The sequence below is a fragment of the Alligator mississippiensis genome, chromosome 1 (genome assembly GCF_030867095.1).
Source record: "Alligator mississippiensis isolate rAllMis1 chromosome 1, rAllMis1, whole genome shotgun sequence".
Taxonomy (NCBI): Eukaryota; Metazoa; Chordata; order Crocodylia; family Alligatoridae; genus Alligator; species Alligator mississippiensis.
This window is the reverse complement of record NC_081824.1, coordinates 293119231-293241126: the sequence shown is the minus strand read 5'-3', so window position 1 is coordinate 293241126 and position 121896 is coordinate 293119231. Positions and strand designations below refer to the sequence as shown.

The 121896-nt window shown below is 42.8% G+C and overlaps 1 protein-coding gene and 1 long non-coding RNA gene across 3 annotated transcripts; one reads left to right on the top strand and one right to left on the bottom strand.

Moving 5' to 3' along the window:
- Positions 1 to 11009: 11009 nt before the first annotated feature.
- Positions 11010 to 78680, top strand: RCAN1 (regulator of calcineurin 1). 2 transcript variants are annotated; one of them, XM_019476414.2, is made up of 4 exons: positions 11010 to 11239; positions 69679 to 69852; positions 71595 to 71754; positions 75740 to 78680. In XM_019476414.2, exons 1-4 carry the CDS (start codon positions 11042 to 11044, stop codon positions 75904 to 75906), a joined length of 699 nt encoding a protein of 232 aa, XP_019331959.1. In that variant the 5' UTR covers positions 11010 to 11041; the 3' UTR covers positions 75907 to 78680. The 2 variants fall into 2 exon arrangements, with proteins under 2 accessions (XP_019331959.1, XP_006278484.1); XM_006278422.4 differs by lacking the exon at positions 11010 to 11239 and adding an exon at positions 66983 to 67371.
- LOC109280400 (uncharacterized) lies at positions 21615 to 30162 on the bottom strand. Its single transcript, XR_009459083.1, has 3 exons — positions 29974 to 30162; positions 23940 to 23997; positions 21615 to 22938 (listed from the first exon to the last, which is right to left on the bottom strand). It is a non-coding gene; the product is annotated as an uncharacterized LOC109280400 (long non-coding RNA).
- Positions 78681 to 121896: the final 43216 nt, after the last annotated feature.

Here is a 121896-nt window from a genome sequence, read left to right as displayed (position 1 = left end):
ACCCCTTGTGCTCCCTTAATATTTATTTTCCACAAAATTAGTGAATCTATACTACATGTTGTGTGGGTTTTTTCTTACATTCTGTATAAGATTCCTTCTCTCCCTAAAACTACTGGTTCTTTTGAAAAATACATGTATAAGTTCCATAGCTAGCTTGCTCAGATGATGAATTCCCTTTTAAAAAAGTAATAATAAATTAGCCACCCAGTATGTGATTGGGAGGCTGCCAATTACACCCAGGTTCTATTCTTGGTACTTCTGTTCTTCTGTAGATGGAAGATGCAAAAGGGAAGAAAGACTGTTGATTTATGGAGTGTGTGATGTATTGCCACTGCAGTTCAAAGCTAGGAAACTTGGTAGTGCCACAAACTGCTACCTGTCAGAATTTGCCACGTGGGATATGGTGAAAAAGGATTTTTAGGAGTCTTGCTTTTGGGGTGTGAGTCTGACTCTCACTTCAGACTCATGCTAAAACTGATCCCAATTGACCCAGCTGTAAATAGACATCTGGTAATTAGGATTTGAGAGTCAAAAGTGATTGGATGCTACTGGTCACAGAAACTAGTAACCCATATCCACAGTACCGTACAGGCCACCTGAGCACTACTTGGACCTGTCAGAATTTGTTACCCCCTTTCCTCTCGCCTCACTCCTGGGCTTCAGGGGAGTAAATTGTGATTCAGCCTGGTCTTCCTTTCCCTTTTGCCCAAGTTCTAGCTCAGAGGTACTAAATTCTAATAGATTTCCTAGTCAGTATTTAATACTTCTCACTTTTCCCGTCTCCTGACCCAGAATTTCTTACCGCTCACCTTTCCCTATCCTTAGCCTTTGTGATGTCCTATTATAAACAGGGGTAGGAGTAGCTACTGAAAGTGGCTCAGTAACACTGTTGTCATAATACGTAGACATGAAGCAGTACTAAGGCATAGATCCAAAATAAAGAGTTACTAGTGTGTGTTGCAGCAGCATGCTATCTAGCATGTAATGTTTAAGGTATGTCAACTGGGGTGCGCAAAGCGGGCCTTATTCGATTTGGATTTGGCCCGAACTGGGGGCAGTGATTCGATTAATTGATTCAGATCACTGTCCCTGATTCGATTCGGCTGAATCTGAATCTGAAGATTCAATACTGATTCAGAGAATCCACGATTTGGCCACAGACACAGCTTTAAATGTTTTTTCTACACACCTCAGGGTACCAGCACAGCTCGTGAACACTGTGAAGCTGGGATGAGCAGAGCAACCCACAGGAGCACGAGGGGGAGGGGTGTATTTCTGGTCCACTTCTGGCTCTGCCGGGGAGCCCACTGGGGGCCCCCCCTCATGCCTCCTGGCTCAGTGATCAGCCACAGGGTGACCACGGGTGCCCCCTCAGACCCAGGAGGCACCCATCGCTGAGCCAAGAGAGGCGCAGGGGAGGCTCCCCAGCGCACTCCCTGGCAGACCCGGAAGTGGACCAGAAGTGCTTCTGCTCCACTTCTGGGTCTGCTGCCAAGCACACTGGGGCCCCCCAAATCCTGTGGGAAGCTCCATGAGCCCCAGCATCGCAGCGTTCATGAGCCACCTGCTACCTTGAGGTATGTAGAAAAAACATTTAAAGCTGTGTCTATGGCCAAATCTTTCCAAATCTCTCCAAATTAATTCAGAGGGTTCTGATTCAATTTGGAGAGATTAAATGGTCCTCTGATTCGATTTGGATTCAGAGATTTGGCCACTGAATTGGGCCGAATCTCCACCAAATCGAATTGGGGACTGAAGTTTCTCACATCCCTAATGTCTATACTGCAAGATATATTGTTTAGTGTAGAGACAACTGAACTACCTCGGGTGCTAGAAACAGTGTTGACATGAAGCTTCATGCAGCAGTCTCACCTAACTTGAGAAAGTTGTATTTAACATTAAACAGTACAGGTTAAAATACATGGACATTACCAGGAGCAGGGTTGAAAACCCAGAGGATGATGGTCGTGTCTCCTCTTGTACTCTTTCATGGATCTTGAATTCCCTTTTTAATATTGGCAGGGAGTATCCACCCTCTCCCAGCACCTCACAGCAGCCTTTAGGCTAGTAGATAAGGCACTGTCCTGGGATTGGATGATGTGGATTTGAACAGTTCACAAGGGTCAGAAATAGACTGAAGCCTCCTGCAGCCTGTGTGAGTGGTCTAACTACTGAGCCATTGTACAAAAAAGGGGAGAATGGGGAGCCTGCTCCGATGTATTCTTGGGTGGTGCCTGCAACCAAATTTTGTGAAGTGCCTTATCCTAACAATTTGTTAGGCTTCATTGGAGATCACCTACTGAACTGAGTCTTCCAAGGGACTGAGGCAGGGGATGTCTGGTTTTCAGACTTGAGATGGGCACAGAACAGCTCAGCACCTTGGTCAAGACTGGGCCAGTTTTAGGCTGGAGTAGAAAAAACAGGTACTGACTAGAAGCAGTCCCCATAGGGTTCAGGCACCTAGAGTAAGTAACAGACAAACATGGATTTTCAGGATCACATTTTTGGCCTGGGATATCTAACTTTTACCTTAGTCCTACTTTAGTCTTCTGTGTCCCATTTGGGATTCAGCCCTAAGATGCTGTGCCTGTGTGTTGTGTTCCAGAGATACGAATTTCCATATTTTTTGTATGCCTTTCAACTGTTGTTAACTGCTTGGTTTACCATTAACGAATGGTGGTAGCAGTGGCTGGAGCAGGGTAACAGAATTGTTATTGTTAGGGTTGGGAATTTGACAAGTCAAAGTTCTGTCAATTATAGTCAAAATTGTAAAAAATTGCCAATAGGTCCAAATAATACACAGAAAAAGCACAAACTGTCCATTAATAATAGCTGTGGGGCTATTATTGTGCTGTGTGGGTTACATATGCCTTGACTTTTAATTCCTGATTTTCAAAGACTTAAATTTCTTGCTTCCACTCTGATTTGGGGAAGTTATTTATTCATTATTTACCTCTCTGTAAATTGGAAATAAGACCATTTCTGTGCCTGAAAGAGGTGTTTTAAGTATAAATACTTAAATAAATCAAACACTGAAGTGCTTAGACATTATGGTAATGGGGGTTAGAAATGCCTTATTTATGAATTTTGCAAACACATAGTAATTATTGGAACATGAGAGAGAGAATTGTTTAATCTTTTATTATAATACTGGTAGCTATGTCCCTATATTTGATTGAGAACACAGCTGTTTGTACAATTTTACTTTTCCCCTTAAGAATAAAAAAGATCAGACTTAATGTGTGCAGTGTAATATATGCAGTAGGCATCAGTTGACTTTTCCAGTCTTTTAATATGTGTGAAAATCTAGCCCAATAATTGTAGTTCAAACCTCTATAATGGAGGTTACATTGACTGCAATAGGCAAGCAATGCTGCACGAGCTCCTAGTATGATACTGTAGCAAAAAAGGCTGATGAATATGTAAAGAGGGGAGTTGTGAGCAGGCATAAGGTGGTGATGGTGAGACCAATAGTAGAACACTACATTCTATTCTGGGTCCACACTTTTTAAAGAATGTTGAAAAATGTAAAAAGGTACAGAAATGAGCCACAAAATATTCCATGGAGCTTACTCTGTTTACTTTATCAAAAAGAAGATTTGAAAAAAAAAAAATTTGTTGCAAGATAAGCACCCTCATGGGGTGGAAAAAGAATTGGTACTAAAAGTTATTAATGGTGTAGAGAGCAGTAGCATGAACTAATAACTGGATGTTAAAGTCAAACACATTCAAATTGGAAAAAACAGAAAATTAACAGTGATAGTGCCCACCCAGGGGTAACTTGCTGTCTGCCAGAGCATACGTGGCACGGGTGTTCCCAGGGAGAACTAGCAGCAGCACAAGGTGTGCGGCTACTAGTTGTCCCCGGGGAACCAAACGTCCACGTGCATCTGGATGTGGCCTATGATGCTATACCTAACCTTCTACTAAGTATTCTCTCTTTCCCCAGCTTTGTCTGCCAGTGGTTACAGCAAAAAACAGTACACAAAACCTGGAACAGTTTGAAGTACTAATTATCACCACCCTCTTATGGTTTTGGAAGAGGAGGAACAGGACCATGTATATCATAAATTCAGGCTCTTTAGGGAGCAGAGCTGTTTGCCATTGGAAGCAAGGGCCTCACGCATACGCTGGTGCCTTAATCAGGCCTTCCCTGTGGGAGTAGTTGAGTTCCACTGAGTAGGAAAGGACCCAGAGAAGCCATCTGGGGATCTGTTTCATTGTTGCTGAAAACAGTTAAAATAGAAACAAATGGCAGTATACCTTGTATCAAGGGTCTGATACCACTGGTGAATACATGTGTGTCGCAGGGCACCTCGGTACCCCGCTCCTAGAAAGGAGGAACTGCCAGGGAGCGAGTGAGCGCGCCCTGGCCTGACATAACGAGCCCAGCTGAGGCTTGCTCAGGTAATGAGCGCAGCTGCGGGTTGCCGGAGCAACTAAGCGGAGCCAGCTGCCTGTAGGGGGCAGGGCCTGGCCCTTATAAAGCCCAGGGCTGAAGTCAGGCTGGCAGTTCTCTGCCAGCAGCTGGAGAGGCAGGAGCTCTCTTAGCCGAGATATGGGAAGGAGCCTAAGTCGCAAGTACAGCTCATGATAGCCCTGGAGGCTTGAGCTATGATGAGGAGCTATGGTCAGGCGGCTTGCATTTGTGTTACAGCCTAGGGGCTTGTGGTTTTGCTTTGTGTTTGTATTATTACACCCGGAGGCTTGGGTGAGGCTGTAGGGGTTGGAGGAGGCCTCAATCACAGGGACCCCAGAGAGTGTGGGGTGCCCTAGCGCCAGGAAGGCGCATTATTGTTCATAGCGCCAGGGAAGGCGTTGCTTGCACGCCAGTGTATGAGCAGCTGGCGGCGAGGAGCGCGGCCAGTGGGTCGCGGGTGCAACCCGTAGGTTGCAGACGGGGACCAAGACCCCGGATTGCGTGTGGGGGAACATAGCCCCCCGGCCCCAGGAAAGGGGCGGTATTACTGAGGAGCCCAGTGTGGGCGCGGCGAGCCCCCAGAGAGGGGGAACGCCCTTGTACATTATTGAGTAGCCCAGTGTGGGCACGGTGAGCCCCAGAGAGGGGGAACGCCATTGTGTTTTATTGAGTAGCCCAGTGTGGGCGCACAGGCATAGCAAGCCCGGCCGCAGGCTAATGCGGCAATCCCCCTCAGACCAAGGCAGGGTGCTGCGGTTGCCCCTGAGAAGACGGGGAGTAGCAGCGCGGGGAGCCAGAGTCAGGAAGGGTATCCGTGCGGTTGGCCCATAGGACCAGAGGCCTGCTAGAGAGTCCCGAAGCGGAACCACACCGGCAGGGGAGGCCCAGAGTGGGCTAGATGAGAGTCCCAGCAAGAGGCTGGGCATGAGAGAGGAAGCCTAGGGTGGGCCACATTAGAGAGGAGGCCCGGGAAGCGGGCATATAGACCGGACAACGTCTATTACATCTGCGAGGCTTGGGGCGTGGTATTAGGGGCTGGTAGGAGCCATGCATAGCCCTTAAGGCTAGGGCGCTGGGGTAGCGCCCATTGTACGGGGAGACCCACGAGGGGTCCAGGAGCTGACAGGCCCGAGGAAACACAAGGCAGCCTCCCTATTACATATTCGATCAAGACGTGGCGGGTGAGAATGGAGGGTGCCCTCGGGCCGGAGTAGCGCGGTGAGAGGGCCTCAAGGAGATCACGGCCCTCCGCGAGGACTCCGCCTTGACAATGTGTTAAACTCCCCTCCATGCCACTCTCAAGAGGCTTTATATGTCTACCAAACAGTGGTTCTTAGGTTCTTGAGCTTCAGTAGTCCATGCTCGTAGCTCTGATCGAGTACCCAAATTTGCTGGCCCAGAGTGGCCATTATGCCTGTACTGCAAACCCTTAACTTTACTGCTTTCTCCTTGTGGTATAACTTAGTCAGAAAACAGGCTGATTTAAAATAATATGAATTTGGAGACTTGGTTGCAAGACTCCCACTGCTTCCCTGGCCCAAAGGAAGTGATCTAATAGATTGGTTTAAAAAAAAAAATGTAGTGGCTAGCTGAGCCAAAATCTTTATGATGCTAGAGAGCTGCAACCCTGTCCTGTTTATACGTGGGTGTCTTACCTGTCACCCAGTACCACTTATCTGCATACATTCACAGGGATCCCATGTCTTCACAAAAATGTATCATTTTCACATATTGTGAACAGCTTATCGAGTCCCATACACTTCAATGAAAAGTTATGGTGCAATTGTACTGTTTTCTTTCCCCTTTTGTGCATGGTGGTATATGGTAGCCTGCCTGCATTTGAAAGGCAAGAACTTTGCGGGGAGGGGAACAGGTGTAGCCACTTGGATTATAAATGATGTGTGTGTCTTCGTGTGTAATAGTAAAAAAAATCCCATTGCCTTAGTGCTTTCTCTTCCACCACTAGGTGGTGGTGTTTGTCCTGCAATCTGGGCTAGTACAGAAGACAGTTAATACTGTAGTTTACTGATGTAGAATTTGGTTATAATTTTATGCTAGAAATATGAAGTCTGTTATTATCACATTATTTTCTCTTATGTACATTTGCTTCTAAAGATGCTCCCAAACCCCTATTCTGACATTTGTGGAAGCCTGTCTTTGTTTTCTTCCTCCCCTAGATTGTACATAACCTTATTTACCCAAACTATATATTGGATTCCTCATATGTAACAATAAATAAGCAATATGAACTTGTTGTTAGAGGACAGAACTGGGACTCGGGAGATTTGGGTTCAATTTTTCAATTCTGCTGCAGCCTTTCTGTGAGATTTAAGGGCAAGTCATTAAATGTTTGTGCATCTTGCTGCTCCATGTGTAAAATGCAGATTATAGTGCATATTTATAGTGCAAACCCTGAGACACAGAGACCTTGTCTTGTACTGGTACAGTGCCTAGTACAGAAAGACCATCTCCTCTAGGGCCTCTAGGCACTGCAATAATAAAGGTAACAAAATAATACTGCTTTTGTCCACAAACCTGGAATTTTAATTAAAATTGCAAACTGAGAGGTACAGTACTTATGGTAAAAGACTCATTTTTGTACTAGAATGCAGTAATAAGCAAGATTAGCAGAGTACATGTTTTAGTAAGATAACTGCACAAAACTACATAATACTGGATTTCAATCATTTGCACTTGTGAAAGGAATAAACTTTAACTTCCTTTAATTACATAACCAAGCAGGACATTTTACTTGGAATTTAATTCACATAATTTCCTTTTAATATTTTAGTTAAAAGCCATTTTTAAAGAAGTATTTTCCAGTTTACCCTGTGCAGAAACCTAGCCATAGTTATGGGTAGACTTTATAAGGCAAGAGTTAATTTTGCTATTTATACCAACAACAGATCTGGTTTAGCAGCTAAGTAGGTTTTATAGAGAACTGCCAAGATAAAAATTGAAGAGATGGAGTTAGCTGCCTTGAGTGCAGAGTAATTTCAACATCTCAATTTATCTAATTCTCATGAATGTACACTAGCTTTTTGAAAATAATTCTGGAATCGGGGTAAAAACAGAAGAAGAGGACCACACTGAATGGAAGGATTGGATGATTCTTGTGAAAATATAATGTATCTAGGATAAGAAGTTATCATCTTGATGAAGGCTTAAATCAGTGGTTCTCAACCTTTTTAGACTTGTCACCCCTCAGGAAAAGCCATCTCTTGGCTTGCTTTTAAAAAAAAATAATTCTTCTGTTGCAGAGAACTGGGAAAGACTACTATACATACAAATGAATGTGATAATGACAAATGGAAGGGCAGGATCATTCAGGAAGGTCAAGTTTTTACTGCATCTTCTGTCTGTTGACTACCTGATTTCTCCTTATCTTGTTTGTATTTACATAAGCCCTTGTTCCATCTGCTGCTTACTTCTGCTGTGCCTGCTGCTTTTCCAGAGACCCAAGGAAGGGTACTCTGATACCCTGAAAGCTTGTATAAGTTTATCCCATCCATGCAGTTGGTCCAATAAAAGATATTTCCCACTAAAATTCTTGCACACCAAAATTCTTGTTTCTCACATTTCCTGGACCATAATGGCTGTAACATCACTTCAGTTGTCACCACAAGTCAGATACGTTTTGACACTATGAACTCCTATTTGAAATCTCTGGGTTTCTCTTGAGTCACATGTAGGTGTCTGTACACATAACAGTGCTAATGTTGCATGATACCCTTAAAGAATTTTGCTTCACCCTGGTTGAGTATCATTGGCCTCAATGATTGGAAACAGGATGTTTTTCCTGGCTGAGGCTGAATAATTGAGCCTAAATACATTTTTAAATGGTTCTGTCCTCCTTGCTGGATATATTCTAATAAAATGACATCAGAATTAATCCAGTAATTTTTAAGTTTAATACACTGCAATGTGCCACTGAAATTTTTTGACACACAGATCATTTAAAAAAAAAAGAGGCCACAAATAGTGTCAGGCTATGGTAAGTGAGGTAAGTCAAGCACTGGGGCTGTTGTCTTTGCGATAAAATTTGCAGTGCGGATCATCAATAGCATTTGAATATTGCAGTAAAGTTGTCAGAATTAGTTTTTCAGAAGTTCATTTTGTTAGTATAAATGTTTTCTCCGGGCAGTATTTTGGAAGTAAGATCTTTCTACAATCAGGTTTTTTGTTTTTTTTTTCCTTTTTCCTTTTTTAATAGTGGTTTAACTGTTTGCTATCTGTTTAGTTCACTCCTTAATGCTTTTAAATAACTGATCTATAGTAGTCTTAAGCTTTTAGCCTGGGTTATGGAATCCTGCACTATATTTTGTGTATGTGTGTTTATATTTGCATGAAAGTTTATAAGTACATTGTACATATTTACAGAAACCTACTCCTTAAAACTAATAAATGATCATAGAACTTCAAATGCTCTTATTTGAAGAAAATATTAAGCTCAGTCTGAGAACAGATAATGTATTATTTCATGGGTGTAATGGAACCATGATGCATAGGAACGGCCAAATGAGAGGCATAACAAGGCAGTGGATACAGAATCACATGGCTGCACTGGCAGCGGTTATTTTTCCATGACCCCCCTTTCCAGCTCCCCACCTCCTCCAGTTTGGTGCCCAGGACTGCTTCCCTGGTCACCCCAAGACATGCTGCTGGGCCAGATGGTCTTCTCACTCATGTCTATGGGATTTTTTTTCCCCTTTTTTTTTTGCTTAAATTTATAATGGAAGATGGATTTGTTAAAACATAGAGAGCTGCTTCCATAGATGGCTCCAGTTTGTGATAGAAGTTTAGATCCTTTTGTTAACAAGAGTCCCAAGTCATCCAGTTCATAACTGAACCTACCTAATGGGCATGTCTATACAGTCATTTATGTGCAGCAATTACTGTGCATTTAGTTTTGTATTTAATGTTACTGCTCTAAATTCTCTCCCTCTTTGTCTGAACATGTCTGTTTGCAATTCAAGTAATTTTAAAAACTAACTTAATAAGAAAACTGCTATGTTAAATATCTCATTTCAAATATGCATGCTGCTCTCAGTGTGCCCACATACAGCTGTTCATTTAAGACAGTCTTGTTGAAGAGGCATAGGCAGCTCCTTAGCACAGGTAGGAAAATTCTAGTACTATACTGCTCCTCTGACCTCCAAGAATTTACCTGTGTGATCAGCTTCTCCCCTAGATTAGCTGGACTAGGACCACTGGCTGGCTGGATTACAACCCAGCCAGTCTGTAGGGCAAAGATGTTGGGCAGCACTGGTCTAGTGCATATAAAAACACTTTGATCAGGTTGGGATCTGTCTTAGGGGAGTGATGGTTGTGCTTGGGACTCTTTGGGGATGGAGGAGAGAGGTGTAAAGACTATGTTGCAGCTTCTGATTTGTGCCCAGGTGAGGTGGGAGGAAAGAGGCATGAAAGTGGTTTGTGTGTGTGGGGTTTTTTTGGTTTTTTTTTTTGTTTTTTTTTTTTTATTCCATTCCTCTCCAGCAGATGTTTGAAACTGAAATAGCATCCAAACAGATGGTGGGACAAGGCGGTTTGCCTCCAAAATGGTGTCCTCAAGAACACATGAAACACAGGGGTAAAATTAGCCACGGAAACTCCTCCAGCTCCAGGAATGCAGCTGCCCACACCATGCATGCCTTGAGCTTTTCTCCCCAGGCTTATTTTTATGTCATGTTCTAACAGCATACTGGGCTGCAGTGGTAGGAGCATTGCCTGCTGATCAAGGGAAGTGATTCTTCCTCTCTTCTGCACTGGGGAGGCACCATCTGGAGTACTGTGTTCAGTTTTGCACCCCTCCCCCCCTCTACAGAAAAGATATGAGCAAATTGGAGGGAGTCTAACAGAGGGCAATTAAAATGGTTTGGGGGCTACGGGACACGACTTCTGAGGAGAGGCTGAGGGAACTGGGCTTATTTAGTCTGGAGAAGAGAAGACTGAGGGGGGATTTGATAGCAGCCTTCAACTACCTGCAGGGTGGTTCAAGAGAGGATGGAGCTGGACTGTTTTCAGTGGTAGCAAATGACAGGACAAGGAGTAACTGTCTCAAGTTGCAACAAGAGAGGTTTAGGTTAGATATTAGGAACAACTCTTACAAAGAGGGTAGTAAGGCACTGGAACAGGCTGCCCAGGGAGGTTGTGAAATCTCCATCCTTAGAGGTGTTTAAGACCCAGGTAGACAACGCCCTGGCTGGGATATAGCTGGAGGGACAGTCCTGTTTGGAGCAGGGGGTTGCACTAAATGATCTCCTCAGCTCCTTTCCAACCCTCGCTTTCTGTGTTTCTGCAAATTAAACATGCGTCTATGTCTGGACTGTGTCCGTGCTGACTGGCAGCAACATCCGTGGAGGGTGGGGGCACGTGGCATCTGCCCGCGCGGTGGGGGGCGGCGCCCGACGAGCAGAACGGAGGGGAGTGGGCAGTGCCCTCACTCAAGATGGCGTCGGCGGTGCCAGCCGGGTCATGCATTGCGCGAGAGAGGTCGCGGCTTCTCATTGGCTGAACCGAGCCGGTACGAGGAGGCGCATAGGGAACAATTCAACGGTACTCCTCGGCGGTCCGACTGCGCGCGCAGCGGGGGCGGCTCAGCCCCTCCCCCGGCCGCCCGCCATGGAGACCCGGGGGGCCGGCGGCTGCGGCTGCGGCTGCTTCAGCGGCGCAGCGCGGAGTGGCAGGTGGCCGGGGCCGGACGAGCCCCAGTGGAGCTTCATTGACGACCAGATGGAGGCGGTAGCGCTGCGGGACCTGCCCTCGGCCGCCATCGCCTGCCGCCTCGACCCGCGCGTCTTCCACGACGGGCTCTGCCGGGTGAGGCCCGGACCCCCGCACCTCCCCTCCTCCTCCCCCTCACCACCTCCGACAGTCTCCCCCCTTCTTGTGATATCCTGTCAGGCTCGTGGGTTGGAGTGTCCGCCTCCTCCCCCCCCCGTCGATCATCCAGCTTTTTTGGGGTCATCTGATCCCAGCAGTCTGATCCAAGATGAGAGGGGCTGGACCCAATGATTTGTAAGGTCCCTTCCAGCCCCTAAGGTCTATGAAACTATGTGAAAAAATTAGTCGTAGACAATGAGGGTTGGCAGAGACCACACCGTGGCTAGCGGTTCTCAAGTTTTTTTTGTACCAGGGCCAGTTTGTAAGCATCTGTGGCCAGTCCTGACCCAGGGCCCCCTGCCCCCAGGCCCTGACTGCCTTGTGTGGCACAGGGGGCCCTAGCAGTCCCATGCAAGCTGGAGCTCTGCTATCCTGCAAGGGAAAAGCCGCTGTTTCCCACGTTTTTCTCCTTTAAAGTAGAACCCATTTTTAAAGTTTGTTCCCGATCTTTTTATACATTCTTGCTACCCACTTTTAGGTCATAACCCACAGGTTGAAAGAGGCTGGTATATGGGATGGTTTGGACAGGGCTGATCCTGCCTCAGGCAGGGGGTGGGCTAGGTGCCCTCCCTTCCAGCCTCGCTTCTCCATGTCTTGGTGCCAGGCTTGTGGCAGGTCCCGTTGGTGCTTGCAGGTGCTGTGAGAGGTCATCGGGCTTCCAGGGGTGCCACCTCGGTGGACTGGAGCTGAATGCGTGCCATGACTGAGCTGTCGTTGATGCTGCCGTATTTGTAAAACCTATCCATGCATGCGTGTTTTAAGGGTGAGGGCAGGAGTCCTGACATGAAGACTGTTGCTGTAGAAACCCTCAGATAATTATTATGATTTTAAACTTTCCTCTAAGAAATTGGAACTGGCAGTGTTTAGTCCTCAAATCACCCAGCCTGAACCTGCAGTCCCTTCAGGTGTCGAATTGGACGTTGAAGTGCCTGTTTGTGCGAGTGGGAGAAAATGAGAAGCTGTTTGTAAGGTTGGGTGCATCTGTTGTCAAGGGTTTACTTGTGGTGTTTGTAATGATTTAAATTGCAAGTTGGGGGACTGGTAGACTCCTGAAGGAGTCGGGCTAGAGGGGATCTCCTGAGGTTGTCCAGCAAGTCGAACCCCCGGCCTGAAGCAAGATCATCCCTCTCTGACATCAGATTTACTATTTGGTATGTATAGCTACTTACAGACATTTAAAAACAAACAAACAAAACAAACCTGCTTTACCAGAAACAGCAGTGGATTAGTTTGACCTGGCTCCACAGCATCTGTATAGATTGGGTGCTTTAGTGGGGCTTTTTGGCCTTTTTGGCTAAAGATAATCCTATCAGGTATTAGATAAAAGCACCCCAAAAAAGCCCTAAAAAGCACCTGATCTATACAGACATTGGGTGAGATGGGTCCAGCTAATGCACTGTCTCTTTAGTGCATGCGCTGGGTTTGAAGTAAAGTGGCTTTTTTGTTCGTCTTTTTAAAACAGCCTTTGTGTGTGTCTGGGTGGGCCCTGCTACACCTTCAAATTAAAGCTGGATAGAAACCAGCTACTGAGATGTTACACGTTTCCAAGCCATAACTTTATAGCTGGTTGAGTCTTTTATTTTAAAGCTGCATAGTCATTTTTATCATGTGATAATTCCTCTGCAGGTGTGGCTAGTCTAAATTTATTGTGCGATTAACTCTGCTTCATCGCTGCTGGAGTTTAAAGAAATGCCAGCAAAGTCAATGTCCCTTTTCTTCAGAACTTTTTGTAGTTTTTTTTCCCAATATGTTTGGACATGATACAGCAGGGGACTTTTCCACGTCTAAATAAACGGTCTTTGTTGGGTTTAAAACTGAAAATCTCTGTTCATCTCATTAAAGCTTATTTTTGCAAGATTTGGATGTTTGGGACAAATCTGACAGTGTCCCTTTCAAAAGACAGCTGCTGGTTGTCATGACAATAGGTCATTTAATGCTTCTCCATTCAGCCCATTGTAACACATTAAAAAGATGACTGACATTTAAAAAAAATGGCTAAAGTAGTATGTCTGACTTTAAACATCTTGCATTTATGGTTATTATATATATATGGTTTGGACAGGGCTGATCCTGCCTCAGGCAGGGGTTGGGCTAGGTGTACTCCCTTCCAGCGTCGCTTCTGTAGGATCAGACCTGTCCAAACCATTATATAATATATGGTTATTATTTAAAGATGATTAGGTAAAGTTTTAACTACTTCTGTATTACCAGATGTCTTGTCAGTATGTGTTCATCACTGCCATTGGCACTGCCAGTAACTGTCCATTTTTCTCCAACATTGAGAAAAATGTTAAGTCATCACAGGCATACCAGCCTGTCTCTAAATGTTTATGATCATAAGAATGAAGAATAGATTTCAGTTTTGGCCATTCAGGGGCTGTTGAATATATACCAGATGTATATCTGTGCTACAGTAGTAAAAAAGAGATAATGGACTATATGGTACCTTTCAAAGGGGTGAGGGGAGGGTTTGAGCAAAATGACAGATTTGAAGGGAGAGAATTTAAATTAAGAAACATGCTTCAATGTAGTGTGTTAATTCAACCGTGCATCATAAGACAGTAAAAATGTTATACCATGCACCCAAAGACAGATACTAAGAATTTCTTCTTTTTAGCTAGAGCTCTTTGGAAAAAATCAAGGAAGGGGGACTGTGTTTTGTGTATCTTGTTTGAAAAATAACAAACATTGATATAATCATTTAAATATTCTAGTTTCCACCGTAGGCAAGTAGATTTTAGCTTACTTTAGTGTAGGAATGTGATGTGGGGTATGGAGCATAGAGTGGAACAAAGATAGTTGTTTCAACAGAATTACTTGCTGCTTGCAGTGTGTGTGTTGTTTTTTTTTTATAAGGCATTCTTTCTTATTTACCTATTTCCTTCAAAACGACTGAGAGCTTGATTTTTATTTTATTTTTTTTAAATTCATGTGAATGGCAAAGCTGCTACTGTAGGTGACAACCACTTGAAACTTTCTGTGATGAACAGAAATATTAAGGGAGGATGCAAACAAAATATCACTGGGTCCAAGATCTTATATACTAAAGAAATTAGAAATGTGATGCTCATTGGCTATTATATTTATTTGTTAGATTTCTGTGCTGCCCTCCCCAGAAAGGCTGCTTTTTTTCCCAGTGGGCAAGTATCTTTCCCTGAAGTGCTTTGCAGTGTGTTCAGGTTAGCATGCCTGAGCTATCCCAAACTGTTTTCTTTTTACTCAGTTTGTGGGGGTAGAGAGGGGAACCAGTTATCTGTAGAATTCCCTTGTACAGGAAGGGACTCGCACAGAGAAACATCTGGTTTTTTTTATGCCTAGGAGAGTTGTTTGGCTCAAGTACCTTCTCAGTTCTGTTATGGCAGCATTGCATGGAGAGAGAGGTGGTCTTGAAACCAGTAAGCAGTGGAGATTGAGCATGCAGCTGTTATACTCATGAGCTGCTGCATTCTTTTAGTAGCTCCAGTTTCTCAGCCTACTTAAGTTCTGGTATCATGTGAACACATTAGTCTAATCTAGAAGTGACAGCCATGAATCACAGTGACATGGCCCGTATTTGAAAGGAGTCATCTGTCTTTTGACCAGATGAATCTGCAAGTATTACCTTCTACTTGAAACTACTTTCAGTATTTTTTTTTTTTTAATCCTTAGACTTAATATTGGCCACTGAAACTCATTTTCCAAGCAATACTGCAAAATAATTCTAGATGCACTGTAAAAATTGCTGAAGCAGCTGGTGAAAACTCTTGAAGTTTTTTCATTCAAAATGTTGAATGCTTCTGACTAGTGTACTCTGAGACCAGGAAATGCAAAACTCTAGAACTCTTGGTTCAAAGATTATACCTTTTATTAGAACAACTAAGAAACCGCACAGAAATTATCTTTCTTTGTAAGCATTTAGGTGCACGTGCGCTTCTTCAGACTGAGGGAAAATTAAAGGTGGTAAAAGTCCCCATAAGTAGAACATAAATGTCATTGTGTACAGAGGTGTAGGTTGTAGCTGTGTTGATCTAAGGACATAGGCAGATAAGGTTCCTTGGGTGAATCTGATATCTTTTATTAGACCAACCCAAATATTGGAAAATAATTATTAAACAAGCTTTTGGGTTCAAAAACCCTTCATCGGGCTAAGGAAGTTTCAGCAGTTGGTGTGTGCTCTTCCTGGATTGTGTACAGAGGAATCTGAAGATGGATGTCTGTTCCTCTGGGTCCATGAGAGTTTCTTTGTGTGAGTTGCTCTTCGATGTGCAGATGAGACAGGATCCTAGATATTTTGGACTCCCAGGCTGAGGTACAGTGCTGAGCCCCAGTGTAGTTGTTCTGTAGACGAAGAGGGCAAGTGCGCATCAACTCTTTTCTCAAGTAGCTCCAAATGATAGTTGCTACATGATTTAGTCACAGCATATAAAAAGGGTCCTTTTTACTTGCTGTTTGGTTCAGTACTTCTCAGAATAGAAGAACTCGGGTGGTAAGGGTGGAATAATTTAGGATCCTGCCTCATCTCCGCATCAAAAGTAATTCGCACACAGACTCTCATGGACCCAGAGGAACAGACATCCACCTTCAGCTTCCTCTGTGCAAAATGAAGTTCATTTTCTACCTATTGGGTACAATGACAGGCTGAATGACACAACTTTGTGGGCTGGATCTGACCCATGGGTTGAACACCTCTAGTCTAAAGGGTGCCCACTTAGTCATCCGCTGTTCTTCGTATTTCTCATAAGCTAGTAGTAAATTGCTGTATTGTTCCCTTTTTCTTTGAGACAGTGTCGTCTAAGACATGTTGTCTTTGACAGCTGCAGGTATGTGCATGTCATCCTTGACAACTTTCTGATTCTAGTGAAGTCAGACAAAGTTGGCAATCTCTAACCACCGCCCTAACCATGTTCTACTTCGTGGGAATGCCTTTGGGGAGTAAAGTAACTCCTATCCCGATTAACATCAATCAGAATACACTAAGGACACTTCTGTGTTGGAATAATTTTCCTTCCAGAATTTTGTTGGCTTTTGCTGGTTCCTTTACTGGGCTCCTGGAGCAGGTGCATATGGTGCTTTTTTTGCTAGTGCTATGTTTATTCTCTGTGAAAGGCCATATTTGTAGAAAATGTGGTGTACTGTGAGTAGTAGCCCTGGGCTTACAATTGCCAATATTGCTGTGTCACTTGAGCATGTTTGCAGTGACATTTTCTTGGCTGGCAGCTTGCTTGGAGAGGTGGTTTTATTCCAGCAACAAGTCGAATTTTGGTGACCTACCAAATGTGAGCATGTGAACTTGTACAAGTTTTTGTCAACAAAAATTGGGATGGACTTTGGGGTTTTCATCACCTCGTGTGAGTTGGAAAACAAATCTTCTCTTGCATCAAAATCTTGAGGCACCAAGGAAGTGAAAATTTTCTTCCCAGAGGAAAGCTACCCAGTTGCTACAGTAGTTAATCTAACTGACCTATGCTAACTATCCTGGAGGTAAGATGTTCAACTTTTCCTCATTGGACTTCCACACTTGAAAGCTCAGGCAGAATGTGTTTGTCACTGAAGACAAGTAGAAAGAAAATTGTTTTTACAGCTTGTGCTCTGAAATTAGGATTCTGTCTTCAAAACATCTTGTTCATAAAGCAAAATGTTTAGTTTAAATTATGCCCTCCTTACCACCCCAGTTCTCCTATTCTGAGAAGTATTGAAATAAACAGCAAGCAAAACAGACCCTTTTTATACACTGTGACTAAATCCATGTATCGACTATCGTCTGGAGCTACTTGAGACAGGAGTTGGTGCATGCATGCCCTCTCTGTCTACAGAACGGCAGCGTTGGGGCTCAGCACTGTACCTCAGCCTGGGAGTCCAAAATATCCTGGTCTGTTTTGTGATGCAACTCTTAACAACAAAACAGCCTCATTTCAAGGAGAGAGAGTCCTTCTCTAACAGTTCTACTTTCTCGCCATTCTCTGCTAAGATGTAAGGATCTCTTATCAAGGAGAAAAAATGTGACCTAACCACCCTAAATACATTCATGCTTACTTCCAGTATGGTCTGCTGCTAGGTGTCTCTGAGACTGCATAAAGATTTATTCATCCCTGAGGGTTTTTCAGAAGACTTAACCAAAGTAGATTCTGCCTTGGTTACTTAAGAGAAAGTTTCTTTCTGCATCTCTGGTCCCCGCTTTCCTCCCATAAGCCTTTACTTGAATTTTTATAGGTTGTTAGTGTTCCCTGGAATACTTCAGTTAGAAGCTATTTTGGGAGACCAGTAGGTCTCCCCACTCCTCTCAGCTATAATGTAAGCTAATATGGGTGGGTGAGTTTTCAAGAGTGTAGAGAGAAATAAAATGTTGTAGTAAAAAAATCACAAATTAGCAGAGAAGGCTTTTAATAATAATCCTGTGAAATAATTCAACAAATGTAGCAGTACAAAATTAAAAATGGTAAATATGATTCCTTTACATGACTACCCTTCTCTCCCCTCTCCAGTTTGTACTTTATATTGAATTTTGAACAGCATTTTTAGGGGGAGAGAGATCTTCAAGCTTATAACATTCTTACTGTCATAAGGACACCAGTATAGATTACATGGTGTTTTATATGTGCTTTTATTTTCCTTTAGCACTGCATCAGACTCAGTAACTTAAAAATAATTCTGAGTACAGCCACAAGGGGGCTCTGGAACTCCATTTATGTTTTCTTAAGCTCTTGCTAAGTAGGTAACCTTGGCCTCATTTAAGATTTCTGAAGAGAAGTTTTAGATACAGATTAATTATGGATGGGTCTGCCTTTCTTATTTATAAATATCTTCCTACTGTTAAGACTGTAAATAAGTAGAGGAGAGTATAAGTGTGACCATAACTGTAAAAATATATTTATTTCAGAACAGCTAATTTATTTCGGATAACAGACTCTGATATGCTGTGAAGGATGTGTATGATCCAATTAGTTTCCATGAGAAAATGATTTGCGTTCCTTAAACGAGCTTAGACCATTAAGGTCTCTGTGTACTTCCAGGTTTTGCCATGTACCAAAACAATATTATTACCTGTAGTAGTGCTAGTTTTGTTGCAACTGTAAGTCTTGATGGAGACGGGATGTTATAGAAAAGATAAAAAAGTTTTTCCTATAGGCTTTAAGTGAAAATTTGTTTCCCTGTAAAACTAAAAAAACTAAAGATCTTTTAAGGTGCATAAAACATGGTAAAGATTGCCTTTCAATAAGTGGGACTGAAACCAGGGTGGATAAAAATCAACCATTTAAAAAAAAATTAACTGATTTTTTTTTTTTTAATTTAAATCATATTTTTTAAATGTAATTATATTTTTAATTTTTTTTTGTTAAGATGATATTAAAAAAAACCCCCTGTATAAAGATGGTTTCAATTGGAATAGTAGAGGTGCACAGATACATTGGTCTGATATTAGATCAGCACCAATATGAAGAAAATTGACTGTATCGGAAATTGGCCTCATATGGACAATAATTTGGCTGATAAATATCCATGCAGGCGCAGCACAGCATTGTAGTCAGCGAGGAGCACAGCCCAGCACCTTGGAGAGCTGCATGCAGCTGTTAAGTGTGTTGTGGTGGAAGGAGAGGGGGGAGGGAAGGGGCGTGGGGGGGCAGATCGAAGTCCCCATGCTGAGTGAGAGAGTGGGGCAGGGGCTGGGGCGCAGCACGGAGCTGCAACTTGTCTGTGGGGGTGTGTGGGGGGGTGGCTTCTGCCACTGCGCGCACCCCTGGAGGGCATGGCCTCTTGATCTGGGTGGGGTCGGCTGCAGCTCTTGACTGGGGCTGTGCCAGGCTCTTCCTGGCATGTGGGGGGAAGGTTGGGCGGGGGCTGTGCTGGGGTGGGGGGGCATGGGAACAGTGCTGGGAGGGGGGCGCCGCCACCACCTCCCACTCCGAGCACAGCTGGGCCCAGCCCCCACTGGGAAGAGTCCTGCAAAGCCCCGCCCCACACAGATGCAGGGGCACATGCCCACCCTGTGCCCTCCCGGGGTGTATGCAGTAGCTGGAGCCATGCCTCCGCCCGTACCCCCTGGACGAGCCACAGTTCCATCCTGCACTCTGCCCCAGCTGTGCAGTGCCTGCCCAGCCCCAGCACCACTCCTTCCTCACTGCATGGGCCTTGATCTGCTCCCACCCCGCTTTCAGCCACTCTCCTCTTCCACCACAGCAGACTTACCAGTTGGATGCAGCTCTTTAAGCTGCAGGGCTGCATATCAGAAATCGGATTGGTATCAGCCGATATGCCTGCTTAAAAATTGGCTATTGATATCGGCACTCAAGATCTCTATCAGCGCACCCCTATGGAATAGGGATTATAACTTCTAACTATATGCTATTTGAGACAATGTATTTATGTAAGTTTTTTAGAAAAGTTTTTAAATGGGTTACAAATGGCCCTGGACTATATTAGGGGCCCAATCTTAAGGGGTTCCCAGAGGCTCCTCTACAGATTAGTAAAGATTAACGAAAACCACTCTACCCCATGGGACTCAGTGCTCAGTCTAATCTAGAAGATCCCATTACGCACCTCTGTGATGCTTAGTTTCAGTTCTCAGACTGTGGATTTGTGTCTCCAGAGAACATCCTTGTTAACAGCAGTATGCAGAGATGAGAGAGAACAGACCTGATCACCTACCATCAGCCCTCTTGTCTCTCTGCAAGTTTGTGTACACAGAGTCAAGCCCTCACCTCTCTATAAAAATACAAAGTTTCAAGTAGTGAAATGAATAAAGGGTATCAAACAAGAATGCACTTTTCATAGAAAACTATGATTAAATCAAGGCTTTCGGACCAGTGATTTTTAAATCAACTTCACTGACATGCTCTTATGAAATCTCTGTCCTCAAATAGCCTTACAAACTGACAGTTGACCTTCAAAATAGTGTCCTTCACCTTCAAAATAGTGTCCTTGATAAAGTCATGAAAGATCATAATTGTGTGTCAAAGTTGGGTTTTTGACCTTTTGTAAACATACACAGTAATATAAAAATATTTTTAATAGTTAGTATACTGTGACTTATTAATGATTGGCTTAGTTCTAAAATTGTTTGCTGTGAGAAGGAAAGTTAATATGGAAAGAACTAGATGTTTATAAATTGATCTTCAAAAACTATTCAAGTCATTTAAGTGATTCAGGCTTTTGGAATTTTTTGGGAAGTACAGGTTTACTAAAATGTCGTGGTGCTACATGGAATAAATAGTGACTTCTGTCAAAAATACAAAAATAATTACAAACTTACATTTTACAGGGAATCTTCATTTTACCTACTTAAAACTTTGAAAAATTAGTTGAGCTTTTCTGTAATCTTTCTGTCACTCGCATGTTTGATTAATCCTTCTAATATTTACAATAATCCTCTTTTTTCCCCCTACTATTTGCAGTTTTACTATTTTATTATAAATACTTTTTTTACTATTTATATCTTTTTTTACTCTTACTATTTGTAATAACATTCGCAGGAAAAAAAAGTTGCTATGAATTTTTTCCAACTATTTGAGTTGGTCTAATAAAAGATATCAGAATTACCCAAAGAACCTTGTCTGCCTATGTATGTCCTTAGACCAACATGGCTACAACCTATACCCTGATAATCCTCTTGCATCACAGGTTACATTTAAGAGCTTAAACAGTATTTTTCTATTTTTTAAATATGGAAGTGGTAGAGCCGTACAGATATTACAATAATTGTGCTTGAATTTGATCGCAATACTCATTTCAGTTTGCTGTTTGAATTTAAGAATCTATATTTATTCAACAAAGTACATGTCTGTGTGTGTTTTCTGGCTAAATATATTTTAACATTTTTTTTTTTCATTATTTCCATATTTTTCACTCCCAGTTTATATAATTTTCCTATGCCATTCATTGTGACAGGGCATGGAGATCTTATGTTAATAAACCAGAACTCCAACACTATCCTGTTTAGACTGTTTCAAACAGTATGATTACTGCAAGTGTTATGCTGTAGTCTTCAAATTAGATAAAAACTTTCAAACACAGTCAACCACAACTTTTTTCAAAACTGGGGGTTTCTTAAGGTCCGACATCTTATTGAATATTGTTGGGACTTGTACCTAAGCCACTAGGTGCTTTGGAAAATGTTATTTCTAAAACAAACAAACAAAAATTGTATTTTTTTTTAAGCCAAGTGTATTATGATCCTAATATAATGTGAAGCCTCTGTCATATGTATACATGCTTGCTGAAAACCTTCATCAGGCAAAGAATGGCACAGATGAAACAATGGCTTTCAAAACCTGAAGGCGAGACCTGCACCCTATATAAATAAAACGGGGGCAGTGCTCTTCTGTTTCTCAATCAAAGTAATTCCTTTCCCTCCTCTCTGTTAATTAGGAAATTGAGTTTAGAACTAAAAATACCAGATTCATTACCATTTAAGTTTATTTTGTAAAAATTAGAGTTTGGTGCCCTAATTAGTTAAGGGTGGCTTTTCTAACATATGGGAATATTTGCCCTTTTAAGTGTTATTTGTTCAGTACCTTTTCTAACGTACCAATTTAGATGCGACTTACAATAACATTTAATAGCATCTTTACTGGACATTTGACTCCCATAATAAAAGGTGATGGAATAACCAGTTTTGTGAGGTATAAGCTATTTTTGGCTGAAATGGAAGACAGTACAAAATAAAACTTTAATGAGGGAACACTTGATAACTTTCTTCATGCACCATTGCATTCCTGAGTTTGAATGACTATTTTGCCCTTGTCTGTGATTTTCCTTCCTTTTATTATCTTGCTACACTAGTTTGGAAGTACATGGCTGTTAGGTAAAACTGTAGTAAAACTTTCCTATTCTATTACGAGAGCGTAAGCAGAAACTAGTTTGCCTGCATATAATGCTTTTTCAGACTTGAGGTATTTCACTGCAGTTCAGTAGTTGAGTGACTGCTCATTGAAGAATAGACAAACAAGTAAGCTGTTCAGGACTTCCTCGCATTGGAAGCCTTGGATGTTAAAAGCATTCTGTTTTTGCTCGGAGGAAACATTTGTTAGGATCAATGTTAGGTACCACAGTTAAGACATTATTGTTCTCATGATAGCAGATTGCACTTCCTTTAATCTGAACCTTTTTCTGTGAACCCATTTCCAACATGGGTGAGTATCCTTGGGCCATTATATTCATTTCAGAAATACCAAGTTCATTGTCTTTATCTGGACAGCCAAGAAACCATAGGAAATGCCTTATGTGATATTTTAGTATGCAAGTATAATATACTGTATAAAGAAGTAAGTATATATTTGAAGGAGAACCAGCTTCATAAAAGTGTGGGGGGAGGATAACAGGGGGTGTTTGTCACACACAAGCATATATATGCACCTGTCTTTTTAATGGACATATGTCTTGGAAGGTAATGAGCGCGTACTGGTGTAACAAGTTCATAGTAATAAGGGGAAATGCTTAATTGTGCTAATCAATAGTGCTGAAAAGAGGTTTCTCTTTTGTAGAGAAAAAGAGCAGAGGGTTGATGCCACTAGGTTTTAAAGACTGAGAATACAAATTCTTATTTGTCTTATTTTGTCCTGTAATGGTCTAGTTCTTGTGCATGTTCAGCCATGATGCATGTTGTAGTTAGTAAGCTTCTCATACTCCTGATGTGGCATTGGAGCAATGGTAGATTTAAATATCTGGTAAGAGAGAAGAAAAAAAAAGCGATGAAATGAGTATGTGCTCGCTGCTTAATTTAGCTAATCATTAAGAGTGTCTCCTGGGGTGGGGAAGTGACTTTATCCAATATATTCATCCTCCTCTGCCCTCTCAAATGGTTTTTTGGCAGTTTGTGCTACATTCATGTATCTCTGACATCTGACTCATGCTTCTAATGAAAGGGAGGGGAATCTTTGTAGATAATAGCTTCTTATGTAGTATAAAATGTGATTGCTATTAAAAAAAAAAAAAAAGTATCTTTGAGACTTGGAAAAATGTAACTATACACAGTCAACAAGATTATCAGCTAGAATTGAAGCATTGCATTTAAACACGTCTTGCCAATCTGTTCCAGCACAGGGTCTGATCCTCCATGTCCACATCTACCTTTGGATTTAGATCCCAAAAGTGCAGGCTAGGTGAGGAGTTCAGTGGGGAGGTTCCATGCAGGAACTCAGAAGATTACAGTCATCGCCTTTGTGCAAATGATTGGCCATTTCAGTAGTTGTTTGAGGCCCACATTCCAGCACAGACCACCATTAAGACCAAACAAAATAACGTAAAAGAAGACCTTCTTGGGGATTAAACCTTGGCATATCCTGGGGCAGCAAATTTTACCTCTTTTCCAAAGTATGGCTTTTTTGCATTATTTCAGTTTATGCCTGGTGACTGGTATAGATTTCAATACCATGCTTAAATGAATAACCATTTTGGTATATGTAAAGGAGGTCACTAATCTCTGAATGTAAATACAGAGGAATGATAAACTGAAGATGTTAGATGTTAGGCCATTGGACGTTATAGAATTTGAAGACATCAAATACTTTTTTTTTTTTTTTTAATAGTAATGGAATCAAATGTGCCCCTTTCTGTGTGCGAGGTGGTACCTTGTCCAGAATTCTTAAGTGTATAAGCTATTCATTTTGAAGTGGGAAACCAGTCATCATCAAACATACCTTTTTTAAGAAATATGTGCACTAACCTGAATATGTAACATGCAGTTTAATGATCCTTTGCCAGTATGTGTTTTTTGCATGCTCCTGGAAAGAAAAGCTGTGAATTATTATGGTATTGTACTTAGGCATTTTCACAAGTTTTAAGGTAAAGTTGTGGTGGGAGGGTGGGGAGGAACAAAACCAAGTTTATTTTAGCACAAGTGCAAGGTGTAGCAATGATGTAACCATGTTTATGCACAAAAACATAGCAAAAAGTACTGCAGTTGCTGGAAAATAAGTGGGTGCATTACAATTGTAAGTTGATCTCCCTTTCATACTGCATAGAGACAAACTTCAACATACCATAACCTATTGAAGATTAGAGAATCCTTTAAGATAAATTTAGTAATTCCTCTGATTTTAGCCGTATGAAAGAATTGCAAAGATAAAGCATCTTGTATATTGAAGTGATTTATAAAGTACCTGTCCTAAATCACAAAGGCATTAATGCAAAAGATACGTTTGAAAAATTACAAGTAATCAGTCAGTAGGTAGCCTTCTCTGTATTTGAGCTAAATGTGGCATTTACATTTCTGGAAGTGTCTAAACCTCTTCTGTTTCTGATCCATTCTAGGAGATCCTCATCCCAAGGTATATAGATTATATATCTATGAACGTTGTCTTCGCTGGCCTGCCATTTTATATGTAGGGCTTGGAAATATTGGATACTTAATTAGCTGAAGTTTGACATCCATCAAGGGACAGCAGTAAAATGAGAAGTGAACATTCTCTTCTCTTGCGTTGTACCCTTTCCAGTTGCTGTGAAGTGAGAGAGAATTCTGGGAATCAGATGAGGGGTCTGTCCCTGTACCCTGCTTGGGTGTTGTTTCTGTCTGCCACCCCCCCTCCCCCCCACTTTATTCCAGTAGCGTTTGAGACTGAGCAAGCTTTCAAGTTTCCATTAGCTGTTGGAAAGGAGAAGGTATGTTATCTTTTATATGAAAGCGTAAGGGAATATTAACTGCTTTTTGCAAGTTTCTCTAAAAACTAGCAGAGTGGGTTAGATTTTAATCTGAAACTTCAGAAAGCTGTGGGGAGCAGCCACAGAGGAAGGCACTGAAGTTTTTTAGCTAAAAACAGGCCTATGCATAAATCAGTGGATAGATACCCTCCAAACCACTTGAAACAACGGAAATTCTTTCTGTCTCAGCTGTAAGATCTCACCACATCAATCAACTGCTGGGTAATATTCAGAATATCGGCACTGCTAACTTCAAAATGGAATATTGAATTTCAGGAGCTGATATTCGGGATAGCTTCTTGTTTTTCATAAATGAGCCAACTTTATAAACGTTGTACCTCTTTTTTTTAATCACTAGTGTCTGGGAACCTCAGATAGTGACCAGAATCTTGTAGTGCTAGGTTCTGTAAATACACAGAAGAAAGCCCTGTTTCTTTCTTGGAGTTTGCAGTCTAAAACTGTAAGGCATTGGATAGCTACAGTTAGGAGCAGAGTTGAACTGTATTGATCAGAATGTGTGCTCAGCAAATCGTTGATTAACTTCCTTGTAGTTGTTTTGTAGGAAAATGTTGTGGTGACTTTGAAAATGCTCTGGGGGAGTTTCTCAAATGCGAAGAGCAGCATGGGAAAAATGAAGGTGCTTTTTTGAAAACTTACGAGGTGGGCAATGGAGGCTTTCAAAGTATGTAAAACAGTGATGTGATCTGAGAGCAAGTTTTAGCTCTGTGGGTGAACAGTCTATAAGACAAAGAAAGCAGTGTTTCAGATAGGTTGCAGCTTGGCAAAATATCCTAGACTTTGTCCAGGATTCTTTGTTGTAACCCTGAGTGTTAAGATTCATGGCAGTGGATCAGCTATCAGTAAAGCATTGTTGGAGTTCATCAGAATCTTACTAGGCAATTTATAGTAATTCAGATTGCCTTGTTATGAATATTTCCCATATTGTGACATTGCAGAGGGAGGGCAGTGATAAACAGTGTTGTTCTGAAGTGGGAGATATTATCTGTGTTGCAGGGATTGGTGCCAGCTCTAGTTTTCTTTAACATCTTTTAAAAATCTGGAAATAGGCATAAGGATTACACTTGCAAATAGTATTCTTGCTTTCCAACTTGAGTTGAACTTTAAGTTGGGTGAATTGTGGAAGAGGCAAGGATTGTTGTGGGTGATGCCTTTTATTGAACCAACAAGTGCATGGTTGGGATAGAACATCATGCTCTGTGAGCCCAGTTCCTTTGATCTGTCATACCCTCATACCAGATTGCTGCTTTGGCACTTCAGCTCCTAAGGATCCTAACACTGCCCAGGAAGAAGGGATCATGTACTGCTGTAGCCACTAGCTGCCCCTGGTCTTCCCCCAAATGTTCCCTTTCTGTCTCTCAAAAGATTGGCCTCGGTTAGCTGTTTAGGTGGTATGTTTTTTCTTCAGTCCAAAGAAAGTCCAGTGCAAAGCATCAGTCATGGCAATAAGAGGATAAGCAGGTTCTCCAAGAATAATTGGAGGGATGCTGTTTACTGCCTGACAGACTTCCTTTTATTTAATAGAGAGACCAGCTGAGCAATGTTCCCACTAAGGAGTAGCGGTCCATGAGCGTGCCAGTTTGGTCCCACCTCCCCCTTTCGGCGCAGCCCGCCTGTAAGTGTCCAGGTGGGAGTGGGCAGGGTTCAGCTACCACCCTTCTCCATGCTAACTGCTGCTCAGAGTAGCGCAGTGGAGTGCTGTGGCCCAGCCATGGGCCGGACACAATCAGTCGATAGAACTGAAAGGGAGGCACTGAGGCTGGCGTGGGACAGTTACTGAAGGTAAGCTCCTCACTTCTATCCAGGGCAGGCAGCAGCTCCTCCCCGAGGTGAGGCGGGGGCTGGCGTGGGCTCCGCCAGCTCCAGGAAACTGTTCTGCTTCCCCACATCGCCTTGGGGAGCGAGGAGGCACATAACATCAGAGCTGGGGAGTGGAGCAGTTCCCCAGAGCCGGTGCAGCCCGCACCAGCCCCAGCTCCCATCCCTGCCTTGTCTCACCTTGGGAAGGAGCTGCTTTCTGCCCCGTGTGAGGCTCTGCCAACTCTGGGGAACTGCTCCACTCCCCAGCCGTGACACCATGTGCCTCTTTGCTCCCTGAGGCAATGCAGGGGAACGGAGCAGTTTCCCAGAGCCAGTGGAGCCCACGGAGCAGTTCCCCAGAGCCGGTGGAGCCTGTGCCAGCCCCTGTCCCCATCTCTGTCCTCACCCCTGCCTCGCCTCAGGGAGGAGCCGCTGCCTGCCCTGCGTGAGAAGTTAGGAGCTTACCTTTTGGTAAGTGTTCCATGCCAGTTCCAGTGCCTCTGCCGCACTCTGCGCCCAGCTCCTCTCCAGGTGGGTGCACGGCCTTAAAAATTTGTACACGGCAAGATTTTTACTTGTGTGCAGCCACGCACATGCGCAGCTTAGGGTGTACACTACAGCTGAGTCCTGAAAAACTTTAGCACTACTAACTTTTCTAGATCAGCCCACAATGATGTTGATTAATCTGCTGTCATAGTCTAGCAAGCCTTAGCAGACTGAAGAAATAATCTAATACCTGTTGACACAGAAGCAAAACATATCAGTAGTGCTAATGCAATTGCAAATCCCCATTAATGCAAAATCCTAGGTAAGACATGTCAATCCTCACAAGTTTATGTGTGGCTAGCATATCTTTTTAATGGTAGCAAACCTCGGTGAATTTCCAGGTAGTGGTGATTATATACTTCTCCACAGCTAAAGGGTCTTTTGGTGGTGTGCTGCTTCTATAGTTTGTGGTATGAATTTGGAAGCAGCAAAAGCAGCTGTTGCTGGTACCAAAAACAGGTCCTGCCATTTCTTGTAAGTATAATGGTGAGCTTTGAGGACGCTTTTAAGCTTGCCCTCTTAACTGAAGTGAATCTCACTCAATAGCTTTAAACAAAATTGAAATAAAATTTGAAACTGAATTATTTTCATGCTGCTCTCTGTTCAGAGGCACACATGTTACTGTATCCTGTGGGAACTCTGAGATAGATTTAGTCACTCAGGAAAAATGCAGTAGATAAAGGAAATTGACCCTGGATTGTATTAACATCTTGGATTTCTTTTTGTGTATGACTAAGAAAAGCAATGACTTGTATTTTTTGCATTGGACACAGTTGTTTCAAGTTTCCAGTGGATTTTTTTCCCCTTTTCCTGGGTAGTTTTATTCATCTTAATACTTGTTACTGCAGACCTTGATTTGAACAACTATGATGCATTGTGCTAAAGGTTAATGCACTGTCTGACTGACTGGAGTAGTGGCTTAGTTGTCAAATGGGCATTATAATAGATATTATCAATCTCTGTTTATTACGTACAGCAGGTATGTCAAACAAACGGGTCTGCAGAGGTGGGTTATCTGATCCACAGGGCTTCTTGCAGTCAGAAAGATCCACCTCCAGATCTGGGATAAAATTCACCAGTGAGGCCAGCATGTAGGGGTTTAACAAAGCCCTATTGCCAAATGTTCTGATTGAGATTCCCCACTGGGGACACAGTTATGCAGCCGTGAAGTGAGCAGTGGTGATGTTAATCCCTCTTGGGTGCTGGCCCTATCAATACAGCAGTTCTGGCAATTGTGGGAGTTATTGTTGCCACTGTTTACCTAACTGCTAACTTTTTGGGCTGAGATTCCCCACTACCATTAACCCCTGCAGCTTCCAGGTCCACTTAGTTGTTGGTGCTAGAACCCAGGGGCTTAATGCCACTGCCACTTGCCCCACCACCAGCGGTGGGTCATCTGTTCCATGGCCTAGTTCCAGCCTATGTGAAGCCCCGAAATCTGGATCTGGTCTGCAGGGCTGAATCAGTTTGACATTCCTGATGTAAAGGACTCCTTACGTTCTTATGCCAAAAGTTCCTATTTAAATCCCAAATATTGGCTAAATAGCAGTTAACAGGTTCTTGCAGAAATCCAGTGCGTGTTTGTTTGCCTTCTGTTATGCTTCATTTTAGTAAGCTCCAAATAACTAAAGTTTTAGAGCATTGGGGTGAACAAAGGCTTGCTACCAAGTGTCATGCAACTATAACATGTATTAAGGGTCTTCATATTCCTATCTCGATAATACAGTAACTTGATAGCTACAGCTATTGAATAGTATTGCTAATGACCTAACGATCCTTTCAGTAATAAATATTAGGACATGAAACAAGTCCTAATAGGATGTTAAAAATGTGCATTTTGAATAGCAATTGTGTAGAAAGACTAAGCAAACTTTAGAGAAATTTTAAGTGAATTTTTGGGGGAGAAAAACTATAACAGTCTTCTGTAAGAAATGTTGTGTTACCTGATTTGATTGCCACCAATTTTGAAAAATTCTGTAGCGATATTAGGAAAATAATCAGTGCTTTTGGCCTTGGAATTTTTAGTGGTTTATACTAGACGTTGCATGGTAGCTCCTTCCTTTTTATGCTTGAGTACAATTTGCTCCTATCAGCAAATGAAAACTCAACCTCTCATGGTTTTAAATAATACTTGCCAAAAAAGTCTTGCCAGGTCTAATCTTTCGTTGTTTCAAGCAAAACCAGTGCTTCAGACCTTTGGCTAACATACCAGAACCTTTGTGGCAATCTCTCAAGTATTTCAAAGGAAAAAATAAGAAAGTTCTAGTTGCCAGGTCCTAGTGCTGCAATCACATGGGCCACAAGAGAGCCATGACAATTGGTTAGTCTCAAGATGTACAACTTAAAACAGTAGAGCTCAGCCTACGGCTCAAGGACTGGATCCTGCCTGTGGCACAGGGGATCAGCTGCAAGCAGCTTGGCTTGGTATGTTCCTTTCCCTGCCCTGCAGTGTGCTGCATGTTGACTTCCTCATCCACAGCAGGGTGTCAACTCTCTTTCTCACTCCTTCCTGATTCCCCTTCTGCTCCCACATCCCACCCCACTTCCTACCAGGAAGGAGTGGTGACTTACAGTGCAACCATGTAGCAAGCACCTGACCTGCTACTGCAGAAAGGTTGAGCTCCACAGATTTAAAACATGGTAATTAATGACATTTTCAGCTAAAATTATACAAGTTTGAATGTCATGAGCCTCACCAGTTTCCACGTATTGTTGAAGAAAGCTTGTTGGCTGCTTCTCACCAAGACAATTTCAGGAGCAGTCTTAAGCGTTAAACAGTGGAACTGTCCTGACTTTTCTTCTTGGCATCCCTTTGCTCATTCATAGTAATAATGTAGACTTGTGGGGGAAAATGAAGAGAAGAGACATTTTAGCTAGGGGTGTAGTAGCACCTGTATGGGATCAGAATCTTTGAGGCTCTGTCAGTGTCAGAATGGCACTGGCAGAAATGTTTGGGCTACAATTTATTATTATTTTTATTATTATTATAATATTTTCCCCTATGGTGACTTTTACCATCTTTAATTTTCCCTGAGCCTGAGGAAGAGCATGTGTGCCCAAAAGCTTGCAAAGAAAGATAATTTTTTTGTGATTTCTTAGTTACCTTTTATTAAGCCATCATCTCTGAAAAAGAGTTCATAGATTTCATAGATTTTAGGGTCGGAAGGGACCTATTAGATCATTGAGTCCATCCCCCTGCCCTGGCCAGGAGAGAGTGCTGGGTTCAGAAGACCCCAGCCAGGTTTGTCCAATCTTCTCTTAAATATCTCCAAGGAAGTGGACTGCACCACCTGCCTTGGAAGCGTATTCCATATTTGGGCAACCCTCACAGTAAAGAACTTTTTCCTGATGTCCAATCTAAATTTGCTTTCCTTCAGTTTGTGGCCATTGTTTCTAGTTACCCCAATGGGCGCCCTGGTAAACATCCCTGTTTTCTGCTGTCCCTGCCGATGAGTTTGTAGATGGCCACAAGATCACGTCTTAGCCTTCTCTTGCGGAGGCTGAAGAGATTCAAGTCCCTCGATCAGTCCTAGTAGGGTTTTTCCTGTAGGCCTTTAACCAGACAAGTGGCCCTCCTCTTAACCCTTTCCAGGTTATCTACATCCCTTCTGAAGTACGGCGCAAAAGTGGACACAGTACTCCAGCTGCAGCCTGACTAATGCTGCATAGAGGGGAAGTATAACCTCCTTAGACCAGTTTATGATGCACCTACTTATGCAAGAAATAGTGCTGTTAGCTTTACTTATTACTTCATCACATTGGCAACTCATGTTCATCTTTATGTGACTATGACTCCGAGATCCCTTTCTGCAGTTGTGCTACTTAGAATGGTACCTCCCAGGCTGTAGGAGTGTTGATGATTCTCTTCCTCCTTAGGTGCAACACATGGCACTTATCTTTTTTAAATTGCATCCTATTCTGTTTGGTCCATTTCCCCAGCCTATCCAAATCTGCCTGGATTCGCTTCCTGCCCTCTAGTTTGTTTACCTCCCCCCACAGTTTGAACAGTACTAGTCCCAGGACAGAGCCTTGGGGGACTCTGCTGCCCATATTTCTCCAGGTAGAAACCGACCCGTCAACCACCACTCTCTGGGTGCATCCAGTAAGCCAATTTTCCACCCACCAGACTGTGTAATAATCTGTATTGCAACTGTTTAGTTTATTTATAAGAATTGGGTGTGACACTGAGTCAAAGGACTTTTTAAAATCTAAGTAAGTAATATCTACCTCTTTTCCTTTATCCAAGCATTTTGTGACCTGGTCATAAAAAGAAACCAAGTTAGTTGGGCAGGATCTGCCTGCTGTGAACCCATGCTGGTTGCCCCTTAGCATTATTTTACCTGGTGGTCTCCTACAAATGTGATCCTTAACAATTTTCTCTAAGGTCATGCCAGGGGACCACATTGAAAATAGGGACCACATTGGCCCTTTTCCAGACCTCCGGGACCTGTCCTGAGCACCACGAGTGCGCAAATAGTTGCGCCGGTGGTTCAGCTATGACTCCAGCTAATTCCCAAAGTACCCTAGGATAAAGATCATCAGAGCCTGTTGGCTTAAATATATCCAACCCCTCCAAGTGCCCCTTTACTAGGTCAGAGCTGGCAGGTGGTGCGTTGGTATCTATCTCACGCTTACCTAAAGTCCCATTGGAGTGCATGCTTGTATCTGTGTCCAGGAACACAGCTGTAAAGAAATAATTTAGGAGCTCCGCTTTGGCCATTCTGTCTGTTTACCAGTTGCCTCTTGAAGGGGCCCTATGTTACCCTGTGCTTTCTTTTTGCTTCCTATGTATTTAAAGAATGACTTTTTGTTATCCTTAAATTTTGCTGCCAGCCTAAGCTCCATTTCCACTTTGGCTGTCCTCACTGCTTTCCTGTTAGCTCAAGTCAAGAAGGTATACTCCTCCTTGGTGGCTGCCCCCTGCCTCCACAGCCTGTAGGCCTCTTTCTTCCCCTCTAGGCTCTCCTGGATTTCTCTGCTCAACCAAGAGGGTTTCTTTGCTCTTTTGCCCCCTTGATGTGTACTGGCACAGTCCCCTTCTGTGCCTGCAGGATCAGTTCTAGAGTTTTGCATTTCTTTTGGTCTCAGACCAGCATGGCTACCAAATACATCCCTGGGCTACAATTAGGCCCTTAATTCTACTTGCTGGACTCTGATTTTTTGGGGTTGGTTTATGGCACCTCTACAAGAAAATTACTGCAGCATTTCTGTCAATGTGACATCAGCTTAGGATACCAAAGAAATTTTCCATCCTGCAATACGTGGCAAAAATTCTTGTCTCTGTCTGAAGTTAAAAGGTGTCAAACTAGAAGATGCCTGTCCCTGTTTATTTGCTTTAATTGATTTTAATACCATCCTGGGTGCTTCCAGGATTCAACTTCCAGTTTATATTTAATTGTCAGAAAGTTGAAGAAGAACCTTCCTCTCTCCATCCCTTTTTATCTCTGACTTTTAAGTGGAAGTGACCTGATGAGTTGCCAGAATAGAGTCGGGTCATATCCAGTTTACTGGTGTGGTCTTGTTCTCAATCAATATTGGAAGAAGAAACCAAGTTGTTAGTCAAATTGGAAAAGAAAAGGAACACATCTGTCTCATGGCACCCTGATTTTTCAGTTTGTTAATGAGCTGTACCATTTCTGTTATTTCTAAATGAACCTTAATCATTAAGAGTGCTTGGAGACAAACCCCCTCCACCCCTTCTCCACCGGTGCATTACTTTAAATTCAGTGTGTTTCCATGCTGAGTCCTGTACATACCCAGAAAAGGTAGCGCATTGCTTCAACCCAGACTGCCTGATGTCTGTAAATATTGGATGCTTTAGTGGGGCTTTTTTTGGGTTCTTTTATCTAATAGTTGATTGAATCAGCTTTAGCTAAATATGCCCCTGAGACCCACTGAAGCTTCAGAGCTGGGTTGACGTAACATGCTGCTGCTTTCGCTAAAGCATAGTTTGTTTTGTGTGTGTGTGTTTAACATCTGCAAGCAACCAAAGTGTTTAAATAGTATATCAGCTTCATGGTTAAGACCAGGTATGTCAGAATATACACTAAGCTTGGTCTCCTTCATGCGTGGATTAGGAATTCTGTGTTTGCTCAACGCATGTGACCCAGGATCATTACAGTGCAGAATATTGTAAGCTGCATTGTCTAGTATTTTTTTTTTCCTTCATGGAGAGGAGCAGAAGGAAAAAGGAAAGATCATAAGTATTTTTTACTATCTTGTGAAAACTAATGCAACACTGAATTAATAAATAAGGTGATGATGTCTCTGGCAACACAGATCTAAATTACTTGTGAAGTAGCGGGTCAGGAAACTTCTGTTTTTCCCTTCTAAGTGATGAATTCAAGTTTAATTTGGTGAGCAGTACTTGCACATCTTAAGTGTGCTGAAAACAGAAATCTCTACACAGGAAATACGTGCACTTAACTTCCTGTAGTTGGGCCTCTTGGCACTTCAGCCATGCCATTTTAGTCTGATAGCAAAGATCTGTTTACAAATGGAAATAGTGATTAAGAGCTTGAATTTTCCTGAGACTCCAGGGCAGTAGTGAAACAGCTGCTATTGCAGGCAGTGGAAAGTATGAATAACTTTTGCCTGAGGTTGTATAACCAAAAGAATAATCAGATCAGAGGTTAGGTTAAATCATCATGACTCTTGATGGTTAAATACAACGTTAGCTCATATGTTCGCGCCTCATTATAATGTGTAGTAATTTAAAAGTTGTTAAGTAGACCCCACCTTCTAGATATGAATAATTGGAGGCAGTCATCCCATCAGGAATCAGATGCTTTCCTCCTGAGAGGAGGGGAAAAAATAACTTGGTTGTGAAATTAATTCGCTCGTACATGCATAAATGAAAGAGTTCTTGCTCATGATTTATATCCCAGGCAAAGATTAAATAGTAGTTGCTCCTTGTTAAAGGAGATTTCAGGAAAGATGATTCCCCCTCGTGATGCAGCTAAGTCTTATTTTCTTTTTATAAGTCACCAAAAAAGAACGGTTGTTCTCAGTTGGCTTTGTTTTTTTGTTTGTTTTTTTTTTTTAGTTTTCTGGTGTTTGTTTGGTTTTTTTAATAGTCATGCTTCAACAAAGAGAACTTAAAGACAGAATTAAAGAGCAGCAACAAGCAGAAGATGCAATTAAATTAAGTAATCTCTGCTTTATTTTTAAATACAGTATTGACTGAAATTTAAGTTTATAATTTAAAACAGTGAAAGTTGAAAAAGATATAGATTAACCTACTCAACAACACTTTTTCCCCAATTAGAATCTCTGAGATGTGCCCTAAATGTTATACCAAATATCTTAAGAATTGCAAATAAAAATATTTTTGGTGCCAAACTTGTTGCAACACCAGAATTATCATATTGAGGCTTCTGCTATCAGCAGTGTTGCAATATCAGAATTACCTTATCTTCTGTTTGGAACTTAGGGTCAGATGACCATGTCTCATTTATAGCACTGAATAACAAAAATTACCACAAAATTAGTCAAGCACCATTGCTCTTGCCATAGTATATCAGACTATTGGCAGGACAAAAAAGTTGACTAAAAACACAACAGAAGTCTGAGAAACTAGATCTATTTTCAGTCAGCAGCCCTAACTAATAAAATTATACACTGCATATACAGGATATGAAATGTACATTGTAATAAGCATTTACCTTGTATATCGCACACTAAACATTTTTGAGGAAGAATATTACTGAGGTACAGAGATACAGAACTTCAGACACTCATTACACAAGAACTGATTCTGACTTAAAATTTTGGGATACATTTTGTTGTTCTAAATTTCCATTATCAATCAGCCTTTTTAGAGTTTTTTTCCCCCTGTGTTATAAGCATTTAAAAAGAGTCTAGGGGTATACTAATTGCATCTGAAGAAATGCTATAACTGGAGTTGTAGTTGTCTTGTCTGTTTTGCTATCAATCTAAAAATGTTCCTCTTCAAAGTATATTTTAAAATCAACTTATTGTTCTTCCTTCACTGACTTCAGTGGAAAATTTTCATTCCAAGAAGGCCACAGAAATATGATTCTTCCAACCTTAACACCTATTGTGCTTTTCTGAAGATTTCTAGGTCAGACAGTGCAATTCTTTCCCTTGACTTTATTTAATTACAGAGGATGTAGAAGGAAGACTGCTCAGTAGAGGATAAACACTGTAAAGAACAAAATCTGTATTTGTGATCACATCTATCTTTAACCCTCTAGTTAGACAAGCCAATACTTGTCTTTGTAACAAAAACATTTGCAAAACGTATCATTTCAGATTAACCTTTTTTAAAAAAAAAATATTTCAGCTGAAATTTTTTTTTAAAGAATTAATAATTTTTTAAAACAGTATTGCAGAATAGAATTAGCTTAAAGGGACCCATGTTTAGTAAATGTAATCTTAGTTATGACAGTATTAAGGATACATTTAATGTGTTGAATAAATCCATGATTCAGTTAGATCAGTCTCTATTTGGGAGGCTGGGAGGGAGGGATAGGCCTCTATCTCCCCCCCTCCCCCTCTTTTTTTTAGAAAGAGCAGCATGAGCATTCAAAATGATGCAAAAAAATGTTATGAAACTTTGAAATAATATAAAGCAAAGTCTGAACTCCAGTTTCCCCTTGCAACTGTTAGATTTGTAAAATAATTTTAATAACTTATTATTTTTAGTATTAAAGAGTGGTGGTGTAGCTGTGACGGTCCAGGCAATATGCAAAGGAAAAGGATTTTTTTTTAAGTGATATCTTTTACTGGACCAACTGTATAGTTGGGATAAAGTTAGACAATCTTTTGAATGCAGTCTTTTGAATTCATTCAGAAGCTTGTCTAAATTTGAACCAACTGGATAGTTTATTGATGCTCAACCTTTTGGCCCCACAGGCCAAATCAGTAGCGCAGCGCCCATCTGCAGGCCATATTGGGCTCTGAGGCCCAGCACCAGCCCTCCCCAGTCCCACGCACTGGAATTGGGTCCCAGGGGTCTGATAGCACCTCCTTCAGCCCCGCTATGCATTGGGATCGAGTCACAGGGGGCTAGCGCTACCACCTCAGCCCTATACACAAAGATTGGGCATTGGGGCCCTGCACTGCCCCCTCCCAGCCCTGCACGCTGGGATTGGGGACTGGATACATCGTGTGGGGCCCAGGGCCTCCCCATGGGTCTTGAGATTTGGCAGCAGGGGATTGGTGCCAAATTTCTTCTGCCATCACATTTCCAGGTCTCTGGGGAGCCTCATGGGCCCGGAGCAGGCCCGTGGGCTGGAGACTAAGCCCCCGTGGCATAGTTGGTCTAAAGAAAGTTATCACCCAAAATACAATCCTTGCCTCTTGCCTCATTCTTTTTAGTGGAACTGTAAGTAAAACTTCAGGGCCAATTAAAAAAAAAAAAAATTGTAAGCATTTGAAAGTTGTCAGAACAAGACCTAACAAGTACAATATAGATAATAGTTGTGTCTCTTCTCTGCTGCCCTATTGTATGTCACTCCATACCTGAATGGACTGTGTAGACACTGCAGTATGCCATCTGCATGCTATTCCAGTGCTTGGCCCTCTGAGAATGCAATTGCTTTTATCAGCATTGTTGGCAATTTTGAGACGTGTGTGTGTCTACTTTGAGTTAGGGTGAAATCCATTGGTTTCCTTCGTAGGGCCACTGAGCTAATTTGAGTAATAATTCTACTAGCCAACACGAAAAATTACCTAAAGCAATCCTGCCTGCAGTTCAGGGTCCCAACCCTGCAGAGATTTATTTCTGTTTTATTTTTATACTTTGGTTGATTAGTCCCTTTTTCCTTTCCATGCATAAAGTTCAGAATGTGCACAGATCTGTGCAGAATTGAGATTTAAAGGATGAGAGCAGGTGGCCTGTCTGAACATACTGTTAAATAACTTTCTACTTAACAGATTTTTTTAAACTATGATTTACAGCTAATTCTGTAAACACCTGTTGGTGTTATTACAAAGAGCATCAGACAAAATTGTTACAGCAGGTCAAATACATGAATAAACGCATCATGAAAGGTCAACTCCACATCCTGCTAACTGTAATTTCATATTTTGGAGTGGTTCTCAACCATTTGAGACTTGAGGAAGCTTTTTGGAATTTAGTGGCAGCCCATTTAAAGACTAACTTATTTCCTACAGTACACGGATAGCTTGGTGGGGAACACTGGGGAGCTTGGAGGTAGATCATTAGACTCTTAAAGGAAGCAGCAGTCCCTATAGGAGGCAGAAAGGAGTGACTGATTGCTGGAAACAGTCTGATGCTAGCTGCTGCAGAGGCAGTACCCTGCCATCCCTCACTCTTTTCTGTCTGCCTCTTATCTACCCTGGCCCCTGTGGATACAGACTACTCTTCCAGGGATTTGAAAGCTGGTTACCAGAGCCACTGTTCCCCACAGTCCCTCCCACTGGCTCTAGAAGCACAAGGGCAGAGAGGGAAATGAGCCAGGCTGAAAACACAGCCCTGTATCTCCACAGCAGAGCATGCTGCTTGCAACATAGGAGCAGTCAGTGCAGGCAGGCCTGGGGCTGCCCTTTTTCAGTGCTGCTTTTCCCCTTCTCCTGTGCTTTGAGATCTGATGGGAAGGACCACAGGGAATGATGTACCTGAGGCCCTGCTTGTCTACAGGAAGCTGGGGTAGGTTGTGGGGGAGGGGGTGGATTTGAGCATTTAGCACCTCATGTGGCTCAGGCACTTCAAAGGATCTTGCATCACCCTATTTGAACAGATCACTGGTCTAGACTGGGGTATAGGTTGTAGCCGTGTTGCTCTAAGGACGCAGGCAGACAAGTTTTTTGGGGTAAATCTGATATGTATTTGTTAGACTGTTTCCCCACCCCTGATATAGAAAGAATCCAGGGGACACCCAAGTTTGATAGCCTCCCAGCAGTATATCTGGCTTGTCCTGGGCGGAACAATTGCTTCACTCACTGTTCTGAGGCAATGGTTCAAGTACTCCTTGCTTGTCCTGACTTATTGGGTCAGAGCAGTCATTTGAAATGCACTAGCTTTTTCTGATCCTTTCTTATAGATAGGAGGCATTATATGTGATGTAGTCAAAAAAAGGACTTCTAGATTCAGAAAGCACTTCTTGAGGCAAAATTTCCCACCAAGGAGGCATTATATGTGATGTAGTCAAAAAAAGGACTTCTAGATTCAGAAAGCACTTCTTGAGGCAAAATTTCCCACCACTAGGAAGCAAGATAGAAGGTATGGAAATGACATTACTGTAGATTATCTAGTAGATCTAGTCATACAGTTAGAAATTAGAGCTTTGCTTCTAGCATCTTCTCCCCATCTTCTCTACTTCAGAGTCTGAGACAAGTAGAACTGAAGCTGTATGGCTCAGGGCAGAAATGCATGCTATTCCCCCATCTCAATCACTTTTGGAACCTTTCTGAAAGCTTAAGAAGAAAGCAAAGGCTACTTCTGACAAGTTGGCCATCAATAATACAGAAATGACTGAGAAATAAATATCTTGGTGCTTTTATTGCTTGTGTGTATTGTTTTGTTGCTCTGTTTACAGTATTTTTGTATACCAGTACCATCATTTACTTTTGAGCAATCTTCTGAAGACAGACTTTTCAGCAGCTTGTAATTTGTTCAGCAGAATTCAGAACAAAATTGGACGGAGTCAGCATGGCTCTGTGTATATGCTTGCTTGCCAAAATAGGCACATTGTTTCCCACCCTGTCCTCCCCCCTACTAGATTTTCTTCCCAAAGTTAATTTTTTAGGTCATTTTCAGACTGTTTCAAAAACTTTCTGAAATTAACCTCTACAGCAGTGGTTTTCAACCTGTGGTCCATAGACACCTGGGGGTCTGCAGACTATGTCTAAGGGGTCTGTGAAAAATTACTATGATCAATCAAAAGTATGTGAATACCTACCTTTAAAATTCAAAGGGGTCTTCACCTCCGTTCAATTGTTTTTATGGGTCCGCAAATTAAAGAAGTTTGAAAACCATTGCACTACAGTAACATTTCCTTGTTATAGGCAGAAGCACTGTAAGAGAAATTGGACCAGTAAGCCATAAGCAATATATACTGTACTAGCACTGCTCACCTCACTTGCCTTTGTTTAGGAAGTGACGTGTATAAAGCCCCTTCTGCAGCAGAGGTTGTTTAAGCCTTTTCTTCAAAGTGAATGTATTGGTGTGATTTTTCAAAGGCCCTGAGCTTTTACAGCTTCAGTGGAAGTCGGTGAAGTCATGTTTCTGACATGCCTGGCTGCCATGCTGTACCATCTAGAATGTTTCTAGAATACCTGTCATGCTTCTTGCTTCTGCTTAAAGGTTTTATGAGCAAAGTAGGCAGGTGCTCTCTTCTGGACCTCTTCTGTTTCAGGTCTGCTTCCTAGGAGAATGGGGAGGGTAGAATAATGGAGTTTCCTTGTTGCCCTCTTATTAGTCAGGAGATGGGGGGTATAGGCAAAGATAATCTACTGCTTAGTGTCCTCTAGACTTCTTTTGATTGTACGCTGATTAACTAGAAAGCTGGTGAGGCCTCTGTTGGTTTTAAAAAAAATCAACAATTTTCTCCACCTTCCTCTCTGTATTAACAAAGTGAACTCTTTTGTTTCTGAAGGCCTTAAAATACTTGATAGAAGGAAGTAGAAAATGGAACAAATCAAGAATGCTAGACAAACTGAAAGGCCTTTTATAAAAGAAATCAAGTATTAGGTTAATTAATTAACTCAATTTGGTTAATTAATAAATTATGCTAAGGAATATTTAACCAAAGCTGCTTTTTTTTTTTAATTTCCCTACAGAACAGGGATGGCTTGGCAGAGAACAGATTTGCTTCCATTTTACAGGCAGTTAACATGTTGCTCTGTTGTGATGATGAGTACACATATACGTATTTTATGAAGTGACTGGCAGAACTGGAAAGTAAATCCTGCCACTGTGGCATTCAGCAGAAGGTATGCAGTGTTTTCCTTCCCTTTTGCTGGCTTTAATAATCTCTGTAGCAGCAGGTTCCTGCCCAGGGTTTGTTTCTTACTCTGCTGGCACAACTGTTTCTCTGAAACCACTAGAAGCGTGTAGGTTTTTATGACTTCTTGAAGGTCGTGGCTATTGTCTTTTAGCCAGAACTTTGCCGTGAGAACCATGTAAATGTTGGCAATTGCCAAAATTGCCTTAATCACCAAATTATGTCAGAGGGTTTCTGTGCTTTTACCATGCAAATCTAAGATGATTAGAGGACATGCAATTAGCAGGTATCTTGTCAGGCTGAACTTAATTTTTTGTTCTGGCCTTCAGGTCTTCTCTACAAGAGGCTGAAAGATGGAACTACTAGTCTCCAGTAAACTATACAAGCCTTGTTTAGCGCTTCTTATGTTTGATGACCTTCAGTCATCAGTGGGGACTTTAGGTGGTAGATCTCAAATACTACTTGCATGTTTATATAGCCTTTATTTCATTAATGAGGAGAGCAGCGATACATTAAAATTTTGGTACTGCAGGTATACAGAAAGATGATTTCTAAAAATCACTTAATGATTTTTGTTTACCATGTTAATAGCATATAACAGGCTGTTCACACACAACTTTGGGGGAAACAAGCAGGGGTGGATCCAGAGGGATGCAGTCACACCCTTTGATTCCTGGTCTATCCACAGTCTAAAACCAACTGTCTGGCAGTGGCAGCAGCCTTTCTAGTCAGGCAGCAGGGAGGGAGTTGGTTAACTTCATGGATCATTATAATCTACCTCATGCCTTCTAAACTGTTCATTCCACAAGTGTTAATGACCCTCTCTCCTTTTTTCTTGGTCTTTAATGGTTCCACTAATCAGGGTGTCCTGTCTTCTGTAATTCTGTTGTCTTTTAGCTCGTGATTTAATGTAGTTCCTATTTCACAGCTCTGCAGACTGGTTTTTAACTAGTTAAAAATATCAACTCAGGTGTGTAATATTAACATAACTGCATGGGTGTGCAAGTGTAGCTTCGAACATTGACCTGCTGTGGAAATAGCTTTCAGTGAAGCAGTAGATGCACTGTCAAGATGCTCCAGAAGAGTAGATTGTTTTATAAATCTGAAAGAGAATGTTCATTTAACTCTTAATGATTACAGCACTAATGGAACAACATCTGTTGATTTATTTTTTGCCTAATTCGTTGAGTTTTTATACATAATATATTAACGTAGCAAATTAATACACATTCCAATAAGGAGTTTTGTTTTGTGTTGTGTTTTTGGCTTTGATCTTAAACTGAATAATAGAGGTGCACCAATTTATATCACCCGCATATCTGATCGGCACTGATAAAAAGGAAAATTAACATCATCAGCTATCATCCTTTTTTGGCCTCTGTAGCTGATATTGTCACAGATAAATGCTGCGTGCATGCGCTCAGCCACCATGCATGTGGCCAGGAATGCAGCCTGGCAGCTTGGAGACCAGTGTCTTGCCAGTAAATCTGTGGGGGGGCATGGGGATGCAGATCAAGGCCCCCACGGTTAAGGAAGGAGTAGGGCAGGGGTTTGGGCAGATGCTGCCTAGCCAGGGCAGTGAATGGTACCCTGGGGTTGGAAGTGGGATGGAGCTGTAGTGGGGTGGAGGCAGGGAGGGCATGTGCCCCACTGGATTTATGCGTGGGGAGGAGGTAGGTTGCCTGCTACAAGCATGGGCCCAGGGGCTGCGCCAGCCTCTTCCCAGTGAGGAGTTGGGTGTGGAGCAGGTGGGAGTGGGGTGGGTTCATCTGCACAGGGTGGGTAGATGGTGGCAGTGCTGGGAGGAGTGATTGTAGGGAGGCTAGGGCAAATCTTGGGGTGGATATAGCTCCCCAAGCCCCTCCCAGTGCCACCCCTGCTCAGGGCATTCTGCTCTGCTGCCTTTCTGTCAGGATCCTGGCACTGACCACGCACCCCTGCACCCACAGCAGGGTGCTCCCAAGGGAAAGGCAGCAGAGCAGAGTGTCTCAAGCAGGGGCAGTGCTAGGGGAGAGTCTTGGGAGGGCGATAGCCACCCCAAAATTCACCATAGCTCCCCCTATAGCCACCCCTCCCAGTGCTATCACTGCTGCCACCCACCCCATTCCCACCCACCCTGAGCCCACCAAGAAGAGGCTGGTACTGGCCCTGGCCCCAAGCCTGCAGCAGGCCGCCCACCTCTGCCCTACATACAAATCTGGGGGGGTATGTGCCCCCCATGCCTCCCCCAGGGGAGCATGTAGCAGTAAGGAGCCTCTCCCCCATGCCCTCTGGACGATCCACCCTCACCTCTATCCCACTTCCCGCCCCTGGGTCCCATTCACTGCCCTGGATGGGCAGCCTCTGCCCCTGCCTCATTCCCAACCTCTACTGTGGGGGCCTTGATCTGCTCCCCCCATACCCCTTTTCTCCCCTCCCCCCCCGACTTACCAGCAGGACTCTGCTCTCCAAGGTGCCTGGCTGCATTCCTGTAAATCAGCTGTCAGTATCTGCCAAAAAAATCTTCATTGGTACACCCCTACTGAATATAGTCCTAGACCCTTAGTTTCTTGTTAACTGGAGAAAAATGTGTTCTGTCATACTTGATGATGCACCCCCCTCCCTTTCCAAAATCCTAGATCTGCCCATGGAGATAAGTAAGTGTTAATTAAAAAGATAAATTTGATTTGTATGTGTGTGTTCAAAAGTTGCATGCAAGGCAGTGGAAATATATGCAGGGTGGTGTTGGATATTTATTTGATTCTCAATTGTGGGTAGTTTCATGCTAAGTAAGTGTGTTCCGTTTCAACATCTTGTTTTAATGTATGACCAGTAATTAAAATAGACTTTTGCCTAGTTTTACAGTTTTCCTGAGTCAAGGGGAAAAAGTGTAGCTTGGAAAATTTTAATCTACTCCAAGCTAACTTATTTTTAACTTTAATTGTTAGTTACCAAGTCTCAAAATGATGACAGTTGGCTCTTATAGTTGACTTTTTTTTACTTTCCTTTTCTCTTCTGCTCTTCCCCTCTCTCAAGATCTTTTGTATTGATGTCAATTGTCATGTTTTTAACTTTTATCATTTTAAACCATAGTAGTTGTTGTGTCTGGGTGGTTTTTATTGTTGAATATTGTTCTAGTTGGTTCTTTGCTCTGCACAGTATCTTTAGATGTTGCAATTTAAATGTAATTGTAACAGTAAGGTTAATTTAATGAAAATGTAACTCCTTTATTTTTTTCTTTTGCTGTACTTGCAGTATTTGAAATCTTAACTAAAATAACTTGGATTGTTTTAAAGATGGCAGAAGTTGTTAGGGCAAGAGAATTTAACAAGAATAAGTGGCCAATCTCTTTATGCTTAAAACTTTTTTTTATGAAGGTAGGAGAGTCGTTATGAAAGCAGTATCTTCTGTTAATTTGAACATCTCTATAATATTGCAGAAATGATTTAATAAAGTACTTGCATGTGTCTGCTTTTTTCCATATGTTCGTATTTAGTGAAAAATCCACCTTTGAGCTGAGATGTTCTTTGCTTCAACTTTAACAAGAAATGCTTGTTTATGAAAACAATAGACTGATCACATTTTCCAGTTAATTATTAAAGTGGAAAAGGTAGATAGGTCCTTTGTCATCATTTCTTTAGCTGGTTTAAAAACTAAACATACAGTCACATTCTTTCCTCAAAAGTACATTGGAAGGCTGACCATTGGTAGCAGACAAACAAAGGGTAACTTCGAATAGCTGTGTCAAAGTGAGCTACTTATTTTACCTTCTTGGCCTGAGGTAAAGTTTTTCATGGTTATAGATCTCATTAAAGAGATGTAGAGTTGTGAGACTGAGTTAAAAAAAAAAAAGTTCAAAGAGATTGAAACAGGAAGTACCTTGAAATTTGAGAACTAAAATCAATAATATCAACATGTTTGATCTAACAGTTTTGCCACTTTTAGACTTTGCAGGCAAACTTAGGTGACTTTTACAAAACTGCCAAATAACTAAAATTTTGTAGCATCATTTTATATCTGTCCTCATACTTAACCTATATCAAACTTGTTTTTTTTCTTTACTTTACTTTTATATGCAAGTTGTGACACAGACCTTTATCTAACTTTACTAATTTGAACATATCGTTCAGTAAAAGTGGCCATTTAGATGAGCATTAGGTTCTGTGAGCATCGTGACCTGACTTCAGATTCTTCTAAACAAGTGGTTTTCAACCTCTTTAGAATCAAGGCACCCCTCAAAATGCCAGCTTTTTCTTTCTTTTTGACTGTGGAAAAATTATGGAGCAGTTATCTTGCAAGGAACTCAGAAAGACCTCAGCTGGTCAGAATTTTTTATATTATGGCTTTCTATATGAAATCTCTGGGTTCATGTTGTGAATCACTAATAGGTTTTTGCATACTTAACAGTGCTAATATTGTGCAGCACCTTTGTTGAGAATTGCTATTTTAAACACTTTGGTCAGATCAGATATTGAGAAATGTTTTGGAGATTTTTGGGGGGGGTTATGATTTGCAATTTAAGCCTTTTCTCCCCTTATTGTACAAACAAGTTCTAGTGGGAGTCGCACTAGAGCAGAAGACTTTGATTAAAAAAATTAGGATTTTTTTCTCTCTACTTTCCTTGAACTAATCAAACTGCCATTTATAGGCTAGAATGTTTATTAAATATGTGTAAATTTCACACAGTGAATGTGTATACTGCATAATAGTATAGTACAAAATAGAAATAAAATCTTTGAAAGACCAAACTTTTCTTAAGGATATTTCAAAATATGGAAAACTGTTTTTTCCCCTTATTCTCCCTCCCACATAAACCAAGACTCTTGTCTCAAATCAATTTCTAATAATCAGTTTCTATTTAAAAAAGCAGGTTTTTAAGGGACCACACAGTTGATGTTCCCTATGGAAAGAAATTAGGTTAAAAGTGTGCATAAGGCCTCTAACTGAAGCTCTCCATTAAAGCAAGAAGAATGAACCCAGTCAGTAAATAACAGTGTTCAGGGGCTCACATGCATAATTCTGTACAGCAGGGGTTTTCAGCCTTCTTTTAGTAAGTGTACCCCTGGTGGCTGGATGTGGAGGGAGGGCAGTCAGATGCAGAGTGACAGCAGCTCAGGGTGGTGGATGGCAGCAGTGGCTGCCATGTGTGAGCTTCCCCCCACCCTTCCCTCCCCCACATCTGGGCAGCACCTCTGTGGCCCACAGAGGGGCACTGCTGCTGCCCTCCCCCCTGGCCCTGCCCCTGTGAGGTGGTGGCACAGAGTGGTGGGTGGCAGTACTTGGTCCCCACCCACGTGCGTGCACCTCCTAGGGCCTTCCCAAGTACCCCCTAGGGTACAAATACCCCCAGTTGACAACCCCTGCTCTACAGGATTAGGGCTCAACTATATAGATACAGACCAGTGATTCTCAGCCAGAGTGCCTTGAGATCCTTACAAAGGTACCGTGGGGTGCCATACAAAGTTAACACTGTTAGGTGTACAAACCTGATTTACATGATAAACCTAGAGACTTGAAATAGAAATTAGTAGTATTAAAAACTTTTTGCTGCTTTTGTGGTCTTTCTGAGTTCTTTGCAACAGAAGAATTGTTTTTGTTATCTGTTTTTTGTTTTGTTTTTCTGTTTTGACTATAGAAAATAAACGTGAAAACTTAAAGCTGGTATTTTCCAAGGGATCTCTTGGAGTGTCTTGAATTTAAGAAGGTTGAAAACTACTAATGTGAATTTATCCATTTTGGTTGTAGGGAGGCATATTCTGACATCTGCTATGTGCGGAGAGAGGGGACATTTCTATTGCCAGTGCTGCTGTCTTTTTAATGTTTCTACTAGTGAGGGCAATTTCAGTTTTTATTAGGGACTTGCTAAGTATCTCTGTTGGAGGTTACCATGGATACGTATCAGAATATTCCTGCAAAAATCTCATTGGGCACCATACTCCCTATTTTGGGTACCCCAGCAAGTATCTTGCAGGTGCTTGTGCTTCCAAATCCCCTTTTATGGAATTCCACTAGTGGGGCCCTCAGGACCACTGAGTAAATTTATGCCAAAACTTGTGGCTAAATGCATACAGCTTAAGCACTTGTTTTCTCTTACCTATTCTTACCACTCTTTATTTGGATGCTGGAGAATGTCATATTTAGCTAAATAATAAAGGAATACTTGAAATTCATGTTTCTGCCAAAAATAAACTAGTAAAATTAAAAATGTGTCTGGTAGTGTCAGGGTAGCTGTATGCACTTCAGATGAGCATTAGACCTTACTAGAGAAGTGCCTTCTAAAAGTAGCTGTTGGCATAATGCAGTTACATAATGTTGTTGGGCTTTTTTTAACTTCAGTGTTATATTTTTAACAGCATTTATTTAATATTTTGAAGTTGTTTCAGACTTTTTGCCATTTAAAATGTAATCACATTTATTTTTGCTACTGTATAGATACGGTATTTTTAAATAGTTCAGGTCTGTCAGAACAGGTCAGAATTATTCATTTTAATAAAAACTTGCTTGTTTCTAGTCTGGATTTATCAGATTAGTGATGAAAAATTGGTTGTTAAGTGGCTTAAAGGTACAATCTTGGAACTTTCTTGATTTCATTCCCTAGTCAATCTTTGTGGGTTTCCAAACTTTTTAATCTAAATAAATCTTTCTAACTTTTAGTGGTGTCATTTTCAAAATATTGTGTTGAGATGCAAGTACTTAGTGTTAAGCAGTTTTATGAAGACTCTTAACTGCTCTTCTATGCAAGATGATAAACAACTAGTAAAATATTTTGTTACTTTGGAAACCTTTCTCACTGCAGTTGGCTTTAGCAGAAACAGGTTTTTGCAGTCCAGGCAAGTCCCACTCTCAGCCACTGTTTTGCGTATGCCCAGCCACTGAATCTTGCATACTCTTTAATGTAGTCAGGTCTGGATAGACTTTGGGATATTATTGTTCCTCTGTCTGGGTTGCTAAGGTATGCTCCTGAATGAAGCATTTATCTGTACCAGCTCTTGGGATTGGAGCTCTTTAGGTCCAGAAATGGCATGTCATAAACCTCCAGTTGCTTACAATAATGTAGGTTCTTTTGAGCTTCTTGTTTTAATGCTTTCAGGACGGTGTGGCAGGCAGTTTTAACAGAGGAATAAATGAACCGTGGACTCCTGGCTTTTACATACCGCTAGAGGTGTATAGCTCTATGAAAAACAAACATGCTTTGTTCTCTCCTTTCTGAGAGCAGGGCAGGGTGGCGCTTTGGAGAGTAACCAGTTTCTCTATCTTCTGCATGACTAACTACCTCTCCCCCTTTCTAAGAGGTGGGAGCAGGATAGCCCTCATAGTCTAGGCAGATGGTTCTTGCTTTATTTTTGTTGGTCTTTCTGAAATGGTGATGGACTGGCCCTTTGTTTAGAGAAGCAGAACGCTCTGTACTATATTTTTCTTCCTCATGTTTCAGCTGGGAGAATTAGTTTATACCTCCCAACCCCCTTAGCATTCCGTCTAAAATCATCAATGGCTTTACCAGTAGAAACCCCATTGTTCCTGTTGGAAATGAACAGTGCTAACAACAGCATCACCGCTGAACAACTGTTTCACCACTAATGTGAACAAGACTAACAGGAACAGATAGGTCTGGGTGCTTTTTCTACACAATGTTCAGTAATGATTGCAGAGGCAGGCTTTTTAAATGTTTTGCAACCTGTCATGCTCTTAACAGGGTGGCTGTTTTTAAAGGCAAATGCATCTATATCTGTTCACAAGAAAAACCATATATATTTAAATACAAGGCAAGGTGCCCCCCCCCCCCCATCACCACTGGGGGAGACAGGGAAAAGCCCCTAGTCTTACATTCACAAACAAGGAGGCTTCGCTACATGCATTGCGTGTCTTTGAACTGCTGCTAAAAGCAGCATATCCTCAGTTGTAGAAACCGACAACGAAGTTAATATTTAATTAGCCAACATGGCTTATACTGGGCAAACATGCTGATGGGAACCAACTATGAAGGTTGGTTAGTTAAGCCATCTGAGTAAAGTAAGATAACACCCATTGAGCACAGTCCCCCTTGGCACCAACTCTTTACAGTCATAGTAAGCCACTATATTGCATACATTTCAACATCCTCTCCACTCCCACAGTTGAGCTGTGCCTTTCTTACTCATTTCCAATGATTCCTGGTTCTTCACCAGTCTTAAATGCCTGGCAAACATCACAAAACAGGGCCAAAAACAGTTTACCCAGAATCCCTCCGTCACTCCTTCTTTCATCCTGGCGCATATGATTAGCATGACACTGCTCCATGAGTTGAAGCCAGATGAAGTTGCCCTGCACCTCATCTGCATATACTTTTTTGGAGGATCCCAGGACTTGTGATAAGAACACCTGGTTCCAGTTGTGAGTGGGGGGGCTAATTAGCAGATGAATTCTTTGTGAGGGGGAGGGGGAATGGTATCTGGAGTACACACACATAGTGAGCAGTGCTGAGCTGTGGGATCACCATGGCTTGAAATGCTGTTGACTGCTGGGGCCCCGCCCAGTGACCTTTACAGTAAATCATGAGCCTTTTGGTTTTGGTCTAATATCATGAATTGCTTGTTCTATACATAAGTATTTTGGCTATATGCATTTTTATCTTATTGAGATGGGGGTCTTTTCCTTAGCTCACTTCTTTGGCCTTTTGGCTAAGGACAAGCAAGACTTGGGGGTATCTGAACTCCAATACTTATAGGCTTGAGTTTTGCATGTAGGATGCTTGCCAAGGATGTGGGAGCATCTGAAGCCTCCAGGTGAAGAATCTTGGAGGCAAGATACTTGTTGGTAGAAGCAGTACATGGAGCTGACTGAGTAAGCTCTGTCAGTAGCTGCAATTCAGAACTAATTTGTCCTGAGACATGAAATTTGAAAAAAAATGTAAAAGTTCTATATATAAAGTAGGTGCTAAAATGGTTTTTAAAAGTGTGTTTATGGAGTACCTGTGCTAAAACTTGCAGGAGTTTCAAAAAAGGTAAAATGTATCAGTTCTGGATGAACTATAAATCTATTGGTACTATATGCAAATTTATATACATACATTTATTTCAAGGATGGTGTTTTCAAATTTGCTCCTCACTTCTATGTGCTCAGGGGCAAGCAGGGTCTTGACAATAAGGAAGGGGAAGTGGCTGCTAGGGAAAAGTTGGGAGAAGCAGAGGGCAGGGGGTTACCTGACACCCCCCAGGTTTATTTTCCCTGGTATAGCAGTGGGAGGGGGACAAATTCAAGGCAAACCTCCAATAAGTAGACTCTATACCTGGAAAATAATAATACACTTTAAAATGTTTCCATATATAAAACTTAATTATTGCAGGGGTTGTCTTAATCAGGGTCATCTTTATATGCAAGTAAATATGATGGGTATCTATTTTAAACTTTTCTATTACTATTAAACTAAACACCTAGCTTCACCAGTATCCAAATCATGACAGTCCTCTCTGAAGAGATGCTTGTAATTAACTGCTTGATTCTGCTTTCCTTGGCAAATTCATAGCATTGATTTTAAATGGGGAAAAAAACCTTAGGCCATAAAATAAATAGCAGTGACGTCAGATTAGGGTAAGAGAAGGAAGAGCCAAATAAATATTAAAAAAAATTTGATCTTGACACATGACCAAGTGGAACAGCATGAGAACTGTAACTGTAATTTTGCAAGACATTGGTGAAACGTTCTTTCATTAACAAGAATGTGTTTGCCATACCAGTATTATAGGCAAAGAATACCTCTGTTAATAAACTATGAGACTTTTGGATGGGCGTTCTTTTAAACACTCTTCTTGTCATCTTTTTGTTTTTTAAAAAAGGTAGGTGTCTTCAGGATTTGAAATGGGATGTCCTCTTTGTTCTTTGTTCAGTTTCCTACTTTGCATATTGTGCAGACTTTAAAAAGCATTCCAGGTAATCAGAAAAGGAAAGTACAGCTATGAATCACTTATGGAAAGTGCAATGGAATGAATTAGTCAGAAGAAATATTTGAGTGACCACCCAAAGCCTTCAGCTATTAGGAAATAATGTTTGGTTTTGTTACCCCCCCCCTCCCCAATTTGTATAGAAATCATCTGGTATAGAGAGGCTTATAATTAAGGTAGCAAGCAATTACAAGTACCCCTTGAATTTTTGGGGTTTTTTTGTAACTTGCCAAGAATGCCTACTTGCCCTAGAAATTTCCATTTTTAATCTCAGTTTGGAGGTAAGACACCTGTTTTTTATAAAAAGTATCCAGTAGTCAGCATCAGAAGAACTTTTAGCAGAATTAAATGATAAAATCGCTCCCTATTTTCTCCCTTCCTCTCCTCTAGGGCTGTTTCAGGCTAGAGTGTGGTGTAACCTGAGGTTGTACAGTTTGGGGATACTTACAGACATTTAAAAAAAAAACAAACTAAAGAACCCCACGTGCTTTACTGGGAGAAGCAGCATGTTAGACTTGGCTCTGCAGCATCTGTATAGATCGGTTGCTTCAGTGGGACTTTTTGGCAATTTTAACTGATTCAATCATTTATTAGATAAGTGCCAAAAAAGCCCCATTAAAGTGCCTGATCTATACAGACATTGGGTGAGCCAGGTCCAACTAAGGCACGGTCTCTTCTGAGCATGTGTGGGGCTTGGTGCAGGAATGTGCGAAGTTTAAGAAGTAAAGTGCTGGGGTTTTTAGGGTGGTTTTTTTTTTGGGGGGGGGGGGGGTTGTTTCTTTTTTAATAACTGCAAGCAGCCATAAGCTAAGCCATAACTTCACCATTTTTGGCTCTTCACTGACATTTTGCATCCTTTGTGTATTATGATGTGTTTAACACACCAGTATTTGTAATATTGATATACTTATATATTTTATATTAAAATTAAGTGTGTTCCAAGAACTGATTATAAAAAATGGCATCATTGACCACATCTGGATGAGCACAGCCATGTGGCACTGCAGACCTGTTTATGATGCCACAGCCACACATTCAGGCGTTTCTCGCACTGCTACTTTGCAGCTTGGGGTTTTAAAAAAATGTTTTACCCTGGGAGATCCTGGTGTTAAAAAACCCCACGAGGGGTCAGCAAGCAGGAACAGTGCATGTGCCTGCAGTGTGTGCCCCCCAAAACTAGAGCCTGGCCCACTGGAGCTATGCTTCAGCTGCCAGCCAGGCTCCAAGCTGAAGGAGCGCTGCAGCTCCCCTGGCCCCCAGGACCCCAAGTAACTGCTGGGGCCAGCACGGTTGCTGGCCCCAGGCTCCCCTACCCCACCCGGGATAACCTGCTGCTTGCCAGAGGATGCGTGGCACGGGTGTTCCCCTGGGGCAAGTAGCAGTGGCGGTGTGCCACTGCTGCTTGTCTTGGGGGAACCAAATGTCTGTGCTTGCCTGGACGTGGCCTTGTATTCAACAGTTTAGTCAAATTTTCTTTTAATTTTTGGGGGAAAAAATAAGGTAGCAGTTGCAGACCAGTGGAGCTATAGGAATGATTTTAGGGGTTCTTTTTGTTTGGTTGGCTTCTTGTTTGTTTGTTTTTTAAAGTCAACCAAATTTAAGTGTCCTCTTATTCTGAAGTAGCTTTTTTCTCTAATACCTGCCCAGTTCACTGATGGCAGTGGAATTATACAGGTTTGGGATGGGCAATGTTGCTTGTAGTTATTAGGAAGTGATATAAAAGTAAAAAGGTGACATGCAGGTGATAGATAGATAGAAAGATAAGCCCATTCCTATTTGGGCTAGTCCTGGATAGACTCACACTTATCAAAAGACATTTTGGAGGATGTCCCCTGATGCGTTATTTTTGTGAATGATTTGGCCACAATTACAGAACCTGGAGAACAGGTAGAATGCTACTTGGATGGATGCAGTCATGTCCTAGAAAAGCATGCACTCATGTTCAAGAGGAGGGGCTTTTTCTCCACATTGAATAGGGGAGGAAAGCCTCATCCTGGATTCCAGTAAATATGATAATGTGTGAGTGGGGTTTATTTGTTATGGACTAAGCTTACTTTAATAGGAGGCCCCAACAAACCTGTAGATTTCTTGGAGTATTTTTACAAAAAATGGCATTTCTTCAAGGGGCAAAATAAGATTCCAACAGCTGTTTGCCTGCTAATAGGGATTTTTTTTCCCCCATGCTGAAAAAAACCAGCGGCATCGGTTATTGAGGAAGCTTATTATTTTGTAGTTGATGCTCTTACGCAAGTCCTAGATAAAGTGTTTCTACTTGAAAATCAGTTTGACTTGGAGAAGTGGCCTCCACATAAAAATATGTTAAGTATTCCTCATACTGCATTTAGTGAAACTTCCTACTATGTTTACAATGGTCTTTACTCTCTGCAAGTGATTAATTTCCAAAACCTTTGATTAAATTTAATTATGGGTATTTTTGAGTAAATTATATGTAGAAGTAGAAATAGTATAAAAAAAACTTCTTAGGTTGTATTCAGCATACCAAAAAAAGTATAGTGAATGCCTAGCTGGTTACTCAAATTGTCTGCAGTGGAATTTCCAAGTTATCAGCTTAATATAACCAGTCAGTGAACAGGAATTTAGTGTTTGGAAATGTAAGTCATGGATTTTTCCAAGGAAGGAATTAAGCTCTCTGTAGATATTTATTTTCTCCTGGTTGAGTGTGACAGTTTTCCTGCCAATCTGTAAATACCTTTCTTTGATAAAGCCCAGCTTTTATACTCTGTGTGCTGGCTATGTAATAAAGACTAAAAATAGAGTAATAGTCATGCTTTATCAGAAATTTTCTCATAAGAGACCCTGTTCAGTATAAACAGGTTCAAGTATTGTTGTAAGGAAGGTAAGGACTTATTTCAGTGAACTCAAAAAAAAATGGAATTAAAGCAGTATCGTTGCTTTGTTTGTCATGAACTTTATGGTGTGACTGCAAGGTGGGTAGATTCCTTGTGTAGCAAGCAGTTCCCCATGGACCAAACAGACAATCTCATTGCCATTTAAAGGTGATTTTTTTTTTTCTTTTTGTCATCAAATTTGGCCCTTTATCATGGAAGGCTGCTGAAAGGATATCAAGCTCTAGGGTTCAAACAGTGAACTCTGCTTCTACAAAGTACATTCTTAAACTAATCTTTGTTTGATTAAAGTCTCTGATTTTTGCCAGATCATTCTTAAGTTTGTTAAACATAATAGCCATAGAGACAGACAACATTTTATGGATTTTTTTTTTTTCCATCTTGTAACATATTTCAAATCCAGGATCAAGAAAAGCATTTAGCAGTTGAGTAAATATTAATGAGAGCAAGTGATTTTTCAGTTCACATGCTCTTAATAGACTCAGATATTGTTCAGTAAAGAAAGAAAAATGAATTTGGGACTTCAAGATTTATTGCTGTAATAAAAAAAAATCTTACCATCTTTGAAATCATTATTCCTTCTGCTAAAAAAGTGAATTGTAGAGATATGGTGACCACCAGCTTTAAACCATCCATATCTTACTTTTAGACTAGAGAAAATGGAACCACTCTAAAGTGATCTTGTCCAAGCCAAATTAATATAAGCCTGTAATGAATGCATTATACATCTGTATTATGTTGGTCATAAATATTGAGAAATCAGAATGGATGTTGATCATATAATATATCTGGCAGGATCTTATCCAGATGAGGACACCTGTATATTTTCTAGACTTAATGCAGCACCAGAGACATGTTTAAAAAAAAAAAAATCCCAAAGGGGAACACTTAAAGAGGCATGGCTCCTTGTTCAGAGTGCTTGTCCATTAGGGATTTCTGAAAACTGGGGCCATTGAAGAAGCCCTTGATTTTTTGCATTCAGAGCAATAAAAGGAAATTATCTGGACTTATCAAAGCTGACTCAGCAAAACAAGATATATTGGGATGTACAGACTACATTAATAGAAGAGAGAAATCATTCTTTTGATTAATACAGTTTGTGTACCTTAGGCTTTGAGATGCCATTAAAGTACTGATTATTATAACTGTTTAGCTTTTGAGTCACAAGTCAAGATAAACTAATAGTAACATAGTTGACTCTTTCTATTCATACCCTAATGGACTGAACTTGCATGCTGTCTCCTATTATCTTTTTTCAAAATGAGAAATAACTTTAAAATGTCATGGCCATTTCACAGTTTAAGGGTATTTTAACATCTATTGCAATGCTAATGCTAGTCCCTGTTCCCCTGCAATGCTAGTTCCTGTTCCCCCGAGCACTACTGGGAGTAACAAGGAATAACAGCCATAAGCTGACGGAGAGTAGATTCAGGCTAGATATCAGGAGGCACTGCTTCACAGTCAGGGTGGCTAGGATCTGGAACCAACTTCCAAGGGAAGTGGTGCTCGCTTCTATGCTGGGGGTCTTCAGAAGGAGGCTAGATAATCACCCAGCCGGGGTTGTTTGACCCCAGCATTCTTTCCTGCCCATGGCAGGGGGTCGGACTTGATGGTCTGCTCAGGTCCCTTCCGACCCTACAAACTATGAAACTAACGTCCTTTGCAGTATTTTTCATTTCAAATATCAGTAAGATAAAAACTGGTCAGTATGGTCCAGAGACTCCCCCCAAATTTCCCCACTTCTCAATCAATATTTAATAAAAATAGAATGATTTCATAGGTTTTATATGGAGACTTTATTTGCATTGATTTATTGTTAAAGCCTTTTATAACTGCATAACATTTAACCTGTAAAATTAGCCTTTATGTTTGTGATCCTGAACCCTTATTATACTTGGTTATACCATACAGAAAAGGGGCCAAGTTTTATTAATCTTTATGTGGTCAGAAAGGACTTTTCCAACCAGTCAGTAGTGTTTTGGGCAATTGCGCCAAGTTCGATTCTTTGACATGTGCAGTGTAGACTTGATAAGCACCCACAGTGTTCTTGAGTATACTGTATAGACTATATGCTGACCTATATACTGGCTGAGTGGCTACCTCAGCATGAACTTAAGTTTCCTATTCTGCCCAGCAAAAGCTTTAGCACAGTACTGGGGAGCCCTCATATATTTTAGCCCCAGGACCTTCAGAGCAGCATCCATCTCAGAGCCAGATGTCTTCCAGCTTGTTTTTTTCCTCTTAGTTACTATATGTTTCCTCCCTGGTTGCTCCTTCAAAAGGAGGCCTGAAGAGAGGGATTGAATAATGCCTGGCCTGTGGCTTGGTAGTTAGAGCTTTGTCCAGGGAAATCAGAGAGAAGCAGTTTCAAACTACTTCTAGGTGAGAGGTGGTCCTAGAACCTGAGTCACCTGTTTCCTGGGTAAATGCTCTCACAGCTCAGATGTTGGAGCTAACTCAGGAGAGCACTGTCAGTTTTTCTCATGGGACTTATGCCCGGTACATGCACGTATGTAACAGTATACCAGTGCATAGTCTGATGAGCATGCTTAATAACAAGCTGTGTATAAGTGCCAAAAATACCACTTATGCAGCTAGAACACCATTGTTTGGGCGTGAAAAGGGAAATGGAAATTGGTCAAATTCCTGTCCTGTTCCTTTGTAATAATATATCAATTATGTGATGCTTCTCCAAATAAGTATTTAATTATTGATCCTTTAATGATTTGTGAATAAATTTAGTGGTAGGACCCAAAAGTTGTGTATTTCGTGGATCTATGTTACGTTGTGGATAGACCAGACAACAGAGGGGACATAGAGGTCAGAAACTCCTGTACGTCATAGAACCCCAGTACTATCAAATGTGTCTGAGGAGTATGCAGTGACTTGAAAGTCTCTCTCCTTTTCTCTTGTGAAAATTGTATGCCTACAGTACTTGTATTGGCAATAAGTCCGGTAACTGAATTTAATAGGTTAGTGTGAGCCTGCATTTATCTACTTACTTGTTTATCTCCTCGTTCCTGCACCCTTCAGAGCGTATGAGAAACAGTGTTACAGAGTAAGAGCAAACACATGTAGTTACTCAGGGGTACCTAGCACACATGAAAGAGGGCAATGATTATCACCCTGAGCTATATTGTTTTGTTTGTATGTCCATGCCCTTTTCCTTTTAGTATTTGGGATCTCTTTGTCTTCTCATTCAGTCCTTTTAGTTTTTAAGTACTTTTCTTCAATTTGCATAGCTTATCTTTTTACATGAAAAATATCAGATCTTTTTATCCTGTGTTGTTACCCCTTCACTTACATTTTTTAAAGTCTACTTTTAATATCTTCTTTTCTGTACTGTATGCCCTCTCCTGTTTTTTTTTTAACTATTTTTTTTCTTGAAGCTCCACTTGTTTGTTAATTTTTTTCCCTATATCTTTCCCGTAACTGATGTTCAAACAAATACTCTCCAACATGTCACAGCTGCTTACATTTTTTCCTTGTTATGGCACTAAGAAGAATACCTCATGCTTCCTTTATTCCATAGTTATACAATTACTTTGAAGGTTATATCATCTCTCTGTTTATACATTGTGTATATATTGGTACTATTATTAAAATTACTTTGTTCAGTTTTGCTATTAATAATTTAGATACTCTATTTATTCCACTTGAAACTGTTTCTTTTAGGTCTGTCTTTATGATTCCCAAAGAATCCTTATTAATAATATTTAAGGATAAGGTGCAACTACTTTGCAGAAAGATAATCCATCTTTAATGTTAAAACCAAATGAATAGTCCTACTGTTAAGATGTTGGCTTGTTAGAAAAGGAAACCTCCCATCACAGAAGAAGACCAACCAGTTCTGAATAGCCTTCAGCTGTGGAAGATGGTCACTTTTTACATTGCCTGTTTCAAGTTCCCCAAAGTGATCTGACTATTCTTTCACTAGGCCACAACTGGTGTTCTCCTCTACCAACCCACCCCCCCCACCCCCCCCAGCACACACCCAGGAAAATGAAATTAATTGCCCTTTAATTATTACTGGATTTTCTTTCCTAAGAATTTCCATCTATTTTGCTCTGGTTATTTCCTTTTCTCCCAAAGGCTATTTTCATTATTTAAAAACAAATTTTAGGGAAATTTGGTTTATACTTTCCTTATGATCACAAAACCCAGCTTTAAAACCTATGTGGTTTCATAACTTTTTCTTCTTCAAAGGCATGTGCTGCCTATGAAGATAGATAGTACCACTAGATAATATTTAACAAATGTTAATCTGTAAGTACTTTAATTAATTTGTCAGGTAGAAATAAGTTATTGAATATATGAAAAAACATAATAGTTCAGTGGAAAGGCTGGGTTGTCTCTTAAATTGTATATTCTCGTGTTTGTCTATAAACACTGAACAAGAATTTAAAACAAGATTTTAAAATGGTTCTGGTGCATGGTATTTAATACCTTTTTAATATCCATCCAGACTTCATAGTTGCTCTACGTAATTTTTTAATTCAAAACCAATTGTATGCAACTTTTCCATTTTGTCTGATTTTTGTTATGGTTTTTAGAAGTGCTTTTCTACTGAAGTCCAAACACAAAGGGTCCTGGCATATGTTACATTTATAACGTTTAACTTGCTAAGTCTACCATTTACCAGTGCCATGGGTTCACCAAATTTTAAGGTGCCATTAAAAGGCAAACCAGCCACAAAAATGTTTCAGATGTAATGTGGGTGTCCACTCAACCCAGTGCTAACAATCAGCTGACTATTTATTTATTTATTTATTTATTTATTTTTAGAGCTTGTCCCCAGGGCAGCCCTGGGTCTCCATTTGGGTCTGGGGATGCCCTGGTCCTACTCACCCACTCCTACCTGGCAACTGGGGCTGCTGGGCACAGAGGATCAAAGGCTCCCAGTTGGGCTCATGCTGACTATGAGGTTTAAACTAGGGTTGGTAAGTTGGTCAAATACTGTCAACTGACCAGTCAGTTGACTGAATATTTTTTTGATCAGTCAAAGATTATAGCAGTTTTACAAAAACAACTACTTTTTTTGGTTTTCTTGACAGAAATAGAATTTTTTAATTTTTTTTTTTTTTTTACACATTTCTTGATAAAAAACTTGTGCTTTTTCTGTGCATTATTTGGATGTATTGGCAGGTTGTTGGTTTGGGGTTTTTTACGATTTTTAATGGATATCTGACTGGTTAAATACCCAACCTTAGTTTAAACTCCCCAGGACAGGGAGTCCCTGAGCCCTGGTTGGGGTGCTGGACTTGAGGGCTTAAGCTCCCTGGTGCAGAGAACCCCTCGGCTCCACACACTGAGAGCTGATGCCCCTGTGCCCGGCAGCCCAAGCTGAGCTACTGTCACAGATTCAGATCTCTCTCATATCCCCATATAACCGTGCATCCTATCATGCACTTATTCTTAGCTTTGTTACTCTGTAATTTTAGAACAGTTGATTGTTATATGCAAAAAACAAAAGAAAACAAAAACAATAGTATAGTACAATAAATCTAGCTTACACTGACATTGGAATAAGTCTTCATCTGCTACCATTAACTGTGTGATGTGGAATTTTTTGTTCATGCTCTTGTGCTGTGGTGTGTTAAATCTGACTCTTGTTTTTGAGGCTGTTTATCTTTTGTTTTACTACAATTATGTGATGGTCAAAGCATCAGATGTTGTAAAACTGAAAAATCCAAAAACAGATTTTGCAAGTTCTCTTGTTCTGGTCTTCTGGCTAGAAATTCAGTGACTATTCCTCTTATTACCTCTGCTGCATGTCTACAAATAACAAGTGATTGGGGTGCTTGTCATGATACGTAGCAATAAAATAAATGGGGAGGAGTTAATAATTAGTCTTAACTCCACATCCATCAAAACATGGAGTTAAAACCGATGATTGTTTCATTTTGTCACTCTGTAGGCATATTCCTGTTCTAAGATACAGAATCTTGAGTTATATATATCTAGGAAAACCAGTTCTTTTTCTTGTACTGCCATGTGTTTTCTATAATGAATAAGAAAATGCAGCATTCTAATGGGCCAGAAAGTCTTTTTGTTGCAATTATTTCTCCGCTAGCATGATGAAAACTGAATATACATACTTCATTGCTACCCTTTCTTTTTTTTGACTAAAACCATTGAATTTTATATAATATTTGTACGCACACACCTGTGCTAGCAAATAGTTATGTCCATACCCAACAATGAACCTCATATATACATAAGTCATAAAAGCAGAGGAGCTAACAGGTCAGCTACACAGCAGTACACTGCCTCAGCTCCACCACTGGGGTTTACCACACCATTGCTGTGAGTGTTTTTCTTTTCACAGTTTGAATGGTTATATAAAATCTCATAGGTTACTCCAAGTAACTCATTAAGTGCTGTATAATGCATAATTGTGTAAAAAGATGCAACCACTTAGTACTGTTCTCCCTGCTGAATAAGAGATTGAGGCTGTTGATCCATGCTGCCTAATTAGAGGATTTCGAGGGAGAAGAATGTTCAGTACGACCTTTTGGAATCTCTTCAACTTTGAACATATCCCTTGTTTTTCTCAAGTTTCTTTTTAAGTCCTATTTACTGGTAACTTTCAGCACTGAATGATTTACTATATGGTGGCAAAAGGGTCATATGTTTTGCTGTCCTTACTGCTATGCTATGGCTTGGCCAGCTTCTCTGTCATGTGAAAAAAGCTGGCTGTCACTATACAAATGGTCTCCTTTCAAGAAAGGTGTTTTAGATTCCACTGGCTGGGGGATTAAAGGTGTCCAGAAACTTGATTCTTTTCTGTGTTGCTATTATCTGACTGAAATGTTGATAACTTTGTGCAGTGTGTGTCCGTTGACATAAGGAAGAGTAGAGGGATGATCTTGGAGATGACTGCAGTCTATGCACAAGTATATAGAGAAATTCAAGTTCCTCTTTTGGAGTAATTTCTTCATTTCTTTTTATCAGAATATATGTAAAAGCCAACTTCTCATCCTGACCTCAGGACAAAACGGGAGTGCTGGTTTATCTGCAGAGTGTCTCAAATGCGTATGGTATGCCTGTTCCTCTACTGGGACCAGGGCAAGAAGTTGACTTGAATTCTCACACATCTAGTTTAAGGTAATTACATGTAACCACATCTGCAGATAGATGAGGACTATTTTTCAAGTCATAAAAATAGACTTAATGGATTATTAGGCGCTTTCATTCCAGAAAACTTCAAGTTGATGTTTATGTACTAAGTATGGTTAAGATAATATATAGCTTCCAGTTCTGTTCTGACTTTCAATGACCTACAAAATCACTAAGAAGATAAAATTTAAATGTTTGTCTTATGAGTGCAGGCTTTGAAATTACATGTAAACCCTGGTTGAGGCCATAGTTAGATTAAGAAATTCTGGTTTTATTGCTTCCGAGCTGTATGTCTGGTCAGGCAGAGAACTGGTAGTATTGTAACATAATTTTCCTCTCATTTTTTTTTTTCCCCATTTCTCATAGCAGATATCAGTGACAAAAGACTTATCTGTGTCCTTCCTCATCTCCAAACCCTCTTCTCTATTTTTGTCCAGGAATTTGTCAGTGGACACACACAAACCTCCCATCCTATCTGTAATCCACTCTGTAGTCACTGTCTATGGTCTTCTGAGCCCCCTTTATACTCCCACCCTCCCACTTGCTGTGATTCATTATCTTCCTCTCAGCCTTCCTGTCTCCTACTAAAACATGACCCTAGAGTTAATATTCCATTTGGTTTAGCTTCTCTGCCAGGAGACCTCCCATGTAACATCACTAAAAAGTAGCCATCACTAAGAAGTGTAACCTCTTTGATCACAAAGTAACTTTTCAAGACAGATCACCTTGAAAACTTGAATTTCAATTGCCATGATCCCCTGGGGCTCCTGCTGTGAATGTAAACACTGAGAAGGTAGGACAACTCAGTTTCATCCATCTTATGTGCCATGTGTGCTTTTCATAGCCTTTTCACCAAATTGAAGTGGATTCTTCTGTATTGAGCGTGGTCAGAGGCTACAGCCCAGCCACTAGGGGTTGTTGTGACACCTGGCTTTGAGACAATAAGACTACCTGTGAATCTTTTATCTTTCTCTACCTGCTGACACAGAGCTAGCTAACATGGAGTCCCAAGGCAAAGGCAAAAATGTCAACTTTCCTTCACTAATAGCCAGGGCTATGAGAGAAGTAAAGGTGATATTATATTAGATCTGTTTGAGCCACAGAAGTCTAGAGTTCTTTTAGCTGTGCAGTGCATTTTTTCACTTCAAGATAGTTCATTATCACATCAGATGCCATAAAACTTCACCACAAGTAAATGTTGCAACAGTTGCAATGCAGGATGTTGTAATAGTTATTTTTAATTTTGATTGGCTTCTAAAATAGATCTCCAGTACTGCAAGATTAGGGTACTGCTTTAATTATCAGCTCTTTTATTAAGTGAAACAGGACATCGTAGGTGTCTATTTTATTATCCCACATAAAGATGCAGGAAGTCCTTTTGATCAACTACATTTTTTATGATACACAATAGCTTATTTAACACATTAACTTGTGTAGCTGATATTTATTTTGATCAAAGGTATAGCGGCAATTGGGATTAGACTTTAAAATTTTAAAGGGATTAGACTTTAAAATTTTACTTTAAAATTTTGCTCCATTTCAATTTCTAAATTGAAACCAAAGCAGGTTTTTTGGATTTGTTTTTGTTTTGTATGTCTCGTTTTGCTTTGGGTTTTTTTGGTTAATACTTTGCATTTGGAATTTCTGCACAACTGGAACAGTTTTTGTGCTGAGTTAAGTTCATAGCTTATTTTCAGGGAATTAACTTTAATGATGGCATGAAGTATCATGTAGAGCAGAATCTGAATTGATTTCTCCTCCATCCTAGATCTTCTAAATTGAATTTAAAAAAATCACAAGTACTGTAGTTACATGGAGGAACCAGGATTCTCTGTTTTTAAATGCAAGAGTACAGTTTAAGGAATCAGTCCTGTGAGATGTTAAGCATGCTTATGGATGGACGGATGGCAGGGGGGGGGGGGGTTACTTTGTAGTCGTGCCTAGAAATCTTGTCTGATTTAAGCTACACAGTTAGATTCAGGAAGATGGGTGATGGTGCCAGCAGTAAGACATGTGAAGGTATTTTGTGTTTGTGGCAGTGAGAAAAGCAGTAACACAGGAAGAATGTTTTTTGGAGCTTTGTTTGTTATGTTTTGCTTTTGTTTGGATTTTTTTAATGCTTCATTTCCTATAGAACTAAGGGCTAGATTCATCTTCAAATGTAATATCACCCCAGCTCAGGAATCTGTGTCCAAATACTGTGGGTGAACTACAGCAGGAACACACCTACCACATCGCAGAGGAAAAGTGGCTCAATAGAGACCTTTACAACACGACCCAGAATAAAATAAATTGACTAATAATTATGAGGACAGCAGTGTTATCACAGTGAGTTGCACTTAATCTGACCTATTTTTAAGTCAATGCTGTAAATTGGCTTTTAGGTGTATCTAGTGTAGGGAAAATTTAAATTAGTCTTTCACTTTTTCAGGTAAATAGGGTTTGCAGTATAATTTGCAGTAGTTGACATGCTTTTAGAGTTCTTAAAATACCTTTGTTAGGACTACATGCTAAAAGTTGCAGTGGTGTTGGCAGCTTTAAATCCTGTAATTTATGTAACTTGGAACTTGGCAGTAAATCAAATTGTATTTAATTAATGTTTCTCTCTGAAGTTTTCATTGTTAATCTTTCTAGTTTTATATTTCTCACCATTTTTATGTTTGATATTTTAAATTAATGAGTTTTATGTGCATTCAGGTGTTACAGAAATGTGGTACATGCAGAACAACTATTACATGATTTGTGATGCTGCTATATGACTTGTATTGTTATATTAAGGGCCTGAGATGTGTGGCAGGCCAGTAGGGGTCGCTCCTGCATTGAACCACCCGCCTCACTGTGTCCGACCACCTTCCAGGCTCCGAGTGCCTCCCTGGGGGCTCCTCACGTCTGGCCGACCCCCTTCCTGGAGCACACCCGCTAGCCTGGGGGTTCCACTGCCACTACCCAGGGCTCTGGACTGATTCTGGCTCTGTGCACCCTGGGAAACACAGGCCTAATAGCTCTTGAGGGTACTTGATCCACTTCAAGAACTTGGGATGCTTCCCTCAGTCGGAAGCACAAGTAGTGGTCTCCCTTAGTCAGCCGAACCAAGGGGACCCCCAGGCATAATCTAGACCCACTCCTAGTAAGTTTCCCACACTAGGTACAAAGGAGAACTTTATTAGTTACAAAGGGTAGGGTTAGAATAGGGTATGGGGTACAGCAATATCAGAGAAATCCCATAGAGCAAACTCCCCTGGCTGGGTAGCCTTTGATCACGCATCTGAGTTACTACGAGCTATATATCTCAGATAGTTTACTCACAGGTATCATCCAGAGGCAGGTGGAGATTACCTCTGGAGGCAGGCAGTTCCTTGATCATGAGTTTTGAGAGAGAGAGAACAAGTTTCAGATGGTACAGCTCCTCTCTCTCACTGAGTCCTCCTCATGGCTGCTGCCCCCTCCTGCTGGGCAGTCCTTAACTTATATAGCCCTTGTGATTTCATTTACCTGGTCCGATAGAGGCCAGCACCTGTTGGCTGTCAGCCAACCAATTTGAAATGCATCACTAGTTGCCGGGCAGACTGACAGTCTCTTGTCCACCAGGGAGGAAGCCCCTCACCCAAGTATGTGATACTAGTCACGTAGGCAGAGGGAGCAGGTTTCTCCCCTCCCTCAGGAATGTATCCAGCTCAGGTTACCTAAAGAGATAGGGTAAATGTGCGTCTCCTCTGCTGGGCCCATCCTAATCAAATTGTCACAGAGCAGAGTTTTTGGGGAGAAACAAAGGTGGCCTTCTGCCACACTTCTCCCCTTCCCCCCCAAAAAAGCTTGGACACCTAGCTTTACAGAGCTACGGGTACGAGTTTGTTTCGTTTGGAAGGACCCATGAAACTTTATAGGAACTTAAATTATTAATTTATAATATTTTTGAAAGTTGCTTCCAAAATGAAATTTGCTAGTAGAGGTAACAATTCATCAGTCAAATGTTTTTATACTATTTTTAAACATGAAAGAATATCTGTACTGTAGAGGGATCTACTTTCTAATTTCAGGTATAGAAATTCGAACATTACACTAAATGACTTTTTGTGCGCTACCTACTCTACACAGGTTAATATTCTTGCCATGCCTACTTCAACTTATTTTCAAATCAGTTTTTATTTAAACTCATGTTTTTACTTGCTTACATTGCTAAAATGGATGTTCTGTACTGGCTTGTGTAATATTGGAAGAATTTCAGGGTTTTTGCAGATGCTTCTTTGAAAGAGTTCTATGCTAGTTTATACTAAAAAACATCCTCACTATGAGAATACCACAAGCTCCAACACAGAATTGATAAAATACAGTCTAGACTCTCTGTTTCAGCCAGCACCACCTTCTGCTATTTTGAACAAGTCCAACTTGAAATGTTCCAATTAGAGGTGCACCAGTACATCAGTACATATTGTATTGGCACTGATGAAAGGAAAGTTGACATTATCAGCAACTGGCTTTTTTTGGTAATGTGGCCAATGTCACAAATGGATGCCGCATGCATGTGCGTAGCCGCAACACACTCATGGCCAGGAGTGCAGCCCTGCAGCTTGGAGAGCAGTGTCCTGCCAATAAGTCTGTGGGAGGGAAGGGCTATGGTGGTGGCAGATCAAGGTTCCCCACGGTGAAGGAAGAATGGGGCAGGGGCAGGTGCTGCCCAGGCAGGGAATGGAATGGGACAGAGCTGGAGGCAGCTCATCCAGAGTGGCTCCTGCCACTGCGCACACCCCCAGGGGAGCCATGGGGGGCATATCCCATTCTCAGCCCCATCTGGGCAGTGCCTGCCCCTGCCCATCTCCCTGTCCCAGCCTCATTCCCTTCCACACCATGGAGGCCTCAGTCTGCCCCCCCCCCCTTCCCGCGCTCCCCCCATGCCACTTTCTAGGCAGTTGGATTGATATTGGCCAATGTGGCTGCTTAATAATAGGCCAGTGGTATTGGCCAAAAAAATCTTTATGGGTGCACCCCTATTTCCAGTCAACTTTATATTCCTCCATCAATGTGACTTTGCTCCTAGATCACATAGGGTGTGTCTACCTGTCAAATTTAATGTTCCAGGCAGCTGTGCCTTCAAACATGCTCTGCATAGCCTGTCTTCTGGTTGAAAAGCAGGGTTGCCATATTTGTGTTAGCTGTCAGTATTTAAACCAGTACTGCTTAGCCTGCCTCTAGTGCAAGCAAATTTGGGGTAGAAACAGATGTCACCTTTCATTGCCTTTGTGCCACCATAATTTTTTTATGGTGGCTAAATGCAAAAGCAAATAAATGTCCATATCCTTTGTCATGCCACAAATGCCCAAATTGGCCACGATAAAAGAAAGTAATAATTTGTCTCAATTAATTCCTAAGGATGTCTATTTACCTTACAGCAAGAAAGCTGAGAGCTGCCTGCACTCTCCAGCCACCCGGGGAGCCCAGCTTTCTCTGTATCGAGAGATGTGCCCCAGAAATTGCTAGGGCCACATGTCTAGAAACAGGGAACATGTTGCCTATTGTCCTGCCCATTGATCTTAGAGTAACAGGTGATGTATTTCGTACAATGAAGTAAATCAGCTGTTCTGGGATGCATCCCAGCACAGTGGATCCACTCCGTTTGGCATCGATCTGTTTCTAGCCACAGATGCACTGCTTCTAGTTCAGGAGGCAGCCCCTGCAAAGCAGCATGGTGTGTTTTTGAGGGAGCCATTGCCAGACGTGGTAAGTTTGGTATGTAGACGTAGCCCTTGTATTCTTTGGAAATACTACTCTCATCCCCGTTGTACCCTAAGAATGTTATTTTAATTTTATTTTTTTAAATGTTACCCTCTCCAGAAAAAATAGTTCACAGTTACCTTGACTATAATGACAATCTAAATAAATTGGTCACTATTAACACTGAAGTTATTTTTGTTCTTACGTAATAGATTTTAGCTAGAGTTGAAACTTAAAGAAAGTCAGCAGTGCTGCAAACATGTATGGTGGACATCGTAACCTTTTAAGCTGATAATTAGATCCAATAAAGTGAATGGGACATGAATAAAATAGATTTCTTTTTAAAATGCTTATAGGTTCAGAACTTTAATTTTCAAAATGCTTGTACTTACCTATAGCAGCTCTGCAAATGCTGTATTTAAATGTATATAAAAAAAAAAAACAAACAGTGGAATTTAATAGTAAAACTAATACAGAATATTTTAGTTCATTACAGTTGTAATGCATAGTTGCCATAATATACACTTTCAAACTAGTTTTCCAAATCTTTAACAGACTGAATGGGAGGTTTTAAGTTGTCATACTGTTTCCAAAGAATAATACAGCTTTCTCTGAACAACATTCTAAACAGGTCTTGTCAAACATAAGGGGTAGGGTTTTTGTTTGGTTGGTTTGATATATTTGGTGTGTTAGTTTCCTATAACAATGAAAGCTAGGGCTTTGTGTTAAAATCCTATATGTAAGCTATTCTTAGAACACCTGTGCATTGTGCAATTTCATATTATTGCACCTAAACTCAGATTCTAATGAAGTGGAAGTGAGAAATAAATTAATGAAGTTGAATCAGAAAAAGTATTGAAACAAGATTCCCCTACAAAATATTTAATAGGAAAAAAGTATTTTTCAGAATAGATTTCCTATAATCCTTATTTTTAAAACTTTTCAGAAAGCACAGGATTAGTGTTATTAACCAAGGGATTAGTTTTCAGTTCCAAAGTCTTGAAATTTCCCTCCTGGCTAATTACTGTTTATTGCTGTAGACCTTGGTCATTTAGCAGTAACATTTTCCATCTTAAGATGGGTTGTCCCATTCAAGTGAAGAGCTTGCTGTCTGAGCATTGAATGGAATTACTACCAATGGAAACTATGCTGCAAGAGGAGTTGATAAAGCAGCTGCTGTGCAAACATCAGCTGTTTTTTCCATCCTCCGAAGCAAAGTTAATTAGCATAGGGAAACTGACTAATGTGCTGACGTCACCTCTTTCCAGTAGAAGCTTACATTTTGTCCCTGACTGCCTGAAAGCATGCAGGACTTTGTTCAGGAATTTGCTGTCACATACAGGATTCTCTGAAAGCTGGGTGGTTTTTTCCCCCTCTGAGGGGTTGGACTTGTTCCTTTATAAACACTGTCTACATACCCAAAAGCTTCCTTAAAAGTGACTGTTTTGTGCTGAACTGCTAACCATACTTTAGTGAAGCACAAAATGCATTTTAGAAACTTTAACTACAGTTTTGGTTCTCTAATTGCCTGTGTGGCAAACAGTGAAGTCTTCAATCACATGGAAACAAGGGTAAGAACTTTTTTTTTTTTTAAGGTCATTTTAGTTACGTGAATGAATACTGAAGTATTGTAGGTGCTGTTGTAAAATGATTGAAAAGTATTGTAAAGTTTAAAGTTGGATGTGACTAACCCTCTTAAAAAGCTCTTCTCTGTACCATGACTGCTGATCTAAAAGCGTATAGTCCATGTGTGATCGTGATTGTCATGGAAAGTAAGATTTTGAGCTTTTCCTTTTCCATGTATCTAATGTAGTCTGTCCACAAATATATCCAATGTGTATATAGGCATGCATATGTGTTAAGTATTCTTCATGTACTTTTATATGAAATCATTTGCTGTAATGTTCTCATGATTTAGACTGTTGACAGTAGCAGTATTCATATAAATTAGAATAATCCAAGCCTATTTAGATTACATCAGTGTGAAATCACAATTGTTAATAGAAATACAATACATAATGCTTTTGCTATTATCCGTCTAATATAAAGTCAGACTTTTCTATCTGTAGTGAATTAGTTATTCTATATTAGAGATCTGTTAAGTACAAAATAAATGCACTTTGCTAGTAATTGCCATGATGATAATATAAATTTACTTCATCTGGAAGCCGGATTAATGAAGTGGGTATTTTCAACAGTGCAGGCTTCCTTTGTTGACTAACAAAAGAGAGGGATTCCATACAATTTACTTATCATGCAAAAGATCTACAAAGGTTACTGGTTAATTGTAAAGTCTGAACATTAGACAGGCTTTGTCTTTTCTCATAAGATGTGAATAAAGTCTTGGTATACAGAGCAGTAATGCAAGAAACATAAGAATCCAGGCTTGACTTTAAAAAATCCAGATCAGCTTTTTTTTCCAGTTTTAAGAAGCCAACCAATAACAAGTGATCCTAATAAAGGATCTATTCATGTGAATTTTATTAATGCTAAATAAATTGTTTTATATGGAACACTGTAAATATGACTTAAGAGGCAGGACAGGTGAATTTGAAAAAATCATGGAATAATTTTTAATAACTAATTAAATATGTGTGTTACATAGACTGCCTAAATATCAGTAGAAAATTGGTTCAATTAGGCTATTTGGATTAAGGAAGTTTACCTGTTCACAGAATAATTCTGATTAGGTTACATTGTTGCTTCTCTGCTATCCTGGAATAATGTAGAGTAATCCAAAAATCAATGATGAAATGGAATACAGAAGTTGGAATTCACTGATCAGTGAATGTCTGTGAAATCCTAGCACACATGCAAAAATCAACAAACTTGAGGGGAGGTTTGATAAGATACTGTGTTTAAAACACTTTTGAAAAGTATGCTGGCCCCAGACTCCCCTCTTAATTCCACACTCCATCTCCTAGCTCCATAGAGTAAAAATGGAAATGTTCTTCATAAATAATGTAAAAATAGCCACATTTGGTTTGGATAGCTGCCCTAGAGCCGTGAGTGCATGAACGTTAAATATTTGAATGCTCAGTGCAGGCTGCTAAACAGTGATTAAATTAGCCATCTAGTCTAGATGGCAGCATAACTTATGGGCTTTATCGTTGGGCTGCAAACTTATGAAAGGACAGATTTGAGTCCATTTTGGGTTTAGTTCCAGTTCTTCAAGAAGCGTGCTGCTGGAAGCATTCATTGAGGGGTTTTTTGCCTCTGTTTTCCTACCTTTGCAAATTAAAACAGTATTTTCTTTGAGGCTGTGAAATTCTTTGCAGTCCATAGGTGGGCAAGAAGATAAAAATTCAAGTACAAAAAAGGATTTGCCATGGTTTTTCCACTTTTTATATTAGCATAGTTAAGTACCTGGTTTCCTTGGAAATAGGCATACTTCAGTACAGCACAAAAATGTTTATTTTTCATATCTACCACATGGGGACTTGCATTGAGTAAAGCCTTCTAGTCCTTCATTTAATCTGTTTTTTGTTAATGTTTCATAGAAATCCTTATGACAACCAGACTGTTAAAACTTGCAAGATTTGAAATCCTGTAATGTTACTTTTTTGTATACACAAATTTGAGTCATAAGCTGCTGACAGCAATTTTTCTGCAATCTTTACTTCTGCTTGGAAGCCACTAATTTTTTCCTCAGTGCTGAAAACTGTAGTCCTTATGGCAGTAGGGGGAAGCTTGTACTGTACCTCAGATAAATTAGGATTGCTGGCTTATTATGGAAGAATTACTGTTTTCTTTAATAATTTTTAACACGCGTCTAATAATGCCAGTCTGCCATAAGATACAGTTGACCTCTCAAGAAGAATATGAGAGTGTTCCATGTACATCTTTTGTTATTTTAATATTTGCTGTTTGTTTTTCAGGCCAAATTTGAATCCCTGTTTAGAACATACGACAAAGATGCCACTTTTCAGTATTTTAAGAGCTTCAAAAGAGTACGAATAAACTTTAGCAACCCTTTATCAGCAGCAGAAGCTAGAATTCAGCTACACAAAACAGAGTTCCTTGGAAAGGAAATAAAACTGTATTTTGCACAGGTAGGTCTTGCCAAGAATTTTTTTTTTCTATAAAGGCAGTCTCTCTGCTCCTGAGTCTTAAGCTGAAATAGGTTGTAATTACTGAATAGACTTCTTCTGAAAATATAATATTTATCAGAGGTCAGATTTGACTACAGCTAGTATTTAGTGAGGTGGAGACTGACATAACACTTGAACCATTCAAGATATTTCACTGATCCACAATTGTCCCCGGAAAGAGGTGTCCACACATATACACTGCTAAGACTTCTAGTAAATCTCTTACTTTTTGGGGATTGTATTGCTGTCAAAATGCCACCATGGCCTGGTAGAGACCATCATACTTTCCCAGGGTCAGTGCCCAGAGTGCTCCCCAGGATTCCCCTGGGGGAGCTGAGGAGGGAGACATGGATTGGGCCAGGTGTTGGGGGACTCTGGGCCCCCTGGTCCTAGTTCCTATTGGGGCTGGCTGTTCTGCCGCCCCCAGAACTCCCTGGTTTTTCAATCCATGTGTGTAGGGTAGAACATCAGGGCAGGGCTGCATGAATGAGGTGCAGGGGTGCAATTTAACAGTTAATGAGCTAGTTCACTTTACATTGAGCATAGAATTGACAGCCACTCTGTTTATTAAGTACCCACTGTGCAATGGCTCCGTTCCCACCCACCACAAAGCCCCTTTTCTCCTTCTGACTTGTCTTCTGTCTCCATCAAGCAAACCTGGGATCTCTGCTCTGGGTTCCTACCAGTGAAGCAAACCAACAGAAAGGTTTTCTGCTTCCCTACACCTGCTTACTCTGGTCTCTGCAGGCAATAGATCTTTGGCGAGTAGTCCATCCCAGGTTGCATCCCAAAGCAGCCCCATTGCCCTTCATAGGTTTGGGGGGGGATGAAGAGCAGTGCAATTTGGGATGCCTCGAGGACTAACCAGACACTAGGCATGGAATGCTCTGTGTCCACACATACCAGTGAACTAGTTCAAGGAGGACAAGCTCAAAATAGTACTTGATTTTCCAGGTGTGCTTTTAAAACATTCCAGCAAGTTTAAACTGGGCTAAAGTGGCCTGTACCTCTAGACTTGTGTATTTAAAATGTTCTAAATGTTACTTCTGTCCACACCCTGAATAGTTGTGTAACAGATATAGTTGTATCAGTAGGTTCAAGTCACTGCACAGCATAAGAACCACCACCAGTGAAGTACTTGGGTGGCAATTGACTTGATTGCCTGTAGGTAGGCAAGGTTATAGAAATTTGTAATTCCACCTCGGTGAAGATCTGGGTACTTTTGACTGCTACTGATTTGTTCTCATTGAATTTACACTCAGTAGTAAAACAGGCATATATGGCATTTTCCCCATCTACCTCAGGTCAGTCCTTGAAGGAGTCAGTCAGCCTGTTATTTTTCAGAATTCTTAGAAATCCCCAGAATTTATGGTAATAGGTTTCAAAACTGTTTGTCAGTGGGCCCTGCAGTCCTTGTTGAATTGCTCCCTTTGGTCTCTTAAAAACAGATATTTTCTGCCAAAATTACCATGAAACTATTAAAAGATGCAGAAGTTTACATTTTGCTATATATTTCATCAGAATTGTGTCATCAATCTGAATGTTTTCTGTGCTGTCTGCCATACAGCTATCCTTTTTTAGTAGTATTATTATACTGCCACCTTGGGTGCTTGTTGCAGTATGACATATATTCATTCAGATCTTAAATTCCCCATACAATTTTTTTGATAATTTGGTAAAATACCTTATTTTTATATTCCCAGACTTTGCATATTGGAAGTCCACATTTGGCTCCACCAAATCCAGAGAAACAGTTTTTGATTTCACCTCCAGCCTCTCCTCCTGTTGATTGGAAACAAGTGGAAGATGCTACTCCAGTTATTAACTATGACCTCCTATATGCTATCTCCAAGTTAGGGCCAGGTAAGAAACATTCAACACACATTAGTTTGTTCAAGTTCCAGTAGAAGTTAGACATCTTTTACAAACGATGTTTGTTTATATCAGGGGCGGGCAATTATTTTGGGCAGAGGGCCGCTTACTCAGTTTTAGCAGGCTGTCAAGGGTCAAATGGGTAGCCCCGCCCCTTAACAGGTGTCCCGCCCCCTGGTCACCATCTTGGGACCAATGTCCCAGGGCCGCTGCTGGCAGGGCCCAGAGCAGGGCGCAGGCTGGCAGGGGTCTGTGGAGCCAGGTTGGGCTGTACCAGCAGGGAGAGGGGGGAGCTGGCCCAGCTCCATAGAACCCCTGCTGGCCGGGACCTTGTACTCCTGCTGCCCTGCTCTTGGCCCCGCCAGTGCTGGCCCCGGGACACCGGTGTGGGCCCTGTGCACCCGCTCACTCCCAGTGCCCCCGCAGTACAGGCTGGGGACAGTGCACAGCCCTGATCCCCCTGCTTCCTGTCAGGGAGCTAGCTGGTGCTGAGTGCAGGGAAAAATGGCCCCTCCCCTGCCCTGTGGCTAGCGCTTCTTGCAGCAGCTGCTCGCAGCCCTCATGGGGATGTCCTGAGCAGGCACAGGCAGCCTCACGCAGGCTGCAAGTGGCTGCAGCATGGGATGCTGGACACGGGACAGGAGAGGGGCTGCTTTTCCTGCTCTCAGCACCAGCTTGCAACCTGCCCCCGCTGCCAGCTTTGGGCCCCCCGATGGCTCCGGGCTCCCTATCAGGGCTGCGCCGCGGTAGCAGCAGTTGTGGCCCTCCCCAGTTGCCACATCAGGCAGTGTTTGCTGCTGCTGCCCGCCCAGAGCTCGCATGCTGGGCAGCCCAGATGTGGTGGTGGCAAACACCACCCGGTGCAACCCTGACTGGGAGCCCAGAGCCGGCGCGGGGCCCAGGTTGGCTGCTGGGGCAGGTTACAAGCTGGTGCCGAGCACAGGAAATCGGCCCCTTCCCCACCTTGTGGCTGGTGCCCTGCTCTGCAGCCACTCGCAGCCCATGTGAGGCCACCTGTGCCTGCTCAGGACAGCCCCTTGCAGGCTGCGAGCGACTGCAGCAGGGAGTGCGGGCCATGGGGCAGGGGAGGGGCTGCTTTTCCCCAGGCTCCTTCCCCCCTTGAGTTTCCGGCGTGGTGCAGCCACATGGTCCCTGCTGGAGCTTGTAGCTGGGATATTTGATTGTTCTAGGGATTTCTTGGGATTTTGATTGCTCTTTCTACAATCGCATACCTTGCAAAAGTTGAAACTGGGCTTAAGTCGCATTCCTCTGCAGCAATGAGGGAAGATTGAAGGGACATTACCAGTTTCAGCCTCCGATCTGATGGATTAATTTTCCTCTTTACCACCTGGAATTCAGGGGGAAATGCCTCCGCTGTTCCTTTTCTCTAGTTTGCAATAGCTCCCTAATTGTTGGTTCAGACCTCTTTCCTAAGTTTCCAGTCTCAGACTGCCTTTTTAAAGGAGGGTAGGGGAAGAAGAGACTGTCCTCTTATTTAAATGAATGGGGCCATCAGTGAAGTAGAAGCAATAATTTTGGGTAGTATTCTCTATAAAAGAGGAGGAAAAAGACTCTAGCAAATCCCAACTTCAGCTCTTAAAAAGGAGCTACCCCCACAAGATCTGTTCTGGCATTTCCTGGCCACTGAAACTAGACATGAATGATTATAATCTTTTATGTTGATCAGTACTTGAGCCTTTTTCAGCTTGACAAAAATATTTTGATTAAGTCAACCTGATTGACTTAAGAGTGACTGTTTGAGTGCAGTGTACTCAATACTGTCCTCAAAACTACGCAGAACAAGATCACTTTTCTTTTTGGCTTGAGCAGATGTAGACCCAGTGACTCCATTTTTTTTTTTTTTTTTTTTTAAAGGAGATGCATCTTATCCTACCTTGATATAATTTAGCTACTTGATATTTAAAACAAAAGAGCAATTGTGTAGAGTTTGGTTCAATAATTTGTTTTAATTATCATTGGAACAATGAATTTATGATCAAGACAGTTTATTTACTGCAATTGTCATCTCTGAAAGGACTGAACAGCTTTCATGTCAGGGAGCGAGAGAAATGGCTAAATTTTTTACTTAAATCACAACAATTTGACTTTATGGTATTTGCCATTAGTAAGAAATATTAAGAGTCTTTCAAGGTTCACATTCTTGTGGGTGGGTGACTGACTATGCTACAGTAGCATCCTGAGTGTCTGAGAGTTCTACATACTGAGAGAGAACTTTATTGCTTGTTGTGTATCGGTTTTCCAATTCTTCAAGGGGCAAAATCATGTTTAGGATGAATTTAAAAAATTGTGATAGGTTATTCAGTTTTTTAAAATATTTATTAAAAGCTATGGCAAAGATGGCTAATAAGGGGTATGCAAATTAAGTAGACAAAAAATTATTGCAAATTTATTGTAGCCATTAAATATGATATATAAAAAAATGCTGGGCTGTACCATCTGCACGTTCCATTATTAAGCGATCTGAAATGATGAGCATTACATGCAACTCTTTTGAAGCCATCAAAAGTAAATTCTTTCTGCCATACTCTGAAATTTTATAAAAGAGATTTTTCCTTTAACTATCAGTATGTTTTGTATCAAAGGGTGGGGAAAATAAACTCCCTTAGGAATTTCTTTGTGAAAATAAATTCTTGCTGGGGCACACATTAAATACACACTTCCCTATACATTTTCACTGTCAGACCAACTGAATATTTTAACAAAGCTACTTATTTTATGCCAAAATTTAAAAATAAGAATTTTAATTATTACATTTTTTTTCAAGTGTAAAATATAAAAGGTATGGTGTCTTTTCACCAAAGTTGCTGCTATTCTAGATACCTTGTAATAAACTCATTTTGCATATCTTTTAATCTTTCAAGAGAAGATTTAAGTAAACGTTGCCATCATTAAGGCTTACAATAATTTTCCTGTCAAAAAGAGGCAGTGGGTTTAGTGAAAGAGGGAGAGCATAAGTTACTTGCCATATAGATGTAAGTGTAAGGGATTATGGAAGAAGGTCTAGGAAGCAAATTCCGTGTATCTTCAGAGCTGGAGATAAAATCCCTTGTGTGTTCTGTGGAGAATACTTATACTTGTTCTCCCTAAAACTCATAAGGAAAAACTACACAAAGAGCTCTTTCAGCCTGGCCCAGTCTGTGGTTCTCTAAAAGAGTTTTATAGCTTTCTATTTGTAATGGGAAGGGAGCAAGACCTAAGAAAATGTGATCTTAAGAGAACAAATCATATTAAGTGAAACCAGAAGAATAAGCAAGAGAAGAAGCATATTGAAAAACACAGTTTGCTTGTTTTCTTTCTCCTAGCTATTCTTCTCATAGAAAAGGTATTTGAAAATTAAATTGCAGAGAAGGTTTTTATAGACTCCAGCCCACTAACCAGTAGTCATGATGCAAACAAATGCTGTTCATGTACAAAGCATTTTACTTGTGTATATATATCTATACAAAATCTGCCCTTTCTAGTCCTTTGTTACACAAGAATCCCTGGGCAGGGTTTAGCCCTTTGGGTGTAGGTCAGTAAAACTATGACAAACTTATTTCACTCTGTGCAGATTTGGAAAAATTTGATTTCATGGCTATAGTGCAGTTTGCTCAGAAAAACTAGCCATTTTCCATTCTTTGAAGACTTGCTTAAAGTCTTGATTATCAAGATTAAGTCACTAAATAACACAACTGTGTGTCTAAATAGGCTGTTTGCCAGGAGAACACACACATCCTTGAGCCCCTTTAGGTCTAGTTTCATGCAAAACTACTAAAGAACAAAATGGTAGACCTGCTGCAATCCTTGAGCATTTGACTTCCCAGTTGACATCCTACACTGTACTTTCATGCTGCCTACCAGCAGCCTGCTGTCTCTTCAAGCTGTTTGTTTTTCTTCCACTTTTGAACCATCATTCATATTATGCTTATGTAGAATGGAGCCTTTTAACCGGCTTTGCCAATGTTCTAACTTTCAGGAGAAAAGTATGAATTACATGCTGCAACTGACACCACTCCCAGCGTTGTTGTCCATGTATGCGAGAGCGACCAGGAAAATGATGTGGAGGAAGAAGATGCAAAGAAACCCAAGCCAAAAATTATTCAAACAAGAAGGCCAGAATATACTCCTGCTCATTTAAGTTGAAACGCTCCAGCTTTCAGAGGTTATAAAGAAACACATTCAAGGGAAACATTTAATTGTGAAAATGTCAAGTCACTATTTTGGTGGCAGGAGCAGCAGTAGTAGGAGAAGTTCCAATGTCTTGTTACTCAAACACAGGAAGTTTCCTCCTTGTTTTCAATGCTGCACATCGGTTAATAGTATGCGACACAAAATGGACTTCCCAGATCATTGGATCAGAAGGATAAGCAGAAAAAAGTTTAAGAAAGAATTGTTAAACAAAGTCATATTTCTTCTAAAGAAACAGTTGTTTCAGGTACTCTGGGCTGTTTCATTATAAAACAGATGGGGGAAGCTTTCTTTGTTATATCTTATGAGTCTTCTAATTCATAGATTTAGACATTGTGTGAAGTGCATAGTGATATTGAGATGGTTTTAAAAATTAAGATGTGAGAATTATACTCTTATGTTAGATTCTGTGCATGTGTATAACTGACCATCAAAAAACTTTTGCATTATTTTCTATATAGTTTAGTTTACATCTTGGGAAATCTGAGAAACTGTCTAAGATATTTATTATCTCTCAGGATCCTAGGGCTCTTACTGTATGTATATTTGTTGTTTTATTGGCACTCAGTTTCCAGTTGGCATACAGTTTATTTGGCACCTTAATTTGGTGCAATATAATTTGTGCTTTTAAAATTTTACTCTATTAAATGCCTATGTTGGCTTTGTCTATTGAAGTTATGAAAAAATGTGCAATAGGAAAATTGTTAAAGTAAACTCAATGTTTTTTAAATTATTTAAACTTTAATTTATACCGTTTCTAGTAATACTGGGTCACTAATGTTGACTCCCACCTTTGAAAAAAGAGAGAGTATTCTTCAACTTGTAAATAAAGCTAACACTGTATATTCACAGAAATTACCTTGTCAGTGAGAAGTATGGCAGTGGGAAGAAATATGAAATCCGTTATGCAGTCATGTGAACCTGTACATGGTAGCTGTCACAGATAAAGCTTTTAACTGTGATTTGAAAAGACAGATATGAAATGGATGATAAATGTATGGTATGCTTGAGAGGGATGGAGTGCCTTTCCCCATTAATTTCTGATGGGATTGTTATACTAGCTAAACACTTGTATTTTTTTCTAAAGCTGTGTACGTCTAGAAAGTTTGTATCCACTTTTAGTTTTGTTTCCAAAACAAACTGATATTTAGAAAGGCTTAATGCGAAGTAAAAATGCATGCATCTGCAATTCAGGTAATAGCTGTGGGAACAGACATACTTCCATTCTGTCCTCTTTGGCAAGGAAGGACAGTGGTGAAGGATGCACAAGCTTTCACATGTTTTCCTAATAAAAAAACATGACCCACCAGTTTTGTTTCTTACAATCTGCTTTTAAAATGAAGGTTATAACCTTGAAATGGATTTTAATAATTTTTGAAGGTACAGTAACCACTACTTGTAGGGGGAGGAAACATTTCTCCTTTCAGAAGAAGAGGAGCGGCAAGCTATTCGATGATATTTTTTAGAATAAAAAAACCTGCTCCTCTTCTCATTGGAGTCGGTAGGAACTTTTCTGTTGGCTTCAGCAGGAGTAGGACCAAACTTAAGAATGTGCTTTGTATCTGTTACATTAAGATAATTTTGTGCCATTTGTAGTCTGTATCATCTTAGGTGCCCTGTATTAGAATCTTTGGTAAAATAACAATAGTGGAAAGAGCACAGTGATATGTCTACCAATGAATTGTTATAGTCATTCCAATGGATAGTGCAGTATAGACTTTAAATTACAGGCCTGCCATTGTGCTGAACAAGATGCAAAAATTCTACTGTGACCAAAGAAAAACAGGAATGTGTTCGAACTTCATATTAATCTGTAGTTGCAGAGCCTTATTCTTATTGCACTGATACTTGGTGTGCTTCTTTCCCAGCTTGAGAGGTTCTCTCCCCTTGTTACGCTGCTTAATATATGGTTTGCCAATGCAGAATGTCACCCAACCTGGCTGTAAATTAGCTGCGTTAGAAATAAAACTTCACATACTGTGTTGGTATAGATGTTCATGAGTCCACAGTGTTTTAAGTCATTGAAACATAAGCATTGGGTTATGCTTATGTTTCAATGACTCAAAACACTGCCAGCTACGTGTATTTCTCCTTTTCTGTTTAAATGCTGGGCATGCTGCCCAAACTAAACACATCAAAGTCCTATAACAGACGTCTCAAGCATCTCTTTTCAGGATTCCTCATGTATCACAAGGCATTATTGCAAAATTTGATGCAGATGCTTAATATATCCCCTTTGTTCAACATGAAGCCATTGGCCTAACTTCAGTAGCGTGTTCTTTTACCTCCTCAACCCTACCAGTATAAGGCATGGATGCTTGGAATTGCTGGTGTTGCATCTTGGCAATCCTGTAGAAGCATCACTTATTTTCAGTAATAAAGGAATGTAATGCATTTGACATGATTTTTCCATGTTAGCACACTGACACCCTGTATGATGGAGATTAGACATCCAGAGCTATGAATGACATGGGATGGCTGCAGTTTGTGCCATTTGCAACTATCATTGTAAACAGTTTGCAACATGGTAACTGCCCATCTCATTGTTTGTCTCCAGCTTGTGTATCCTGACCTTTGCCTTGTTCTCTTAGCACCAAAGCAGTGTATGGCTCGCTCTATTTCTGTTTGAAATAACAATGAATATGTTAAAACAAACTCTTAATTGATATTTTATAAGATTGTATAGTATGGGGCATATTTAAATTAAAATATTTCATTGTCTACTTATACATGTCATAGTATTGCTTGTACATGAAATAATTGAGATTTTTGGTATAAAAACACAAGCATCTGACAATGTACTTACTTGAAGATAAGAATGTTTTGTTCTAGCTCAACAGCCCTATTTCATTTTATTAAGCCTATAGTAGCATTATATACATAAGATCTCTTCAGTTTTATCTGCTCACTAATAAAATGCTTGCACAGGGGAGTAAAGTTCAGAAAACTCTTTTCTTTTTAACAAAAGGCTGAAGCAGCAACAGTGTCAACTTTTTTGGTACCTGTATTTACTTTCCTAGAATAATACTGGTCTCATCCATCCATCCTTTTAAAACAGTTTAACTGTGTCTCCTAGAACATAAGTAACCATATTTTAAAAACTATTTTTGATACATTTTTCATTAATCTATAAGCATTGAAATAGTAGGATCTAGTAATCACAACTCTGTGGCTTACAAAACAACTCTTAGATATGCAGGAATGCATTAAAACAAGCAGTTAGTCCACATGTGAAAGCCATTCGTGGCAGAAGGGAGTTGTTGGATCAGTGCTGCTCACTATAGGTATGTTAGATGCCATTTGAGCGAGAGTGCAAAATTTCTGTGTTGAACAATTTTCTGCTTCTAATACTGACAAACACCTTCCATTTAATTCAATGAAAACCACATATACACATTAGAGCTGTGCAAAGCTTTGGGTGCTGATTCAATCCAGAGAAGATTCGGCCTGATTCGATGGCCAAATCTCCAAATCCAAATCAAATCAGGAGCCCAATAAAAAGGTCTGAATCAATTTGGAGATTCGGGCAGTCCCTGCTCACTGCCACAGGGAGCTGGATCCAGACTCTGTGCTGGTAAGTGGGGGGGGGAACAGGACACCATGGTGGGACCCGTGCCAGGCCCCATCCCCTGCCTGTTCCCCCAGCCCCCTGAGCACCCCCACAACCTCTGCCTGCTCTTCCAGCCCTCCTTATGGCTGCCCTGCCCAGCCAGGGTTCCAGGTTCTTAAAAAAAAAAAAAAAGAAAAAAATGCCCCATTTAACAGCTGCTGCCAGGCAGGGGTGGCAGTCCCTGCTGCTCCCCACTGCCCTGTGCTGTGTGGGGGGCTCTGCCACAAGCCCCCATCACTGTCTGCTCTCTCAGCTCCCCCATGCCTGCCCTGGTTCTGTTTAAAAAAGAAAAAAGGCGCCACTCACTGGCTGCTTCAGTGGCCATCGAGGCTTCTGGGGGCTCGTAACAGCCCCCAGGGATCGCTGCCCCCGCCTGGCAGCAGCCGGTGAATGGGGGCTCGTGTGTGTGTGTGTGTGTGTATAAATATAATATAATATATAATAATATATAATTATAATATAATATATAAGCTGGGCCTGCGAGAGTGGGCAAGGGATGGGAGCTCCTGGCAGAGCCTCCCATGCAGCTTTTTATTTTTAAAGAGCCGGGATGCTGGGGGCGGATGGGGCAGCCATTGACGGGGCTGGGAGAGTGGGCAGGGGTGGGACCTATTTGATTTGGCGATTCAGTCGATTTGGCGGCAGCCGAATCTCTGAATCGGATTCAGCTGAATCAATTTGGGACAGTGATTTGAATCACCAAATTGAATCACTGTCCTCCAAATTGGCCGAATCCAAAGCAAACACTAGCCATTTCGCACAGGCCTAATGTACAGGAATAACTTGACTGCTGTATACAAGGTAAGATGGTACTCGGGGAAATTACAGATTTAACTAAGCCAGTCTGCTTCAAATAACATCTCTCCCCCACCATAAATTCCTGTTTGAGAAGTGAGTATATGGAAGTTGTTGTTATGTCTGGCTACACTGTTTTGTAAGGGCCATACCTGCTGTCATATGCACAGGATTTCTTAAGTACCACTTTTATTTTGCAAGTCATGGTTGTTACCAGTCTGGTATGTTTGGATGTGCATGCAATTGGTACATATGGGCTGTGCAGTATGCTGCAGTTGTTGCTAGCATAAGGCCCTTAATCGTTCTCAAGACCAGTCCTAAAAGTACATAGGGCAAAAGATTATTTTTAATCAGGTTGTTATTTCTGGAACAGCACTAAAAGCAAAACCGTTTATGGTGCTGTGAGCTTAATTGCCAAGAAGTGCTTAGGTATTTGGGGGTTCTAATCCCATAATCTGGGATTGTCAAGGGACACTGACGAACATAGGGCCCAAGGGCAATGAATTCCTTGCATCCTTTTAATAATCCCAGCACTAAGATTTTGCTTTGCTGTGGTGCCCATCTCCCCAGGTATTTCTTCCATCTTATATTAATAGGACTATTCTGAGGAAAACAAGCTGCTCAACAAAAGTTGCAGTTATGCCTAGACAATGTATTTGTATTGTAAGTGCCTTTAACAGCCCCCAATAATTATATTAAAATTATATGGAGATAAATAAATGCTATTGTATCATGAAAATTGCTGGGTCTTTGGTTTTATATATGCAGGTTATCTCCCCTTTTTTATTTTACAATCTGGGATTAGGCCTGGCTTTCCAAAATGACTCTTCAGAATCATTTCACATAAGATCTTTTACACAATTTGTATTTGAGCAATTTGAACCTGGTTTATAAAATTTCAAGATACCTAATTTAAAATACAGGATGGTTTATACTGCACTAATAAGGAGCCAGGCCAGAAAGATTACTTGCATCATCCAATCTAATTGCCTGAATCTTGGAGAACAGCTCATTTTTATAAGCAGTGTAATGATCTCTTAATTCAGACATGACATGCAGTCATTACTCATGTAAAAGAAGTCAAGGCTTTTGTCCTTTTAATTCATGTCTCCTCTAATTCATGTTAAATGTCTACAGTGATGGTGTCTCTCTTACCTCCGGTCTAATAATTGCCTTGCTGTTAGTGCTCTGTGCTCTTCTCCAGTGTGAGACTTGGAGAAATTAAAATGGCACACGTTGAAGCATTGTATAACCTAAAACAAGCAGGAGAAAGGACAATGAGGTGATACAGCATCCTTCAGTTGTCAGAATACCATGGATGCCTCTTTTTGGAGTGGAGAGTTGAGGAGGAGCCAGATAGACTCCCCGAGCGAACCCCAGCAAGCTGCTCTGTCCACTGCATGTTTCTTCAGGGCCCTGTGGGTTTCCAGCAGACCATTTCACAATTCATGGAAAACTGGAATAGAAAGAAGCTATTGATGACACCTACTCCCATCTCTACCCCAATGTACCTCTACTTTTGGTTCCTAAACTCTACTCATTTTAAGCCTTCTCTCCCAAAAGACAGAAAAGTTCCTGATTTATTTAAGGCTTCAAAACTGGTATTTGCACATTACAGTTCTTCCTCTTGTGTTTGTGTGGAGCACTGCGGAGAAACAGGAGGATGATCATCTAGTTTAAACTCTTCAGTCATGGTCATGTCCACTGCTATTTGGGTTACCACTTTCTGAGCCTGTAAATAATTGTCTTAATGTTCCTGGCATGGTGAAAGTGTTTGGTTTGTCCATTTTTATCTTCTACATTTACATTTCAGAAGAATATAAATGTAGCTCAAAGTTTTATCCTTAAGTCTACCTTTTAGTTGCATTCACTGTCTGTCTTCCTAGTTTCTCTCAAGCATGCTATTTTCCAGGTAGCCAACTTCTGTTATTCTGGGATGCTCATGTTTTCTTCGATTAATTTATTCTTATTAGTAATGAATGGCTTCATGCTGGTTTACTGTTGTTTACTACTATTAATGATTATTTACTATTTAGATTTTGAACAGTCTACAAATTTGGTCTATGATAAACTTATCTGTCTGAACCTATATATTGTATTCAATACAGGTTCAATACAGTATTGAATCATACTGTTTGTATGGTTCTCAGCCATGATCTTTGTAACCCCTCATTCCTCCCTCAGCAAAGTTTCACTGCACTGGGTATTGTTTTTTTATGTTCAGCTAACTTTTTAATGCATATTTTGGTTATAATCTATAATCAAACTCAATTCTGTATTTTTATCTCAAATACATTCAACATGTTACATGGTCTTCCTTTAGTTTTGAAGTGGGGGATAGATTGAAGGGTACTAAGCTGGATTTCTAGGGTACTAAAATGCGATGTTATTTCCCTACTTTGCTACACTCTTATGAACTTGTTTCATAAGCAGGTCCTAGTTTCTCAGGTATTTTCCTACTTCATTATGAAGTTAAATGTATAAAAGATGGGGAATTACCCAGATACAATGATACCTCCTGTGATCTTCAGTTTGGCCTACATAGATACCTGAGAGATCAAATGAGCAAATTATGTTGTAGATATAGCTACCAGATTTTTCACGTACTATTTCTAGTAGTTGTCTTTTTATACATTTAAATAAACTTCTTCCATGTTTTCCTCCTTTTTTGGGTAGCTGAATATTGTGCGTGGAACAAATATTTAATTGGTAGAAATTTTTCATACAAATCTCCTATCTAAAAGTATGTGTTCCTCTTAATTTCTTGTGTAACTTGAGTAGACCAAACCTGCTACAATCTTAGTTGGCTTTCATAGATTGTAAGGGGCTGGAAGGGACCTTGGAAGATCATCGGGTTCAGCTCTCCTGTGCGAGGCAGGAAAGACAGGTGGGGTCAGGTGACCCCAGCAAGGTGACCGTCCAGTCTCCTCTTGAAGATTTCCAGGGTAGGCAATTGCATCACCTCTAGAGGGAGCTTATTTCACAGTCTGGACACTAACGGTGAAAAAGTTTTTCCTAGTGTTAAGCCTGAAATGGTCTTCCAGGAGTTTGTGACCGGTACTCCTGGTTTTCCCCAAGGGTGCCCTGGTGAACAGTTGTTCACTGAGCCCTTGATGTACTCCCCTGTTGTAGCAGTAAGCTGATACCAAGTCCCCTTTCAGCCTTCTCTTTTTCAGGCTGAAGAGTCCCAGGTCCCTCAGCTTTTCCTCGTATGACTGATCATACAGGTAGTCCTTCTCTGGACTCTCAAGCTTGTCCACGTCCTTGTTAAAGTGCAGTGCCCAGAACTGGACACAGTACTTCAGCTGTTGTCTCACCAGTGCTGAGTAGAATGAAAGAATCACTTCCTTGGTTTTTCTGGAGATGCATTGATTGATGCATGCCAGTATATTATTTGCCCTGCTGGCTACAGCATCACACTGCTGCTCATATTCATACTGTGGTCTATTATCCCCAGGTCCCTTTTATTCATGGTGCTGGTCAGTTTGGCACTGCCAGGGCTGTAGGTGTGCAGGGGGTTGTTCATCCCCAGGTGCTGCACTTTGTTTCTCAATGTTGAACTTCATCTTGTTCCAACTTAGGCTAGCAAGTTGGGTATCTAGATCCACCTGTATCTGTAGCCCATCGTTTAGTGTGACCACACTTCCCCATAACTTGGTGTTGTCCGTGAATTTGGCCAGTGAGCTCTTTACCCCCACATTCAAATCATTGATAAAGATGTTGAAAAGAACTGAACCAAGCACCGACCCCTGTGGAACACTGCTGCCCACTTCTGACCAGGATGACACGGATCCATTCATTAGGACTCTGAGTCCAACCCTCCAGCCAGCTTCATACCCACCTAACTGTCTCGGAGTTAAGCCCACAATCCTCCAATTTTCTTGTGAGAACATAGTGTGGGATATGAGATCAAAGGCTTTTTGGAAGAAAAGGTACACAATGTCAACCTTTTCTGAAGCTGTCTGCCCCTGTCTGGCTTTTCTTTGTTTCAGACCTGTTCGTAATTCTTGGGTTTTTTTAAGTCAGTCACTGTAGAAGAGAACCCATGTTCAACCTGCACTTCTAGACCATGACAGCTTACTGCTGTTTTTTGCTACCAGGATTATTCTTGACCTCTCTGTCGAGAGGGTTCCAACAAGTATATTGGTGGCATGGATCACATTAGGGACTTCTGAAGGTGTGTAAGGGATATGCGAGCTTGCCTCCACATTTTATGCTAGTCCTTGTCCAGCTCACCTGGGCCTTTGGAGGTAGTTTAGGGTTTAGTTATACTGTCTTTTCCCATCCCAATACTTCCTCGTCCCTTTTTCACTCACTTTTTTTCAGCAGCAGGCATGTGGCATGATGGGAAATGTGGCTGCACTGTCTTTGATATGGTCTGTGAACAGCCATAGTGCTCTCTCACCAGTCACTGTGATTTATAATAAGCAGAGATCCAGGTTTTCATTTCCCACAGGGGAAAAACATGGATTCTTCCCTTTTAAGTGGGGAAACTGTGGGTTTCCCCTTGCAGACTGGCAGCATTCCAGCCTGCAAAGAGCTGCTGGGGGGAACGGGGGGAGGGCAATCAGAGGCAGGGAGCACCATGTGCATGTGTGTGCATGCACACACGTGGCCAGCAATGCAGCCAGGCAGGGTAGTGCAAACAGCCCCAGCAGCTGGATACAAGTAAGTTTATGAGATGGGGTGGAGGTTGGAGGACCAGGGCTTGGGGACTGTCCAGGCAGAAGGTGTCTGGGTGCTGGAGCTGCAGTGGGGCAGGAGGTGGCTGAGGCAGTGCTCAGTGCTGCTTGTGAATTCAGCTCTGCCTTGTTGCCAGCAGGGCCTGCCTAAGACGCCTGCTTCTCCAGTGGGGAACGGGGTGGGAAGCTGTGGCCAGGCCAGCCACTCCAGGAGCTTGTGCCCATACTTTCAGGAAGGGGTAGGGTGTCTAGGAGATGCTGCCAGGGAAGGAGAGGGGAAGCCTATGGCCAGGCCACTAGGCATGGCGCAGGAGCCCCCAGCCTGGGGTGGTGTGGTACCACAGGTATCCCTTCCACCCCCCTCCAGCCTGCACTGGGACTGGACTTGCTCCACTGCTACCCACCAGGCAAAGCCACCACAGGCAAGACAGACCACTTGGAACCCCTTGCCCTCCTGTTCCTGCCCACAGCATAGCCCAGGCAAGAGCTGCACCCAGCTTCACACTGCTACTACAGAGCATGGTCCTGGTCCTCTCAGCCACAGCCCTAGCCAGGGACAATGTGTGATGTCCCAGCAGCTGCCTGTGTTTCCACATTCCAGTGCACTGCGTGCATCTCATGCTGGAGATTTGTCCCCGCCATGTTGCAGATCACCATCCTGTGAGTCCTTGTGGAGTGGGGAGCAGCAGGGGGCTCCCAATGGCATGGCTGGATGGGGGCAGAGAGCTGTGGGTTAGAAGTAAGGGGCACCAGCAGACCTGGGAGCAGGGAGGATGGGGGACTGCAGGTTGGGAATGAAGGCACCAGCATGGCTAGGGGGAGCAGGGGGCTGCGGGTCAGGAGTGGAAGGCACTGGCAGGGCTGGGGGTGCTGTGGCTTAGGAGTGAGGGCAATGGCATATCAGGTATGTTCAGTGCCACAAAGCAGTGGGTGGGGGGCAGCCACAGCTGTGTCCTGGGAAGTGAAAGGGGCAGGGGGAGTTCTATTTTTCTATGATAATAAACCTAAAATCAAATGCCAAAATATATAGCTATTTAGAATTAATTTTATTATAAAGACGCACTGGTAGACTTCCAAATTGCTTTGAAATTGTAAATATATCAAGAAAACATGGTGTCCAACTGACTGACTGACATCCATCCATCCATCCATCCATCTTTTAATCATGGAAAATGTGGATTTAGAGGTTTTTAATGAGAGAGTATTGGATTTTTTTAACAGAGAAAACCAGGATCTCTGATAAGACTTTTCTCCTCTTCCCTGACCGCTCCCATCTGCCATTCTCCCTGAGCTTCAGCAGATCCTTCTGGTCCCAACAGCTCCCCCAGAAGCTAAATAAATTTAGAAAACCTGGGACATCCTTTTAAGTGTTTGGCTGGCTCTTTTTGTCTTGTGGTGTCTTTCTGGTTATGGTCACCTTGTTAAATAATTAGTTGGCCACTAGAAGTGTCCTTAGGCTGCCGGTATAAATGAATGTACAAAGAGCATAAAGCTTCAGAAGTAATTGTCTATGATTCCTCAGAAAAAGTTCTCTATGTGCCCTGCCCCTTCATTTTTTGCCTTGGGTTCTTGGAAACAACAAAGCTGGAAGATCTCAATATTTTTGTTTGCTACAAGTCACTCATATTTGGTATTCAGTGTGCCCCCACTGAAGTAAAAAGGGGAAAGAAGCTTACTAATATTATGGGACTCCTGAGAGAACAATCAGGAATCCTTGCCAGATTATGATTCCTGAGCTTGTCCTTCATGGGGTGGGGAGAAGGAGGGAGTGTTCTTAATGCCCTGTTTGGTGCTGTGATAGATAAATGTATAGGATTACCATATTTACCCAAATCCAAGACATCTCTGAATTTAAGATGGCCCCCAGTGATAAGATTATGTGCGTGGAAAACTTGTAAATTTGTTATAATTTTCCACATGCAGTATCTAATTATTGGAGGATAGTCTTAAATTCATCCCCACCACCATTGCAGCAGGGAAAACGGTCAGGGGAGCAGGTAGTGAGAGAGACAGTAGAGGAAGTTGGAGCAAGAAATGGGGCAGGGGGGTGATGAAGGAGGGGAGGCTGGGACTAGATGCTGCAATGGGGGAGAGGCAGGGGACAGAGGTGGCAGGGGTGCAGGCAGCATCTGGGGTCAGAAGCTGAGCTGCAGCAGCTGCCTGCCCCCACACTGCGTAGTACTCAGTTCCAAGCCAAAGGACTTCCTCCTGTGTTAAGGGGGAGGGGGGGGGAGGGGTAAACCTTGTCTTAGAATCAAATAAATATGGTATGCCAGATTTCAGTTAAATCCATATCAGGTTGGATTGTATGAGTCTTCTACATCAGTGGTAGGCAGCCTTTTCTGGCTGCAGGCTGAAATGACCCACCTTGGGCACTAGGATCTGCCATAGCCAGTGCTTCTCCCTATGGCTGCATGGGGAAAGCAGCTAATATTCACTTCAGATTTGGCTGATTTGGGGGACACTGATTCGAATCACTGTCCCGAATCGATTTGGCTGAATCCGATTTGGAAATTTGGCTGCTGCCAAATTGGTCAAATCTTCGAATCAAACAGGCCCCATCCCCCACCCGCTCTCCCAGCCCCGTTTAATGGCTGCCCTGTCCAGCCCCAGTGTCCTGGCTCTTAAAAAAGCACCACACACTCATTGGCTCCTGCCAGGTTGTGGGGGGAGCGATCCCTGCTGCCCCCCACTGCCCTGTGCTGCTTGGAGGGGCTCTGCCACAAGTCCCCAGAAGTCCCAATGGCCACTGCATTAACTGGTGAGTGTGGGGCTTTTTTTTCTTTTTCTTAAAGAGCCAGGATGCTGGGGCTGGGTGGGGCAGCCATTGACAGGGCTGGGAGAGTGCGTGGGGGATGGTGGCTCAAGGCAGTGGGGGGCAGCAGGGATCACCCCCTCCCCCCTCCCCCGCCTGGCAGGATCTGGTGAGTGGGGGGTTTATTTTTGTTTTTTTTAAAGATCTGGGATGCTGGGGCCAGGCAGGGCAGCCATTGATGGAACTGGGAGAGTGGGCAGGGGTCAGGCAGTGCTTAGGGGGACTGGGGGAGCAGGCAGGAGATGGGGCCTGGCAGGGGTCCCTCCACAGTCCCCTCCCCCCTCCTTCAGCCCCCGTCCCCTACTTACCAGCATGGAGCTCCCTGCATCAGCAAGTGGGGACTGCCCAAATCTCTGAATCTTTCTACAAATCTTTTCTGAATCAATTCAGAGGCTTTGAGTTGATTTGGACCTTTTTATTGGTTTCCTGATTCGATTCAGATTCAGAGATCCGGCTGCCGAATCCGGTCGAATCTCCTCCAAATTGAATTGGCACCCAAAGCTTTGCACAGCCCTGGAAAGTGCCCACAGCTGAAGGTCTCAACTGTCAAGTGCTGTCAAATTCCCATAAACATGGGCTTGGTCCAACCTGCAGGCCATAGGCTGCTGACCCCTGCTCTACTTTTTATTTATTTATTTATTTATATATTTTTAAGTTGGAGATCCAAATAGGGTTGTAGGCTGAAATCACCTTTCAGTTAAATACGTTATAAAGTATAATCACTCTCCAATTTTTGTTTCATTTTAACCAAAATAGAATAGGGGAAACTTTGAGGTTTTACAAGCTGCTGTCTAATCTGTTCGTTTCAAGAGAGGTAGTTAGTCACGTTAGTCGGAAGTCAGGCAGAAGCCACATGTCTGATGTGCCAAAGAAATAACCTGTCTTTGAAAAAAAAAAATGTTAACGATACTTCCTGTCACTCCAGGCAATTCAGTAAGAGACTTTTTTCTCATTTAAGCCTTTAAGAGATCTACAACTTTGGTATCACTCATTGAATGTTTTTCCTAGTGGTTTTTTTAACTGACTCAACATGCTTTAGACAGCATGTTTAAATAAGAACTTAAGCCTAATTTCTGTTTATAACTTTCAGTGGATCCCTCTGCTTTCCCTTTGGGAGAAAATCAATGGAGGATCAGGACCTTGAAATAATGTGGTTGAGTGTAGATACCAGCAGGTGGAGCTACATATTCAGCAATATCAAACTGTTTACCAATGAGCCGAATGAAAAGCCTCATCCTGCAAGCTGCTGAGCACCTTTCATCTCTCAACAGCAAAATCTCTTTAGAAGGGAAATTTGTTTTTAATTTTAAATGCAGGAAAATACAGTAATCACACAGCTTCTGACTGTTTTGAACATGACTGATTAAAATGTACGTATCATTCAACATAACCTGCTTTTTAGCGATCTCCTGCAGTGAAATTCCCTTTTTTTGTGATGGAAATCTTAAACGTAATGTACAAATTGTAATTTATTGTCTTAAGCCACAAAACTGCAAAAACAAAAGCACTTTGCCTGCCTTCATTGGCAGTACTCAAGGGAGAAGAGTTTACTATGATATGTGACATGTCTGCAAGATTGGGAGCTAAATCTGCAGTTTCTAATCCTTTTCTGCAACACCCCTAATTTTCAGGCTCATGAGTGCTCTTACCATCTGAGCCTAACATCTGTATGTGAATTTCTATCGAGCTTGCAACCCCACTTGTGAAGTGTCATGATCCCATGTAGGACTGCAACCCAGATGGGAACCACTGGCCTAAGTGCTGGAATTTCATTTATAGATGACAGCTGCGTGAAGGGCTAACTCTGGAGGTAGGCGATGGCAGACAGCTCACTTCCTCAGTGTGCTCAGACACGGGGATGCAGTAGAGTCCTCTTGGGCTATATCAAGAGTAGACGTTTTGAGTATAATTTACTTAAGGTCTCTAGGAGTGTGTCAGCATAGCCATAACTTCATTGCTAAACAACAGAGAGATTTCTACACCTCCTTGCCTTTCTGCCATCTGACACCACCAGGGAAGAAATCCTGCCTTATCTGCACATCAAAGAGCAAGTCACACAAAGACACTCTCATGGATCCAAAGGAACAGACATCTACCTTCAGCTTCCTCTGTGCAAAATGAAGTTTATTTTCTACCAATGGGGACTTTTACCGTCTTTAATATTCCCTCAGTCTGAAGAATGGTGCATGTGCCCAAAAGCTTACAAAGAAAGATGATATTTTTGTGATTTCTTAGTTGGTCTAATAAAAGGTATAACATCTGAACCAAGAGTTTTAGTGTTTTGTATTTCTTTTCAGCATAGCCAAAGCACTCAAGAGCATCCCGGGTACTCTCAGGGAGAGGTGTAGTTAAGCATGCCCTGCCAAAAAACTCCCACCTACCTATATCAAACTGGGAAACATGGTGATGGAGTCATTAATAAGGTGTCTTGTGTGCCCTGGGCACACTGAAATCAGATATTTTGAGAATAGCCACGTGGGGTGTTCTCCCCACTCCCCGAGTGGCTTCAGCAACCAATTTCTGAGTTTGGTACAGGCAAGCAGGAAAATGCTTGAAGCATATACTTTCCAAGAGCACCCTGGCTGTACCCTTAGGCTACATGTCTATCTTGCAGACAGTGTAGAAATACCCAAGCTAGCTCTAAACAAGAAATTAGGTTAATCAGCTCTGAGCTACCATGGCTTTGATCACTTATTGTACTTGAGTTAGCTCAGCTTCCTGTAATACACCACAATTTGCCATGTAGACATACCCTAATGTAGACACTGTTCTTCAAGTGGAGCAGATCATTATGTGTTCATCATACATGCTTGAGTGAATTTCACCAAGAGTGACATTCTTTTGTGATGGAGGGAAATAATCTCTCCATGAAGATATTTATATAGTAATGTGAAGTGAAAGAAGCACAAAGACCCGTATGCATCGTTTGCTTAGAGTAGCAGAAGCAACTCATACGTCTAAGTTTTAAAATGTGTTGGGCTTACATATTTTTTAGATTATTTTTATGTAATTACCAGATTTAAAAAGATCAATCAAAAACAATATAACTCAAGAACTAAAGCTATGGAAAATGACAGTATCTTAGAAGAAGGAAACAAATCTTACTGTGTTCTTTGAAGGTACGGTCCCTTGTAATACTTCTGGTTCTCAAGTTTTTTGTGCTTATCCAAGTAAGTGCCATAACTGTAAATGCCATAAGGAATATACTACAAGAAGTTAATTCAGATATTCAAATTAAAGTAGAAGTATATGAGATGGTGTATCAAAATATTGATATTGACATTCAAATTTTAATTTGCCTTTTAAAACATTTCTTCCAGTAAAAAAAAATTGTATGTTTATACTTGCTTGGAAATGGGTACCTGGAAAATATACAATGAAATATTAAATAGGCAATCTCATTTTACAGATTTAGCCATCCTGACCTACACAACCACTATTTGAAATTTATATTGGATGTATTAGACATAAATTCACGTTTTTAAAATAATCTGTAACTTTGCAAAATGAAAGAAAGTTTAGAATAGAAATATTACCAGTTAATGGGGCCTAATTTATCTCAAAGCACCTCATAATGCAGTGGTGGGTCAACCAGTTCCAGAAGTGGTGGGTCAATCAGTTTCCCCCTCACCCCCAGTGCCACTGACCCCCTTCTGCCTGATCTGTTGCTCTGTTTCCTGCACTCCTACTCTGTGTTCCCTGCCTGATCTGCTGCTTTCTGCTTCCCATCCTGGGAACAAAACTTCCCATCCTATGACACAAAACTGTGGGGAGAAGTGGACACGCTGGAGGGCAGGGAACAATTACAAGCAGACCTGGACAGGTTGGACATATGGGCGGAAGACAACAGAATGCAATTCAACAAGGAGAAATGCAAAGTGCTGCACCTAGGGAGGAAAAATGTCCAGCATACCTACTGCCTAGGAAATGACCTGCTTGGTGGCACGGAAGCAGAAAGGGATCTTGGAGTCCTAGTGGACTCCAAGATGAACATGAGTCGTCAGTGTGATGAAGCCATCAGAAAAGCTAATGGCACTTTATCGTGCATCAGCAGATGCATGACGAACAGATCCAAGGAGGTGATACTTCCCCTCTGTCGGGCGCTGGTCAGACCGCAGTTGGAATACTGCGTCCAATTCTGGGCGCCGCAATTCAAGAGGGATGTGGATAACCTGGAGAGGGTCCAGAGAAGGGCCACTCGTATGGTTAAGGGCTTGCAGGCCAAGCCCTATGAGGAGAGACTAAAGGGACCTGGACCTCTTCAGCCCCCGCAAGAGAAGGTTGAGAGGCGACCTTGTGGCTGCCTATAAGTTCATCACAGGGGCACAGAAGGGAATTGGTGAGGTTTTATTCACCAAGGTGCCCCCGAGGGTTACAAGAAATAATGTCCACAAGCTAGCAGAGAGCAGATTTAGACTAGACATTAGGAAGAACTTCTTCACAGTTCGAGTGGCCAAGGTCTGGAACGGGCTCCCAAGGGAGGTGGTGCTCTCCCCTACCCTGGGGGTCTTCAAGAGGAGGTTAGATAAGCATCTAGCTGGGGTCATCTGAACCCAGCACTCTTTCCTTCCTATGCAGGGGGTCAGACTTGATGATCTATTGAGGTCCCTTCCGACCTTAACATCTATCTATGAATCCTTTACTCCCTGCCCTATCTACTGCTTGGCTGCCTGCCCCCTCCCTGATCTGCCATGTGCCCTCCTTACACGCATGCATGCACACACACACCCACACACACACACACACCCTTGTAGCACAGGCAGTGTATGTGTGTGTGAAATGGCAAATCAAGAAGGGGCAGGCAGCCCAGCAGTAAATAGGGCAGGAAGCACAAAGGCACAGGGAGTACAGGACAGGAAGCAGAAAGCAGCAGATCAGGCAGGGAGCACAGAGTACAGAGCAGGAAACAAAGCAACAGATCAGGCAAAGGGAGTAAGTGGTGCTCGGGGTGGGCGGCAGGGATGGGTGTTGGTGATTTATGGCATGATTTCTATAGAATCATAGAATGTGATCTAGTCCAACCCCTGCTCAAAGCAGGACCATCCCCAACTGAATCACCCAAGCCAAGGTTCTGTCTACCCAGGTCTTAAAACCCTCCACAGATGGAGATTCCACAACCTCTCTGGACAGACTGTTTCAGTGCTTTACTACTGTCTTAGTAGTAGAGCTTAGTAGCTTAGAGCTTTTCCTAAGATCTAACCTCAACTTCACTTGCTGTAACTTGAGGCTGTTGCTCTTTGTTCTCTCATCTGCATCCACTGAGAACAGTCTAGTCCCATCCTCTTTGTAACCACCCTTCAGGTAGTTGAAGGTTGCTATTAAATCCCTCAGTCTTCTTTTCCCTAGACTACTTCTGGCATTTGGGCTGCAAGTTGACTACCCCTGACGTGATACTGGGGAGCAGTGGAACAGCACATAAGGAGGGAGCTTCCAAAAATGCTGCTTGTGTATACCAACATGTATGTGCAGCCTTGCCCAAGATTGAAGTCAACGTGTGTAGGACTAGACCCTTCATCTGCTATTAACCAATTTAAAGAACATAAGGCATGAAACCTAAAGGGACCATTAGCAGAGAAAAGTACTACTCAGCATGAATAAGAGCTTATAGGCTAGCCATGAAACCAAACTTCTTGTTCTGTTAAGTTATTCATAAAGTGCACCTCCTAAATTGTTATGTAAAGTTTTAATCCTACTGGATGCTAAATGCTTTGGCCAGATTATAGTAAAGCACAGAAGTACCTGCTGACCTTAGAAGTCAATGAGACTATTTATGTCCCTAAAATACTTTGCTGTATCATAGCAAATCTTCAGCATCAGGAAGGATTAGGCCAATATTGAGCAACGATGCTGTAGCAGGTTGCAAGCTTCAGAAACTGCAGGTAAGCAAGCCTCCTTAGGAAGACTGGTCAGCTGATACAGATAACTGGCTGGCCACAGGAAGTAAAAAGATTACCAGATGGAGAGAGAGGAGGTGGCTAAGCTGATAGACAAACACCACGTCAGAGTTGTCTCTCTCCCAGGGTCAGTACAAAAAGGACCAGATGCTTGGTTTGTGGGTTTAAAGGGTCAGATAGAGAGAGGAAGGCTGTAAGGAGTGAAGTGAAACTAGAGGTTGCTTTATGTGTTCATTGTTTCATTATTGTGAAGAGAAAGGCTTGTTTGTGTTCTCTGGAGACAAACCCTCCAGGGGTATAGTAAATGGACTGGTTTTGATAAGAAAAGGGCTCCTGAGTCTGCCAGAGGGACTATACCGCACTGCAAATGCTATTCTTGAAAAATGAAATGAATAAACGTCATTGAACCATTTGGTAATTATTTGACTAATAAAATATAGCAAGTCTCTTCTGGATAACGGTTGTGTCCAGATGTATTTATATTCTCTAAGACATGATGTCTTTTTCAGTATATAAGCTTCTCATGAGCAGTTTCCTACATTTACTTTGTTCTGTAGGGCAGATATGTGAAAAGCCGGTTTCTAACATCTGTGATATTGCAGAAAGCACCAGCTGGTGAATGACTATCCTTAAACTAAATGGTCTATGTAAATATATTTTTCTCAGCTAAGTATTTTTTTAAAGTAACTGAGAAGTAAAGTCAATTTGCACATACTGTGTACATAGGTTCAAAGAAAGAACATGCATGAAAGGAATAAATGTGGCAGGATGTGTTAAGAAATTATTTTAATACATTCCTTTTCATTTTGAGATTGTAGAAGTCAGATTTTTTTTAAAGGTTACCGTCTTTCAACTAAAATACTTCATTATAAGGTGCTTTGTTTGTGCTGAAGTATGTTCTGGCATGGGGGGGAACCTTGTTTTTCCAAGTTAAGATTTTTGTTTCAGGAAAACTGCTGTTAGTTCTGCCTGGAATTGTTTTTCCATTCAGGATAAAGTAGCTGGTGTTAAAAACCAGATGATTACTTTGAGTTGCTTTAATCTTCAGTTCTCAAGCTTTTGTAGATGTAGAATGAAGGGCTGTTGGAAGCATGCATTTTGGTTCTTTATCCATGTGGTGCACGAGAAAGTTATTACAAATTGCTGTGCAATATCTTTTGTAAAATTACTAGACTAACATTCAGATTTTCAGAGAGGTGGCAGAGTGATGGGGGACACTATCAGTGAGCTGGGCAGAGAGGAACATGTATGGTATGGCAGAAGAAAAGAATGTGGTAAGAGATGGAGGAAAAAGTGACGGGAAATATCGGGACAAGAAAACTGAATCGGTAAGTGATGAACAAAACACCGTGGGGAAACACAGAATGAATATAGAGCATGTCATCAGTATCTCTTGCTGCAGAGGGAGGAAGAAATAATCCCCACCAATGACTTCCAAACCAGATGCAGGCTTGATTGGAGTCAGGACGGGAGCTTACATCATAGGCAAACTCTTCCTGGTGCTTCTAATCTGTACTTCTGGCTGGAACGGAGATAAATCTAGGATGGGCAGTCTCTCCACTGATGACTAGACCTTCTCCTGCCTTTTCTGATGGCTGGATTAGTCAGCGGAGCTGCCCCATTTCAGGCATTACAGCTGAAATGCTAGCATTTTTCACCTACCCACACCCACTCACTTCCCAGCTATAGTTTTTGGCATTCAGCTGGGATACCTAGAGGCATTTACAATTTTTTTGCTGGGTCACCAGGGTAGTTTCAGGCAAGTTGTCTACCTTCCTCCATTCCCTGCTCTTCCTGCTGGTGCTAGGTCTTTGGAGAATTTCCAAGAAGGAGGGGTGAGAACCAGGCCTGAGTAAGTAATTAGAGGCATGGGTTGGACAAAATAAGGAGAGGCTGATAGCTTGAACCTGCATCAGATGCCTCCACCCTGTAAATCCCGTGGAGATGCCTAGGTTTCTCTTCACCCACCCACCCACAACAACTCTCCATGTTCTTCTTCTCCATCAGCTATATTTCTTCCAGAGGTATTGCAAAGATGCATCCTTCCAGTGATCCTAATATCAGTTCCTTGAGTTAATTGGCTTCCTCAGCCCACTTGCCCCCATTCACATCCAGATACCTCTGGCTCCTTCCAAATCCCCACCTTCTTCTTATTTCCCACACAGTTTAGGAATAGGTTCCTGCTTGCCACACACAAGTTGCTTTCTTGGAAATCAGACCCTCCTCCCTGCTGAGATGTTGCAATTGGAGCTGAACAAAATCTAGCAGCAATTAATCAATCAAACTCTTCTCTCTACTTCAGGGGTCATTTTACAAAGGAGTAGTGTGGGATACTTTTAATGGGCTCACATGAGGATTTTTGCTAGTTGGAGGCCCTCTTGGGTATAACCTTGCTTAATCCAACTCTTACTTATTGGCTGAGTAAATATGTACTTCCAGGCAGTATGCCAACCATGGATCATTAAAATCTGTATTATTAAGGTCTAAATCTACTACTGGCATAACCAAGTCCAATTCAATTTGCTCAGAAGAGTTGCATCAGCTTGTGCATGATTTGAACAAACTTGTTCTGTTTTCAAGGTTTGGCCAAAAATAGGACAGTGATTATTCTTAAACGCATTTAAAAAATTGTGGTTTCATTTTCTTCTACTTTTTTTAGAGATCACTAAAAAGGTTTGTATAAATAATTCTTAAATTTTAACAAGTAACGCTGATAACAGTCCAAATCAGAGACAAACCTAAAAAACATGACTAAAGTGGAATGCATATTCAAACACAAATCATTCACTATATAACAGGTCAGTTGGCTTGTCCCTATATATGCCACAGAAGAAGATAAGTAGCAGGTAACATAAGGCAGGGTAGGGTGGTTCCTTATAGACTAAGTTGTTCAGAGAGGCAGGAGATCCTGTAGGCTACAGCCTACTCTGTTAGCATCTGAAGAAGTAGAGTGTTACCTATAGAATCTTCTGCCTCTCTGGACAAGTTAGTCTATAAGGAACTACCCTACCCTGCCTTCTGTCTAACTTCAGACTAACAGAGCTAGCCACCTTTCTTTAGCAGGTAACAGTTAGGTTAAGATTTCTCTTCCTTCAGAAGGCAAGGTAAGTTGAAACAGGGATGTTTGAGCCTCTGGCTGGGTGCCAGCCATGAAGTCTGTGAGGAAGTGAGCGGTTATTCTGTGTTGGACTAGCATTCCAGAAAGTTTTAGAATGAGCTTCTGTTAAGCATTCATCATTTATATTGAGTTCAGCTAAGCATCCAAAATCCCAACAGTTTAATGCCCAATCCTAAATACAATGGGCCCCTTCCAGCTTCAAAATATCTGTATTATTCTATGGCTGTATGTGCATGTATAATGGAAACTTTGACGCAACCTTAATTATAGACTACTGCTGCTATAATATGGCTTTGGTATGTAGGTCAGTAAGAAAGCTTCCTAATCCTATTTCAGGAAACATATGGTGCAGTATAGAATAACCAGTCAGTGTGGGGTGGCTCACGTGTCCAATTACTAATTTAAAGAGAGCATTTCAACAGTCAGTCTAAATTTTTGCTTAATACATTACGAGGAATATATGGATGTGAAGCTGCTATTCAGGAAAGGAAGCTGCTATTTAGCAACCTTTATGGAGACCTAGCAAGGGAGTAGAACTAGTTTCAGGAACATGGCTCGTGTGTGGTACTGGACAGCAATCAGTACCTGAACTTTTCTTTTAAGGCATCCTTTCCTATCTGCCCTTGGACCTCAGCTCCTTTCCCGACAATTCTAATACCTCTTTCTTTCACAACACTGACCTATATGTGCCCCTGAGCTTCACTTAGATTACCCCAGTCCTTTGAAGATCCATTTCATGTGTCAACTCATGGCCTCAGGTTGCCTCTTGAAGGATGCTGATGAGAAAGGTACGCATCTCATACTCAGTCATTTCTGGGATGTGTTGCCAAACAAATGTTGGTACCATTGAGTCTCAGTGGATACATAAGCTGAGTGAGGAAGGAAGCATCATCATTTGGGTTGTTATTCATATACAGTCACACAGCTGTACGCACCTGTGTGTACTTGACAGGTACATGGAACAGTAAGGTCTCTGCCTCAAACAATTTAACCTACAAATACAAGCAGAGGGCTCTGCCATGTAAGTCAACACTGAAAAGACACGTGCTTACATGAAAAATTCTTGACACCAACATTCTCATTCATTGGAACAATTTTGGAGTGGGCATATCTACACGAGATGCAGTACTGCACGGTTGCCTAATTTATCGTGCAATATAGATGAGCATCTACATGTGTGCGTCCTTACTGTGCAGTAAAAATGGTTAATCACAATTAAATTTGCTACCTTAGATTAGTTTGTGCTCAGCAATGCATGTGTAGACACGACCCAGCAGCAAATTTTGCTGTCAAGTCTGCCCTGCCACTAGGGGGCCAGCCCGAGGTCAGCGCCAGAGTTTCTGGCTGGGAGCCTTGCCTGCTTCTGGGCTGGGCTGCATCTGTGGCAGCCCCTGCAGCCACTTTGTGCCCTAGGGCACATACCAGAGGCAGCCCGAGGGTAGTCCAGGCCTTATGTGCCCCCCAATGTCCTTGCCTGTCTGGAGCTCTGTGCTACAATTTGGCCGTGCTCAGCCTTGTAGCTGCCAGGGCACTGCTGCCTGGCCAGGTGGGTGGACACTTCCTGCTCCAGGCTGCTGTAGCCTTTGCCAGCCCTACCAGCACCTCAGGGCTGCACAAAGCCTACATCTGGCAACAGGCCCAGCAGCAGCTGCCTACTGCAGACCCCAGCAGCCTGCCCTGCACCTGCTGTAGGGCATAGCTTCAGCCACACGGCTCCCTGTTCTTTGCTGTGCCCCTGTGCTGGGTACTGCTGGCAGCTGCTCAAAGCTGGCAAAAGGACAGCCATGAGCCGAGAGAGCTGGCACAGGATCTCATGGTCTTGTCCTCCCCATCCATGCCTGCCCCCTCTACCCAGGGGCCTCAGCTGGAGCCAAGAAGAGATTTGTGACCTTGTGGCACTCTAGGGCAATGCAGAGGCAGTTTGAGTGGGGTGGGCACTCAGACACCCACAATTATGAGACCTTGTCTGGTCGGAGGTGGGAGTTACGGTACTCCCAGTTAAAATAGCAGTGCCACATCAAGGTCAAGGCCTTGTAGGCACAGTGGGTGGCTGTGACAGACCATAATCATCAGTCCAGTCGTGCCTCCAAAACTATGTCCTTTTTGTGGCTGCTGACCCATATTTTGGCACCCTGGGACCCAGGCCGCAGCTGTGCAGTTTACACCAGAATGGGCAGCCTGCCCAAGGCCTCACCCCACTCTGACCCCTAAAGTGCCTCATTGCAGAGGAGGAACCCTTGGGTGTTCAGTGTCATCCCACCCCCTCCAGCTTCCTGGCTGCTCAAGCCACTAGCAGCTCAGGGAGCCCTGGCAAGCAGCTGCCTCACCAGCATCAGTGCTGATGGCAATGTCCTTTTCAGCAGCGGGGGGCACTGCCACAAGTAGCCCTTCAGGTGGTGGAGGCAGAGGTTGCGGGGCAGCCCAGGCTTGCCCCCCATGCTGTTGTATCTCATGGTCCCATACCAGGTGTGTAGGTTCTCCTAGGGCACCAAGTGGATCAGCAGCAGCAGGGCATAGTGAGTTGGGCACCTCTCAGCCTGTGCAAACAGCTCATTGCACACCAGCTGCAGCACGAGCATGCTCAAGGCACATCAGTGGTGCAGGGGGGCCAGCCCCAGGATGCCTCCTCAGGGAAGACTCCTGTGGAAAGGGCAGGGGTGTGGCCAGCTCCTTGTCCCACTTGTGCAAGAGCCCCACCCACCCCAAGCCCAGGCACTGTGGGCTGGACGGTAGCATAGCAGGGTGGGTGGCCTGCAGGGAGTGGGGTCCGGAGCTAGGGCAGCAGGTGCTGCAAGCAGCCTGGCCTGTCCTGCCCTGGGAAGGGGATGGGGGAGGTAGGCAGCCTGCAGCCAGCACTCAGCAGATCACCAGCCCCTGGGGAATGTGGGGCTTGGCCCATGGTTGCCTGGCCCCGGGCCTACCTGGCCCAACTTACCATGGTTCTGGGACTGGGAGCACCTCCAGATCTTGTGGGACCAAATTGGCATCCTGGGCCAGGGCGTGGAGGCCATGGATGATAACCGCCAGACCCTGGACACTGTCTTGGGTCTGGTGGTCTCGTAAGTGCCTACCGCTGCCTAGTCCTAGTCCTACAGGCACCCTGACAGCCACCTGCATCTGGGAGGAGGTCTTTTGTCACCTCCCACCTGCAGGAGCCCCTGGCCTGACCCTTACCCCAAGTCTGCCACCACCCACTTGGGCCCAGCCCCACTGCTCACCTTGACTCTGCATGGGCATGGAGCCAGAGTAGCCTGAAGTGGCACAAGGACTTGATGTAGGCCCTGACAGGCTGGGCTCTGGCAGCAGGTGAGGGAGCTGCCTGCCCTGGAGGAGCACTGGCCACCATCATCACTGGGTGAGCCCTCCACTTGCCGCATGTACCGTGGTGTGCACACCCATGGAGGAACAACCTGAAGCCGGGATGCAAGCTGTGTGCCCTGTGCTCTGCCCCCTAGGCACACCCACCCCATGGCTCCCCACTCCAGGACACACAAACAGGCATTTTGTATATAGTTTTCAAATGGGGAAGAGGGTTTTTTATTGTTGGTGGATGGGGTGTGTGGGGGAGAGGGATGGGGGTGTGCTGTGAGGGTAATAAAGATTTCTTCTTAGGATGTGTCTGGCATGAGTGGTGCTGAGGGTGGGCAAGGGGTAGGAGGTCTGCGGGCAGCAGGACAGGCAGGCTAGAGGGGAGAGTGCTCTAGAAGGTGGTCCACCAGAGCCTCCCACACCCAGTCTCCTGGCCTCTGCTGGCAGGTGTGCAGCTTTCCTGGAGCCTTGCTGTGGGGGTATGCCACTGCCACTGCCACCACAGCTCATGCTCCTGCCACCAGGCAACTGAAGTGGGCCACGCCTCCTCTGCCCTGGCCTCATGAAACAGCTCTCCCTGGGCCTCACAGATATTATGCAGTACACCAGCTGCAAAGATGACCCAGGGGAGGTTCTCCTCAGTGACTTCGAGATGGGCAGTGCGAGGGCCCTAACAGGTGTGGGTCCAGCTCTGGCAACAATTAAAGGAGACCTGGTAGGGGTCCAGGTGGCCGGTGTGTGGCCTCATCAGCCAAGGCAAGAGTGGGTACACAGGGTCCCAGATGAATGGGGGTGGAATGACAGTCTTGCCCAGCTGCAGGTCCACCACTTGTAGTGCCAATTGCCAGCTCTCTACCAGCGCAGCCAGACTGGAGTGTCAGAGCACATGGGTATTGTGCGTGCTGCCTGCCCAGGAGGTACTCATGTGTATGAAAGTGCCCCAGTAGTCTACAATGGCCTGTAGGACCATGGACTGGAATCCCCTGCAGTTATAATAGGGGTGGTCCCCATGGGATAGGCAGATCACCAGTATGTGGGTTCTGTCCAGGGCCGTGATACACTGGGGGGAACCCCAGTGCCCAGAACCCTGCCACCACCCCCTGCAGTCATGGATATGGAGCAAGGTGTCTGCCAGCATGTCCTGGAGGATGCCACATGCCTCTGGGGCAGCCTCTCTGGCAGTGGCCTTGCCCATGCCAAATAGGTGACCTACATACCACAGACTAGTAGGTGTAGGTAACTTGAGCAGCACCAGGGCCAGACAGGTGACAGCAGGGAGGGCCAGGCACATGCCAGTGTGCTGGCACTCCAGGTGGAGCCCAAGCTAGTGAAGCAGGTCCCTGTGGAAGGCATCCACCCACTGCTCATCATCCCAGTTCTGCTGCACCAGTTGCAGCCACCAGTGCTGGCTGACACAGTGGGCCCAGAGGTGGTGGGGCTGGAGGCCCAGGAGGATGACAGCAGCCCCATGGGTGGCCTCCTGGAGCTTCTTAATGGCATCCCTAGCAGCAGCAGCTGTGCAGCAGTGGAGGCCCTGGGAGGGCACATGGCTGGACGGCAGGCAGTCGTTGGGTGTGGGGGAGCCAGGGAGGATGAGATGGTCATGGGTCAGCCGTCAGTCAGTGTGATGAGCCAGCAGGGCATGTGAGGTAGCCAACAATATCAGGGGACCATGTTCCTCACTGCCAGGGTCAGGGGCTGGGGCATCCATAGTGCAAGGATGCAGAAGGGGCATGAACACAGCTGCCATGTGCTGCCTCTGCATGTGCCATGCTGCTCCTCTGAGTAGACAAACTGGCTGCCCAGACAGCACAGAGTGGGGCTCAGTTTTAAAGATAGCTGCCAAGTGCTGGCAGCTGGGGCTGGAGCCTGGAGCTCCCAGCAGTAGCCACTGTCGTACGTAGCAGGGATAGAGGGACCTGGTAGTAAATTTTCTCCCAGGTCTCTGCACATGTAGATACCTAGCCAAAATTGTTAACTGCATAATAAATCTAGTTGTGTAGATGTGCTCACTCACACAGATTTAAATGCTGTTGCTTGAATCCATCTTAGAGCTGATGTGCCGTAAATTCACTCCCTATGTAGTAGCTTCCTCCATTTTGAAAATTAAATAATATGCTGTGCACACTAGGGCTATCCACATGGGAACTAAACCTTGTCTGTTTATGGTGCAGGAGCTATCAGGGCAAAAGAAAGTCACAAGGGGTGACAGGTATATGTGGATCAAGCATTTCAAAGAATTCAACTACTGGCTAGGACGATAGGAGGCAAGCTATCCTTTGCTATCCGGAGACCCCCTGAGCAGCACTGCTAATGCCTAAATACAGTACTTCCCCAGCTGACACTGCAGAATCAGCAAGGCTGTTAGGCTGGTGCTGAAGCTGGCAGATTTCTGCTGATGACAGCACAGCTTGGCTGACCTGGATACCTCCTGGTATCTGCAGATGCTAGATATTCTGGTTCCAAATGTCTCAATTCCCTGTGCAGCATTTTATTACCCTACACAACAAATGGACTGTAGCAAATTCTGCACCAACTTTAAAAAATAACACAAAATCAGACCCTAGACATTCAAACAAGGATGAGCGAGGAATTTGCATTACAAAGAAATGTATGGAAACCAAGCCCATAAGTTTCCTTTCCTTTTTCATATCCTTGTGACAGGGCATTTAGCAGAATATCCAGATTTGTTGGAATCTGACAGGGCCACGCCATAAGTGTGAGCCCATCAGCTAATATATATGTAAAACATACGGCGTTGACCACAACTTTTGCGTGACCCCCTTCCCCAGTAGATTTTGAAAGGTATCTGTTGTGAGACAGGAACATTGGAATTACTATTACAATATATTCAGCAGTAGAAAGATATAAGTCTGTTCAGAGACTTAATTGTTTGAAAGGTTTCTTGGATCTCTATCTAGTCCTGTCCCATAAAAGAGTAATGTTTCAAATGGATTGAAATATTCTATTAAATTTTTCAGTATAATTACCCTTTTCAGCATGCTACAGGAACTGCCTAAAATATTGGAAAACCGGTTGAAAAACTAAGCATGTCTAACATAGAATGATTTGAACATTAACTGGCTCCTAGCAATGTAATTAACTGACTCCAACTTAGGCCAGCTTTTGCTGGGGGGAAGTCCAAGTTCATAAGTATACTAGCATCCAGGATCTTCTGATTATTTTCCTTATTAATACATCAGAGGCCCAGATTTTGCATCTTAAATGGGTGCCCAAAAACTTTATTTAGAACAGGAGATGGATCCCCACAGCACAGACTGCTGCTCTCCGATTTTCAACTGAATTAACTGCCTATCCCTTTCTGAGGGATCCACACATCTATCCAACTCTTCAGGGTGTTACACTCATAGATTCATAGATGTTAGGGTCAGAAGGGACCTCATCAGATCATTGAGTCCGACCACCTGCATAGGCAGGAAAGTGTGCTGGGTTCAGATGACTCTAGCCAGATGCCCATCTAACCTCCTCTTGAAGACCCCCAGGGTAGGGGAGAGCACCACCTCCCTTGGGAGCCCATTCCAGACCTTGGCCATTCGAACTGTGAAGTTCTTCCTAATGTCCAGTCTAAATCTGCTCTCTGCTAGCTTGTGGCCATTATTTCTTGTGACCGGCACGGGCGCCTTGGTGAGTAGAGCCTCATCAATTCCCTTCTGCACCCCCATGATGAATTTATAGGCAGCCACAAAGTTGCCTCTCAACCTTCTCTTGCGGAGGCTGAAGAGGTCCAGGTCCCTTTAGTCTCTCCTCATAGGGCTTGGCCTGCAAGCCCTTAACCATACGAGTGGCCCTTCTCTGGACCCTCTCCAGGTTATCCACATCCCTCTTGAAGCATGGCACCCGGAACTGGATGCAGTATTCCAACTGTGGTCTGACCAGTGCCCGATAGAGGGGAAGTATCACCTCCTTGGTTCTGTTCTTCATGCATCTGCTGATGCACACTAAAGTGCCATTAGCTTTCCTGATGACTTCGTCACACTGACGACTCATGTTCATCTTGGAGTCCACTAGGACTCCAAGATCCCTTTCTGCTTCCGTGCTACTGAGCAGGTCATTTTCTAGGCAGTAGGTATGCTGGACATTTTTCTTCCCTAGGTGCAGCACTTTGCATTTCTCCTTGTTGAATTGCATTCTGTTGTTTTCTGCCCACTTGTCCAACCTGTCCAGGTCTGCTTGCAGCTGTTCCCTGCCCTCCCACGTGTCCACTTCTTCCCACAGTTTTGTGTTATCCGCAAACTTGGACAGAGTATACGTCATTCCCTCGTCCAAGTCTCTGATGAAGACACTGAAGAGTATCAGTCCAAGGACCGAGCCCTGCGGGAACTGCCCACTGCCCACGTCCTTCTAGGTTGATAGCGATCCATCCACTACCACTCTCTGGGTACGACCCTCTAGCCAATTTGCCACCCACTGGACTGTGTAGTCATCCAAGTCACAGCCTCTTAATTTGTTCACCAGTATGGGGTGGGATACCGTATCGAAGGCCTTCCTGAAGTCTAAGTAAATGATGTCTACCCCTACTCCTGCGTCCAGGTGTTTTGTAATCTGGTCATAAAAAGAGACTAGTTTAATTGGGCATGATCTACCTGCTACGAACCCATGCTGGTTTCCCCTCAGCATAATTTTCCCTGCTGGGCTCTCACATATATGAGCCTTTATAATCTTTTCAAAGACTTTACCAAGGATGGAGGTGAGACTGACTGGCCTATAGTTACCTGGATCCTCCTTCCTCCCCTTCTTGAAAATAGGGACCACATTGGCCCTTTTCCAGTCCTCTGGGACCTGGCCCATGTGCCATGAGTGCTCAAATATTCTTGCCAGTGGCTGTGCAATGACGTCAGCCAATGCCTTCAGTACCCTCGGATGGAGCTCATCTGGGCCTGCTGACTTAAACGTATCCAGTCCTTCCAAGTGACTCTGCACCATCTCAGGGTCAACACTTGGTAGTCTGGCGCCCTGCTGCTGCCTCTCTACTATCCCAGTGAGAGACTTGTCTTGCCCCTCGTTTAGGAACACAGAGGCAAAGAACTCATCGAGGAGTTCAGCCTTGTCCCCCCTGTTCGTCACCAATTGCTTCTGCCCATTTAGTAGGGGTCCTATTCCTCCCTGGGCCTTCCTTTTACTCCCTATATATCTGAAAAACAATTTTTTGTTATCCTTAACTTGGGATGCCATCCTCAGCTCCATGGTAGCTTTGGCCTTTCTAACTGCCTCCCTACAACTGTGAGCTGAGGAGGTATACTCCTCTTTAGTAATCTCTCCCTGTTTCCACTGCTTATATGCCCCGCTTTTTGCCCTTAGGCTGCTCTGGATTTCTCTGGTCAGCCAAGGAAGCCTCTTGGCCCCTTTCCCCCTTTTCCCCCACATCAGGATCGGCTCCCTCTGTGCCCGAAGGATCATTTCCTTAAGGCACAGCCACCCTTCCTGGGCCCCCATCTCACCAAATCTCTTACTCTGCAGTGCATCATTGACTAAACGCCTGAGCTCGCTGAAGTCAGCCTTCCTAAAGTCTAGCACTTCCACCCTACTAGTTACCTTACCCATTCTACGCCTTATGGTGAATTCTATTATTTGGTGGTCACTGTCCCCCAGGTGACCACTGATCTGTAGGTCTCCTACCATGTCATCCCCCGTTGCCACTACCAGGTCTAGTAAGGCATTCCCCCTAGTGGGACCATGTACCTCCTGCATCAGGTGGAGGTCCTGTACACAGGATAGGAACCTGCGTGAATGGTGGGACTTTGCTGTCTGCGTCTCCCAGCAGATGTCAGGGTAGTTTAGGTCCCCCATGACGACTGCTTCCCTAGTCTTTATGGTCTCTGAGAGCTGCCTCAGGAGCCCCGAATCTAGTTCTTCCCCTTGGTGTGGGGGTCTGTAGCAGACCCCTACCACCAAATCCTTTTCCCCTTGACCTCCACGTATCCTAACCCACAATCCTTCTACTTTCTCCTTCTCCAATTCCATTTTGATAAGGGTCGATGTTGAATGCTCCTTGACATAGAGTGCAGCCCCTCCCCCTCTCCTCCCCCACTCTATCCTTTCTGTACAGCTTATAGCCCTCAATGTGTACTGCCCAGTCATGGGTAGAGTATTTTTCCTTTGTATGGAGTAGCTGAGTAGTTAAGAGTGCTTAGTCAGGATGTAGAACATATGAATTCCTCTCCTTTCTCCAGTGAATATTTAATTTATTTTGACAAAATAGAGCACTGTCAAGAGGAAGGAAGGAGATGCCCAGCCTCTAGAATACACTCTCTAGCCCGTGCCTGGGACAGTCAATTGGGAAGAATGGGTTCCTAAGCTGTCAGACAGAGATGGAGTCTGGGTTAATGTCCTAAAACCTCAGCTCTTGAGTAAATGGAGGACCACCATTCCTTTCTTTGATTCTGCTTTTCTTACAAGTATCTAACAGGAATGCTTTGTTCTGAATGAAAATAAATATTTTCATTTGCTGCTTTGGTAAGAAGGCACAAAATAAAAAAGTTCAGTTTGATCTGGAGGAAATCCATTTTAATGTTTTGGCTCAGCTGCTAAACTCAATTGCTTGCACGGCCTTAATCCTAAGTAAACCTTGCTTTGGTGCTCACTGTTGTTTGTAAATGTTGTTAGCGGTTTCCTGGATTGTCAAAATGCTGTTTTCATGTGCACAATCCAGGCATCAGCCTTTGAAAGTTTAGCTCAGTATAAAGAGCCTGTGCAGGGTGCCAGACAGAAATGCAGTGTGGTGTTATTCTCAAATGCACCACTGCTAATGGTGCTGGTATTTCTGTAGACTGGCAGGTGAGTAGGTGAAAGATTGACTTCCAGGAGCAGTTGTGCAGCTCATTAAAGGGTTTAGTACCATTGGAATCAGTCCTGAGCTCTTTACTTCGAAACTAATGGTCCTGATTTGCATTCACAGCAAGATGGCATCACACAGCTCTGCCAATATAAAGGGGCTTCCATTTTCTTGTACATGTCTGTTTGAATTATTAGTCTTTCTGGTCCTGGCCCACGACTGTAGCTCCTGTGTGTGCTAGGTATTGAACAAAATATAAAATAAAAAGTCTAAACCTGCCCTAAAAGCATGCAACCATGTGTGTTATACCAGTTTGAAGGTCCCTTTATGCTGTATGCTGGGCTTAGTTTTAAATGGCAGGCTAGGTTGTCTATTAGGGCTGTGAGAGGTTTTGAGTGCTGATTCAATTTGGAGGAGATTTGGCTCGATTCAGTGGCCAAATCTCCAAATCCGAATCAAATCAGGGGACCAGTAAAAGGTCCGAATCAATTTGAAGCTCTCCAGATAGATTTGGAAAAGATTTGGAGAGCTTCAATGATTCGGGCAGTCCCTGCCCACTGCTGCAGGGAGCTGGACCCAAACTCTATGCCAGTAAGTATGGGTCAGGGGAGGGTGGGGCTGGAGGTGGGGGAGAAGGGACCGCTGGTAGGCCCCATCCCCTGCCTGCTCCCCCGCCCCACCCCATGGCTGCCCTGCCTACCCCAGCTCCTGGCACTTTGAAAAAAAGCCCCACTCACTGGCTGCTGCCCAGTGGGGGGCAATTCCTGCTGCCCCCACTGCCCCACACTGTTTGGGGTGCTCTGCCATGAGGGTGGTGGGTGGTGCCTATATGTGTCTATTATACATTCCCTATATGTGTCTATTATTGTTTGTCTAAGTTCCTTTGGAGCAGGAAATATTTCATGCTATGTTAGTGCAATATTTAGCATAAAGGGACCCAGTCCAGCTTGGAGCCTTTCACTATTACCATACTTGAATATTTATATAACCTTGGACTTTCAGTAGGTCATACTACAGTGGAAATGAGAACAAAAGTATTAGAGACTGTTGGGTTTATGCTAGTTTGATCTGTCTGTGTGTTTTGTTTTTTTTCTTATTTTTTTTCTATTTTTTCCAATTACAGTCAAAGGAAGAAAACAAGCTATTTCTTATCCACAAAAGATGGGCTGCCAATAAAGGATTGGTTCTGTTTCAGAAATAATAAAAGCCTACAAGTCCTAAAATATAGCTGATCTGTGTTCTGTTTTAAAAAACTACATTAAAAAAATCGTTGTTTTATAGATAACACCTTGGATTGCAAAAAAATCTAAAATACCTTCTATTATATGAGCTACATGTTTACTTTAGAACAGACTTCCTAATTTCACTTTTGTTTCCAGTTAGTTTACAACAAATTTGAATATCAGCTTTCATTCACTAGCACGAGTTTTGGATTTGAAACACTTCAGGGGCATGTTCCAATGGAAACAGTTTAAAAGTAAAATTCACTGACATTTTTTATTGCTGTTAATTTTAGTGATTTTTTTTCTTTTTTAAAATAAAATCCAAAGTTGGATCTTTGCCCAAAGTCAAATTTGCCCTTGTAGCATCCTTTTAAAATGAAATAAGCATGAGAGTATTGTGAACAAATGCACTGTGTACGCACTGTTGCTTTATTATGGAAAACTGTTTTGAGGCATGCCATATCTTTGACTTTCAGTACTCTTTTCTATCCAGAGAGGTTGCATCATGATCTTCAATATACTTAGTCTGTTTGCAATCAAGAGCATTACTACATTTTTGTGAAGAATTAAAGAGGAAAATAATTTGCTAGTAGAAATCTAAGATTGCCTCTATATTTGCTAGAGCAGGTATTTCAGCAGAAAAGTTATATGCAAGTAGTTCTAATATCCAAGTTTCCCAGTTAAAAGATTTATATAGAGAACTTAAAATATTGGTTTCTATAGTGAGCAATTCATTGGAAGATTTAAAAAATGAAAACAAAAGTATGTAACTAGTAGTAGCTATGTAAGTTCACTAGTCAGTTTGTCCTCTGCTTGTCAGTGTGGTCATCAGGATTGGAATCTCCCTTCTGCCACCTTGATAGTGTGACTGAACCCTGGTCTAGTAGTCAGTAAATCATTCAGAGTCCCCATCTTTGCCCTTTCAACTGAGTCTACTACTGAAGTGATACCAGTTAGGATGAGGATGTTCATCCACTCAGAAGTGGACTGAAACCTCAAAGTCTTTTATTCTCCCATAGGATGGCAAGCAGTACTAAAATGAGCCAGAGAGAGGTCACTTGTCCTTCACTAATTATATGAGCTTCTGGTTTCAAGACCTAGGATCTTTAGATCCTGCTCTACTAAGGAGCTCAATAGAATTCAGCTCTGGAGCCAAAAGACCGTCCCACTGAAGAGGTTGTTTCCTGACATGAAAAGAGTTCCCTCGACATCCACAATGCAGGTATTATATTTACCTGAATCCAAGATGCCCGCCCCACCTCCCCCAATAATTAGATTCTATACATGGAAAATTTAGAAATGTTTTATAATTTTCCATGTATAGAATCTAACTATTGTAGTCATTTTAAATTCCACCCTCTCCCCTGTGCTATAGTGGGGAAAGCAGTGGCAAGAAGGCAAGTAGCACTGGAGTCAAGGGCCTGACCCCACCCCTTGCCCCCTGTCCCTTAACTACTTGTCCCTCCCCTGACACCTCTTGCAACCCTCTGCACTTCCATGCAACTGCTGCCCCCTTGGTGCTTCCCCCACCATTGCCCGCACTTACCTTCAGTTGTGGCTCCAGCTCCTACTCTGGCCCCATTCTGACCTGGGGCACAGAGCATATGGTGGTTCCAGCCTCTGTCCAGACATGCAGCAGCAGTTATAACAGTAGTGGTTGTAGCAGTAGCAATTGTAGCCTTGGCTTAGCAGTGGGTCAGAGCCAGAGCTGGGGCTGGTCCTAGAGCTGCCGTTACTGCTGCTGGGGCTGGGGCTGGAGCTGCTTCTACTGCTGCCATGGCTGCCTAGCTGGGCAGGGCTAGAGCTACCATATGCTTCACATCCAGGGCTGGAGTCAGAAGCTGGAGCTGAGGATAAGTGGCAGTGGCAGAGACAGAGGCAGTGTGGAGCAGGTGGTGGGGTACTCAGAGCTTGGGCTGAGGCCAGAGCCACAGCTGCCACCTGCCCTCTCCTCTCCCCGCCCCACTCCTTCCTTGTATTCAAATCCAAGACGAGGCGTTTTCCCCCTATGTTCAATAGGAAGGAAAAAGCTCACCTTGGATTCGAGTGAAGACAATGTCATGCTGTCCCTTTCATAGAACCATTCCTGTACTTAACGTTGGTTTTCTTTCAGGGCTAGACTGTAAAACCAGTTAGATGATAATTTTCTATCTAAAAGTAATTCATAGATTCATAGATTCATAGATGTTAGGGTCGAAAGGGACCTCAATAGATCATTGAGTCCGACCCCCTGCATAGGCAGGAAAGAGTGCTGGGTTTAGATGACCCCAGCTAGTTGCCTATCTAACCAAATCTCACAAAGCACTTTTCCCAGCTACTCAGTTGTTCTAATAAAAGATATAACATCTGCTCAAGGAACCTTGCCGCCAACTCTCAAAGCATGTGCTTAGAGACAGCTCTCCCACCCCAAAGGTGTACCATTGATCTGTGTTGCCTCAGAGGTTTCCACAGAAACTGCTTATAAAGACAGTATACAGAATTTGCTTTTTTCACCATTTAAAGTGCTTTACTGCCGTGACTTAACAGAAGTGCATGGCTTTTTACAGCACTTTAAAACTGAGTACAATGCTTCATATTAACGTGAAGCACTATATTTTACAGCATTTCAGCAACCTATAGCACTTTAAATAGTAAAGAAGCTCCATGAGGCTGTGGAGTGCCCCCTTCCTCCTACCCTGGAAAGCGCAGGGAGGCTCAGAAGCACCTCTTCCCCTCCCCCACCAAACACTGCACTTCTGTCATATTTAAGAGTTCTGTAGCTTTATAGTGCTATAAAAAGTATTCTAAATTGCATTGCTGGAAAATGTGCATGGAGCACTTCTGTACACACCCAAAGGCAGGGACCATGTCACTGATTTGGTTACAGATGTGTTTGAGGGTGTATGATGGTTGCCTTCCAATCAACTCAGCTGCAAATGGGTACTGATCATTTAGGCTGAGGGCTCAAAGGTGGTCAGATATGATGCTAGATGCATCTCTTAGTTGTGAACTGTGGGAAGAAATTAACTGTGTCAGCCTGATGGATTACTAAGCATCGGGTGGGCCTTTAACCTTTTTTGACTTCCTAGAAAGGCAAACCTGAAAATTGTGAGCTACTAGTGCTTGCTCTTACTGTGTTTTATACCAGAGCTGGGAACAATTCAGTCTTCTCAATTCACAAAACAATTTGATTTTTCGATATTAAGCTCCAATCCAAAATGAGATAAAATCCCACTTTTTAAAAGTTCCTATAAACTGAAATTTAAAACAAGAAAATGATTTTAAAATGGGCTTTCTGAAACAAATGTGTTTTCCATGACCTAAGATTTGCCGAGTGAAATTAACTTCAGCCTTTTGTTGGCAACAGTGAAACAGACCCTAGGGAGCCAGCTTCCCTGGAAGTCCTGAAGTCATTGAGTCTCCAGCCTCAGGTAATCCATTTGGCATGGGCTGCATGAGGATCACAGGTCACTGGAGTCCATCCCAGGCCTTGGCAACTTCTGAGTTCTGGTTCTGTGCTGAAAGTTGGGGGTCCCCAAATTTTCAGACTCCCAGTTCTATGGCAGCTATTCTGGAAGCTATGACACAGCTGACTGCTCTGGAGCAATGGACAACTGGGGTCTCCCAGAAAGCACTGGGGGCAGTCTGTATTGTAGAAATGCCCCAGAGCTGTGGGAGAAGTAGGGTCCTCCGCGGTCTATCAGCAGTCCAGCAAGAGTTTCTTCAGACCACTACCTTTGATTTTGATTGCCTCATCTCATCACACCTGTGGAATTTGTTTGGCACATTTAGGATTCAATGAGCATTTTCTGACTACATTCACGTTTGCTGGAAATCTCCAGTCAGTGCTACTGTATGCATTATTTGTAAATAAACAGGTTTGTGCTAAAGAAATACCTGGTTCTCATGGTTCATTTCCTCTTGTACCAGGAAAACCTGCAAAAACCTTAATACTGGCTAAATATTCAAGTCAAAGAGCAACAGTATTTCCCAAAATGCTGAAAGAGTGCATCTATGCAGCATGATGTGGTCCTATGTGAATCAAACCAAACTTACTTCAACACTGGAAACAGTGTACCTACATAAGTCCAGTGCTGCACCTGAGATAATGTACCCTACTTCCCAGGGAAAAGAGGGAGAAAGGGACTATAGGAGAGTAGAGATTTATTTCTTTGCTGTCTGAGACATACCTCCAGCGTTCTTTTAAATGTTAAAGACCAAAGCAATGGGTCCAACCACAGGAGTTATGGCTTCTGCCATTCTGGAATGGATATTAGGCTACTTGGCCAGTCCAAAAGATGTTATCATTGATTCAGGAGTAAATAGGGCCACACCTGACAATGCTAAAAGGTGTTACAAACCACCAGGCTTCTTACGAAAATGCAGTGGAACAAAACCTATTAGAGAGGAGAATGAAGGTTGCAACTCTTGTTTAGAGGGTCACATAAGAAATTGCAAGCGCAAGGCTCAGAGTTTTGGGTAGTTCATCTGATTATATTCCAGTGGATTTGATTATCTGAATTCTTGGATGCCTATTTGAACCAAATCTAACTTCCTAAGCTTTTGAGATTTTTCTATGGTCTGTACTGACTAATATGAGTTAGAAGGATTTTTGTATGTGGTGAGTTAGTTATAAATTCTGAACAAAAATAAGACTGTAGAAGATTTCCTAGTTTTCTTGTAAAAAAAACAAACCCCACCCAGAATAAAAAAATAATACCAACTAGAACTCTTTGAAACTCTTCTACTCAGTCCCAATACCTGGAAAAACAATATCCTTTTTATGCAATTCCAGTTCCTACTGGAAACTTTGCATGGTATATTTATTTCATTAATACAGTTTGAGTAATGGACAGTGTTTGGAAACTGAATGTTCCAAACAAAAGGAATAAAGTACTATAACTGGCATAGTAGCTCATCAGCAGGAATTTGTGGTTTTTTTTTTCCATTTCCTGGTACAGGCCAAACAAAGTAGTTTTAAAATTAGAAAATTTGTTAGTCATTGCATTATAAATAACAGAGTATAGTAATGCCATTGCTTATGGAAACTGTTCAGTTTTGGTTGCATGGAGAATTTTAAATGACTGGCCTGTCAGATGGTGCATGTGCCTCTCCCTTAGAAAATGGATCAGTTATTTGAACTGATTATAATTGTTGTCAGTTATTACTCACCTGGAAAGCTGAGGAACCTTCAGTTTTATATGTAGAAAGGACCAGCAAAATTCAATTAAATGAAAAGTTTACCTATTGATAGACTAATTGTCTATGAGTAAGCAGTTTATAAGTGTAGCACCCATACACACTTGGGGTTGTGTGTGGTCAAGTGTGTTCTGGTTTTATTTTGCTGTGTATCTTGTTTCTGCTGTATATTTTGCCTCCTTTAGGACTGAAGAGGACCACCTCCTATCCCCTCTCAGACCATTACCTTAAGAGTCCTCAACAGAACCTGTAAAGTCAGTTTAGTATCTCTGGCCAAATCCTGGAATGCCAACCACCTTTGAATTGATTGGTCTGCCTTAGCAGTGTTCAAATAGTGCTTGCTTTTGGTTGGGACCAAGTGATGAAGTCAGAAAAGGTATTTAAGGGGCACGGCCACCTTAACTAGGCCTCTTCTTCCTCCTGGGGCTGCTGAAGCATTAACACTGATTTGGGAACCAGAAAAGCCTGCCCACCCCCTTTCACTGATGAAGCAAACTGAAGCTACGTGAAGGGAAAGCCTCAGGTACAGGGAGAGAAAGTCTGTCTCGGGGCTTAAGACCTCTGTTCTCTCCCTCTCCTTTTGTTTTCTGGGTTTTGAGTGGGATGATGCCATGCAGGGGGCATCAATCCCTGCAGCAAACTGGCCAAGGTTGAAGCCTGGCAGTTTTGCTGGCATGCTCTGGGCCAGGGGTGAGAGCCTGGCATGTTTTAGTTGCTGTTGCAACTTCTTTTGGTTTCAGCATAGCTGTGTTGCTGAACCCCAGCTATGTGTCTTGCTGGCTGTTTTGGCCACAGAGGCCTTGAGTGGGAAGATGCCATGAGTGTATCCTTCCCTGATGCAGGCTGCCAAGGTATGGGGTCCTGGCAGCCCTTGTGTTGGGGATTGTAGTGTCTTGGTGTGGTGGTATAGCTGAGACTACATATCCAGGCTGCAGCCATAAGCCCTGGGCCCTTTTTGCTGCTTTACAGCTACTGCATTTCAGCCAACCAGCGTGGGGCTAACCCCAGCCATATGTCTGCTGGCAGATTTGGGCCAGGGCAGGTGCAACCATTAGGTGACCTGGGCTAGGGGCAAGCAATTATTTTGGGCAGAGGGCCACTTACTGAGTTTTGGCAAACCATCAAGGGCCACATGACAGGCAGCCCAGGGCAGATAAATATTATTTTTCTAAAATGTTTAGGGGCCCTGCGGGCTGGATAGAACAGCCTGGTGGGCCGCATCCAGCCCCCGGGCTGCATTTTGCCTGCCCCTGAACTAGGCGGTCACCTAAGGTGCCAAAATTTGAGGGATGCCAAAATTATATGTAGAACAAAATAACAGAAAAATCATCCTAAATAACAGCCCTGGCCAGCTATGGCTCCACCTTGGTCTAAGACCTTTGGTTCAGTAAAGAGAGAAAGACCTTTGGAAAGATCTCAGAGGAAAGATCACTAGAATCAACCACCATCACAGCTAGATCTCCTGGTTACCTCCACACAGCTACATCAAGCGATTGTATATGGCTTTAAGTGTGCCTCGGCTCTCTCACGCTCCCCTCATGACTCCTACCTTTTCAACTCTCAAGCGGACTTATGACAAGAGCTCTGGCAATGTCGTCCTAAAAGATATATTGGAAGTGGTGGGGGCACCTAGGTACACAGTTTGCCTAGGACGCCAATTACCTTTGGACCAGCCCTGGGCCAGGGTGAAGTCCTGGCACTACTTGTTGCTTATTCTGGCCTCCATGGGGTATAGACCTGGATGGCTTTTTGCTGCTCGGTCCAGGCCTAGTGAAATAGGCCTGGACCTTCTTTTGTCCCTCTTGTAGTTTATATCTCAACCAAACGCTGTGGTTGGGTGCTAGTTCTAGCCAAAATAGTCCTGCCCCCCCCCTCCCTTTTTTTGTTGTTTCCTAGGTGTTAGGTCTTAGCCTAGCAGTGTGGCTGAGACTATATGTCCAGGCTGCAGCCAAGTAGGCCTGGCGCTTTTTTGTTGTATATTGAGGCTGAGGTGCAGGACAGGTCTGAGTCCCCCCTTTTATTGTTTTAGAGCAGTTGTGTCCAGCATAGCTGTATTGCTGAGCCCTGCTGTACATTTGTTTGCTGTATGTCTGGGCCTGGCACGTTTTGGGACTGGTACAAGTTGCTTTTGTGGCTCTGTGTCCTGGCCAATGCAGCACAGTTGGTGCTGGTTGCTGGTCAATGCTCTTTTGCTGTTTGTCTGGCTTTTCTCTGAGTCCTCTTGCAGTTTCCTTCCCCAGCACAGCTATGATTAAGACTAAAACTTTGGGGTGAGATATGCTAGTAAAAACTGCAGTTCACCCCTCAATCCACCATGCAGAAGTGAAGATCAGCGCTACAGTTTCACAGGGAGCAAGGAGGGGCCTTTTGCAAGGCAGAAAGACCTACACTTTCTAGCAGCTCCCTGCAGCTCAGTGGACCCATAGAATGGATCATTGGACTCTCCAGTGTGGGGCCCCCCTTTCCAGCCCATGCTGAAGGGCAGGTATAGGGGTGCAGGCCTCTGGAACTACCCTTTGGGGAGTCCCAAGTCCCAGACTGCATGGGTATGGGTAAACCACCCCCAAATAGGGTGCCACCTATAGACTTTGTTTTGTAGTTTGTAGTGTTTTTAAATTATAGTTAGTGATTACTTTTGATTTTTCTATGCTTTATAATAAATCTGGTTTTTGTGTTTACGCTGCTTGCAAGAAAAGGGTTGTTGATTTTATTGGACACACTAGTAGTCCTAGTCGTCCATTTAGTATTTTCCATGTAGACTGGGTGGAGGCTCAAGCCATGGTAAACTATATTTAATATCCCCAAAATTGAACCCAGCCCATGTTGCTGCTGACAGGTGCTCAGCAGAAGGGTTCTATAAGCTTAGTAGTGAGCAAAGGTAGATTAGATTGAATGTTCTGCCCTAATGTGGTATCCTTCCAAAGACTCAATGACCAAAGTTATTGGAGAAATAGCTGGTGAATACAGCCAGTAAAGCAGATGAGATTTAAATTATATGTTTTAATGATCACTAATAACCAATGGCAGAATAACCAGACTGTCATAACCCAGTGAGTTTGGTGCCTCGGCACTATGGAATTTTCTTGACACACGAGAGCCTCTTGCACAGCGAGGGTTTTTGCTGCATAAAGAACCCGCGTGCAGGAGAGAGTTCCCGCCGATTTGCAGCTGTCTTTGCAGGATGCATTTCTCTTTGCAGCACAGAAATGCACGGTGCAGAGAGTTCCCGCCATTCGGATGTAAATTCGTGCCCCGCAATTGGCTAGTGCTAAATTATTCACACGTGGCGGCCAGTAATTGGCTTTCTGGCCGTTTAAAAACTAGCGCGACTTCCGCCCAAGTCGAAGAGCTTTGAGCACGCTGCAGAGTGCCTCTTAGAGATCCGACTTCAGGCTAGCTGATCGATAGACTGATCACCTATTGATCCTTCTTCCCGTCGCTGAACGCAGTCCCAGATGTACCCTTTTCTCGCTGGCTTGAATTACGGACGAGTTTACTGGCATTGGCCTCGCCAGCTGGAGCAACTCACATTGTTGTCCAGACGACCGAACCGTTTCCGTCGCAGCCACCCGCGACGTAAGTAAAGTTTTTGCAACCATTAAGCTTTGTCAGCCTCTCTATTCACCAGCCCGCCCTGACGAATGGGTAAATTCTGAATCACCTCGAGTCGGTTCAGCCTGGCCAAGACATGGCGACGAGGATGGGATTAAAGGGCACGGTGATGGAGAAGAACTTAATTGGGTGCTGCCCCTGGTGCACCGGGAACCGCCACGTAGAGAATGCTAACGATCTATGGGCGCATATCGCTTACCACCAGGCGGTAGAAGGGGAGGAAAGAAGTATTGATGGTTACTTCTCCGTAAAAAGAGAAGAGACCGTAATAAAAGAATGGAGAACAAAACTATCCCTAGGGGAGTTCGGATGCATAATGGGGAGCGACCGGGTTTACTATCGGCCCCCGGAGGAAACATCAACAATATCCCTAGCCGGGGTCAAAGCGCAGAAGGCAGAAAAGCTGACCCCCGCTCAGGAGTTCGCCCAATGCACCCGATACTTGAAGGAGGGGGGGGGAACCCACCCCCGTGGACTGGTTCAACTGTCCGGATTTGGTGCCTGAGTCACGGGGCCATGAGCTCCTTGTTCAGCTACGGGAGGATTTAGAAACTAAGGGCCGTCACAAACCGAAGTGGGGTCTAATTAAATGGAAAAAGGGAAAGATGATAAATGTGCTGTTCCGTGCAGTAACGGGCCTACTGAGGGAATATGCGAATCTGGAGGCTCAGATGTATACTGCGGGGAAAGAGTCACTGGAGCAGACAGCAAAGGGCTCCGGAGCAGCGTTTGTTAACAGTGCCAGCCGCATGATGCTGCTAGCAGAAAATGGCGCCGAAAGAAGCGCGAGCTACCCGGGGAACCCGGAAAGGGGGGGTGGAGTTTTGGAAGACCCGGTGGGGATTCCCTTGGTGGCTCCACCCCCTGAAGTGACATCATTCCCTGCAACCACGCCTCTTTACCACAGGGAGGGGCCAATGGGAGGAGGGATGTATCCAATGCTCCCAGATGCAGAATTTAACCCTCTCTCTGCCTCAGCTTACCCGATAGCAGTGACGAAGCATGTTGAGGATGAAGATGGTGCTACACGTACCACCACTATCTCTCATACATGCACCAGACCAGAGATACAAGAGCTTTGTAAAGAATCCAAAATAAGGCTGGAAGAAACCTTGGCCATATGGTTAGGAAGACTGATAGTGGAATTTGGATCAGACACTCTGGATAAAGAAGAAGCGAGTGCCCTGACACGACAAGCAGCGTGGAGCGGAGGTCGCGCTACTGATTTGATTGTGGTCACGGACAGTGCCCACTGGCCCATCCCGCTCCCGGCGCTTGTGGTAGGACAGGTAACCCACAAATTTCACACCTGGCACGAAGGTGGCCCGAAGAAGGCTACTGCAGAACAACTTCTTCTGGCTATAGTAGGAGTGTCGTATCTCTCATGGAGCCCAAGAACAAATCCTATGGGACTAACAGCGATCCAGCATAAAGAGAGATGGGCTCATTGTCACCTATCGGACCCCGGGGCAATTCCAACGCCCTTGGAAGCCATAGATGCCTGCGTGGAGGTGTACGGAGGAGCGAATGCTGTTACACTTCGACTCTTCTTGAACCGGATAGCAGAACAACAAGTGGGAAGTCTTTTAGGCCATCTCCCACGATTGCAGGTACTTATGAAGCCAGGTGAGGAAACTTCTAGTGACACGGGGGATCGACCTTCAGCATACCTGGCTGCAACATTGAGGCCTAGGCGTCAAGGGTATACCCCTCAGCGAGAGCCATGGGGGTCACCTCCAAGGACCCCAAAAGAAAGAACTCTGAAGGAAAGAACTATGTTCGGATTTCTTCTCGCTCATACCAGATTGACAAAGGCTCATTTGAGACTTTTGGGAGATAAGGCCCAGGCCAGTATGGCTGAAACAATGGGATTTAATTTTGAGGATCCGTCAAAAAACGAGTAATGGCCATCGGCTCCGCCGGCGGCCTTCCTCAACTCAGACCTGATCCTACTGATTCTCGACCATACGCTGAACTCACTGTTTACAACCCTACCGATCTGGATGACAAATAACAGGTATCCTTCCTTCTTGACACTGGAGCTCAGACCAATGTGATCACCTCAACGATACCTCATTAAAAGACCACCAAGACGATCAAGGTACAAGGGCTTAACACTGTCGCTGTCACAACGAAGGTTAAGTTTTGGGTTCAGGATCACTGATATCCCCTAGAGGCTGTTCTAGGGGGCATCAATATTTTAGGAATCCTGGGGATAAAAGTGCTTGACCTCAAGGAGCAAGTGCTACGGGCATTACCCGTAATTATCCCAGAGCAGGACTGGCATCGACCAACGCTTTGTGACACTTCCACCTGGCGATATTGGCCAATCCCAACTAAGGATTCTCTGAAACAGTCCCTTACTAACCTTCTGCAGTGACTTGAGTGACGAGGCTGTATTAAGACCGTAACAGCCAGCACCTACCTCTCATCAGGATGGGGAGTGGCGAAACCTGGAAAGCCTAATGAAGCCCGGTTGGTCATGGACTATCGAGAAGTCAATAAAAGGTGCCAAGTACTTCAACAACCTAGTCCATCTACTCTGCCACAGTGCATGTTTGAGATGGCACAGTTCCAGCAAAGTCCGTGGGTCGGAGTTACATTAGATCTGAAAAATATGTTCTTTTCTATCCCAATAACTGACCCGGAAGGAATACTGAATATGTGTATTGATGGCATCATGTACAGGTGGACAGTTTGTCCACAAGGATATCGCAACGCTCCATCATTAGCCACTGGTGCCATGAATAACACCCTGAAGAATTTTCGAGCCTTACACTCTCTTCCCCCAGAAAAAGAATTAAAAATTTGGAGTTATGTGGATGATATTGCCATCATGGGTCGCGATAGCTCTGTAGTTGCCGGTGTAGTAAATCAACTGGTTGCTCACCTTCAAAGTGAGGGATGGACCATCAACGAGGAAAAGTCAAGCCTACATCCTGTGGATAACATTACGTTCCTTGGCACTCGATACACTGGTTCCATCCGCCACGGAGTTTCGCATGAGGGTCCTAACATCGATCCGCTAAAAACATTCCACCCTGTCACTAAGAGGCATTTTCAACAGCTGATGGGTCATTTAAATTGGTATCGACATTATATTGGACCTAGTGATTTGGCACTCCTCACTAAATTACAGCGACAAATTCGCGACAAGTCCCGAAAGTCCACGCCTTGGACGGAAAAGGATCAGCAGAATCTGCTTCGCTTACTAACCACGGTTAAGGGTACACAACTCCATGCCATCGATCTGGGTGAGTCACTAACCGTAACCCTTGGATTCACCACCAACCACGTGTGGGTTGTCGTGCACAACCCCCGCGATGAGTTAGTATACACGGCCCATAAGATGCTTCAAGCGGCACAACATCGATATGGAGCTATGGGAAAGATTCTCCTAGCCGAACAACTGGTGGAGCTGTTAGCAAGGGGGCATGGGACGTTACGCGCTCCTGGTGCCACATTGTTACCCTTGCTGGACGCGGGAAGAATCGACCCACATTTTCAAGGGGAGTCTAAGACCTGGAATATGCTAGTACTTACCCACCATTATAATTGGCATTGTTGGAGGTTGGAAGACACGGTACCTGATCCAAATCCAGAAGATGAGGAAAAGGTTCCTACGCTGTATGGAACTTCAGGCCCAGCGTGGATGGCCTCAGACGGAACCTCCCGACATGAAGGAGCCTATGGGTACTACTGTAAAGCTTGTCATGATAAGGGAATTTTCCAAGCCGACCCAGATGATTATTCGTCCCAAAAATGTGAATTATTAGGATTCCTGAAGGTACTGGAACATTGTTTGATGTATCATAACGATACACTCCCAGTTCCGATCATCGCAATTGATTCGCAGTATATCTATAAAATTCTTACTGGCATAGCTTTTCCCACCGAGAACTTGGATGATTGGTGAGACATCTGGAGGACGTTAACTAGATTTGTACGCCTTCCGTTGATTAGGCACACTAAGTCCCATCGTCCGGATACTGATCCAGTGCATGAGGTAATTGATAAGCTCTTGGAGGATCCACTCCGGACCGACATAGCCTTGCCTGTCACATCTACCACTGATCCTGAAGCAAATCCATTCCTCGTGTGGCTTCACGAAAATTGGGGTCACCCGGGACCACGGGCTTGTCATCAACGTTGGTGCCGAACCATTACAGAGCCGGCCTCATATGGAGCCAGGCGGGATTGGGAAAAGGTAGCTCAGGCCTGTGAAACGTGTGCTAAAGAAAAATGTCATAAAACCAAGCATCAGATTGGAGCTTTCAATTCTTCGCAGTTTCAGGCAGGAAAAGTTTGGCAGGTAGATTTACTGGGACCCCTCCCAGGGTCTAAACCACCAAACAAAGGACTAGTTGTGGTTGATTTGGGGACCAGACAGTTGCAGGTTATTCCCTTACGGAAAAGCAATGCCACTGCTGTTATTGCTGCCTTAACTGCTGTGTTTGCCACCTGGCAGCCTCCTCATGAAATTCAGTCTGATGGAGGACCTCCGTTTAACTCTAATGCTCTGGATAAATTTGCTCGCCTTCACAATGTGGCATGGCATCTTCATTTGCCGTACCACCCGCAGTCCAACGGCGTTGTGGAGAGACACATAGGTCTATACAAGGAGCAGCTTCGTCTTAGAGGAGGAGGGATGTTTAAAAATTGGACTAAATTTAATCACGATGTCCTTATTTCACTAAACACTGCTAAGCCGTTATGGGACGAAGCTAATGTCCAAAAACCCCCACCTTGGGAGCCTAAGTTCCAACCTGACGAGTTAGTGTGGATTTCAATACCGCACCCTCATCAGTCTCATCCACAAGTACACAAAGGGACAGTTCAACGGCCGGGACAATATCCCAATACCTATTCTGTCCAACTGGAGGAGAAGCCTGATTGTCCCCCTATTGTTGTTCATC

Coding starts and splice junctions, on each gene's coding strand:
- RCAN1 (XM_019476414.2), top strand. CDS start 11,042: ATGGAGACCCGGGGGGCCGGCGGCTGCGGCTGCGGCTGCTTCAGCGGC. Junction 11,240..69,678: donor TCCACGACGGGCTCTGCCGG/GTGAGGCCCGGA, acceptor TTTGTTTTTCAG/GCCAAATTTGAATCCCTGTT. Junction 71,755..75,739: donor TATCTCCAAGTTAGGGCCAG/GTAAGAAACATT, acceptor TCTAACTTTCAG/GAGAAAAGTATGAATTACAT.